Raw genomic sequence first — 141,408 nt, forward strand, 5'->3', positions numbered from 1 at the left:
TTGTTTCACTTATTATGTCATTGACTTATATTTGTAGGTGTGTAAAATTTGTGTAGCCGAAGGAAACATAGAAGGTTTCAGGTTCAACTTCCACGTGGGGTTGGACACTTTCCTAGCGTTGTTATGCAACCGCAGCGCCGAGACCCAAGCCCTATTTGTCTAATCCTGTTTTGGGATGTTTGTAGGGCAATCAAAAATAGTTTGGTCATCGACGATCATTAGCCATTCGGTGTTAAGGACTAGGAGCTTCGATGGAGAACCGGAAGATGGACACTTGATGGAGATATGAGGCAAGATTCAAGATCAGTTTTCCAAGAAAGACTTCCAAGAGATCGCATTCCTCAATAATTGATTGCATTTTGTGACAGATGTGTCACGACTATACATGTTTTATGACAGATGTGTCACAGACGGTTTTGTGACAGATGTGTCATGGACTATATCTGTTTCGTGACAAATGTGTCACAGACTATACTGGTTTTGTGACAGATGTATAACATAATAAATAAAATTAAACATCAAAGATACATAAACCTCCATATTTTTCGAGAGACCAAGTTTTTTTTTAACATTTCTTTATGAAAATCCACCAACAGCACACTTTGAGTTGATGACTCATTTTCTCTTCGTTGGTAGAACGAAACTTGCATTCTTTCCATCAACCAATCAAGGCACTTCACTATTGGAAATGACATTGCTTTGACGATTAGCGCATTCAAAGACTCTGCGTTGTTTGAAGTCATGATCGTATATCTTGAGGTCTTGAAGAAACACCATGCCAACTTCTCATTTCCTACCTCATTCACAAGGTACGGCCGTATCAACGGGTCTTCCCTATCCAACATTCGCATAAAATTTTGATATTCAAATATAGTATACGCCTTGATATTTAAAATCGGCGGAGTGATGAAATGAGGAAGACGAAGTGCAGACGATTTTGTTTTATAGAAAACCTAACTTTCAGGTGCGACATTGTCGCACCCGAAAGATCTATTCGATGCGACTAGTCGCACCCGATACTTTATCAGGTGCGACTAGTCGCACCTGATAATATCTAAAAAAACACAGAATGCCACGTCAATCCTGAATGAAAAAATGAAGGGGAGAATTGGCCCGCTTTAAATTTTTGAAACTATCAGGTGCGACTTTGTCGCACCGGATAGTTTTTTTTTACTATTGGGTGCGACTAGTCGCACCTGATACTCAAAAGCAAAAACAATTTTAGCAAAATTTTTTACACTTCGGGTTGACAATCAGGTGCGACTAGTCGCACCAGAAAGTCATGCGCATCTGAAAACCATATTTGTAGTAGTGGCGCACGCAAGCGTACGTGTGTCGCTCAAGTAATATAAAATGTAAATTCGAATATCGTACCCACAGAGACTAGTGAAACAGCGATTTCCTAAAACTTGATGCTAATTAACTCCAAGTAAAATTAAGAAAATGGTTGTAATAAAAGCAATAATAAAACTAAAGGAGAGAGTTAAATACGAGTTTTGCAAGAAGAGAAGGTAGGGGTCGCGATTTCACCGGAACTAACTAGGTTGGGGGTTTCGGGTTTGAACAACAAAATCTACTCCTATGGATGCTAATCTCACTCTATCAAAATTATTCACTAGTCTCTCTCGAGTGTTCTAGAAAACCTATGTAATTGACGGATTATTATCCTCTCGGCATCTAATCCTATTAAAACAATCACACGCAATGAAACAAGAATTCAAACGATTATATAAATTGCCTAGATTTTCTAACCTAGGATCAACTATGAAGACATGAACAAAAACACGATTATTTACCCTCTCTCGAGCAGCTAAACAATCTTAGATAACAACTCTAATGGTGATCAAGCATTAGAAAGCATAAGGAACAATTCATATCAAGCAATCCATAATAATGAAGCAAACAATAATTATTTAACCCTAACGAACCCCCCAACCATTATCAATCCCGGCTACATCACAACCCCATAAGAAACTTAGCCTCTAATGGTGTTCATAATCAACGCTAAACATAACAGAATAATTAAAAGCAATAAAATAAATATTGAAACCAAAATAGAATTCATATTAAATAAAATTGATGTTCAACAATAATTTAGAGCAATAAAATAAATAAAATAAGAGAAGAAAGAAGAACGAATGAATTCGGAGAAGGAGAACTCGTCGGGTTGTCAATTCCGTTGAAGAACGCCTTTTTCCTCTTTCAAAAGCTCTCAAGAACAACCAAACAATAAAAGAGAAACTTAAACAAAAGGAAAGATGTGTTTTTGAGAGCTTAAATTCAAATATATAGGTCAAGGGGTGATTTTCGGAGCATATTGGGCCTTTGGAAGGGTTCAAATGACTCAAAAACATCAAAAACGGAAAGAAAGTCCGTCAAAACCCGAAGGAACGCGCGGCGCGCGTGTCGAATGCTCGCGGCGCGCACTGGTGGGTCTGGAGATCCTCGCGGCGCGCACTTTTTTCTCGCGGCGCGAGCATTCTTCCGAACGCGCGCACTGTTTTTGTATTGGCCGTATCTTCTTGCTCCGATGTCCGATTTTCGCAAATAAATATGTGTTGGAAAGCTAAGAGATAGCTCTATCCAATGATGGAAAGAATTTATCCAGAATCATCACTTCAAAATCTCAAATCATGAATAAGAAGACGCCATGTTTCTTGATTAGCTCTAACTCGTCCGGAAAATCTTCAAATCATCCCAAAGTTGCTCAATTGCCCTCAAAACACTTTTAGATCATGAAAACCTATAATAACAAATATAAAACACAAAATATATCAAAAACACCTAAGGATTCGCTTTGATTCAAGTCCGAGAATGAGTGATTTGTACGTATAAAACGCACTCATCACATACCCCCAAACTTGAACTGTTGCTTGTCCTCAAGCAACACAAAAAACTAGACAATAAAATAAAAACACCAAAGAAGTTACACTTGGATCTCATTTGAGGTATAACTATGTACACTTGGATCTATAAATTTGTGTTTCACCCTCTCTCCAACCAAGATTGCTATAGCTTGTGATTGACCTTTTTGTTTGTCCTCTGCAGAACACGTGTGCTTTAGATCATATCTTAATATATAAAGATGTACACACGGTCAACTACATTTCATTACTTGTTTTGGTTGATTTCGTGAGACATGAGTCACGAAATTGCTCACTTCGTTACACATTACTCACAAAATGCATCTATTCTGTGACACATCAATCACGAAATGAATTCATTTCGTGACACATTAGACATGAAGTGCATCCATTTCATGACACATCAGTCACGAAATGCATCTATTTCGTGACTGATCTGTGACGAAATTGGGCAATTTTAGGATAAACCAGTTTGAAATGACATGAAGTTTGAGCGGAGATAAAATTTTACCTTCTAATTTCAAATCAGTCCGTCACAAGCTATCAGTATCAATGATATCGACACATGTACCAAATTATGGAGCCGTACACGACCACCCATCATTGTCTTGGCTCGGTACCTTATCTTTTATTTAGGATCGAGTGGGCGGATGTGGCGGAAAAGGGAACTCTGTCTGGTGTTGAGTCGGTGGTGGAGCCTCTATCGATAAAATAATCGATGCCGGAGGCCTTCAGGGTTGGGATGTCGATATCGATGTCGATTGGGCAAAAGTATTGATGTCATCCAGCCCAACAGTATCATTGGCGATATCCTCCGGACTTGGTAAGCCTCATTCACATGACTCGGATATAGGACTCGGCATGTTTGGAATGATCCTGGTTCGATTGTCAGCATATGCATTCTCGCTCGTGTTTGGTGTTGGAGTGGATCCAACAGTTGGAGAAGAGGTCTCATCCGCTTTTTTATCGTCAAATGGAAATAACGTCGCAAAGTTCGTCCGGTTCAGTCTATTCTTCCTCGAATGCAAATAACATTGCGAACTTTCAATGTCTTCTATGGTTGGCGGTATGAGCCTGTTAGCTTCGTGTTTGACGATGACTGAATGCGTTGCAGGGCTCACGTTCAACCGAGCGTACAATGTTTGCATCAAACTTGGGTAATTCAAGTTGGTAGGCAGTAAAAGTATAAGAGTACCACCCTATTGGTATACGCCTGGTTGTACCCACTTCTTGATATGCTTAGCATATAGACATATTTCTGCCATCCATATATAGGATTGATCACATACATAAGTATTAAAACATGGGTGTTAACATAAAAATACATCTATTTCATGACACATTTGTTAGGAAGTGCATCTAGTTCATGACACATATGTCACACATGTGTCACGAAATGCTTCCACTTTGTGACATATGTGTCAAAACTGGATGCTTCCACTTTGTGACATATGTGTCAAAACTGGATGCACTTTGTGACACTAGGCTCCCATCACCCCATTTGAAACAGAAGTCGCCTTCCTCTAAGCTTTTGGTTTTCTTAAAACCAGTCAAGGAACAGCAAATATGGTTAGTAGCAGCGGAGTCAAGAATCCACGTTGATACATTATCAGCTACTAAGCATGCTTCGGTAATTAGTACAATACTATGTTCCTTTGCTTTGAGACAGGCAGGACAGTTCTTCTTTTCGACCTTGTGAAGTTTTTTCTTAGATCCAGAGGTGGAGGCTTTGTGCTCAGTAGCATGAGCCTCTCTTTGATTCCTCTTTCTCTTAGTGAGACCTTCAGCAGTGTGAAGCTCCTTCATAAGCTTTGTAACAATGTACTCTAGCCTGTTCATGGAGTAGTTCCACTTGAAGGTATCAAAAGATTCGGGGAGAGTTTCCAAGATCATATCTATTTTGGTCTCCTCGTTAATCTTAGATCTTAGGATTTCCATCTTATTTAGGTAACTAATGATCAGCATCATATGGTCCCTAACAGGAGTCCCAGCCTTCATGCGACGGTTCATAAACTGTCGGACTGCTTGTAGCCTTGTTTGACGCCTTTGCCCTCCAAACATCTCAAGGAGATTGTAGAGCATGTCGACGGCAGTCTCGATGTCACGATGTTGCTTTTTCAGCATATTGTTCATAGATGCTAAGATATAGCACCTCACAATCTCATCGGATCGAAGCCAGGCCGCTAAAGCGTCTTTGTCCTCTTGAGTCGAATCATCATTCATCAGAGGAGGACACGGGGTGGTGAGTACCCATTTGTGCTTGTTAACGGTAAGGATGATATCGAGGTTATGTTTCGAATCTACGTATTTTTTGTTTTCGAGTTTGTTCGAGGAAATGATGATCGAGAGAAGGTCGAGAGACATATTGCTTAATTAAGTTGAAACAAGTTTATGATTTAGTCTTTGGTTTAGGATTTAAGTTTTATTTAAGACTTGATATAATCCAAAGGTGTTATAAACCAAACGATAATTTACTCCCTCAACAGAAGGCCGCAAAAAAATTTCATTTACATCATTAATGCTTAGCCAAGATGTCAATACACCAATTTTGACTAGCCACCTTGTAAATTGGTTTGATCACTCACATCCTTTCGCAGAGCCTCGAGATAGGATTACTAGGGATTGAGTCTAAGTGTGTAACCAACCACTTAGTCCAAGAGATCGACTTTGAAAAAATAATCCACCGAGGGGAGGCCTTGTCTCATTGTCTAACTCTCGGACGTAGCTCATTGAGCAATGATCAGAGCAAATCGTCGTTGAGTACTCTCATTTAAGAGAGGGCCACGAGGGTGACTCTTAGTCTGGCGACAATTAATCCTTTCATTAGTGTTGGGGATCGTGGGTTACAAACAACGAGTATAACCCTCCCACTTAGTTTTTGGAGTTGGTACATCGACTCTTATAATTTCGGAAACGGATTTCCTAGTTACAGAGCGACAGAGCAGACAACTAGAAAAGAATCCTAGATCTTCATGTTCAGAGCAGTGTTAGTGCATAAAGGCACAAGGTACATACTCGGATCTTTTCCTATTTTCTATTCGGGGAAAGTGCATGAGGGCAGTGTGAACTTCAACTCACTCGAACACTTGAAAATTTGAGATTACACATCTTTTTATTTTTCGGCTTGTCTACGAAGAGACCTCCCACTCAAATTTTCAAGAGCATATAGATTTTGAACATATGTGATATAGATATAGTTTTGAAAACATTTTGAAAACTTATTTGATTTGGATGACAAAATATTTTCAAGTTTGAAAATGAAAACGGTTTTTCAAAAATCAAACTAGTTTTGTAAAATATTCAATTTCAATTAAACTTCCAAAATCAAAACATTTTAATCTTTCACATTATGTTTCTAATCTTATAAAAAAAAAATTGCTCAAGAAAATTTTCTCATTAGAGTTCTATAACTCATGGTAGTGGGGCTGAAAATCCGGATTTCTAAAAAACTTGACTTTCGGAACAGCCGCGCACCTCGGAGTAAAATCGCCATAACTGGTGGCTCCGATGTCCTTTTGACCCAAAACCGGTGGCATTGGAAAGAGGACATACAGACCTTTCATTTTATTTAAGAATCATTCAATTTAGATTTCCGAGCAGAGAGTTATACAACGTTTACTACGGGTTTTACTCCAGCTCGAAGAAAACAGAAATAATTAAAGTTCGGTCTTTAAGTGCGTAAAAAGAATCGAGTGTAACGGAACGTTTTAGGAAGTTGTTAAAGCTTTTATTTTTGTTTTATTAACATGGTAATAACATGATATAAAAGAAATAACAACAAGCATAAAACGATTCAAGTAAATAAAAGAAACTAGCAAGACAAGAAAACTAGTCACAAAATTTACTCGAAATTTTCTCAAACTTTTAAAACACGTTTTTCAATATAAAAAATTAAAAACTTTTAGAACTGATTCTAATGTGTTTTAATATCATCCCAAACTCATAGAAAATCAACATGATTTTTAATTTAAATGCAAGAGCAAAAAATTAAAAAAATCTAAGATAACAATTCTAACTTGTCACAAAATTAGTAAACTTTCGAAAACGATTTTCAAGCTCATAATTTTAATTACATGTACATGCATATCTTTGACCATAGCTCTGATACCATTTGTTGGAATTGATCTAGGGTTTAAGAAAAAGTTTAACGCTTCGATAAGCGGCGGAATTTTAAAAAATTTCTTTTTAAAGTAAAACGGTTTTTACTAACCTAGACAAAGAGCAAGCACATGTAAATAAAAACTATTATGAGCATAGAAGTTTACTAACCTTTTTTGAAGCTTGAACTTTGAGAAGCTTTTGGAAAGTTGCAACGCTTATCTCCCTCGCAGCACGTCTCTCTTTCTTTCCTCGGCACCTCGAGCAAGCACGAAAGTTTCTATCACTAAATCACTCGAAATAAAAGGAATTAGTGAGTGGGCACTTTTAAACACTATGACTAAAGAACGAGTCTTGAAGTCGCAGAGCTAAACTCTAGGTCAAATGAGGACCTAGGTGCCAAAACAATAAAACGAAATTGACTAGAGAGAGAGACGAGAGGGGCGGCCAAGTTCTAGAGAGAGACTCTCTCAAATCTCTTAAACTTGGATGAATGAAATGTGTGGAATGAGGCTCCTATTTATAGGAGAGGTCTCACCTTATATTAAGGTAGTTTCCTCTTCTATAGAATATCACATATTCATGAGCCAATTTCCCTTTTCCTTCATTGAGTCACATGTAAATAAAAACTATTATGAGCATAAATAATTTACTAACCTTTTTAGAAGCTTGGTTCATCGACTCTTATAAGTTCGGAAACGGATTTTCTAGTTAGAGAGCGACAGAGCGGACAACTAGAAGAGAATCCTAGATCTTCATGTTCAGAGCAGTGTTAGTGCATAAAGGCACAAGGGACATACTCGGATCTTTTCCTATTTTCTATTTCGGGAAAGTGCATGAGGGAAGTGTGAACTTCAACTCATTCGAACACTTGAAAGTTTGAGATTACACATCATTTTATTTTTCGGCTTGTCTACAAGGAGACCTCCCACTCAAATTTTCAAGAGCATATAGATTTTGAACATATGTGATATAGATATAGTTTTGAAAACATTTTGAAAACTTATTTGATTTGGATGACAAAAATTTTCAAGTTTGAAAACGAAAACGGTTTTTCAAGATTCAAACTAGTTTTGTAAAAAATTCAATTTCAATTAAACTTTCAAAAATCAAAACATTTTAATCTTACACATCATGTTTATAATCTTATGAAAAACATTATTGCTCAATAAATTTTTCTCATTAGAGTTCTATAACTCATGGTAGTGGGGCTGAAAATTCGGAATTCTAAAAAATTGGACTTTCGGAACAGCCGCGCACCTCGGAGTAAAATCGCCATAACTGGCGGCTCCGATGTCCTCTTGACCTGAAACCGGTGGCATTGGACAGAGGACAGACAGAGCTTTAATTTGATTCAAGAATCATTAAATTTCTATTTCTGAGCAGAGAGTTATGCCACGTTTACTGCGGGTTTTACTCCAGCTCGAAGAAAAAGAAATAATTAAAGCTTGGTCCTTTTTAGGTGCGAAAAAGAATCGAGTGTAACGGAACGTTTTAGGATGTTGTTAAAGCTTTTATTTGTGTTTTATTAGCAAGGTAATAACATGGTATAAAAGAAATAACAACATGCATAAAACGATTCAAGTAAATAAAAGAAACTAGCAAGATAAGAAAACTAGTCACAAAATTTACTCGAAATTTCTCGAACCTTTAAAACAAGTTTTTCAATATAAAAAATTAAAAAAAATTAGAACTGATTCTAATGTGTATTAATAACATCCCAAACTCATAGAAAAACAACATGATTTTTAATTTAAAGGCAAGAGCAATAAATTAAAAAAATCTAGGAAAACAATTTTAACTTGTCACAAAATTAGTAAACTTTCGAAAAATATTTTCAAGCTCATAATTTTAAATACATGTACATGCATATCTTTGACCATAGCTCTGATACCATTTGTTGGAATTGATCTAGGGTTTAAGAAAAAGTTTAGCGCTTCGTTAAGCGGCGGAATTTTAAAAATTTTCTTTTTCAAGTAAAACGATTTTACTAACCTAGACAAAGAGCAAGCACATGTAAATAAAAACTATTATGAGCATAAATAATTTACTAACCTTTTTAGAAGCTTGGTTCATCGACTCTTATAAGTTCGGAAACGGATTTCCTAGTTAGAGAGCGACAGAGCGGACAACTAGAAGAGAATCCTAGATCTTCATGTTCAGAGCAGTGTTAGTGCATAAAGGCACAAGGGACATACTCGGATCTTTTCCTATTTTCTATTTCGGGAAAGTGCATGAGGGAAGTGTGAACTTCAACTCACTCGAACACTTGAAAGTTTGAGATTACACATCATTTTATTTTTCGGCTTGTCTACAAGGAGACCTCCCACTCAAATTTTCAAGAGCATATAGATTTTGAACATATGTGATATAGATATAGTTTTGAAAACATTTTGAAAACTTATTTGATTTGGATGACAAAAATTTTCAAGTTTGAAAACGAAAACGGTTTTTCAAGATTCAAACTAGTTTTGTAAAAAATTCAATTTCAATTAAACTTTCAAAAATCAAAACATTTTAATCTTACACATCATGTTTATAATCTTATGAAAAACATTATTGCTCAAGAAATTTTTCTCATTAGAGTTCTATAACTCATGGTAGTGGGGCTGAAAATTCGGAAGTCTAAGGCCATGTTTGTTTCTTCACTCAAAAACTGTTTTCTAGTTTTTGGGTTGAAAAAATTGAAAACCAAAATCGAAAACATGTTTGGTTAGGTGTTTTTGGAAAAAAATTTCAAAAAATTTTGAAGTTGTTTTGGAAAAAAGTAAAGAAAACTGAAAACAAATAAAATGTGTTTTTGAAAAAAAAATTCTTCTCTTCTCTCATTTTTCTCCTCATCTTCTCTTTTCATTCTTTCAAAAACAAAAATGAAAACTATACCAAACACTTTTTTCATTTTTTTCACTTTCTCAAAAACAAAAATGAAAACTGTACCAAACATCTTTTTGAAAACAACTACAAAACAGTTTTTCAATACAACTACAAAAATTAGAAAACAGAAAACAAAAAACTTTTTGAGTTAACTACCAAACACAACCTAAAAAATTGGACTTTCGGAACAGCCGCGCACCTCGGAGTAAAATCGCCATAACTGGCGGCTCCGATGTCCTCTTGACCTGAAACCGGTGGCATTGGACAGAGGACAGACAGAGCTTTAATTTGATTCAAGAATCATTAAATTTCTATTTCTGAGCAGAGAGTTATGCCACGTTTACTGCGGGTTTTACTCCAGCTCGAAGAAAAAGAAATAATTAAAGCTTGGTCCTTTTTAGGTGCGAAAAAGAATCGAGTGTAACGGAACGTTTTAGGATGTTGTTAAAGCTTTTATTTGTGTTTTATTAGCAAGGTAATAACATGGTATAAAAGAAATAACAACATGCATAAAACGATTCAAGTAAATAAAAGAAACTAGCAAGATAAGAAAACTAGTCACAAAATTTACTCGAAATTTCTCGAACCTTTAAAACAAGTTTTTCAATATAAAAAATTAAAAAAAATTAGAACTGATTCTAATGTGTATTAATAACATCCCAAACTCATAGAAAAACAACATGATTTTTAATTTAAAGGCAAGAGCAATAAATTAAAAAAATCTAAGATAACAATTCTAACTTGTCACAAAATTAGTAAACTTTCGAAAAATATTTTCAAGCTCATAATTTTAAATACATGTACATGCATATCTTTGACCATAGCTCTGATACCATTTGTTGGAATTGATCTAGGGTTTAAGAAAAAGTTTAGCGCTTCGTTAAGCGGCGGAATTTTAAAAATTTTCTTTTTCAAGTAAAACGATTTTACTAACCTAGACAAAGAGCAAGCACATGTAAATAAAAACTATTATGAGCATAAATAATTTACTAACCTTTTTAGAAGCTTGGTTCATCGACTCTTATAAGTTCGGAAACGGATTTCCTAGTTAGAGAGCGACAGAGCGGACAACTAGAAGAGAATCCTAGATCTTCATGTTCAGAGCAGTGTTAGTGCATAAAGGCACAAGGGACATACTCGGATCTTTTCCTATTTTCTATTTCGGGAAAGTGCATGAGGGAAGTGTGAACTTCAACTCACTCGAACACTTGAAAGTTTGAGATTACACATCATTTTATTTTTCGGCTTGTCTACAAGGAGACCTCCCACTCAAATTTTCAAGAGCATATAGATTTTGAACATATGTGATATAGATATAGTTTTGAAAACATTTTGAAAACTTATTTGATTTGGATGACAAAAATTTTCAAGTTTGAAAACGAAAACGGTTTTTCAAGATTCAAACTAGTTTTGTAAAAAATTCAATTTCAATTAAACTTTCAAAAATCAAAACATTTTAATCTTACACATCATGTTTATAATCTTATGAAAAACATTATTGCTCAAGAAATTTTTCTCATTAGAGTTCTATAACTCATGGTAGTGGGGCTGAAAATTCGGAAGTCTAAAAAATTGGACTTTCGGAACAGCCGCGCACCTCGGAGTAAAATCGCCATAACTGGCGGCTCCGATGTCCTCTTGACCTGAAACCGGTGGCATTGGACAGAGGACAGACAGAGCTTTAATTTGATTCAAGAATCATTAAATTTCTATTTCTGAGCAGAGAGTTATGCCACGTTTACTGCGGGTTTTACTCCAGCTCGAAGAAAAAGAAATAATTAAAGCTTGGTCCTTTTTAGGTGCGAAAAAGAATCGAGTGTAACGGAACGTTTTAGGATGTTGTTAAAGCTTTTATTTGTGTTTTATTAGCAAGGTAATAACATGGTATAAAAGAAATAACAACATGCATAAAACGATTCAAGTAAATAAAAGAAACTAGCAAGATAAGAAAACTAGTCACAAAATTTACTCGAAATTTCTCGAACCTTTAAAACAAGTTTTTCAATATAAAAAATTAAAAAAAATTAGAACTGATTCTAATGTGTATTAATAACATCCCAAACTCATAGAAAAACAACATGATTTTTAATTTAAAGGCAAGAGCAATAAATTAAAAAAATCTAGGAAAACAATTTTAACTTGTCACAAAATTAGTAAACTTTCGAAAAATATTTTCAAGCTCATAATTTTAAATACATGTACATGCATATCTTTGACCATAGCTCTGATACCATTTGTTGGAATTGATCTAGGGTTTAAGAAAAAGTTTAGCGCTTCGTTAAGCGGCGGAATTTTAAAAATTTTATTTTTCAAGTAAAACGATTTTACTAACCTAGACAAAGAGCAAGCACATGTAAATAAAAACTATTATGAGCATAAATAATTTACTAACCTTTTTAGAAGCTTGGTTCATCGACTCTTATAAGTTCGGAAACGGATTTCCTAGTTAGAGAGCGACAGAGCGGACAACTAGAAGAGAATCCTAGATCTTCATGTTCAGAGCAGTGTTAGTGCATAAAGGCACAAGGGACATACTCGGATCTTTTCCTATTTTCTATTTCGGGAAAGTGCATGAGGGAAGTGTGAACTTCAACTCACTCGAACACTTGAAAGTTTGAGATTACACATCATTTTATTTTTCGGCTTGTCTACAAGGAGACCTCCCACTCAAATTTTCAAGAGCATATAGATTTTGAACATATGTGATATAGATATAGTTTTGAAAACATTTTGAAAACTTATTTGATTTGGATGACAAAAATTTTCAAGTTTGAAAACGAAAACGGTTTTTCAAGATTCAAACTAGTTTTGTAAAAAATTCAATTTCAATTAAACTTTCAAAAATCAAAACATTTTAATCTTACACATCATGTTTATAATCTTATGAAAAACATTATTGCTCAAGAAATTTTTCTCATTAGAGTTCTATAACTCATGGTAGTGGGGCTGAAAATTCGGAAGTCTAAAAAATTGGACTTTCGGAACAGCCGCGCACCTCGGAGTAAAATCGCCATAACTGGCGGCTCCGATGTCCTCTTGACCTGAAACCGGTGGCATTGGACAGAGGACAGACAGAGCTTTAATTTGATTCAAGAATCATTAAATTTCTATTTCTGAGCAGAGAGTTATGCCACGTTTACTGCGGGTTTTACTCCAGCTCGAAGAAAAAGAAATAATTAAAGCTTGGTCCTTTTTAGGTGCGAAAAAGAATCGAGTGTAACGGAACGTTTTAGGATGTTGTTAAAGCTTTTATTTGTGTTTTATTAGCAAGGTAATAACATGGTATAAAAGAAATAACAACATGCATAAAACGATTCAAGTAAATAAAAGAAACTAGCAAGATAAGAAAACTAGTCACAAAATTTACTCGAAATTTCTCGAACCTTTAAAACAAGTTTTTCAATATAAAAAATTAAAAAAAATTAGAACTGATTCTAATGTGTATTAATAACATCCCAAACTCATAGAAAAACAACATGATTTTTAATTTAAAGGCAAGAGCAATAAATTAAAAAAATCTAAGATAACAATTCTAACTTGTCACAAAATTAGTAAACTTTCGAAAAATATTTTCAAGCTCATAATTTTAAATACATGTACATGCATATCTTTGACCATAGCTCTGATACCATTTGTTGGAATTGATCTAGGGTTTAAGAAAAAGTTTAACGCTTCGTTAAGCGGCGGAATTTTAAAAATTTTCTTTTTCAAGTAAAACGGTTTTTACTAACCTAGACAAAGAGCAAGCACATGTAAATAAAAACTATTATGAGCATAGAAGTTTACTAACCTTTTTTGAAGCTTGAACTTTGAGAAGCTTTTGGAAAGTTGCAACGCTTATCTCCCTCGCAGCACGTCTCTCTTTCTTTCCTCGGCACCTCGAGCAAGCACGAAAGTTTCTATCACTAAATCACTCGAAATAAAAGGAATTAGTGAGTGGGCACTTTTAAACACTACGACTAAAGAACGAGTCTTGAAGTCGCAGAGCTAAACTCTAGGTCAAATGAGGACCTAGGTGCCAAAACAATAAAACGAAATTGACTAGAGAGAGAGACGAGAGGGGCGGCCAAGTTCTAGAGAGAGAGTCTCTCAAATCTCTTAAACTTGGATGAATGAAATGTGTGGAATGAGGCTCCTATTTATAGGAGAGGTCTCACCTTATATTAAGGTAGTTTCCTCTTCTATAGAATATCACATATTCATGAGCCAATTTCCCTTTTCCTTCATTGAGTCACACGGCCAACATAGGCTTCAATAAGCCTTGGATTTGTTTCCTATTTTGTTCCATGTCTTGCCTTTGACTCTCTCTTGGCCGAATATCCTCATGCATGCATGGGAAATTTGTCTCCTCTTTTTCTTTTGGCAAGTATCTTGATACATTTATGCACAAAATATTCTCTCTATCTCTTGGGTAGTAGGCGCCCATTTCAAGTCTAGAAGGAGCTTCTATAAGCTTCTTCATTTGTTCATGACAACATGAAAAAGGCTCATTAAGAATTTTCAATAAAATTCTTATGAAATGAAATTAATTCACAAGGCCCAATTATTTTAATATGGCCGAGTGACATTAAGTCATCAAATGAACTTGTCAAAAAATTTATTGACATCCATTTCATCTTTTGTCTCAAAAGACAAAAATACCCTTTTGACAATTTTCGTTCTTGTTTTGACTTAGCTTCCAGTTTAACTATTCCTATTCGATGTGATTCGTGACAGTGACCTCATGGATCCAAATGAACAAAGCTTGAGCTAAATACTTGGACTCAAAATTTCACAAACCTTTTCCAAGTTTAGCTTAATGTCAACTGACTCCACTAAAGAGTTGACACTGAAAATCTCTCGGTTCAAATGAATTTATTTTCTACTCAAGAATTCAACCTAATTGTAATGAGTGGATCCACAAAATATTATCAGTGTCTACCCTTCATGAATATCACCAGCTAGTCGGGATTTACACAATTACCATTTTACCCTTCTAGTTGTTATTTCCTCAACTCATTTGTCGCTTGTGAATAAGTTAGAAACAATGTATTGACGATGAGCTAACAAGTCACATTATTTCATCCAAAAGAGTCAAGACTCAATTTGGACACTGGCCAGTTCATTTATTCACACTCCAAGGAACAAAGCATGAGGTGATATATATTGCATTTCAGCAATCTTGTACATTAATTCCATATCTATGAGAACTTCACAAAGTTACTCATGACATTCTCACAACTTAGTACTTCACCAATAGGCCTTGTTCGGAATCACATAGTGAGTCCGAACTCTGACTTTCTCAATTGAGAATACTAAGGTGTGAAATGACATGTCTCATTTCAGGATTAAGGTAAGCACGATGCAATTCATACGTAGTGACTTCGAGACATAAGAGGCTAAATGGTTTGTTCTTATCTTGTCTCTAGAAGTGCACTGGTCAATTCAGTACCTTCGGAAGATACCTAGAAGAACTATAGAGTCTCCAACTCTCAATGCCTCATAACCAGACATCATAGATTCTTCTAACAATCGTACTGAGGTCAATAGTCCTTTGACCCTTAGATTGCGAATATATCGTTTTAAGCAAACTACGAAGAGTTTGTTCATGCAAATCTACATTTGTCTCTTCGTAAGTTGTTTAGTTTGTTTATGGACTAAAGACTAATGTTTTATCATAAAGCTTCATACAGACATGGAAGAATGAATGAACGTTTCAACTTTATATTAATGAATAAGCAATTACAAGCAAGAGTCTTCATGAGACTTTATTACATCAAATGTACGATATAAAGATTACAACTCTTCTTGTGGGCACCATTGACAACAATAATAAGTTTGACTCCATCATGGTGAGTCATGGGTACACGATGACATTGTCCGACAACTATGTATTTGTGGAAACGTGTGACGAGTGACAACGATGGACCTCATCTTGTATGTTGATGACATGTTGATTATCGACCATGAAATGAAGAGAATTGGCAATTTTAAGAGAGTACTTGAGCAAGTATTTTACAATGAAAGACTTAGGATCGACGAATAAGATAATCAACATGAAGATTTCTTGCGATCGAAATCTTATGATGTTATAGTTATCTTAAGAAGCCTACATCAAGAAAGGTCTTGATAGATTGGGTGGGCATGAATAACGCCAAAGCATTGTGTTCTCCACTCGTAGGTCACTTTTCGCTTTGTTCGAAGTGGTATTCGACAAGTCGCAACAAGAAGATATTATCAAAGGTCCTAATGTGTAGCAGTTGGTAGCTTGATGTATACGAGGGTTGCATGGAAGCTTTTTGGATGAGAAAGTTTGTTCAAGATAAGGACTTGAAACAAGAGAAGTATCTTTTCTATAGCTATAATTAGAGTGTTATCCGCCTCTTGAAGAACACAACATTCCTTTCCAGTGTTGGTGATTATGCACCCATATAACTATGCGGAAAAAATTAATTACGCTACTTAGCTAATTAATTAAGGTTATATTACAAGATCTAGATTTACTTTAATTAATATTAAGCATGAGAGCAATATCAAGCAGCTGAATTAAACAGAAGAGTCATTAGAAAAATTTACGGGTTCCCCCTTAGTTATAGAAACTTTAATCGAGTTCTTCAAGATCCCGTTCTGAGCTCCAATAACTTGATCTTCTAGCTTTAGCTCCCAAGATCAGATCTCCGGGAATGGCTTTAGTACTCTCGTCGTATGGCACTCAAAAGATGATATTGTAGTCTTACGAAACGTAATCTCCGGACGAATAAGAAGAAAGTGTAGGCACACTAAATCTCACTACGACTCTGATTTATGATTTCAGATCATACCGTGTTTATGGGAATGGAATCACGGAATTCTGAGGGAGATGGAGAAGAGGAGAGAGAGAATTTGTCCAACTCAGGGAGAGTTTGTCGAATTTTTAGCTATCAACTTGAGTGTTTTTTGCTTTCTATTAGACCCCTATTTATAGTGGTGGAAATAAGATATTCTAGGAATCTCTTAGATATATTTTATTCTCCTTTATTCTTTCCTATTTTGTAGTTAAGCATGAGCCATGAGATCTTGACTACAAATCCTACTTTTTCTCTCATCCATTAGATCATAATCCATGATATTTATTTCCTTATCTTTCTCATATATTTAAGGAATCTAGATATTTGATAATAATGAGGACAATATCTTATTTCCTTATTTAATGGAGAGAATATCTCTACCATTATTATTCTCTTAGATATTAGGAAATTAATTATGAAAGAGAATAAAGGATAACATTTTATTTCCTTATTTAATTGAGAGAGAATATCTTAACCATTATTATTCTCTCTCTTATTTAATTAGTTACTTGATTTCTTTTCCACAAATCTAGAGAATATTGAGTAATTAACACCAAATGTAGGCACCCAATTTAGATTGGTTTTGGGCAAAGGGATTTCGAATTTTACAGTGTCAATAAAGCACAACTTAAAGTTCAATTAATTATTTACTTGATCCAACAATAAATAATTAATTCCACAATAAATATTTAATTCGTCAAATACCTCGAGTGGGTCCTCGGATCGGTTTGAGAAGTCGGAGATGGCAGAGTTGCATAGGTCGATCCGATGGCTAGGAATGGTCGCGCGAAGGTGATCAGAATATCATGGTCCTCCTCCATGTCGAGCACCACGAAGTCCACGGGGAAGATGATTTTTTTTACCTTGACAATGAGATCCTCGCTCACTCCCCGCGGATGTTTGATTGACCGGTCCGCCATTTGAAACGTCACCCTTGTTGGCTTCACCTCTCTGAGGCCAACTTTCTGGAAGATGGAGTACGGCATTAGGTTAATGCTCGCACCAAGATCACATAACGTCGTTTCAAAATAGGAGTCCTGGATCGTACATGGTACGATGAAGCTCCTCAGATCTTCATCTTTTGGGAAAGCTTTTGTTGGATAATAGCACTACAATCTTCGGAGAGGGAAATAGTGCTACAATCCTCAATCTTATGCTTATGCTAACGGATGTCCTTCAATAATTTGGCGTAACTCGGCATTTGCTATCTAGATGGTGTCGGTAAAGAGGATGTTGATGTGGAATTGTTTAAACACTTCGAGAAATGTTTCGAATTGCTTGTTGAGCTTTCCATTCTTGATTCGTTGAGGGAACGGCACCTTCGGTGGCAACGCGGGGGGAGGCAGTGGTGGTATGACTATTGATGAAGATGGCACGTTGATCACCTTTTTCTCCTTCTTCTTGTCGGTGTTGTCAATCATGTTTTCGCTTTGGAGGGTGATGGCGTTGATTTGCGATCTTGGGTTGACTTTGGTGTTGCTCGAGAGGTTTCCTTGAGGTTGCGTGTTCAAGGCGGTGGAGAGTTGACCCATTTATGTCTCGAGACTCCAGCATTGAGCATTGAGATGATTGGCTTTGGAATATGGCTAGTGTCTATGTCATGAACGCGTTGGTAGTTATGGCCATTTCCGCCACTAGGTCCTCGAGGTTGTACCTTGGCTCCTGAGCTCGGTGCGGAGGTTGATAAGCTTGCGGGAGATGATGAGCTGGTGGGGCCGTTTGCATCGGCATGTTGTTTTGAGGTGTCTTATGATGTCGATCGTTTTCGAAAATTATTAAATTCCTTATGACTTATAAGGAATTCCACCTCAAATCCCACTAAGGGGCCTGATCCGGGCCAACGAAGGCTAAAAGTCCACTCGAGACGAGCCCACGAAGAAAGGCAATGAAAAAGGTCAAAAACGATTATGGCGGGTCGCGCCAATGTGAACGCAAGGCGCGTGCACTTATATTTTCATGCTCACGCGCCTTGGTTTCGCCCAATCCGACTTTTGAGGCTCTTTTCAACCCCCCAACCACTATAAATATCCTTCTCTTCATAGGAAAAAAAAAAGGCGCACAATTCTCTCTCAACACAATCACTCAATTCCAGAGTCGTAAAACGTTGTCAATGACCCTCCGCACATAATTTCACTATAATCGAGTCTGATTCTCTCAAATATTCTCAAAGAATAACGAAACTCACACCTCACACACATAGCAATCAGACTAATGTTGATCGGAGCGCGCACCAGAGGCACCGCCTCTGCGCCCCTCTAAGCTTATTTTCTTCATCTTCTTCTTACTTTCAGGTCTCCGCGACAAATGAAAAACATTCTTGAGCTAGGAGAGGGAACTCGTGAATTTCGAGTTTCTACAACCCGGCTCGGATACGACAACTTGGTCCAGCCTTGGGTCGAACAGCCTGAGGTCTTCCACGTTGTCCGATTTTAGTCGACAACGCCTTTCATGAGAGATTCGGATGGGTGTTCCTCACACCCACGTAATAGTTGTTGGAGTTCCGGAACGTCAGGGGGTCGATCGATTGAAATGAGGAAGATGAAGGAAGGACGTGGCCTTTTATTTGAGCAAAAATTACAAAATTATCCATTTAAGTCCCTCACTTTTGTCCACCGCTTTTGATTGAGACCCCAAGTTTAAATTTCATTACAAATAGGTCCTTAAAATGTGTTGCAAATGAGTCTCTTCTATATAATTCTTATTCAAATCCATAATTGAATGGAGAATAATTATATGATTTAAACCAAGAATTTTCTCATTCGGTTTCGTTAATTTAGATATATTCAAAGTGTCACAGAAATAATTCTCACTCTTGAGAATTTATTTACTTGATTAATTTTCGGAATGTCCCTCGGAAAATAATTTTCATTCGAGTTTACTCATTCCGAGATTACTCACAATCTTAAATATATTCTAAATTAATTCGATAAACTCGGTGGACCATTTTTCAAACAATAAATTCATTTGCAACGGAAGCTCGTTTATTAATCTTGAATTACATTACAAGTGATGTAAAAGTTTGCACTTTACACTTTGGCGTATTGCTATATTGGAAAGGCTCTTGCATATCTAGCCAGTTCTCCCTCGCAGAGAACAACACCTTAGTCGAGATTACCTTACTCACATAATTCAATAGCCAAGAAATAATCATGTTGCCGTGCGAATCCATGAATTCATCAAGTTCGAATCATTAGCACTTGGTTTCACAATTGATCCATAATCTAAGCTTATTCTTTACAGACAATGCAATCAATATAGAACGGCTCCAAGATACATAATTCTCTCCAATTAGAAGTTGTGACACGAGAATAACACCTGGATTGTCTCGAGTGATGCTTAAAATAAGGGCTGCGTTGATCATCCATCTTCGATCGGTATTGACGATGAGCTCCGCCGTAAATGGCGTAATGAGTTTTCCATATGCTTTCATTTTTATTTCCCTTTTTTTTTTGGTAAATGGCGTAAATCATGATTCATGATATAGTAATGAATATAGGTTTATATCATGGCCATGAAAAAGAATAGAAGAAGCATTTGACTCCTTCATGCATGCTCCACTCGGGGGGATATAGCTCAGTTGGTAAAGCTCTGCACGTCATCAAACTTAGGCAGCTGCCTATAGGCCTCGTTTGACATAGTTTTGTTTTTAAAAAAAGTGCTTTTATTTTTTTCAAACACTGACAAGATGTTTGGTAAACTGTTTATAAAACAGTTGTTACTGGTAACAAAAACTGATTTAGCATTTGGTAAAATAAATATATTATAGTAAAAATACTAAAATAGACATGTTCTTAATAATTAAATAATAATTATTAATAAATAATATTTTGTACGAGGATATTACAGTAATTTATACACCAAACTTAAAAACACTTTTTCTAAAAGCTAAGAATCCTAACTTTTCCATCTCATGTACAAAATCTAAAATCGCTTTTGAAGTTTTTTGTAAAAACAGTTTTGCCAAACACCAGATAAGCTGTTTAGTTTTTTCTAAAAACAAAAACAGGGCTTTTTAATCTGAATCAAACGCAGCCATAATCATCTTACTGCTTACTGGATGTTTTAACAGAATCCAAATTAAAGTGCTAACATATGCAAAATATATAATCTAGCCAGCTGCTAGATTGTAAACATAGGCGGAGCTGCTTGTCAATGCCTGCTCAACTTTTGAAAATTATAATTTTTATTTTAAAAAATTTATAAATTTTAGCCCAAGTTTATATAATTTTTATAAATTTGCACTTGCACCCCCTTAAATTATTTTTAAAAAAACTCATCCTCCTCGGTTAAAAATCCTAACTCCGCTACTGATTGTAAACACGTTTATAAAAATTACCTTTTTTCCCCTTTTATTGTTGGTCAGCCGGTCAGCCAAGTTTGTGCTAAGTAGTCAGCAACATTCACTTTGGAACAACTCTCATATTGTTACTCATCCGTAAGAATATACGTTCCTATAAAAATCATGACTCGTATTATTTTAAATCATTGATAATGGATATTCCATAATACAAATAAAATAAAAATAAAATAAAAGGTGGCCCTCAGATAAGAAGGATTCGCAATGGGATACAAGTCTGTCTGTGATTCATTGTTTTCTAATAGCTTCTTTTTCCGCTCTTTACCCGTTTCACACGGAGAATTTAACTCCCTCGTCATCAGCTGAAGTCCCCTTGAAAATGGCAAGCTTTCCTTTCTGCTCAAGGTACTTCAATGCCCGCATTAAAATCGTTCGGTCAATACCCTGAAGCTCTGTAACATGATGGGGAAAAAAGGACAGTGAAAACGCTAATGATCAAAGCTGAAAATATTTAGTCTGTTAAAAGTCGTATTACCCGTTCCTCTTGATTCGGCCCCTGAACGTATTTCTTCGACTGTCATAACCGAGTCCTCAAGCCCATATTCTTTCACCTATATGATGTTACGTGATGAAAGTACTTCACTAAACAATTGCAGAGTATTTGAGCAGCTAGTATAAGTAAAGCATCGGAGTCACGATAAGATTATACTCACAAAGTTGAGAATAATGTCGGCCCAATCTTGAATTCGGTGCCACAGAACAAGACATTTCCTGTGTCCTTTATCCATCCATTCTGCACGTCCTGATGTTCCAAGAAAAAAAAAAACACTCCAGAGTATTGAAAAAAATAAAAAGATAAGACAGGAAACAGAGGACAGAAACCATAACTATTACAAACCTTCTGCGACAATGGCTGAGAGGAATGCTTCTCTGGCTTCATGACTCAGAGATCCTGAACTATCCAAATCAACTTGTTAAGAGACAGAGAAAGTAAGACCCAAACAAAAAGTGGATTATGGTTATTTCTACACTGAAGAGTTAAGAATGGAAATCAAGATTACAATCAGACAGGAAATTTACAACTTTAACTTAATCTGAGATCCGTATATGACAACGCTGAATCCATTGTAACATATATAAAAAAATCATAAACTATTTCGAGCCAATGAGTACGAACTAAAGATCTAATGTGATAAGCCCTAACAAGAGCAAAATGGTTGTTAAAGATGAACCCACGTGTCTATTAAATATTCTATACATTCAATTTCTTAAACATGTGATAAGCTAGTCTTGCTAACTACTGAAACAATGCAACCCAGAATCCAACAATGTTGGTTTACAAGCAAGAACAGATAAAATAAAACTGAACCCACAAGCTGTTTCTTCTACTTGTCACAATTTACCACTATGTACCGCACTTACTTTCAATAACAGGATTCGAGAATAGAGGAAATTCTTCTTCCAATCCAACCACAAATATCTTTTGGCATTTGCAGTACTCCAATATAAGTTCTTTCCAAAGTTGTACCTGCTTTTCGCGGATATCCCTAACTGGCTGCAAACTGGAACCCGCGAATCAATCACCGTACCAAAATGTTTGACAAGATAATGAAGTGAAAATAAGATCAAGAACACGTTAAGTTGCATAAAGTAAATATTAAAATTCAAAGAAATTTCAAACTCTGTTTGGGTACACACCCCAAAGCATTTATAAGTTATAACTCAATTTCATCCCAAAACCAATACGATGACAATGCATTTTTGCTTCTGTTCAGATTTTTGTCAAAAAAAAATAAAAAGTCGAGAGTCGCATAACTTAGATCGTAGCAAGATCTGCAAAGAGGGAAATGGATTACGTGAAGTAAGGCGGGTAATTGAAGAACTGAGGCAGCTTGAAATCGCCCAATTTCTGCATCTCACATGCACTGACCTTCTCTGTATAAGAAACACATAAATATTAAAGCAAGAAAAGAAACAAACAGTGCTGTTTTGAACAATATCAGCAGAACTGATCATATCTGCAATGAAAACGAAGCAAAAAATTGGGGACCCTTTTCATATCCGCTTCTTTTATGATCCTTTTAAGTTGAATTATTAAGTCGATAACTCCCACAGAAAGGAATTGAAAAACGAAAGCAGACACAGAGGACAAAACACAGGTAAACATTGACATTGGCAATATCATTTCTTCTTTTTGAAATCATAACGGTATCGATAAATGGAGTCGATAGACAGACTTATTCTTAACCTACTGATCGTCCGTTACATAGAGAAAGAAACAATGGTGAAATCTAGGATCGTCTTCGACGTGACCGTCGGCGATTTGGATATCGCGGTTCAATCCATCTACTATTACCCCAATCTCGGTGTAGATTAGGGTTTTAAGTACAGTCGTACTTTTAACAATTTGGGATTTTTGGTTATGATCATTTTATGATGGTTTACGAATGAGACGTTTTTCAAAAATTGTCATCGTTTCCTAGAAAGAAGATAACAGAAAATAAAAAAAATAAAAAAATAAGTAGTTCCCGAGAGAGAGAGAGAAAATACCAGTTGTGCCTCGAGAAGAAAGCTTGATTCGAACGCCGATACAGAGATGGAAGAGGAAATCGATGGTCACAGCTCGGCGGCGACTAAATCAGACAAACGTAAAGAGGAGCAAACAAAAAAAATAAAAATTAATAAAAATATACTTAAATAAGTGAATATGCAAATCAAAATATCAAGGATAAAAAAAATAAAGGAGACGTAGCTAAATAATCAATTTAAAGTTATAAATTTATAAAATAGTAAAGTATGTTTTATTTTAGTGAAATAGAAAAAATATGCAGTAATTTTGTTTCAAAAAAATTTGACCTCAAGATTAATTTTTTTAAAAGTGATAAATTGCTTATAATAATCGTCAAAAATTTAGTCTTGACTGTGAAAAAAAAAAATTTGAAAACGAAAATTTGGCTATTTTGCTGAAAATTGAAATTTTTGCTATTTTGTTAATCAATAAGTTTCAAATGACTATTTTGTTAATCAATAAGTTTCAAATGACTATTTTGTTAATCAATAAGTTTCAAATGACTATTTTGTACAACTTTTCCAAAATAAAAGATGTTATCTAGCCAATTTAAATTTCGAGTTTAGCAAAATAACTCAAATTTCTAAAGTTGAGCCTGATTAGCCAAAAATATCAAAAATCACTCGAATACTTTTTCCATTCTCCCACGTACATACATGTCACAGACTCATTTTCTCCAACCAAATCATGTAGAAGGATGATGAATGATACTTGGATCTCCTTCGAAATCGCCAACGAGTCAGATTTCCCCAATGATGCAGAATTGAATCCCTTTCCGCCAACAGCGTATTTGGCCCGATGGCGAAAGGTTATGCATATCGAGAGGAGGAATAGCGCGATGATGATGAGAGAGCCGACAAGGATCCCGATCACGATCCACAGTCGGAGGCCGAAGATCGAGGTCGACTTTGAAAGCTTCGAGTTCACAAACGATGAGTCGTACACCGACATTGAGTTTCGTGGTCTCTTCTATAGTTAGAGTTTTGTGGCTATGGCATCTGAGTCTCGGGTAGATTTTGGGGATTTTTCGATTTCAATTTCGACCATTTTCTCTCGGAGGAGAGAGCCGCCGCGACCTTTGACTAGGTTTAAGGCGGGATCGATCTCGCCAGCGTCGTCGATGGCGTTGTCGAAGTTCAGAAGGGAATCGAAGTCGAAGTGAGGAATTCCTAAAGCTAGGGCTTGACGGTGAGTGGGCTTGGTGGTCTCTAGATCGCTATTGGAGAACGAAGGTCGAGGTCGATCGTCATCACCACCACCATCACTGTTTTCTTCTTCTCCTTGTTTTTTCTTCGTCTCCTTGTTTTTTCTTCGTCTAGTTCATAGAAGAGTCGATTAAATATTTTAAAGTATGATTAAAAATGTCACGACCCGCGAGCGACAGCTCGCCCACAAGCCCAACCGATCGACTCCAATATCATACATATTAAACAATAGATCATAATACTTTTATATATTAAAATAGTTTGCGAAAATCCGGGGAAATTTTTCGCTTTTATAACTTAGAGTCTTATAACGACTCCTATACAAATACGTTCCTGAACGTTTTAACAAAAGACACTGACCCCCGGTTAAGAAACCCCATAGCCCATAGGTCAAGGCAATACGTGTTCGGTCTCGGTCTTCGATCTTGTTTCCCGCTTACAAGCTTTTCCCTTATCTACATTACCAAGGGTCGATAAAACTATGAGTCGATTGACTCAGTAAGTGGGAGTCTAACTTAGGAAAAGAAAAACAACTAATGCCATGTGACGTGCAAACAAACATAAAAATGCAGAATGCAAATGCATATGATTCAAGAACATGCCTAACGCGGGGCCTCGCTCTACGCTATCACTTGTCATTCCACAAGGTTATACAACATCCCCTGCTACAACCCTTGGAATGATAAGAAGCCAACCTCAGACTTCGAGCAGTAGTCATCAGTGGCTTTAGTGTTTTAAAACTGTCTGGGATCCACTAGTGGTACCATCTTCGTTTGGGCGCCGACGCTACATGCCGTCATGACACAGCAAGTGGGCTCGCCGGGGCGACCTTTCCCATTGCCAGAACGGGGTGCTCTCAGCAGCTCCCGTGGAGTACTCAGCGCCATCAGGACCGTCTTAGTCCTCAACACGAGTCGGAACTCGTGGGTCCACCGACAACATTATTTATTATTTGGATACTCTAGCTTATGGAGTATACAACTAATTACAAACAGGAGAGCGTCTCGGGATAAATCCCGAAAGAATTATGATTTCCCTTTCATGCTCGTTAAGTGTTTTAGATTGAAGACTCAGGACGTGACTCCCGATACTTCTACCCTCGGCTCGAATCCGAGAGTCCAACATACTCTCCTGTCACCTCAGATCTAGCCAAACTCTATAGTTAGCAGAGGGATCTAACTACAACAAAGTAGCAACGTGGCTGGTTCAAGTTAGCGTTTGAACCTATGGGTAAAAACTCAACTAAAATTTTTCATAATGAGTGGCCGAAGCCTTAATCTTTAGTGTTTGTGTCTTTTAAGGCTTTTTCTACTCTTTATTATTATTAACACGTAAATGCCCGTAAACAGGATTATTCCATTGGTAAGTAGTTGACTTATGTCTCCACACTTACATGGAATAGTCAAACTGTTTGACTTGCGCGTCTCGACATTTCGCCTCACGTTGCACGTCTCCGCACGCTCCTCGAAAGAACTTGGCACGTCCTTGAGTTCGTTAAGAATATTAAAATTCTTAACTGAAGCTTCGTCAATTATTAGGCTCGGGAAAAAGAGAGTTGAATCTGGGATCGTTAGCGGAACAAACGCGTTTAAATTTGATATTCGAGAATTTAATATATTAATTTCCTGTCCTCGGAAATTAATCGTTATTTGCCAAGAGTCGAGCGATTATTTATTTACCGCTTAACCCTTTTTTGGGCCTTAAATAAAAATCTAAAAATCCTTTAAGCCTAGATTTTCAGATTATCGACCAATTAAATTTTCGTACATCAAAGAATAACCATAACATACGAGAGAAACTAAACGCTACTTAAGCGAATAATATTACTCACGTTTTAGCCCAGATCGGAAGCTCGTCTTCGATTTCCCGTTATTCCTTGCGTGTCGTCCCGGTTCGTTCACACCGTTCTATAAAGTTAAATATAACCAAATCGATCGTCAGATTCTCAAACCTCAAAACGAATCACCATTGCTAACCGAGACCCAAATAATTAACACCGACTTAGTCTCAGATTCGATTTATTTTTCCGGGACTATTGTTCGGCCGAGTGAATCATGAAATTTCACCGTGATTAAATGGTGATATCTCTGAACAAAACTCATGCCAAAACAACATACAAAACACAGCCACACAACAAGTCACAAAATCATTAACTTGTCACAAAATTTTCAAACATGTCAATAAACCCTTAGGGCTTAGACATGTCAATAAAAACGAGCCAACATGCCCATAAACCGATCTCGGCTAACAAAATCATTTCCGTATTCAAACCGAACTAACAAAAAACAAGTCGATTCTCAAATCAAACAAACCAATCATGACGTAACAATATTTCCAGAATCGACACTCGGCAAAGAACGTGTCATAACATCCGCTACACAACTCGAAATCCAACGATTCCAATTTAAGAACATAACTAACTTCTGTACCTTTCTAACGATATATTATAAGCCTACATATGACCAGAATAGTTATCTCAAAAACAGCCCGCAATATTGGGTCGCTGTTCTGGAATTCAGCAGTTCACAGCTTTGAATACCAGATTTCAAAAATTCATAACTCTTTCAATACTCCACGGATTATTACGTTCTTGGTCATTTTAGAAATCCCATAACGTCTACTTTCCATGAAAAATACTAACACAAATAAACTCAAAACACATCGGACTGCCCACGTCCGTTTTATCACCCTGTCCGAACCATATTCATTTTCGTCCAAAATCAAACCCAATCCAAGAATTTCGTGCTCAATCATCAAATCCAAGTCACAATCATCAATAATCGAGTCCAATAAACAATTAAAACCAAGCAATTTCTCCGAAATCCTCTCGGATTTAAAAACCCCCAAATCCTTTGAGCATGAACCCTAACCTTAGAAATTCTTCAATTCAGCCATGACAATTTTTACCTCTAATTCCCGTGAATTCAGACTCCTCAGCACCCTCTCCTTCCTTTCCCGGCGTTCCCTCCCCGGTCGGCGTGCTCCGGTGACTCGCGGCGTTCTCCTCGTCACAGACAGAGCGCGCGCGGTGGAGTTCGGGGCGCGCTCGGGTTGATGGCGCTGGAAGAAGAAGAAGAGAATTGGAAGATGATGGTGGAAGTGATGATGGCCGGATCTTCTTAAGCTTTGGCTGAATTTTTTTTTTCTTGTTCTTGCAGGTTGGCTGGATGGCGCGCGCACGGAGCTCGGGACTCGGGTTCGTGCTAGTGGCCGAGCTCTTCCTCCGCGAGCTCACCTCGTCGCTCTCCTCAGTCTCGCTCTCTCGCTCTCTTCCTCTCTCTCGCTCGATCCCTCTTCTTCTTCCTTCCTCTTTTCCTCCCCTTCTTTTTTCTCATTCTTTCTTTTCCTTTCTTTTTCTTTTCCTGGTTACCGATTCTCTTAGAGCATCTTGTTTGGCATGGTAATTTGACATTAGCTTACCATTAAAGATGCTCTTACTCGGCTAGGTGATAAACATCACCTAAAAAATATCCCACTTGTTTGATGACGTGGCAATGCTTATGAATTATCCTTTTAATTACAAACCAACCTCCTTTTCCTTGTTTTCTTTCAAATGGGTCCCTTAAAAATTGTTACAATCACGTCCTTTTCATATAATTATTTAATTAAATCCATAACCGAATGGATTATAATTAGGGCAGTGTAGATTTATAGTCAAAATGAAGCTATAGATTTTGTTTTTATCCTACGTTTCACATTTTTTAGGGAAATAGCCAATAGGCTTAGTGGCAATATTTATTAGACTAATTTTCCCTTTTATTTATACAAACAGAAATAATGAAATATAAGGAAATTATAAAAAACTGCCTATTTTAAAAAAAGAAACATGATAATTAGAATTTGTCAATTTTGGAAACTTCCTCCCTAAATCACGTATATTAATTTCCGGAAAAAAATGATATTGAAAATATACGAGTTTAAAAAAAAAATCTAAAGAACAGGATGAAGCTTGTCGAAGAAGATGAAGACGTCTTCATATTAACAATAATTAACAACTATTAACGAAAATTAACGTTAGTTTACGTTAATTGTCAAAAAATACAAAGAAGAAATCTATACTATTTTTTATAAAATTCCTCGGACATCGAACCAGAGGAAGAGCTCCTGGGTCGAATTAGGGTCTCCAAGCTCCGATCGTCTCTCCCGCCAACCACCGCCGTGAGGCGCGTCGCGATCCCCTTCCGGAGCGCCGATCACGGCCTCCCTCCGAACTCCGAGAACACCGACTCCCTCCCCTACGCTCTCGTCGACCGCCTCATGTGGGCGTCAATCTGGCTCCGACGAGCCTTCGCCGACCTCCTCCGCCGCCTCCGGCTGATCTGCGTCATCGGCGACAACTTCTTCGGCTGGATTACCCCCTTGGCCCGCGACCTCGGCGCCTTCCTCGTCATCTTGGCATGTTGAAGGTTAAAAAAAAAAACTCAGATCTGGTTTTGTGGAGAGAGAGAGAGAGAGAGAGAGAGAGAGAGAACGTGGATACAAAAATCTGGTAACTACCTTATACAAAATAGGTATTTAACATGCACAAAAAAAAACAAAATAACGTGATTTTAAAAAACTACCTTAATTATTGAAGGACAAAAAAGTAAAAAAGATTTTACCACCTAATACGTTTGGCTATTTCCCTAAAAATCTCCAAACATAGGTTAGATTCCAAACCAAACGTTTTAGGTGGCCTAGTTAGTTACAAATCTCTTATAATTATACGATTCGTACCGAAAATTTTCTCGTTCGTTCTCGATTAATTAAAACACATTTAAGGTTTCTCGGAATTAATTCTCGTTCTTGAGAATTTATTTCTTAAATTAATTTCCGGAATATTTTCTCAGAATTAATTTATTAATCGAGATAAACTCGATAATTCCTTTATTTATTCCGAGATTTCTCATAACCTTAACATATTTAAAATTAATTTGATAGATCCATTGAAGTATAATTCACTCGAGAACTTAGTTGTAACAATGAAAAGCTCGTTTATTTTATTCAAATTCACAAGTCGAGCGTTACAAAAGTTTGTATATTACAAAAAATTTCGACACTTTGTTTGCTTTCTCGTTGTAGATGACTATACTTCAAACAATAGAAGTGGATTAGATATTTTGAAAGCACGATTATTTTTTTTTTAAATCACTTGTAATTTGTTTGTGTGTTTTGAAACTTGATTAACAAAATTAAATGCATGATTAAATTTTGAAAATTATATATAAAAAGTGCATAAAAAATAGTAGATCAAAAATTTGGACATCTAATTAATTATTTTAAAATCTTAAAAATACGGATTTATCCAAACATTAAAGATATATTAGTATTTTTACATTGTAAGTGGTTAAAATGTACTAACTTATTAAATCTTGATTATTTTGTTAAACACTTAGTTTGAATTGACTACTTTGTAAAAAAAAAATCTAAAAATAAACGATTCAAACTACTTTGTAAAAAAAAAAATCTAAAAATAAACAATGACAATGAAATTAAAAGAAAAATGACACCGATTTAATTATTTAAGGACCCAATTTTAAATTTTAGTTAATTAATATTGGTTACCAAAAAAATTAATTAGTATTCACTATTCACAGATTCAAACGTGAAATTCGAGACACTGAGAACGTAATAAATATTTATGTTTTTCATTTCTAATTTATTAGTGGAATATTTTGGTGTAGTCAAAAACATCCATCGTCAAAATTAGACTACCACTGCTAAAATAACTAACTGATCATTTCAGAGTACAAACCAATATTACTCTGCTTCGTCTTCTTCACAATCCCGATTCTTGAATCTGCTCTAAAACAAGTAACTCAAATCCTCAGCTTAATCTCACAGACCGAGAAAACGCCATGGCAGTGTAAGATTTCACATACCTGCCGATCCTTCATTCCGTCTCATTCTGGATTTTTGTTTTGATTGGAAAAAAAAAGTTAAAAATATATCATTTGACTAACGAAGAGTTTGGTTGCAGAGTTGCTTCTGCTCCGGGGAAGGTTTTGATGAGCGGTGGATATTTAATCCTGGAGAGACCGAATCCAGGTCTCGTTCTGAGCACGAGCGCTCGATTCTTCGCCATTGTTAAGCCTCTCTACGATACCCTAAAACCCGATTCTTGGGCATGGGTGAGAGATTCAAATCTTTCTCTCTTTTTTTTTTTTTTTTTTTTGTTACTAGATTTATCCATTTCAAACAGTTTATTCGTATTTCATTTTGCTCCATCATTTTAAATTATGTTGACCAGAAATGGACGGATGTGAAATTAACATCTCCTCAGCTAGGCAGAGAAGGCATGTACAAGCTTTCTCTGAAAAATCTGAATCTTCAGTCAATCAGGCAAGTATCTGATAAATCTACGAATTGCGTGTTCAATCCATAAGTATTCGCTATGATAATAAAAACAAAACAATTGCTGATTAACTAAGTCGTATTCGGATTCCAGTGGCTCGGGAAACCCGTTTGTCGAACAAGCGGTGCAGTACTGTGTCGCGGCTGCACAAGCTACCTTCGATGAAAAGAAAAAGGACGAGTTGCACAAACTTTTACTGCAAGGTGGAGGCTAAATTATTTCTCTTGTGAAAAAAGAATAGATCTTTGAAATCTAGTGTCGGATCTGTATTCTTTTTTTTTTTTTTTTGCAGGTATTGATATTACCATTTTAGGTAGCAACGACTTTTATTCTTACAGAAATCAGGTATATTCGAGTAATTTATATCAACAGCAATACGGGTTTTTGTGGGATTCCAAACTCAAGATGTTGATTGAGCTGTGTTTGGTCGGTAGATTGAAGCTCGTGGACTACCATTATTGCCTGAGTCATTGGCTTCTCTTCCACCTTTTGGATCGATCACCTTTAACTCCGAGGATCTAAACGGAGAAAAATGCAAACCAGAAGTTGCGAAAACCGGGCTGGGTTCTTCTGCGGCCATGACCACGGCCGTGGTCGCTGCTTTGCTTCACTACCTTGGAGTCGTCAATCTCGCCTCGCTTAGCAATCAAGACTCCCGAGTGGATTTCAGCCCCGATCTTGATGTCATTCATATGATCGCTCAAACCGCTCACTCAATCGCTCAGGGCAAAGTCGGAAGCGGGTTCGATGTTAGCTCTGCGGTTTATGGCAGTCATCGCTATGTACGGTTTTCACCAGAACTGATCTCTTCTGCTCAGGTATCGAGAAGGGTATACTAGTAATATATTTATTGAGTTTTGCTGGATTCAATTATATTATAGTATAATTAAGTCATTTTGGTTATGAGAAGAGTTGTCAAGTTTATTATTTTATTTTTCTAGTGTAAACAGAGAGAGTGATTCACCTTTCGTATTGCCAGCCGAGTTTGATAATTATATTACTAATTTGTGTTCCAAGCTAACCCGGGTTGTATCTGTATCAAAGCTCTCGCCTTGCAATTTTGTTTATGTATCCGTGATTTTTTTTTCAATTATAGAGTTGACAAGATTGAAATAGTTAGGGTTCTTGTTTTTTGATGAAAATACAGACTGTAAACATTGTAGTAATTTATTCCAGGTCGCTATGCACAGAGCTCCGCTCCAAGAAGTTGCTCACCAAATCCTACAAGGAAATTGGGACCATGAGAGAACAAAGTTTTGCTTGCCTCCACTTATGAATCTTGTAAGTAAGCGTGTCGATACTTGAAATAAACTATTTAAAAATTTCAGATTTTTGCTGGGAAAAGAAAATTTCTGGAATGGTATTAAGCGCATTTTACTCTGACTTCTTACTTCTTAGATACTACACTCCTTTGAGCAAATAATCTATGTAAAAGACAAGACGGCTTCGGTTAGAGATATATATTCCATTGCAACAGTGAAAAATAGTCAATTTGAGCTAACAAGTACTTGAAAAATTAATTTGTCGAGCGGAAGCTCAAATCTTCATTTCTTCTTCATTACATCATTCTTTTTTTTTTTTTCTAAATTATAAATGAACTTCCCGTGACTTGTCAAACCTGTGTAAGAGACAGAGGGAATCTCTTATTCCTTTTAATAACTGTGGTTTCAATCATTTAGTTGCTTGGAGAACCAGGAAGTGGAGGATCATCCACACCGTCAATGGTAGGTGCCGTTAGAAAATGGCAAAAGGCGGACCCTCAGAAATCGCAAGAGACGTGGACAAAGCTTTCAGAGGCTAACTCCGCTCTCGAAAACAATCTGAACTTTTTAAGAAAATTGGCCGAAGAGCATTGGGATGAATACAGGGCCCTTATAAATAGCTGCAGTGTGCTTAAACCAGAACAGGTATGTGTTTGACTCGGAAGGGTGGTGAATCATTAATTTATTTAATTAATTAGATTTTAGTATAAATAAGTCGATAGGTGGGTCGTTAAAGTCTTGAGAAGAGTTGTTAATTTATTATTTAAGTTTCCCTAGTGGTAGAGTAGTGTGATCGGAGGGATTTGCGTTCTTTAATTGACCGGGTCATATCAGTATGTACCAAGTTAGACTAAATTTATACAATTTTCTTTATTATTTTTCGGAAATTCTTATCATGTTCAAACAAAAAAATAAATTGCCCTCACAGTGGACGAAGCAAGCCACTCAACAAAACCAAGAGGTGATTTGCAAGGCCTTATTAGGAGCCAGAGAAGCCATGATTGAGGTCAGGACTCAAATGCGTCAAATGGGCGAGGCTTCAGATGTTCCGGTAAGTAGAAAATCTCCTTTGCTTTTACTTCCGTTTTTACATCAACTCAGAAACTCCATTCCCTTAAAATAAGAAATCCACGGCTTCCAAATACAAAATCTCGTAGATCGAACCAGAATCCCAAACACGGCTTTTAGACGCCACGATGAACATGGAAGGAGTGTTGTTGGCTGGAGTGCCAGGTGCCGGAGGTTTCGACGCGGTGTTTGCCGTCACATTGGGCAACTCGAGCGGTGACGTGGCGAAGTCGTGGAGCTCACAGAATGTATTGGCCATGTTAGTGAGAGAAGACCCTCGTGGCGTTTCTTTAGAGAGCGCAGACCCGAGAACCACAGAGATTACTTCCTCCATTTCATCGGTTCATATTGAGTGAGAAAGATAGGCTTTTTTTTTCTTTTTTTTCTTTTCTTTTTTTGCAATCGTGTGTTTAAATTATGACAACCTGAGGTTATCTTAGAGTAACTGTCTAAGTGGGTGAAGATTAAATTTTTTTCACATTGAAATAAAGGTAGGATCGTACTCCTACACCTTCTGAGCTGTAGCATTTAATAAAGTAGTCGGTTTTTTTCTAATAAGTTCTAAATATAATTTGCTGGGCTTTTAACCATCCCATAGCTTTTCCTCTTTACACGTCCTCTAATCAATGAATTTTCTTATTGAAATACAGAAATTGCTGTGTTGCCATAAAAAAAATTGGGAGAATTTCGACATTTTCAGTTGCACCTGTCATAACAAGTTGGAAAAAAGAATCAACAGAGAAAAAACATGGGAAACTTATTAGTTTTTTTAATCTACCAGTAATCTCTACAAGAGCAAGACCCGTCTTTGAAACGGTGGAACCGATTCCGTTCCCGAACGAGAATTTCCCGTTCGTAGATAACCGAAATAAACTTGGTGTAAGTGTGACAGTCACTGCACATCCTCACATTCCTAACTATCCTCACTGGAGCTCCCGGATCCGAGCGTATGAGCGCGAAAGCGATCGCGATCTTCTGGCTGTGATACTTGAGCCTCTCTTTCTTCTCTTCCTCGTCGCACTCGAGCGATACCTGCGACGTGTCTGCAACATAACCGTCGAATCTCAGCTGCCACTCCATCTGGTGTATCATGTCTCGTACGTCGCTACGCGAAAGATCGTACGACTTAAACTCGAAGACCCTTCTCTTCACCTCAACGGAACTGACACCCGGAATCTGGGCCAAGCCCAGATCGGCCATCCGGGCCCGGAGCCTCGCAAAATCGTCCCACCTCCGAGCCCGAGCGTAGATATTCGACATAGCTACATAATCTCCGGCGTTCTGAGAGCCCAACCGGAACAAACATTCCACGGCGGTTTCGCCTGTTTCGACGTCGTCGTGGACTTTACAGGCGCCGAGTAGAGTCCTCCAAACTATGTCGTTGGGCTCGACTGGCATGGTTTCGATGAGCCCTAGGGCTTCTTTGAGCCTCCCGGCTCGTCCCAGGAGATCGACAACACAGGCGTAATGGCGGATTGTGGGCTCAATTCTCATCTTCTCGAACCACCCGAGACCCTCTTCGACTAGTCCCGCGTGGCTACAAGCGCTGAGGACTCCGACGTAGACCGCCTCGTCTGGTTCGAGCCCTTCTCTGAGCATCTCCGAGAAGATCTCGACGGCCTCTTTTCCTCGGCCGTGCATTGCGAGCCCCGATATCATCGCGGAGTAGGTCAAGCGGTTTTTCCGCTCGCCCATCTCCCGGAATATCGATAGCCCCTTCTCCAAGCAACCGCAGTTCGCGTACATGTCGATCAGCGAAGTCTCGACCGTCGCGTTGAGACCGGCGATGTTGCGAAGCAGCGAGGCGTGCACGGACTTCCCGAGATCGAGTGCCCCGAGGCGAGTGATGGCCGAGAGAACGTTGACCATCGCACTCTCCTCGGCTCTGCAACTTTGACCTTCCCTACCCATCTCCCGGAAAAGCCTCAGGCACTCCGACCATTCCCCCGAACGGGCGTGAGCCCCGATGATCGCGCTCCACGACGCGACGCTCTTCCGAGCCGTCCGATCGAAAACGTCCCGAGCGAGTTTTAATCCCCCGCATTTGCCGTACATGCTCACCAAGCTGTTCTGCACGAAGAGATCGTCTCCGAGGCCGAGCTTGACCGAGTGGCCGTGGATCCTCTTCCCTTCCTCGAGCGCCGATGATCTCGCGCAAGCCTTTAGCAGAGCCGGGTAAGTGAACTTGTCGGGACCAACCCCGATTTCGAGCATCTCGCGATACAGGTCCAAAGCCCGTGCCCAATTCCCGGCCCGGACAAAGCCTCTTATCACGACGTTGAAGAGAAAGGTATCGGGATCTCCGACGCCTCGGAAGATCGAGCAAGCGTAGTCCATGCTTCCCCAGTCGGAGAGAGCACAGGCGGCGAGAAGACTCCCCGAGCAGAGAGAGTCGGAGAAGAGACCGGACTTGAGAATCTGGGCGTGGACTTGCTTGAGCTCTCTCTTGCTCTTGCATTTCCTGACGAGTGACACACATTCTTGTTGCTCTGTGTAGCTCGAAGAGGCTTCGAGGCTCGGAGTCGGCTCTTTCGACTGCGTCAATACGAGATGGGCTGGGTTCGGAGGCAGGACTGATGTCCCAGTCATCGCTGTATCATCCACACCATCACTGACTTCTTGTTGCCTCTGCGAAAACCATCGACCAAGTTCGAATCTTTCAGAGTTCTAATCGTCTCTTGCAGGGAAAACCCAGATGGGATTTTGAGGAAAAGGTTTAGAAGAGCGGTTGTGTAAATGTTTCGAATTTGGTGGGAAGAGTATTTTCTGTTAAGGAGTGGAGTGTAATCCATGAGTTTTGGGGAAGAGGATATGAACCAGTTGAACTGCGTCAGTGTTATGGGACAGCCAGATTGTGGATAGGATATGTCTCCAACTCAGTCACTTGGATTGCTGACCTGGTTCTCTACCCAATGAAAAGCGTACACGTGGCTAAGTAACTCTGCAATATAAACATGTAATTTTTTTTTTTTTTGACAAATATTGAAGAGTCTAGCACTGGGAGCCATGTGGGGCTTTCTATTAGAATTTAGAACCATAAGCACATAATAATACCATTTAACCCGGTTTGACCGTAAACGGCTATTACCGGCATCGCGCTATAGGCAATTTATATTTATTCATGTTAACAAGTTATTGAGATCATATTTAGCACACTGATGGGAAGTAATTCCGTATTATAGATGACCCTAAAAAACGAATGAAAATATTTCGCGTACTGACTTTTCAAACGTAATGCTACAGATACAGAGTTATGTTTACGATTCTTTTAATTTTATAGTTTCTTTTAGAACAAGAGTTATTTACCCTTTCGACTTAGAAAAGTAGTATTTATGAAATGTTTAGGAGAGAAAATTAGTATTTACGCTAGTCGATTCATTAAAAAAAATGTTTGACTGGTTACGAAGCACACAATTAAGTTTAACTGCTTGACAATTTCTTCTTTTTTTCCCTCTAAAATCTAATTAAAAAAGTCATTATATTAATTCTCTCCACCACCGCGGCAAAATTTGGGATCCCCCGGAATATTGGTAGGGACTTTCTTTTGGGACTTTTTTTTGTCTACAAACACAGTAGTATTTTTATTGACGATATATATAACTTCTTATGAATCTGGTGGTCTAGTGTGTGATTGATATCAGTTTATTTGTTGTGTAGATTTCCTTATAATATAGCTCATTTTTTTTTTTTTTTCATTTAGAGCTTTCCTTAATTATTAATGAAAGTTCAACATTATCGCTTCGTTTTTGATAAAAATACATATTTAAAATATTTAACTGATTCTTTTGGGTGATAATATCAGTAGGAATTCTAAATAACTAACTATATAAAGGATTAGCTTCTCAATTTAGCTTCAAATATAATCAAGTTTAGGCTCTCAACTTTTAGCGAAAAAAAAAAAAGAAAAAAACAAACAACCCAGTGAGATTTGAGAGAGGTATACATTCACTTTCTTTTATTTCATTTTATTTCCTTTCTGTTACATACAAAAGTTACGTATTGACTAAAAATCGAATTAAAATATGAATTTATAAACGCGGTACGATTCGATATTTATTTATTTATTAATCTCTAAATTAACACTAAACTAAACCTAAATATAAAGAGTAGGAATCAATAAATCAAGTCGGACTCAATACCATACCACCACAACTTATATAAGCAAAAGCCGCTCTCCTCTCAGCTATGCCCTCGAACCAGCTCACACAATTCACTTTCCCTCTTTCTTAAAAAAAAAAATAATAATATACAAATAAAAACAGATTCAGAAGAAGAACACGATTACGATTGACGATATGGACATGGACATCGAGGATGTGATAGCCCTAATGAGAAGAGCATTCGAAAAGGTAATGAGATTAGTCGAAAACGAGAAAACAAACCTCACAGACCCTTTCGCCGTCGACGACGTCGTTTCTCTCCACTCCGCCGTCCACACCCTCTGCACCGTCGGACCCATCTCCGATCGCCGCCGCAACGCCGCCCTCCTCTACTCCGCTTTCTGCTCTCTCTTCCGGTCCCACCACTCCTCCAAAACCCTCCCATCTCTCCGCGTCTCCGGCGAAGATCGCTACGAGCTCCTCCGCTGGTTACGGCGATCCTGGGACCGCCACGTGGCCGCGGCGCGGCAGCTCTCCCGCCTCCTCGGCTACCTCGACCGGAGCTACCTCCTCCGCTCCCGCCTCCCCAGCCTCGCCGACTCCGCCGCCGCGGAGTTCAAGCTCTGCGTCTTCGAGAACGTCAAGTCCGCGGCGGCGAAAGCCGTGGTGGCGATAATGGCCGGAGAGAGAGACGGGACGGGTCCCGCCGCGGCGGCGGAGGCCGCGAACAACGCGGTGGAGGTTTTCGCGGCCATGGACGCCTACGTGGCGGACCTCGAGCCGGCTCTGCTGGAAAACGCCGGCGAGCACTACGCCCGCGTGGCGGCTAGAGATGTTGACGATGACGTGGACTTGCCGGAGTACCTGGCTATGGTCGAGGAGGCTTTCCGGAGCGAGGCCGAGCTGGCGAGGAAGTATCTCCGTCCGGAGACCGAGGAGAGGCTCGTCGAGGCGGTCCGGCTAGAGCTTCTGGTTGTTCCGGCGGAGAGGCTTTTCGAGAAATTCGCGGCTCTCCTCCGGGACGATGACGTGGACGACGTCGAAGCCGTCGCCGCGGCGGTCTACCGCGCTTACGGGCCGCTTCCGGAGCAGCTTCGACAGCTGTCGGGGATTCTCGAGCGCGTCGCGGTCGAGGAAGGTACGGAGATAGTTCGCGGCGGAGATCTTTCCACCATTGTCGAGGAGCTCATTGAGCTTCACCAATGGTGCTGTTACTTCTTCTTCGAAGTGTTCGAGAGAGACGCGATCTTGGGGGAAGCCGTGACCGAAGCCTTCAAGGAGGTCACGAACATGGAGGTCGCCGGAAAACCTCCGACCGCCAGGCTCCTCGCCGAATTCTGCGAGGAGGTCCTGAGACACGGCGGCTCCGGCGAGAGCATGACCGACGATAAGTTCGAGGAGACAGTGGAGGACCTCTCATGGCTGCTCTACTACGCCAACGAAAAGGACGTGTTCGTCGAGATTCACTGGAGAAACCTCGCCGATCGGCTTCTCTCCAAACAGAGGAACAAGAAGGACGACGATAACCACCGCGACAAGCGTCTCGTCGAGAAGATCAAGCTCAACGTCGGCGATTTCCTGACGGCGAAGCTCGAGGGAATGCTAAACGACATCAGAATCAGCAGAGAGAACGACATCGATTTCCGAAGCGGCAAGAACAGCAAAACCCTAACTAACGGCGTCAGCCTCTCCGTCGACGTCCTGACCAGTCACCGATGGCCGAACGCCTTCAAATCGGAAGCTCCGTCGATCCCCGCCGTCATGGCGAACTGCGTCGAAGCCTTCGCGAGCTTCTATGCCACCAAATTCGAGACCCGAAAACTCACCTTCGTGTACTCCCTCGGAGACTGCCACGTGGCAGGAAGCTTCCGGAAGAACCGCACGTACGAGATGGTAACGACGCCGTATCAGGCGGTGGTCCTGATGCTCTTCAACGACAGCGACGAGCTCTCCTTCTCCGAGATCTCGCAGCACTCCAAAATCGAAGACGACGTCGTTCTCAGAGCGACCTTGCACTCCCTCACCTCCGCCGCGAAATACGACATCCTGGTCGAGAAAAACGACGACGCGTTCCGATTCAACCCTGATTTCAAGAACAAGGCGAGGCAATTCCAGATTCCGGTGCCGGAGATCAAGAAGGAGAGAGAGGCTGAGAAAAAAATGGGGTCTGAGATCAACAATAACAGAGTCCACGTCACGGACGCGGCGATCGTGAGGATCATGAAGAACAGGAAGGAATTGGGGTATCAACAACTTCTCAAAGAGTCGATCGATCAAGTGAAGTCGGTGTTTGTGCCGGAAGTTAAGGATTTGAAGAAGTGTGTTGAGTCGCTAATCGAGAGAGAGTACATTGAGAGAGACGAAGAAGATGCGAGTCTCTTGCGTTACGTAGCTTAACCTTTTTTGTAAAGATTTAAAATTTTGCGTTGCCTCTAAAAGTAGTATTTAGGTGGGGGGCGAAGAAATGTTTAAAAAAATGTTAGTTCATTTGTTGTCACGACTTTCACACATAGTCCCGGCTTGATATTCATTTCTAGGGGCAATGTAAGTAATTTTTTTCTTTAAAAGTAAAATTATGCCCAATTAACTATAAAGAGGAAAGACTTTTTTTTTTTTTTGAGTAAAAGAGGAAAGACTTATAAAGGTAAAACTCTGTTCTTTAAAAAAAAAATGTTCAACTCTAAAGTTAAATTTGCCGTACACTTTCCAACATTTTTGTCCTCAAAATTTATGGCTACAATTTCCTTCAACTACTATTAACTCACTAAGTTCTGGCAAAAAAAAAACAAAAATACATCAATAGTTTGAAAGACGGAATATAGTGAAGGACCAAAATTTACGAACCCAGAAAGTAATTATTTTACCCCACACTAATAGCCGATACATTTCATCGCATGTTACCCTCTCGCAAGACATCAATCATGTCGAACAGTCGCTTCTCTGATTTTGACTGAACCTGCAAAAAAAAAAAAAATCAACATGTTGAATGTATTGTCATCAGAAATCTCATCGGAAGAGAGCGGTCATAAAACTATTATTCCAATGTTCAGTAGGAAGCCTTGTTTGATCCTCAGAAAATTCAATAATCTCTGTCTTAGATGGCTAAAACCTTTTTAAAAAAGAACGATGAAAAAATGCGTGTATACCTTCTTAGCGAGAAAAATAACGGCATCAACAGTCCCCTCAGCGTATATTGATCGACCACAAACATTATGCTGAAACTCGAAAGAAACACTGCAAGAACAGAGGACATGTTTATATATACATATTAATAAAAGGATAAATCCGTAATATAACGTTTAAATATTGCCTTCTTACGTGTCATCGGGCGAGGTTAGATGGTATAGATGAAATGCATGGCCATTTATATAGTCATCCGGAACGCCCACTATTTCGACTTGTTGCCTTGGATCCCGGATCATTCGTATCTGATAATAGAAACAAAAAAGATTGAATAAGTTTGTAAAAGATATCAAGACACCAATTCGTTGTGTCTTGGTACACAGGACAATACAAAGCAACAATCTTCTATCTGTTAAATTTGGTAGAGCAGAAATAGATGTACTTCGCAGAGTTTATTAGCATTACCACAATTCTGAATCAGAAGATAGATTTCAAGAAAGGGCAAGATCTATTCACTCTATCAATAACCGAGCCGGATAACTCATAATTCATTAGATACTTTTTATGAATGTCAACTAAGTATCGTAAGTAAATTGCTCCCAGTTGTTCAATCATTTGATAACGAGAGTCATTCTTTGCTAAATGGGCCCAATCTTTTACTAAAAGGATTGAGCCGAATACAAGGATACTACATATTTCGGCCAGTATATGTTCAATCGATATGGTCAAAAACATGAATTTTCAAATCAAAGATTCTTGATGATCCTTGAAGCTTAAAGCTAATTTATAGGCTTATGTCACCCGCCTTATTTTCATATTTTGCTTAGTAATATTTTAAAATAATAAAATAAAATAAAAGCTTAGAAAATAAAATAATTATCCGTTAACACACCTCTTCCATATCAAAGGAAACCCCCAATTTCTGGAAGCAAGAAATGACAGCTTTTGCAGTTCCTGACGTGTCTACTTTGCTTGCTTGATGAGATTCCATCACCTAGTTTTACAAAATTAATCAGCTACAACAATATGTGTATATATATATATATATATATATATATATATATATATATATATATATGTAAATATATGAATAATTAGTACCTGCAGAGAATATCCAGAGAAAGCGCCGGGAAATTGCTCGGCCATAATCTCCATTGCGGCGAGAAATGCGACCACCTGATGATTGAGTTCAGAACCAAGTATTGTCAAAACAAAAAATCAATAAAAGCCACAACCTCGCCGCACTAAAATTCTTTCTTCGGGAACTTTTTTTGGAGGTGTCCTCGATTTTGATTACCTGTGTTCCCACTTACGGGGGATATACCTGTTTTCCCATCTGCGGAGATATGACTGCATAGTTTCGGGAGTCTCGAACAGTCTTGTACAGAAGATCTCTGTCTCCACCGGTGGTTCCCATCACAAAAGGAACTCCAACTCTCGTATACAGCTTCGCATTTTCTACACCGCACGAGTGGAACATAAAACACATGGGACATTCAAGGATTGAAGTTCAAATGCATTTTTTTAAAACTATAATTTTGGACACGTCAGGTCAGATTTAAGGGGTTTTTTGTTTTCTTTTTCTTTTGCACACCCATAATACGTATAGCACGGGAAGACATGTGGGTTTTACTGGCTAGTGTATATCAATGGCAGTTCAGCTGATAGTTTTTATAAACCATAAGCCGTTAACTTTCTTTGCTCTAATCTGCTTTGATGATTCTTTCTTCTAGGGATTGTGCAACACAAATTTAAAGGTGGGCATTTTGACTAGTTAATGTTAACCGGTCGAGACTGCTCTTTTTGGTCAAATTAACCAAGCGGTTAAGTTTACCGTTTATTTCATGGTTAATCGCGGTTAACCAACAACCAAGAAAATATTTTGCCCACCGTTCAAAATCAAATCGCTAAAGGTTTAACCGGTTAACCATTTTGCCCACCTTTAAACACAATGAAAGTCGCAACTTTCTCGTTAATACCCTACCCTATCCGTAATTCCTCAAAGTGCTAAACTTTAGTAATCTACACACAAAAGCTAACACATTTCTCTTGCAACCATGAAAGTAGTACCATTGACCGCAGAAGGAACGGTGTAATCGACCACGATCAGATTCGGGTATTCGACATAAAGAGAGGAAAGGGTTTTTTCTCTCTCGAGCGGGCCGTGAACTGTGATACTGTTTCCACACACTTCAACGGTCGAACCCGACTCTTCTTCGGACCCGAACGAGAAGGGAACGATGTTGAGCCCAGCAAAGTCCGCCGCCTTAATCACGGACTGTCCCATCTTTCCCGTACAGCCGTTTACCTGACGACCGATCGCATAAACATCATCGAAGAACAAACGAAAAAAAAAAACCCAGCTGGGTTTCGAATCACGTACCATTATCGGAATGTTCAAGACCGATTTGGGAATATGCTCGACCGCCGGAGCAGAGACCGAGCAGCGTGGGACCACCGTCGCTCGACTCTTCTTCGGCACGTTCATCATCCACCTGTTGCTTCCGGAGAATACCCCGACGCCATTTGCTGGGACTTTAATCGTGAAAGACATTGAGAACGAACGCCTGGTATTTTTTCTTCTGGGTTTTATTTGTGCGCTGGAATTCAGAGACAGGGTTTTTCGGTTTCAGCTTCTGCACCAATGATTTGACATCAAATGCGATGAAAACCAGTGATACGATAATTAAGCTCAATGAGAGTTCTATTAATGGGCTTATGGAAAGGCCCAATCCATGTGATTGTTAGCCTGCTTTGTTTTTTTTGGGTCTTTTGTTTTTCTTACCTTAAAATGGATTTTTTTTTTTAATCAATGCGTAACAAAATTTAAGTCCGTGACCTCCTCTTTAAATGAAAGTTATAATATCACACTTCTTTTATTTTGTAAGAAGTTAATAATATTTTATTTTAAAAAAACCTGATAAAAAAACAAAAAAAATGCAGCCTTATTCCCCAAGCTCTGCCGTCGTCGTCGCCGTCTCCGGCGACCTTTACCGTCAACTTCTTCAGCCACCTCCATCGTAATCGATTCCGATGACCTCCGCTACAAACATCTCTGGAAAGAAATTTATGGTAATGTTAAAGATGCTTACCTTAAAAAATATTTAAAATAGTAACATTACTCTCTAAATCCATAATTAATAATAAATTAGAAATTATAAAAATTTTCAAGTTTTCATGATTTTCGCGATTCCTAAGTTATGAACACGAACACTAGTCAACTGGTCCAACTGGGTCGACTGCAGCTAATTCAGTTGGGTCAGTCGGACCGGTCGGACCAGTTGGACCGGTCTGTGAGGCCACTAACCCATAAAAATTTATCATTTTAAATTTTTTAAGTAATCAATAATTTTATCACAGTTTTTTGATAGGTGAATGTGTCATTATCTTATCATGACATAAATTAATTATTTTAGTATTTGAATTTGTATTATGAATCTAATGTTATTTTTTTATATGATGCAATTCCTCTTTTATAACTCGTCCCATTTTTATAGGTACGATGGTTGAGGTTGTTTTTTATTTTTTATACGACGGAGAGTGGAAAAATAAAGATGAAGGCTCATATGAATGGTTCTCAAAGAATGAAGATATTAAGAGCATATTACTAGACGATGAAAAGTGTGCGACAATTTCATATCTACTCGATAGGGTATACGAAAGACTTCATATTGATAAAGAAGTTACGGACTTGAAATTGAGTTACAATGTCCAATGTCAGAAAAGATAGCGCCTAAATTTATTTTGGATGACATTGATGTCAAATGTTATCTTGTTGATCAACGTGGCATGTCCCAATGCAAAATGATGCTGCATGTTGAGCTAATTACGAAAGACCAACACAAAGGTTAGACAAAATATCATATTTATAAGTCGTGTATTCACTTTAAATACGATACTCACACTCATACTCATTCTCGTAAACTTGCAGGTTGCAATCAAAATGAAGATATAATTCGAGATGAACATTTTGATGTTGACATATAGCCCTTGAGCCCTTACAGCGCTGCCTACATGAGTCGTATTCTTATCTCGGTGAAGCAACACTGAGGACAAAAATAATAACACCGCCATCTTCAATTTATTCGTTTTCATTTTTTCATTGAGAATAATATTTTTTTTTTTTACTTCTCTTTTGACCTCCTTGACAATCGATCTTCATTCGCAAGAGTTCGTCTTTGATATCCACCAAATCGACATTCTTCATACTTGGAAAGTAAAATTCTCTAAAGGCTTCACTTCCAAATTCTTTCCAACCATCGGGATAATCTGAACATTTCAAGCCGGATATTAAAGCGTACTCCACCAAAGAGAATTGGATAGGTATGACATTTACGACAAACCAACTCTCATGTTCTTTTTTTGTTTCCACCTCTCGACATAATATCATCCACATCGCCGCCAAATTGGTTTTCAAATGATTTGGGACATCGAACAAGTGGCCGAATTGAGAATCCTTAAACCATTGCAAACCTTCATGATAGTCTTTCCACACTTCTGTTAGGAAATCAACATTTTCGGCCAATCGACATTTTACTCCAATTTTAAATTTAAAGTTTCTTCTATCGACATCCAATTTGAATATTGGACGAGCGGTATCCGGAACCTGTAATTTATATACTTTTATTTGAGTATTTATTCATACTATACCAAGTAAGGAAAAAGTATAAAAAAATCGTACCTTCTCGACATTATTATGTAAATTTGGTGGCGTTGAACCTATTGTTTTCGAGTCGTCTTCAAATTCTGGTATAGACATATTTTTTTGTGATATGCATTCAAATAGACGAAATTTCAATGCTTATGAGATTTAAATAAAGAGTTAGATAAAAAGTGTAAAGCTGGAGCTGCTAGTCCTACTGTTATATTGCAAACACTGATAAATAGGTTTTTCTTTCACCCAAATTCATCCACTAATTTGGAATTCAACTACATGGAAACCTTTAAATTACTAATAGTTACGGCATAATCAAGAGACTGTGGCTTTTTAGAGTTAATATTGTTCAGCTCCAATAAAAGCAAAATCATGTAAAAAAACAAAGAGAGCAAAACATCACTTGTTCACTCAATATTCATTTGGCTTGTTGTGAGAAGCCAAAAACCAAAAACATTGAGAGCCATATCCAATCCCATCATCAGATAAAAAAAAACATAAAAAAAATCCAATCCCATCAGTATGCAAAAATTCAAAACCTTAGAGCAGAGGACATACAGGTTTAAGATCATCAATTGTCAAACATCATGTTCCAATCCAAAAGTATATACTCACTTGTTGGTGGTGGACCGTACTTTTCCTGGAGCTTGACGAGGTCTTCTTAGAGGACTGTTAGTAGAGGACGATGAGGTAGCGGTTGGCGACGTTGGGGGTTTTGGGGTTTTGGTTTGGGGGGGGGGGGGGGGGGGGGGGGTGGGTTTGATTCGTTCAAATGGGTCAAATGACGGTATAAGAACCTAATTTTCAGAGCGCATTTTCGTAAATTCGAAAAAATAAATAAGAAAAAAAAAAATATTACGCTAAGAGAGGAGGTCATGAATTAAAAACTGGTCTTTCTAAAGGTTACCAGCTTAAAAAAATCATGTTTTTATGTCTGATAAGGTATATAAATGGGGAAATGGTCACATCTAGAAGTATTTTTGATGTTTTGGCCAAAATCTACCAAAGTATAATTTATGACACTTCTACTAGTGAGTTCTATGTGAAATGATTTTTTTACCCTTATTTTATTTTTTCCTTTCTTTTTGACCTTCTTCATTCAATCACACACACCCATTTTTTTTGTATATCAGAGAGAAGAATAATTGGGGGCGGAAGAGTGAAGAAGAGAGTGACGTAAGAAAGGAAAAAAAATGCACATCTTTACTCCCAGGCACGGTTCATCACTCTCTCCCTCATCTCGACTCATAATCTCACCTCCAATCTCTTCAAGCGGCACTCTAATTATCGCGCCATCGTCCCGGAGATCTCAGCTCGGGTGGACTTCGTGTTGGCCCCGTACGCCTCAAACCTCACCACACCCCGGTGTCGCACATACAGCCTTTGACGCTGGTGTCGGAGGTTTCGGAGTTTCTGTCACCGTACATGGACACAAGTGCCAAGGGGGGGGACAACCACATGCCATGCCGTGGAGGTCGAGGACGAGCCCGACGACATGGACGAGATTGAGCCGCCGCCCGCCGCCATGCCCTTCTCAAGGCTCTTCGCCTGTGCTGACCCTCCCTCCTTCCCCCGCCCGTCTGCCACCCTGTTACGGCTCGCCGAGCCGAAACTCCCCAAATTATGAGGTGTAATCTTGATTTTTTGTGTGTTACTTTAATTAAAGCCAGGTTTATGTTGTGTGGTGAGATAGTGGATCATGCGTCCTGTTAGTGGTTAGTTATTAGTAGTGTGTTGGTTTGTATTGGTTTTTCAGATCTAATGGGAAATGACATATTGATGAACTCTACTATTGTTGTGCACGTTTGGTGTTTAATAAAATGTCCGAGAGATAATTGGTTTCAATTGTTAAGGCTTTGGTTTTTTTTTTTTCTCTTCGTTCTGATGGCCAAATGTTGATTATTTGTATTTAGGAGTTGGCTGGTCTGTCCCATAAAATAACTTCGTGGCTGGGATTTGCTACTCTATCCCATGAATTATTGCAATGATTGTAAAATGTTATAACCAAAATAAAGTCTAGACAACATCATATCTTTTTCGGGGTTTTTATTGCATCAATTTTTTGTTTTGTTGTTTATTTGACTTTGCGTTTAGATTTGATGAAAGGCCATGTTTGAAATTTGACTTGGTGAAGCTTTTAGATAAGCAATGCTATGAATTATTCCGTGATTCTTGTATTTATGTCTCTCGTGATTATTAGATTTTCATTTCTCTTAAATTTTCATAAAACTATTGGGAACTCTACTATTGTTGTGCACGTTTGGTGTTTAATAAAATGTCCGAGAGATAATTGGTTTCAATTGTTAAGGCTTTGGTTTTTTTTTCTCTTCATTCTGATGGCCAAATGTTGATTATTTGTATTTAGGAGTTGGCTGGTCTGTCCCAAAAAATGACTTCGTGGTTTGGATTTGCTACTCTATCCCATAAACTATTGCAATGATTGTAAAATGTTATAACCAAAATAAAGTCTAGACAACATCATATCTTTTTCGGGGTTTTTTTTTTGCATCAATTTTTTGTTTGGTTGTTTATTTGACTTTGTGTTTAGATTTGATGAAAGGCCATGTTTGAAATTTGACTTGGTGAAGCTTTTAGATGAGCAATGCTATGAATTATTCCGTGATTCTTGTATTTATGTCTCTTGTGATTATTAGATTTTCATTTCTCTTAAATTTTCATAAAACTATTGGGAATTTGATGCTTATTTGTTTTCTTTTTCTTACTTTGTCAATGAATGAATGTCTGTTGGGAAGTTGAGCAAAAGTTTTATCATAGTTTTTATTTTTAACGTTATGTCTATAATTTTGTGTAATTGTTTACATGTACGTCAACAATTTCAATAATTGTAAACATGTATGTCTACAATTTTTGTAATTGCATATATGTACGTCGATAATTTTGATAATGTAAACATGTATGTCTACAAATCATGTGTATCTATAATTTCTGTAATTGTAGACACGTATGTCTACAATTTTGATAATGTAGACATATATGTCTACAAATTTATGTAATTGTAGACATGTATATCTACAATATTTGTAGCTGTGACTTCAGACATGATGTTGTCGCTGCCGCCGAACGCGTCGGAGAAATTGGTTTTGACGTCTAGAGAGAAGAAATCGATGGCGGGAATTAAATCGGAGAAATCTTGCGAATGTGGTGGAAGGGATCGGAGAAGAGAGGGAAAGAGAACAGAGAGAGAAAATAATTAAAAAAAATAAAGAGGGAAAAAAGAAAAAAAAAAGTAAAGAAAATAAATTTTAGGGTAAAATAGACATTGCATATTAGACATACTACTAAAAGTGTCCAAAACTATACTTTGCCATATTTTGGTCAAAAGTATTAAACTCACTACTACTTGAGGTCATTTCCCATATAAATATACGTGAGAATGTACAAGGGAAAAAAAAAGCATGTCATAGTCTCGTACGTTTGAATTTTGTTTTCATATGAGGAATTTGGGAATTCGTTTGAAGATTAATTGATATTTTGTCAATTTATTGACATGGATGTCAATAAATCTTCAAAAATTCTGTGAATTCGTTTTAAGATTCTAGGTCTGTTGGAGATTTATTATTATCCATAAAATTTATTGACATCCATGTCATTAAATTGACAAAGTTTCAATGAATCTTCAAACGAATTCTCAGATTCCTCAAATGAAAAAAAAAAAATCTTCAAACAGTTCTATGAGAACGAAAGTGAACACTGTGAAGATTCAGCAACTAAAAAACAAACAAAAAATCAGCCAGACACGAGAGAGAGAGAGAGAGAGAGAGAGAGAGAGAGAGAGAGAGAGAGAGAAAAAGAATAAGAAAATAGTTAAAAAGTTAAATACACAAAATGAGTAGTCATATGTTTGAATTATACTAGATTTATTGAATTTTGATCCAAAATTATTTGAAATGTCAAACTTGTGTATAATCCCAAAAAAAAGTAGGCTAACAATCACATGTGTTGGACCTTTCCATAAGCGCACTAATAAAACCCTCGTTGACCCCAATTACCGTATCAATAATAACACTTACGTATATAAATAATAGTTAACAGAGCCGATCATTTAAAAACAAAAACAAAAATTAAAACATTTGAAAGGGGTTAATCAATTCAAGCACAATCAAAATCACAATCCTAATAATCTAAACAAGAGGCAAAACATATTGTCATATCTCTTAGTTTATCTATCTCTAAGCTTTTATATCTACATGAAATAGTTGGTCGTATAATCATTTTACATGCAAATCGGAACTTCTAGGGACGATGCTTGAGAAGAAGACGGAGGCGTGGAAGCGGCCGGTGAGATAAGAATTAAGAGCTGACTTCACTCACTCTCTGCAGCCGATATACGAAATTAGGGCTTTTAGTTTAGATTATCAGTCTTTCTTACTCACTCTATTTTTTTAGGACAATTGCTTGTAATTCTTAATATTAATTAAGGAGCCAAATTTAAAAGTTCGGACTCTGAGACATAACATAAGTTTGGTGTTCCAGCAAAAAAAAAAAAAAAAAAAAACGGCATAAGTTGGTGGTGTTGAGAATTGTGTGTTTGTGTGTGAGTGTGTGTGTGTGTGTGTGTGTTTTTTTTTTTTTTTTTTTTTTGTATTATTACAAAAAATTGGATTGGGCAACAGATAGAGTAATTGTGATTTGAAACTTTTAACTTTAGTTTGTTTGTTTATTTGTTTACATTAATCATTTTTCGGTGGAAAAGTTGTGATTAATAAATAAGGGAATAGAATGATAATATGTATATATATATTACTACATTATTAGAAAGATTACTTTTTTATTATTAACTTGCACATAGTACGAGGAGGGTAAAACACTCCCAATATATATATATATATATATATATATATATATATATATATATATATATACTAGTTTTATCTTCGCGCTACACGCTAATGATTTTAGCATATTATAAATGATAATATCAAGTAAAATTTGTAGAGTTTAATTTGTGCTATCAAGAATCGTAAACAATGGGCACCAAAGAAATCGACGATTAAGAAAAAACTCTTAAAAATCATGAACGAATAATAAATGTAAAAAATTTATTTTGTACATTGATTAGACTTTCATGGGTAAATAAGACTTGCGTTCACTTTCTAATGAAATATGGAGACACATATAAGGTGAAAGTAAATAAATATCAAAGATAAAAAGAAAGATAATTTGATAAAGGAAATATAAAACTAACATACCCTCAAAATAATGTATGTTATTGATATAGTATAATATAGTATCAGTAATTATGATTATAAAATACATAAAAAAATTATAAAAAATATATTGATGAGAGAGAGAGAGAAAAAAAATAATATACATTAAATTTTTTTTTTTACAAAATAGATTAAAAAAAATGATATAGTATAATTAAGAAAAAAACCTTAAAAATCATGAACGAATAATAAAATGTAAAAAATTTATTTTGTACATCGATTAGATTTTCTTGGGTAAATAAGACCTGCGTTCGCTTTTCAATTAAATATGGAGACACATATAAGGTGAAAAGAAATAAATATCAAAGAGAAAAAAAAAATAGAATTTAATAAAGAAAATATAAAACTAACATACAGTCAAAATAATGTATGTTATTGATATAGTATAATATAGTATCTGTAATTATGATTATAAAATACATAAAAAAATTATACAAAATATATTGACGAGAGAGGGAGAAAAAAACAATATACATAAAAAAAAAAGATTTACAAAAGAGATTGAAAAAAACCTAAAAAAAACGATATAGTATAATTAAGAAAAACCCTTAAAAATAATGAACGAATAAGAAAATGTAAAAAATTTATTTTGCATATCGATTAGGTTTTCATTGGTAAATAAGACGTACGTTCGCTTTCCAATGAAATATGAAGACACATATAAGGTGAAGAGAAATAAATATCAAAGAGAAAAAGAAATAGAATTTAATAAAGAAAATATAAAACTAATATACAGTCAAAATAATGTATGTTATTGATAGTATCAGCAATTTTGATTATAAAATACATAAAAAAAATTATACAAAATATATTGATGAAAGAGGGAGAAAAAAAACCAATATAAATAAAAAAAAATTTACAAAATATTTAAAACCTAAAAAAAAAAGGCAAAGAAAAAAGAAATAAGAAAAAAGAAAAAAAAAAACTGAAACGCACAAAGGCAAAAAAAAAAAACGAAAGGCACAGGGCAAAAAAAAAAAAAAAAAAGGCACCACGTGGCGGCTTGAGGATAAAAGTTGGGGGAGAGGTTGCATTTATTATCTATGTTATAGAAATAATGTATGTTATTGATAGTATCAGTAATTTTGATTATAAAATACATAAAAAAAAATTATACAAAATATATTGATGAAAGAGGGAGAAAAAAAACCAATATAAATAAAAAAAAAATTACAAAATATTAAAGAACTAAAAAAAAACAAAAACAAAAACAAAAATAAGGCCAAGAAAAAAGAAATAAGAAATAAGAAAAAAAAAAAAAAACCCAACCGAAAAGGCACAGGGCAAAAAAAAAAAAAAAAGGCCGCCACGTGTCGCTGCCTGGCGACGTCACGTGGCGGCCTGAGGATAAAAGTTGGGGGAGAGGTTGTGTTTATTATCTATGTTATAGATATATATAATGTGTAATATAAGTAGAACACAAACTTGAACCAGATATATAACACTAATGTTTCTAATAAAAGTGCAAAACATGATAAAATGAAGAGAAATTGGCATATCTACCACCATTTCAATAACATTTTCCAATAATCTACTAAAACATAATTTTGGTCAAAAAGACTACTTCACTTTGTGTAAAAAAACCCAAAATACCCTTTATTTTAATATTCCTTACATTTTGACCAAAATCCAAAACAATCAATATTTCTCTTTATTTTGAGTAATCGGTGAGGGTGAGATTTTGAATAAACTCGGTTAGGGAGAGAGAAAGATAAATAAAATCAATTAAATTATAAAATAATTAATAAAGATAAATATTAATTGAGTTTTGATTTTTGATCAAAATGTAAGAAATATTAAAGTAAATGATATTTTGGGTTTTCCAAACAAAGCCAAGTAGTATTTTTAGCTAAAATTAGTTTTTAGTGGATTATTGGAAAATGTTATTGAAATGGTAGTAGATGTGACAATTTCTCTAAAATTAAAGCAAAATGATTGAGGTTCGGGGTTTTTCTTCTTGAGGTTTTCCTAACCACCAAATTTCTCTCTCCATGATGGTTGGTGGTCGTTGGGGAGTGATATGAACTTGTTGTTGTCAATGGTGCCCACAAGAAGAGTAGTAGTGTCTATTTGTGTACATTTGATGTAATATAGTCTCATGAAGACTCTTGCTTGTAATTGCCTATTCATTTAATAATAAAGTTGAAACGTTCATTCATTCTTTCTTTGTTTGAAGCTTTATGATAAAACCTTAGTCTTTTAGTCCATAAACAAACTTAACAACTTACGAAGAGACAAATATAGATTTGCATGAACAAACTCTTCGTAGTTTGCTTAAAACGATATATTCGCAATCTTAGGGTCAAAGGACTATTGACCTCAGTACGATTGTTAGAAGAATCTATGATGTCTGGTTATGAGGCATTGAGAGTTGGAGACTCTATAGTTCTTCTAGGTATCTTTCGAAGGTACTGAATTGACCAGTGCACTTCTAGAGACAAGATAAGAACAAACCATTTAACCTCTTATGTCTCGAAGTCACTATGTATGAATTGCATCATGCTTACCTTAATCCTGAAATGAGACATGCCATTTCACACCTTAGTATTCTCATTTGAGAAAGACAAAGTTCGGACTCACTATGTGATTCCGAATAGGGCCTATTGGTGAAGTACTAAGTTGTGAGAATGTCATGAGTAACTTTGTGAAGTTCTCATAGATATGGAATTCATGTACAAGATTGCTGAAATGCAATGTATGTCACCTCATGCTTTGTTCCTTGGAGTGTGAATAAATGAACTGGCCAGTGTCCAAATTGAGTCCTGACTCTTTTGGATGAAACAATGTGACTTGTTAGCTCCTCGTCAATACATTGTTTCTAACTTATTCACAAGCGACAAAGGAGTTGAGGAAATAACAGCTAGAAGGGTAAAATGGTAATTTAGTAAATCCCGACTAGTTGATGACATTCATGAAGGGTAAACATAGATAATATTCAGTGGATCCGCTCATCATAATTAGGTCAAATTCTTGAGTAGAAAATAAATTCATTTGAACCGAGAGATTTTCAGTGTCAACTCTTTAGTGGAGTCAGTTGGCATTAAGCCAAACTTGAAAAAGGTTTGTGAACTTTTGAGTCCAAGTGTTTAGCTCAAGCTTTGTTCATTTGGGTCCATGAGGTCACTGTCACGAATCACATCGATAGGAATAGTTAAACTGGAAGCTAAGTCAAAACAAGAACGAAAATTGTCAAAAGGGTATTTTTTGTCTTTTGAGACATAGGATGAAATGAATGTCAATAAATTTTTTGTCAAGTTCATTTGATGACTTAATGTCACTCGGCCATGACTTGATCATTGGGCCTTGTGAGTTAATTTCATTTCATAAGAGTTTTATTGAAAATTCTTAATTGACATTTCTCATGTTGTCATGAACAAATGAAGAAGCTTCTAGAAGCTCCTTCTAGAGAGACTTGGGCGCCTACCCTATAGAGCAATAGGAGAGATTATTTTGTGCATAAATGTATCAAGATACTTGTCAAAAGAAAAAGAGGAAACAAATTTGCATATGCATGCATTGGGAATTTTGACCAAGAGAGAGTCAAAGGCATGGAACAAAATAGGAAACAAATCCAAGGCCTATTGAAGCCTAGTTTGGCCGTGTGACTCAATAAAGGAAATAGGGAAATTAGCTCATGAATATGTGATATTCTATAGAAGAGGAAACTACCTTATAGAAGGTGAGATCTCTCCTATAAATAGGAGCCTCATTTTCCTCACATTTCATTCATCCAAGTTTAAGAGATTTGAGAGACTCTCTCTCTAAAACTTTGGCCGAAACTCATCTCTCTCTCTAGTTTATTTTCGATTTTTCTTGTTTTGGCACCTAGGTCCTCACTCGACCTAGTGTTTAGCTCTGCGACTTCAAGACTTGTTCTTAAGTCGTAGTGTTTAAAAGTGCCCACTCACTAATTCCTTTATTTCGAGTGATTTAGTGATAGAAACTTTCGTGATTGCTCGATGTGCCGAGGAAAGAAAGAGAGACGTGATGCGAGGGGAGACGAGCGTTGCAAACTTTCCAAAAGCTTCTTCAAAGTTCAAGCTTCAAGAAAGGTTAGTAAACTTCTAGCTCATATTAGTTTTTAATTACATGTACTTGCACTTGTCTAGGTTAGTAAAAACTGTTTTACTTGTAAAAGAAAATTTTTAAAATTCCGCCGCTTACCGAAGCGTTAATTATTTTCTTAAACCCTAGATCGATTCCAACACTTGTTTGAGCTCAAGCAAGTTCATATCAAGTGGAATCTGCATTTGCAACTTCCAAAAAAACGAAAAAAGCAAAAGAACAAAAAATCTCTCCAGAAAACTCTCCTCCGGAAAACTTTTTCCGGACAAGTAGATTTTTTCTTTCTCCAGACAACTTCTCCGGACAACTTCCTCCAAAAACTTTTGTTTCTCTATAATTTTTTTTTTCTTTCCTTCTTTAGATTACTCTATCTTTTGGCCACATAATTTAGTAGTACAAATTTATATATATATATATATATATATATATATATATATATATATATTTACTTGAGTTGTGGTTGAAGAATTTCATCGATTTATCTTGGACAACCATTGAGAGATTTTCTTGGAGCAAATTTCTTGTATTAGTTCTAGAAACATCAAGACTAAGAGAACGAGAGGAAAAAGGCAAGAGTGAAAACACGAGCGATGAAATAGTCAATACGAGCGACATTTTCTTGTGAGGCTTTTATTTCTAACCATTCTTTTTGTAGAAAAATGTCTCAAAACGGAAGAAACACCGAAGGGCTAAGGAATTTTGATTTGCTCCAAGGTTTGATGGAAGACATGAATAGGAGATTCATCATCCTCGAAGAAGCCATCTTGCGACCTCCCAAACCTCCATAAGTTCCAGCCCCGCAAGTTCGACAGCGAACTCCAAATCCACCACTCGTCGAAAGACAACTGAGGTATGAAGGCTGCCAATATCCTAACGTGTACGAGAGCGAAGACCAAGGTGAATACCGACTTCATCACCAAGGTTATCCCCGTCGAGTACAACGGCGAGGGCAATCACCATACGGAAAACGACGACCAAGAAGATGATCGGAGGTCGGAACGAAGCTACGGTCGAATTCGAAATCAAAACCAAGACGAACTAGCCCACGTTCAAGTGAAGGTTCCTCCCTTCCATGGGAAGAATGACCCCGAAGCCTACCTTGATTGGGAGAGAAAATTCGACATGGTTTTTGACGGCCGAAGTTGTTCCGAGGTAAGCAAAGTCAAAATCGCATCCCTTGAGCTTTATGACTATGCATTGGTTTGGTGGGATCAAGTGATCTTAAATAGAAGGACGAATCGCGAACCCGCCATAGACACATGGGAGCAAATGAAGTCATTCATGAGAAAAAGGTTTTTGCCTAACCATTACCACCGATGGATTTACACCAAGCTTCAATGACTTACCCAAGGTAATCGGAGTGGAGAAATATTACCAAGAGATGGAAATGTTAATGAGTCGCACTGACATCGAGGAGGACCGCGAGCAAACAATGGCTTGATTCCTAGCCGGACTCAACATCGACATCGCCAACGAAGTAGAACTCCACCGTTACGTCGAGCTTGAAGAGATGGTCCATATGGTCAATACTATTGAGAAGCAATTAAGAAGACGAAGCAACCGATCGTTCAAGACGCAAAAGTAACAACGAGAAGAAAAGGGAACAGAAACCTCCAAAGTAACAGTTCCACCAATGACAACGCCAACACTTCTTGTGGTTCTCAAGACAAGACCGGCGCTAGCACTTCTCGAAATAGTGACATAAAGTGTTTCAAGTGCCAAGGCCGAGGGCACATCGCTAGCCAATGTCCGAACAAGCGCACCATGATTTTGACGGAGAATGGAGATTATGTAACTGACGAAGAATCGGTGGAAGAAGAAGAAGAGAAAGAAGAAGAAGAAGACTTGGATTGCACTCCCGATGGCCTTACACTTGTCACCCGATGATCCTTAAGCATGCTCGCCAAGGAAGAGGAAAATGCTCAACGAGAGACCATCTTTCAAACACGATGTTACATAAAGGACAAGGTATGTAGTTTGATCATTGATGGAGGTAGTTGTGCCAATGTAGCAAGCACTACCTTGGTCGAGAAGCTCGCTTTATTGATGATCAATCACCCATGACCTTACAAGCTCCAATGGAGTGGAGGTGTAAAGGTCTCCCACCAAGTTGTCGTTCCACTCAAAATTGGAAGGTATGAAGACGAGGTCCTTTGTGATGTAGTTCCGATGGAAGCCGCACATGTGCTACTCGGCCGACCATGGCAATTCGACCGAAAGGTATCCCACACCGACTTCACCAACAAGTACACTTTCTGCCACAACCTCCGCGACATCACATTGTCACCGCTTACTCCGAAACAAGTCCTCCAAGATCAGGCACAAATGTACCAAAAAAAAATTGGAGGGAGAGAAAGTGCATACATCGTCAAACACTTGAGAGTCAAACACGTGAGGAAAAATAAGAGTGAGAGTACATCACAAGAAAAAAAAAGAGAAATAGCAAAGAAATTTTTTTGCCAAAAAAGTGAGGTAAAAAGAGCGCATCAATCCGGACAACCGATGTTACTGATCATCCTCAAAGAGAAGGTATTTTTGACTTTACACTCTTCATCAAATTTACCATCTTGTGTTGTGCCACTTTTGCAATAATTTGAGGACGTAATTCCGGAGGACATTCCGCCCGGATTTCCGCCAATTCGAGGCATTGAACACCAAATTGATTTCACTGCTGGAGCCTCAATTCCCAACTGTCCAGCCTACCGCACCGATCCCGATGAGACCAAAGAGCTCCAACGGCAAGTAGATGAACTCTTATCCAAAGGGTACATCCATGAAAGCATGAGTGTTTGCGCCGTACTGGTTTTGCTTGTTCCTAAGAAAGATGGGACGTGGAGAATGTGTGTTGATTGTTGAGCCATTAACCAAAATCGCGGTAAAATATCGTTTTCCAATCCCACGTTTAGATGACATGTTAGATGAATTGCATGGTTCTTGCATTTTTTCTAAAATTGATTTAAAAAATGGATATCACCAAATTGCATGAAAGAAGGAGATTAATGGAAAACAACATTTAAAACCAAGCATGGCTTGTATGAATGGTTAGTTATGCCTTTTGGATTGTCAAATGCACCTAGTACATTTATGAGGCTAATGAACCATATTTTGAGGTCATTCATAGGGAAGTTTGTTGTTGTTTACGTTGATGATATACTCATTTATAGTAAAAACATGGATGATCACTTGTTACATTTGAGGTCAATTTTGAAAACTCTTCGTTCGGAAAAGTTATATGCTAACCTCAATAAGTGCACTTTTTGCACCGATGAGCTTTTCTTTCTTGGATATGTTGTTAATAGCAAGGGGATCACAGTTGACCAAGAGAAGGTGAAAGCAATCCAAGAGTGGCCAACCCCGACCAACGCCGGCCATGTTCGTAGTTTTCATGGACTCGCTAGTTTCTACCGGCGATTTTTCAAAGACTTTAGCACCATTACTGCCCTGCTCACTGAGGTGATCAAGAAGAACGTTGGGTTCCAATGGAACGAAGCTCAAGAAAAAGCGTTTCAACTACTCAAAGATCGTCTCACAAAAGCACCTCTTTTGGCCTTGCCAAACTTCACCAAAACTTTGAGGTTGAATGCGATGCCTCCGAAATAGGCATTGGCGCGGTACTCAGCAGGAAGATCGTCCGTTGGCATACTTTAGCGAGAAATTAAGTGGCTCTTCTTTAAACTATCCAACGTACGATAAGGAGATGTACGCTTTGATTCGCGCACTTTAGACTTGGCAACATTATCTCATCTAACGAGAATTTGTCATTCACACTGATCATGAGACATTGAAGTACATTAAGGGATAACACAAACTCAACCGAAGACACGCACAATGGATCGAGTTCCTTCAGGCATTTCCCTATGTCATCAAATACAAGAAAGGTAAGGAGAATGTGGTAGCCGCCCTTTCTCGAGGGTATGTACTTCTTTCTTCATTAGATGCAAGATTATTGGGATTTGAGAGCATAAAAGAATTATATAAAAATGATCCCGATTTTGGTACGATTTTTGAAAATTGTGAAAATGTGGCATTCGGAGCTTACTATAGACATGAAGGTTTTTTTTATTCAAAAAAGCTAAATTGTGTATACCACATAGTTCACTTCGAGAATTACTTGTGAGAGAAGCCCATGGAGGCGGGTTGATTGGACATTTTGGAGAGGCAAAAACGTTAGGGACACTTCATGAACATTTTTTTTGGCCAAAAAATTGCAAAAGATGTAAAACGAATTTGCGAACGATGTGTGATTTGTAAGCAAGCTAAGTCAAAATTCCAACCGCAAGGTCTTTACACACCATTACCCATTCTGTATACACCATGGATAGATATTTCAATGGACTTTATCTTAGGACTCCCACGCACCAAACATGGTCACGATTCGGTATTTGTTGTTGTTGATAGGTTCTCTAAAATGGCACATTTTATACATTGTCACAAAACTAACGATGCTTCCAATATTGCTATTTTTTTTTAAAGAAATTGTTAGATTGCATGGAATGCCCAAGACCATCGTTTCCGACCGCGACACGAAGTTCCTTAGCTAATTTTGGAAAACATTGCGGGGTAAGCTAGGTACGAAACTTCTTTTTTCTACAACTTGCCATCCTCAAACCGACGGTCAAACGGAAGTAGTCAATCAAACACTTTCAGCCCTTTTACGAGCACTCATCAAGAATAACATCAAAGAATGGGAAGATTGTCTACCTCACGTTGAGTTTGCATATAATCGTGCTATCCATTCATCTACACAATTCTCACCATTTGAAGTTGCTTATGGATTTAATCCTTAAACTCCTTTAGATTTAATTTCATTACCAACTTCTGAACACTTGAATTTAGATGGGGAAAGACGGGCAAAATATGTTTGCGACTTACACGCCGAGGTTCACAAAAATATCGAGAAGAAGACGCAAGCTTACATGAAGTATGCCAACAAAGGACGACGAAAGGTCACATTCGAACCCGGAGATTTGGTATGGGTTCATATGCGCAAAGAGAGGTTTCCGGATGAACGACGTTCAAAGTTACTCCCTCGCGGGAATGACCCATTTCAAGTCCTCTAAAAAAATAGGAGACAATGCTTATAAACTAGATCTTCCTGGTGAGTACGATATAAGCCCAAATTTCAATGTCTCTGATTTGACTCCTTATTATGCATATTTGGATTTGAGGATCCTTCTCAACAGGGAGGGAATGATGAGGACGTCCCTAGCATCGGACCACCGACAGAGCTAGACGACCAAGAACATAGCTTCATCGGACCGCCAACACGCGGGCAAACCAAGTACCAACTTAGAGACGTGGTTCCGAGATACTTTGTCAAAGATCTGGTCTTGTTACTCCGCACATTGTACGACATCAACGTTTCCATAACGGCCGCAAAATTGTGCACCATTTTTTTTAAAACTGATCAGGAGTAATTTCTTTTGGGTGTTTTAATTCTGGAGGTTATCTAAAATTCAATAACTTTTGTAACCTTTGTTTTATGTAACCTCCATTTTATTGTTGTTTTTAGTTTAGGGGGGCTGATCAGTTTTTTACGTTGGAGGGGGTTTCTTTTCATTTATTAATTTGCTGTTGTTGTTACGTTTTATTCATTCAATTGGTATTATGACCATTGAATTTTGGATTTTTTTTTTTTCATTATAAATAGAATTTTAAGCTCTTGTGTTAGGGCAGATTTCAAAGATTTATAAAATATTGTGTGATTGTGTGTTAGAGAGGATTCTCTTAGCTCTAGAACTTATCAAGAATTTTTTGCTCGGAGTTCTTGTGGCATTTGTCCGATTTATCGACGGGGATTCCGCAACCCATCGTGGCGTCATTCGATCCATCTCAATTCGAAGTTTTATTCCGCACAAAAACTTCGTCTATTTCCAAACCTTGCCGATAGACGGTCCGCTTAAAATTTGAGCTCAAGCAAGTTCATATCAGGGAGGGTCTCTTCGACAGCTTGTCACGTATATCTTGGGAGAAGACATTAAAGGGAGTCATATTTGTTTTCAAGTCAAGATGAGTGGAAGTAGCATATGGTGACATACGCTCCCTCTTGTGATGTTTTGCTTCCTTACCTTGTTCAAACTTTCCATAGTCACTGCCTATTTAAGAGTGTCTACCGAGTTTATGTTTTGATATCAAGTTTTTGCTTGCGTTGTTCAGTTTATTTGTGCCACCTTTGTTTGGACGTTTATTTATTGTTTTGTTTTAAGAATTAATATATGTAATTGATCAATAATTATGAGTTTCTTTGTATATCATATTGTTACCCTCCAATTGTGTCCGAATATGGTTTGATTAAGTCTCCCTTGTATGAGTATTTTATCCCAATATGTCATCAATTGTAAATGTGATTCTAAACAATTCGTTTGTGTGCTTGATTGGCCAAAACTTTTTTTTGGTTTCAACTCATCGGAGCCTGACAATTGTCAATACCCTATGTGCATTTTCATTAGTCATTACTGCAGGGGTAAGGTGTTCATATTCTTTTTTTTTTTATCCTACTTAGAGTTATAAACGCTTGTTTAATGAATTAAATTTCATTCTTAAAAACAATGCGTTAATCATGTGTTCACTTGTTATGTGGATACTTTCAATATAATTAAGACAAGTAAACACACCGAGATTCACGGCTATTTCAAAATACTTATAGTGGTTGATGGATAACGCAAAACAACTTTGGTTCGTTGACCATAAAATAATGATTCTTTAATCTATACTAGTAATAGCTACGCGCTACGCGCGAATGATCGTAAAATGAAAACGAGCAAGTTCGAAGAAATCCAAACCGTTGATGAAAATTTTGGGAAAAGTATGCATTTACCAATTAATATATATTTGTAAATGACGTTCATCTACAAAAATGACGTTTGATTGTCGTTTTTGCATTTGGATTATCGTTTTTCTCATACGAAAAATGACGCCATAACAGAGACTTTAAATACCTTGAACATATAAATATATATTGGTCATTTTGAAGTTCAAAATGTTGTTCAAAATACATCAAACAAGTTGATTTCGACATGGCTGGAAAATTTAGATTGATAAGAGAAACATTTAGATAATACAATATCCAAAAAAAAACTTCAAAAGCAGCCCACATAATATAGCTATAATCACAAAGAGTGATTTGAGGGTATGTCATCAAAAACCATAGTTTGATTTCAACAAAAGTAACACTTCAATTTGTTTTTTTTTTTTTTTTTTCGATTTTTGGCTTCTTTTTGAGCTTGGTGTTGAGATCTTCACGGTTAGAAGCACCGACCTTGGAGGAGTGACCGTCACTTTGTTGTGCCTCAGGTTGGGATGGTGTAGATATGAGTTTATATTTCTCAACGGATTTTTGAACGGAAAGTTCATTTGATTCTGCGTCTTTTGTCTGAGTTGGAATAATGACTGGATTATCTTGTTTTTCAGACTCATGTTCGATGAGTGCAGCAGATGTTGAGATATTGGGCAGAGTGTCATGTCCAATGTCTTTAGTTTCTTCAGCAGCAAAAACAACCGTGAACTTTGTTCTCATGGCAGTAGGCATATCATTTTTTGGAGCTTTGATATACACAAGGAAGTTGTTCTTGTGTGGCAGCTCAAAAAAGGACTGTGGAGGTGCTTGATTAAGAGCCTAATTAAGAAATACAAACATGAATAAGTCATACAGCTGTACTAAAAGAATATGAAGTTTGGTCAACTTTGTGACTTACCATCGATGTTGCATTGACGATGTCCGTTGCTAGACATGAGAATATGTTTTCAGCAGTTTGTCCAAAGAGAGTAGCTGATATGAGCCCTGTTGAGTCTTCTATATCCACTTCAATTCTAGGCCTAGAACATAGTAGAATAATTTGTTATTTGTTTATTACCGCAGAGAGTCAAGAAGTGTTCGTTATTTGTATAAAGGAAATACGAAAGTTAGTTGGTCGAATCAGGGAATAGCTCTTGCTTGTGGAGTATCACAGAAAAGACATTCGAACAGGGTTTGTAAAACTGATCCAGTTGCTCTGTGACATCTTTCGCAAGAAACGTACCAAAATGGTTGTTTAAAGTCTGTAACTTTTAGCTTGCCCTTCACCCAAAATGCCGACCTCTGTAGATAAAGGGAAACATGTCTAATATATGTATATGTAAATTAAAAAAAATATGATAAAACATGTCTAAGCATTCATACCATCAGAGCCATATCATGCACATGGCTGATTGGAATAATTTGATCATCAGGAGGAGGACGAAGTGGAATGGATAAAGCGTCATAGCTTTTGTCGTCGATCAGATCAGCAATTTTTTTAGAGTTGTCGATGATCCTGTTTAGAGTAAATGGAAAGAGATGAGGTAAAAAAAATAAACAGAACATGAACTTAAAGAAAAAATAGATTTAAAATCTGTGGCATGTGTGTTGTGTAAGAAATTAGACCATCCGCGAAGCTGCTTTGCGATGTCGAATTCAGGCTCAATGACGAAGCATGTCGTAGGTTTCGTTTGAACACTAACAGCTCCTGAAATAAAAAAAACACATATAAACATTGCAAATTTCTCAAAGCTATTTTTAGATACATACATATAAGGATTTTATTATTGGTGAACTAACCATTGTGAGAAACAACTTGTAATTGAATGGCAGCAATAATTGGCCTTCTATGAATAATGTTTGAGAGTGTTTCACATTCATTTGTAGTGAAAGAATCCCACATCGTTAACGTCATGGTTTGAAACCTCCGGTAATGAAATAACAAAAGAGTCATTATTCATACTTATGTCAATCAGCAAGTACAGTACACACTTACATATGTAATTTCAGAAGTTTCAAATTCTTACTTTGCATTCAGAAGAACCACTTCTTGTATTGCGCTAGCGGTAGAGGATCTTGTCTGGATTTTCCTCTTTGGACGAATGTCTATAGCAGCAGCGAGGATATCTGCACATTTATTTTGTCAATTATGTTACAGTGAAACAGATTTTTGAAAGTGAAAAAAAAAACCACAGGTTGTAAGCATGTATTACTAATATGTGACACTTTGTCCATATGAATTTGAAGATCTGAGAAAGGAGTGAAGTTGTAAGTTGATTCCAATAAGGTTGCATGGTTTTCTTCTACTTCTTGAATTGTTGTTCGTGAATTTAGAGTCCAGTACAGCTCGTCATGTCGTTGTTTGTACTCTGCCTTTGCTTCCTTAACAGATGCATTCGAGATGAGATATGTTTTAGTCAGCTGGAGCTTGTTTTGGAAAGCTGTAATCGCTGAGTCAAATATCACTGCCCGTATTTTGTTTCCCTGTGACAAAATCAATAGCGAAGCTAAATATAGCAGAGAATATTCGTTAATAACGTTTGTTAAGAAAGATGAAAAACCTGCGGGTCTACTAAGATCAACGATTGGTATTTGACAGGGCTTCGAGTTGAGGAACGGGGGGTTGTCTTTTCAGCAACAACGACTTTCGATGTCCAGCCCAGTTCATCTTTTTGTATTTCAGGTATCAACTTAAATTTTTTTGAGGCAGTTTCAGAACTGCACATTTACAAAGAAGAATGGAAGAGAATGTAAAAAAAATGATTAAAATAAATTGTTTTTACTGTTCCAGAACCATAAGCTATACTAATGGATATAGAATTCATAATCTATACTAATGGATCAAAAATGGATATAGAATTCATAAGCTATACTAATTAAACAATTTTCAGTAAGCATCACAGTATGTCTTATTGTTTGTGAATATTAAAATATGAGGAAAAAGATACTAACGTTGAAGTAAAAAATTGATTAAAATAAATATGTTTTACTTGTTTCAGAACCATATATTTTAAAGCTCATAAAAAATGGATATAGAATTCATAAGCTATACTACTTGAACAGTTTCAAGTAAGCATCACAGTACATGTGTTATTGTTTGTGAATATTAAAATTTGAAGAAGAAGATACTAACCTTGAAGTCATCATGTGGAGAGCAGAAGAGAAGATACTATTTTAGCTGAAATTGGTATTAGAAGGGGTATTTAGATGGAGCTGGACTTGTGTATTTATAGAAGAAGCTGTGTAATAAAACAAACATACTGTCTATTAATATTCTACTCTGATGTCTACTTTGGTGCCTCTTGGTATTCTAATTGATTGACTCTTGGTATTCTAATTGATTGAAGTGACATGACAATAAATATATTAGAACTAACCAACAACAGTAACATCCCTTATGTGAATGTAACTAAACTATGAAAAGTAGCAAATTGATCATCAAAGATAGCACACAATTATGATAAATAGCAATACTAAATAAATATAACACTCCTAGTCAGCAAAACGTTTTTGATAAAATAGTGATACTAAATATAACACTCCTAGACCAACAGCTTTTAGGTAAACTTAAAAAAAATGCATTTTTGGTCCGAAAATCAGCAGAAGACCTATAGAAGGATATGGAGTCAAGTGCTTACTACTGGTCGAGAGGCATCCACTCGAGTTCTAGCTCTATTTCTCCGGACTCGACATTCTGGAGCTTGAGGGTCAACTCTTGTTTGACTTTTCCGTCTCCGCCTCTCCCATTATGTCATCCGCCGAAAACGTGTCGTGATTGAAAACCCTGTGTCCACACCGAAAACCATATTGCGTTTTAAGATTGCCATAAATGATTTTCTTCATCACCCCACAACTTTAACTATGATATTTTTTTTACTGTAAGTGGTGTCTCAAATACCCATTAATCTTGTCCTTCAGACTATTTTATCAATGAATATTGAACATCAATTTGTTCAATGGTATCTAATCACATTGTTTGTATGCATAAACAAATAATTAAGGCGCTTACTCGTTAGAATAATAATTTCTTTTTCCACTACTATTTAAAAATAAATAAATAAATTTGCTTACCAACTTTAAGGCTCTGAAATGCTGAGGAACTGATAGCATGAGTTCCTCGGTCCATACTGGATTCAAATTGCTTTTGATCACGATTGTTTGAACGGTCTAGAATAACAACAACACTTGATCATCACCAATTCATTTTTTTTTTTTTTGCATCAATTGATCATCTAAATGTAAAACTATGCTAAGAAGACATTTAGGGACATCAAGCTCTGAAGCCGGAGGAGCAAACAAATCAAACTAATATTGAAATTTAATCCTAATGCAAAAATATTTCTCCAAAATGGATGTTTCTTTTTTCATGGCAATCACTAAAGGGACTTCAAATGCGGGCAGTACTTCTATTTATATGATTCTCAGGGACAGGAAGACAAAAAGAGAAACAACAAACCTGTTGACCAAGAGTCAAAACAACATAAGGATCGCTGGACAGCATATCTCTGATACATTTATATTATATTCACATGAATGTCAATATATTGAGAATTTATATTATAATGAGAATTTATAATATATGAGAATTTCTAGACAAATATGTCAATAAATTGTCAATTTCTTGACATATTTGTCAATATATTGACATGAATGTCAATTTATTGACATAAATGACAATTTAAAAACTTCTGATCAAAGACCTAATTGACATGAATGTCAATAAATTGACATGAATGTCAATAAATTGACATGAATGTCAATAAATTGACATGAATGTCAATATATTGACATGAATGTCAATAAATTGACATGAATGTCAATAAATTGACAATGTCAATTTATTGACATTCATGTCAATTTATTGACATTCATGTCAATATATTGACATTCATTTCAATAAATCAAACGACACACCATTCACTTCTGTTGGGGGCAGAGACCACTATTATCCCGTCACTTAGACCATGATCTCTGCCAAGGTACAATTCTACCTAGTTTAATTTCCCCCCAGTTCAAATGACTCCAGTTTACAGCAGTCAAAGTACATAACATGTTGAATGAGATAATAGTTGAAAATTAATGGAATATTAGAAACTCACCCACACAGCATTATGGGCATGGGATTGAGTTGATTTTCTCTCTGATATGACTTGACGTATTGAAAAATCTTGTAAACCTGGTCGAAGGCATATCAATACAACATCCTCAGCTAATGCGACTTTCAAATCTTGGTACCGTTGTCTTAAACAAGCATGAGTTTTATTTTCTTTATTGTTGTTTAATTATTATAATTATTATTTGCATAAAAAAAAGTCCATATTAGCTGTGTCCCTAATATATATGCTCTCTGCATATGTCCCTGGTTTATAAATTAACAGCAACTATTTGAAAGAAAAAAAATATATAGTTGAAAAGAAAAGATGCACCAGACTGGGAGTTGCGTCAGTGCTTCGTTCGTCGGAGTCCTACGAGGAAATTGTAATGAAAACATTATTTGCCGTCGATTAAGAACCAGGTTCTTTCTCTGATAATCTATACTCATCAATAACTTAAAAAAAAAAAACTCACCTAGGAGAGGGCTTTTAGGCCGCGAATGCAACGAAATCGCTGTCAAAGACGAACGTTAAAGGAGATTAGAGTGGATAGCACTAACCACGAAGGCGCGGCAAAAGCGCAGCCGATGTCGGACCGGAAGCGGTTCGGCCGATGAGAATAATAACAAGATATTTAAAAAAAGGATAAAAATTTTAAAAAATTTACTACGTAAGCATAACGGAGTCAGCAGCCATGCACAATAGAAGTGGACATTTTTTATTTCTTTTTTCATTTAAAAACAACATCCTCTTCTTCCGCGTGCTAGCCGTACAAGCAAGTTGTGGGTAATTGGAATTGTTTGAAATTACGGCTGATAATAAGAAAAGAAGACATAATCGAGCAACATCCTTTTGCTTTTTTTTTTTTAAAAAAAAACTTTGATCATCAAAACAAAAATAATACTAATAAGAAACAAATAAAATTCAGAAAACGTGCCTGAATTTGACGGTAGATAGTGGGTTGTTGATGCTGGTGGTGACTCTTCTGTGTCTGAGTTACATAACCCTAAAACTCACTCAATCTCGCGTCTCTCCCTCTTCTTTGAGCCATACATCGTATTCTAAACTTCCTGCCCAAGAGAAAAAGAAAGAGGCATATGTGAAGTACTTGACATATATATTAGTTTTCCAACTTGTGTGTTTGTTAAAAAAAAAATGAAGAAAAACAAGATGTAAGCAAAACTCACATCAGTCCCAACTTGGGTATCTGAAGGTGTAGGTATGCAATCAGAACCCGCATTCGCCGAAGTTAAGACTTCACGATAAACAACGTTCTTTGTGCAATAAAGAGAAGTACTTTCATCGTTATTTGGCTTTATAAGCACTTTGATAGAATCAGCTGTTCTAGCCCTCGACAAAGCAACATATAATTGTCCGTGAGAGAACACAGGCTCTGGTAAATACAATCCAACATAGTCCAAAGTTTGTCCTTGAGCTTTGTTAATTGTCATGGCAAAACATGGTCGTATCGGAAATTGTCTACGCTTGAAAGGAAATGGAGAAGAGCTGGTGTCAAGTGGGATAAAAGGAATCCTCGGCAGGAAAACTATCTTCCCGGAATAATCACCACCAACCACTTCTGCACGAATAACATTTCTTTCGAAATGTTTGCAAATTAACCTTGTTCCGTTGCACAAGCCTTCCGATGAGTTGATATTCCGTAAAAGCATAACAGGACAATTTTCTTTCAAGATCAATTCATGAGGAGGCATTCCGTTAGGCACCAAAGTGTTGAGGAAATCCTCAGTAAAATTTTGGTCCACAGCATCAATGGGTTCATCAAAGCTATAATACTTGACGACATCTCCAGGGAAGCGATCCATCAGCAAGTTGTTTATTCGATCCACGAATTCATTTTTAGGTGTTAGAATGACTCGATTAATTATGAAATGCAGCTGATCAGAATATAACTTATCCTTCGGAAAAACTACATCAATTAATTCGCTTAAAGATGTAACATCGTCTACAAATGGCATGACCATATTGTTTTGCAAACTAATTTCCCCAGAATCGTCACATGGTTCCTGGCCATCTCCAACTCTGAGCAAGAAACTTGAAAAAGAAGAATCTAACCTTGCTCTCATATTCTGAACCAGCTTGACCTTGATAAATGATTTCCACAAATGCGAATGAACGAGGCTAGCATTTATAATATCTTTTTTAGTACCTTTTGTCACAACCGGCAACACTTGGCGGAAATCACCCCCTAGAACAACTACTTTTCCACCAAAAGGTAAAGGAGAGTCACACACGTCTCGCAACATTCGATCAACAACTTCAATTGCTTGCCGGTGCATCATCGGAGCTTCGTCCCATATTATTAACTTCGATAATTTGAACAGCTCAGCAAGAGGCGATTGTTTCGTCACACCGCAATTAGAGGTGGCATCTACTTGCAACGGGATCCGAAATCTAGAATGAGCAGTTCGTCCACCTGGCAATATACCTGCTGCAACCCCAGATGATGCAGTTGCAAGGGCAATCTTGTTCCTAGACCTGACAGCAGTGAGCAATGCACGGTATAAGAAGGTTTTTCCTGTCCCACCAGGACCATCAATGAAAAACAAAGCTGACTCCTCCGTAGAAACTTTGTGCATAATCTGGTCAAATGCATAATTTTGCTCTCTATTCAATTTATCCATAGCATGTATATCATCCTCCGAAATGCATATTTCCATTTCCTCTGAAATAAGCTTTGATGGATTGTCAATAAATTCAGAATCAACCTGAAAATCGACGAGAAAATAATCGTTCACATTTTTTCCCATTGGTTCAAGAATAGAGTTGATGCTCTGTAACGCACGAACTTCTGTTGCGTGATGGTCTGAATGAACATTGGCATAGTCTTCGCACATCGATTCTTTGAAAAGTACCCACAATAGCCGCGGGTCACGAGGACTGCAGAACACAAGAATTGTTGCAAACAATCTGCGGAGAGCACATGGCATTTGGTATAGAGAAGCTTCCCTTAAACATACTTCATAACTATCATCCCCATCAAGAAGTCCATGCAACAAAGCAGCTTCTCGAAACGTAGTAGTTTGAACTCCATTTACAGTTTTTAGATTGTCAAATGACGTTGGTCCTGTAACGTGATTCAGTAGCAAGCGCATATAGTACCGTTCTCCCTCAGTAATGCTTGCCATAACTACTCTTCCGATGGCCGTTTTTTTTTTCCTTTCAGTCCACATTTTTTCCCGCTTATTCCAAACAAAGTGCTCGGGAAATTCTCTATATAACAAAGTTTTTGCCTTTCCATCATTTTGATTCATTTGAAAAAATTCAGTGAGCATTGTCCTTTTAGTCATTTCATCATCAACCAGCGAGCGAAGATCAGTGCCGTCGTCAAACGTTACATATTGGCCTTCTGGGATGTGGAGCTGTAATGAGCAAATATGAGGATGCATTTCACTTACAGTAAAACCAAAGAGCCTCCATGTTGCTTCGGGCGGAGAAACCCATCTAGCTGTTTGGAAGACATCTATTTCATTCAATCTGTCAGGTTCAAAATTTTGGCCAACATCGAAGCACACTCGATCATGGCCTTTGTACACATACTTGTAGAGATATTTAACAGCCTTGATGGTACAACAAACTTCTACGTTCATGTGGCAATCAAACTTTCCTAATAGATAAGGATTATAAGGAACAACCCACCTATTGTTTAAGTAATGGCCACGAATTCGAAGCTTCCGACTATCATCTCGGCGGCGGTAGATCGGATAAGCATCCTTAGTCTTCTGCGTATGAGAACAAAATGACTTTGGATAGCCACTTTTGCATTTTCCATCACGTTTCATGCAGACGTTTCCTGGATTCAAATTGCCACAAGGACCATGCATCATGTGTTTTGCAACAAGAGAGTATAAATGAGGATGCTGTTCTTGGTTCGGGATTTCTGCAGAAACAATATTATCGTAGTCTTCGGGACTTGAAAGCTTTGAATTTTGTTGGAGAATCAGTAAGAAATGAGCATGTGGAAGACCTCTCTTCTGAAACTCAATCACGTATACATACGCAGCGACGGGTCCAAAAATGCGTCTCTTAATCAAATCAACTTTCAACTCCTCAACTTTAGCTCTAAAGACACGAGATAATAAATCTGGTCTATCTTGAGCTAAATCAGTACTTCCCAATTGCTCTTTGATCTCTGGCCAATTCGGATTACATGTCATTGTCAAAAACACATCTGGTTTTCCAAATCTTTGAACTAATGTCATAGCATCCATATACCGTCTGCGCATATCTCGCGGGCCACCTGTAAACGTAGCAGGTAAAATAACCCTTTTACCAGTATCTTGACCCTTGGATCGACCCATCCCCAAGCTATCTACGATACCGCGGTAAAGATCTGCTCGGATTTCGCTTTGTTTATGCCGAAAGTAATCTAGCCTCTGCGTCTCAACTTTGACGTACATGTCAACCACGTATTGCTGCAACAAACGACCAGAATGCAGCAACAAAGACTTTTGCGAAGGCCTTACTTGCAACTTGTAGCAGTAGTACTCCCGACAAGAAACCGAAGCTCTTGTATTACTCGCTAGAGCTGAAAGAAAAAACAGTGTATAAAAATATTATAACGTTAACAAATAAAGATATTGTAAAGTAAGTTCATAAAAGTTTGGAATATTAAATATGCACATAACAATCATACCTGCTGTTTCGTTTGCTATTAGCTCGTCTATCGAACCCATTTCGTTCATATGAGGAAGAGACGAATGAGTAATGTTTCTGCGATTTCCACTTCTTTCAGCTCTACTGATGCCCTTATGCCAACCGGCATCTCCATGAGGGAACAATAAAGGATATTGAAGAGGATCATAACACCCAAAAAAATAGTTGATTCTATAATTTTCCCCGGTGCGAGCTGAAACAAGAATATCATGAAGTCTCTCACTGTTAGTCGAGTCTTCGTCAACCCATAAGGCAGCAACTTGAGATGCAGAAGGGGCATTGTAAACTCTTTGATCAAGCCCGGGATCACAGCGTATGGAGATTTTCAGATCCGCTAAGTCTGGAGCATCTTTAAGACTGCGAAAAAATTGACAATATGGATTAATTTGCAGCACATCACGTATCTTGGCAAGAAACTCCACGGTCAAGCAATCGGAGAACTGTAACCGATTTTCCAATTCATGCTCTGTGTCATAGAAGTACAGTTGCAGAAAGGATGGAGGTTCGTTCTTTGGCATAAGTTGCTTAATAGTATGATGAACTTGCCCTTGGACTCGAAAAGTATATATGCCTTTATTCTTTGCACACAACTTTTTATCGTAGTTAACCCCAAGTGAAGTGAAAGCGAAGCTACTATTATAAACTCGAGCGAATCTTTTGAACTGGCGTGCTTCCTCGGTTGGAGATATGAATAAGTCATACAATTGATTAGGTACATCGTTAAGTTTCAAAGTAACAGTTCCATTGGAGCAACAAAAGACCTTACTTTCAAACTGAAGTAATAACGCTCCACAAAACGCACAAACAGTTGGCTGCTCAAGGTTGCTAGAACTCACAGGAATCATATTCAATTCAGAGCCACCTGTCCTTCTCCTTTTGTTTTTTTTCGGTTGGGTAATTTGGGAAGAAGATGAGCAAACTACTTAAAAGGAAAGATGTTAGGCGAGGCACATAAGAATGTTAGTGAGGCTAAGTTGTAGACTTTAAATACATTACGTATGCAATATAAGTTGAAATTACAAATACGTGTATATATAGAGGTCAAAAGTATAAATGATTGTTACATTAATTCTGATAATAAAAAAAATTAAGCAAGACAATACACAGGAGATAATAATAACAAGATATTAACTTTTAAAACCACAACGAAGCTTGATTTAATAATTCGATGAGTTATATGATTAGAATCACATGACTTCATATTAAATAGTTTAAATGCCAGTGACAAAACCAGATTTTTATTCATAACAAATATTAAAAGCACGTTTCTAGATTAAGAAAGGAATTGCTTATACTTTAGTCTCTATAATTCTAATAATAATAAAAAAAAAATTAACCAAGACAATACACAGGAGATAATAATAACAAGATATTATAAAAAGGATAAAATTTCAAGATTTATTACGTAATCATACCGGAGTCAGCAGCCGTGCACAAAAGAAGTTGACGTTTTTTATTTCTTTTTCCATTTAACAAGGTCCTCTTCTTCCGCGCGTTAGCCGCACAAGCAAGTTTTTCGGAATCGGAATTTTGTGGAATCACATCTGATAAAAAAAAGTAGATTAATATAATCAAGACAATACACAAGATATAATAACAAGAAGATATTTTTTAAAAAAGGATCAACAAAATGATGATTTATTAGGTAACCATACCCGAGTCAGCAACCTTGCCAGAATGCGAGACTGTGCAATTGCTGATATCATGAACTGTATCTGCAAAAAATATAAGAAAAAGTAGCAAAAACAAAGAAGTTTAGTTGCAGAAAAGAGTACTCAGTTTCTAAGAGAACTATAGAAGCCGAAGTTTTGAAAAAAATTAACTGTATGTATACACAGAAGATAATAATAACAAGATATTAAAAAAGGATAAAAATTCAAGATTTATTAGGTAATCATACCGGAGTCAGCAGCGGTGCACAATAGAAGTTGACGTTTTTTTTTTTTTCATTTAACAACAAGGTCCTCTTCTTCCGCGCGCTAGCCGCACGAGCAAGTTCTTCGTAATTGGAATTTTGTGGAATTACGTCTGATAATGAAAAAAAAAAACAGATATAATCAAGACAATACACAAGATATAATAACCAGAAGGTATTTTTTAAAAAGGATCAATAAAATGATGATTTATTAGGTAACCATACCTGAGTCAGACGAATGAGGCAAGTCAAGCTGACGTTTCTTATTTCTTTTTTCATTTAATAAAAACGCCCGCTCATTCCGTGCGACAGCGGCACGACGACCCTTTTCAGTTTTTTGCGAAACCCAGTCGGCTGAATAAGGTAAGTCACGACAACCAAGTATTTCAGTAGTAGGACATGTAGTATTGATGTTAGATGTAATAGACGTAGTAACAAGTGGAATAGCACAGTCATTAATAATTGAATGATCTTTCGATCGACTCTTTCTTTTCTTTTTCCGTGCATCTTCTGACAGCCTGAGTTCTTCTATATTTAGCGTAAAGTGTGCGAAAAAAAAAAGGCAAGACGTAATATCAAGTATTTTAAAGATAAGATACCTCATCTAGCAGATTTCGGCGCAAAGAGTCGTTGAATTTAAGTGGTTTTGAATGAAATCCAAGGCCAACAAGATTATCAGCGAAAAAGAAGAAGAAGGCATCAGTAAGCAATAAGTTCAAAATCGATAATACCCACCCACATATAAACCAACAACAAGAAACAACGCAAAGATAACAGCCCGCCATGTGCTTGATACATGCAGAACAATGGCTTATGAGCTTTGGTAAGATTTTTCAGAGCCCCTGTTCGAGAAATATTTATATACAAGAATTGAAGGAAACGCAACAGTTTATGTGAGTTCTATAATACTCTTTACTCTTCAAATAGTATCAGTGGCAAACTTCTATACTAATTTCTTTGTTACTTCTGGATGTAGGTGGGGAATATGGCTAAAAGTTTGGCTGAAGCTCGTAGATGGGCTGAACAAGAAAATGAAAATGTGGTGACATAAAAAAACGTGCTGGCATAGACAGAGTTGACTTTGTAATTATCAATGAACTGCTGAGTGTTATTTATTTGCGAGTGGTTAAGGTTTCTTTTGTTGTAGATTTTGATATGCCAGTTAAGATTCTCAACAAGCAATTTTTCCTTGCCCAAGAATTTGCTGAGGAGGCTAAGGTCTTGATTGAAGAAATCAATGCAGCTTCGCCAGCAAGGTCAAAAGTATTTGTTTGTGAACTATTTCTGTAATCCAGTTATAATGCTTGTATTAATATACTAATCAATACATCTGTTGTGATTTTCATGTCAGATATCGAATTTGGAACTTCTATGTGAGGAAGATAGCTAGCAGTTATTACAGAATATTTCGTCCACTAAGGTATATGTTAGTTCTAAATATTTGGTTAAATTGTATATCATATATGCTTTTCCTTACTCGACCAGACCAATTGCTGAGCGTTTGAGACAAAAAATTGTAATATCATTGGCATTTTGACGTTAAGTGTGCGAAAAAAGAAAAAGGCAAGACGTAACATCAAGTATTTTAAAGAAAACTTACCTCATCTAGCAGATTTCGGCGCAAAGAGTCGTTGAATTTCAGTCGTTTTGAATGAAATCCAAGGCCAACAAGATCATCTGCAAAAAAGAACAAGAAGGCATCAGTAAGCTATAAGTTCAAAATCGATAATACTAACCCACATATAAATAAACCAACAACAAGAAACAACGAAAAAATAACAGCCCGCCATGTACTCGATACTATGTCTGTGAGCAAAAATTTAAGATAAAATAAATAAATGTGTTGCAGATCTATGGTATGGATAAATTCCGAATCTCAAAATTACAGTGGGGGAGTGAGAAAAAATATAACTCAGAGTATTATGCAGTATAGGCAAGGCAATACTTTTAAGTATAATTAGCCCATAGGCACAGTTATTATCGACAGTAACTTATTGTAGCTATTTTTAAATATAACTCAGACTTCTCTAGTATGTTTTTCAGAGCAAGTTATGAAGATCAAAGGCATTTTAGCTATGAAAATAGCAGTTTCAATTCCATTTAAAATGCTGAACCAAGAAAAAGATAGATAGTCATGGCTGCGAAAAAAGCTTAAAAGCTAACAGGGTCATATACAAATATGACATTCAGAGAGATTAAAAAAGTAAACAGTTTTCTGTATGAGATTTTTTTTAAGACTTACAAAAACCTTGTGCACTTGGAACAAAGATGTGTTCCCTTCCCTTTCTTGTCTCCACCAATCTCAAAATGCCTGCACCTCTGAAAAATTAGAGTGTCACAATACACAATTCAATACATAATCCCAGTTCAGCACATAAAAACCAATGGCACATATACACAACAACTTACGGACAGCAGAGGCTAGAGCATCAAAGGGACGGCAACGCCCAGGTTAGCCTGAAAAGAATTAAAAAAAAAATTAAACACAACACACATTGATGAATCTAAAATCTAACACTAAATCATACAGAAAAAATGACACTAAACAAATATGCACACACTGAAATAGAAGAGAAGAGAAGACACATCACATCGACATACACACATACACGAACATACACACACACACATACACACACATACTCAACAGTGAGAGAAAGAGAGTGATGAAGACAGAGAAAGTAAGAAAGATGGAGGGATAAACTTACCGGTCAGAGGACGGTGGGGGTCGGTTCGGAGGTGGCTTCAACGCTGAGCTGAGAGAGAGCAAGATGGAGAGTGGGAGAAGAAAATCGAGAAGATATGAGAAGAAAATCAAGTAGAGAAGATAGAAGGTCGGAAAAGTGTTGACCAAAATAGAGCCACGTGTTACCCAGGGATTTCGCCACGTGTCGCGCAAAGATAGTGCCAGGTGGCAGACTCTGGATAGCAGTTTAAGTACCGTAGATTCTTATTATCTATGGTATGGATATGCAAAAATTTAACAATAATCGCCTAATGAGAGACTGAAACGCGTACAATACGTCTTCAATATGAGACAAAATAGAAACCACGTAAGCAACATAAAAATTGCTATACACAATAGTTTTGAAGAAAAAACATAATTAGATCTCATCAAAAATAGTTCAACTTTGTACGAAGAATATGGAAATGAGAGACAACGATATAAGCAATCAAGGAATTAAGAATTCAGAAACAATAGTCACTGTGCAATCTCGGAAACTCCGTCTTCATCCTGGCTATTGGAAGGAAATGGAAATTCCATTTCCAATAAGCCACCTTTCATTTCTTATTGGAAATGGTATTTCCATTAGGCATTTTGATGCCTTCCATTGCTTATTGGAAATAGAATTTCCGTTAAGTTTAATGGAAATCCATATTTCCATTAACTTCCAATAAGGAATTAAAAAAAATAAAAAAATTAAATTTAAATGGTAAATGAAATGGATTAAACTGTTAATTTTTTTAAAAAATGGTAAATGAAATGGACTAAACTGTTAATTTTTTATAAAAAAAAAGTATAGATATGTAAATTAAATTTCATCTTTATTAATAATTATTAGGTACAATTTTTTGTTCTTGTTCTTTTGTTGCTGTAATATCGGTATAGAATATACATTGATGCGCTGTTTTTTTTTTAATTCAATGAGTAATAAAAACTAACAAGTACTACAGCCCCTGCCATATATACACGTTACACACACACACATATCCTCAGTCAATCCAATGGTAATATGCCTTCCGACACCTGCCAACAGCCCCTGCCATTTCCATGTGCCACGCGGAAGAAAACTGCCATTTCCATGCCACGCGGCAGACGGTACTTCCGCGAGGCCCACTTCACGTGCGGAAGCCGTTCCTTCCGTGGGACTCCCGTCCGAGAAGCCAGCTTGACTCCGTCTACGTCAAACGTTGACATATCCCAAGCTAACAGATCCAAATCCACTATTGACGTCAATGTTAGTGATGATGAACCACACCACATCATCATCTACCGAAAATCTTTATCGGACCATTGTCGTTGACGACTCACACTAGACCGTCATCGGGAACAGTCTTTCTCGAACCATAGAAGTCTTTAACTAGCCATAGCTGACTACACATTATATGAGTTTGCTTTGTTTTTATTTGTAAATTTGTCTTCTAATAAAACAACATCTGGAATTTACTCTTAAAAAGTGGGAAACTTTTAGAAGTTTTGTTCCCCAACTTTTTACATATTTGGGGAATATATCTAAAATTGTATCACTAGCAATGCATACTTTACAGTTGTATATGTTTAATTGTAACTTGAGTAAAAAAACAACAAATGTACATTATAAAATATGAGTTCTAACATTAGTTTGCACGAGTGATGATTTCTTTTGTTTTTTACTTTTCCCATTCATTTTAATTTTTATCCATAAGATCGTTGAAGAGAATATTTTTCGTGTTCTGCAATCTTTACATAGTAGGCACTGCACAAATATTATTAAACTCATGCTATTTAACCAAAATCAACCAAAACTCAAAATTTGACAATTCTTTTGTTAAAATCAATGTATATATATATAATTATTTTTTAACAAAAATATCATTTCACGATCGTTTTCTTATTTTACGACCGATTTGTCATAGAAATTTTAAATTGGTCACGAAATACATAATTTTGTGACCATTTTATCATGAAATTATGTATTTTGCAACTGATCTATCACATAATTATAAAGGATATTACCGTTTCTAACACATTCATTAATATAATTTTCAAAATTTGAGTTTTAATTGATTTTTGGTAAATTGACACGAGCTTTGTAACATTTGCGTCAAAATTTCAAACTAAAATTAAATTTTTGTTTTTTGTTTCTTTTATTTAAGATTAGGGTTGTTCACAAGAATTTCCAAAGCAAACAACCCGATTAACCAAATCAAACCCCTCCAATAATAGTCGAAGAAGCTTGGGTTGCAACCAACCCAAATAGCAAGTGTTTCGGGTTAGTTTGTTTGTTTTTTTTTTTTAATATATATATATATATATATATATATATATATATTTGTGAGATTGAGTTGAACCAGAATAACCTGGTGACGTTAATATTTTAATTTTGTTTAAGATTGTAAATATTTTATATGAACTATTGATACATAAAATATTATATTATTTTTCTAATAATATTACAATTAAATTAAACAATACTCATTATACTCAATTAATTGCATATACAAGATTTAATTTTTAAAAGTATGGGTAATTTTATTTTAATACGTAAACTTTTTAAGAAAAGACATATGGTATTAGATGTAACATATATATGTCATCCGAAAAAACCAATCCGATTATTTATAGTTTGGTTTAGTTTGAATTTACCAGTGATTTGAGCTTTAAATTTTAAAACTAAAAGTTTTAAATTTAAAAACTAAAACTTTTATTGTATCGGATTGATAGAACATAAGAAAATCGATTATCCCAATTCGATTACGTCCCATATTTAAGATAGAAAGAGAATCTTCCTCCCAAATTGCATAAAAAAGCATTTTTTTTATTTATGTTTTATTTCCTTCTCATTTTCAACGGTGGTGTTGTTGGGTGTTTGACTCTGAGCAATTATCAACAAGCACTGCCTTTATTATTAACGTGAGTTAATAACGTGGGTGTGTGGTGGGACCCAATGTTGGACCATTGCACTTTATCTGTATCCCCGTGACCACACGCTTCAATACCAGCGCGTGTGAATGAACAGATACGAAAAAATCATGGTCGTGTTTAGAACCTTTTTTTTCACTCTTTCACGCTCGTAAGACGCTCCAACATTGGCGCGTGGCTCGAGTGATGACGATGAAAGAAATACAGATAATAATACTCTCTATAAAACCTGTTTTCTCTGTCAAGTCGAGCTAAATGACAAAGTTTCTCTCTCCTAAATCTTGTACGCTTATTCAATCGCTCTCAGTCTTTTCTTTCTCTCTCTAGAACTTCTCTCTCTCTTCTGTGTTTGCGTGGGTTTCAACATTTTCTCTCTCGTCAATTTCTTGGTGGATTTGCAGTAGAAAAAGATAGAGAGAAAAAGCTTTACCTTTTGCCAAAGCTCAAAAGTTTCAAGAAAAATATATAAAAGGAGATGAAAAAAATGTGTCTTTGGTTTCATTTTGCTCAGATCCACTTTCATTCCCTTCGCTTTCCAGGTATTTTGACACTGTCTCTCTCTAACTAGTTTTAACGAGTATAAACTCGAAATAAAAGGAAATTTTGTTCATACTATATCAGCTTGTATAGTTCAAAGGATAGAACTTTGAATCAGTCCCTTTCAAGGTTCTATGCTTGTTAGTATATAAATTTGTTGGCGATTTTGGTTTCATATTGTTTTTGTTTAATTATTGTTTTGACTCTGATTTTTTCAACACCTTGGCTTGGACCAATACCCAAAAAAAAAAGTCTTTTATCTTTCTTTCCTTCTAAAAAAACTTTAGAACATTTCATTATTTGGGTTTAAAATATGATTCCGAAATTAGACGCCTGGTTTTTTTGACTGCGGTCTGTGTGCTTCAACTTGGGCTGTGTTTCATTTTAGTTTGCTTTGAAAATAAGAGTGCGTGCTGTTAAATGTGGTATGTGATGTTGGCTATTAAAAAAATGTTTGAATTTCATTACATTACATGTCATCTTCATTTGGTCCTTATCTTCGGTTGGTTAGTAATTTCTGAGCTATCCTTTTTCAGATTTTTTTAATGTTAGTTTTCAATTTTTTATTTTCTTTTTCAAAGGATGACCATTCCAACGAGGCTGCTTGGAGACTATTTCCTCTGGGCCTAAAAAAGCCAACTTCTTTCCTCTCCCTCTCTCTTTCTCTCTCTAAATTCAGTGCATCAAGTTTATTGGGGTCTTGTTGATGATGATGATCTCTTGAGAGATAACACCATACAATAGAGTAAATTTTGACTCTTGCAAGCTAAAACCCAGTGAGATTTCTGATTCCAAGTAAAAAAAAGAAAAGAAAAAAAAACAATGGATGGAAAGAGGGAAGAGAACTGGAGGGAAGTGGTGAGGAAGATGCTGCCACCTGGCGCTCCGCTCCCGGGAGAAGAGTCGGCGCGGCTCGACTACTCGATCGCGATGGAGTACGAGGGCCCGCCCGTCTCCTACGAGGTCCCCAAAGTCGAGCCCGTCGAGGTGGGCCCGCGAAAGCCCATCCCGACCGCCGACCCGGCCTCCAAGCGCTCCTCCTCCACCTCGGGCCAGCCTGGCGCGCCAGTTGTCGAGCCGATCCGCCTCCCGGTCTCCACCATCGCCGGCCTGACCGACCCTTCTCCGGCGGGCTCTCCGGCGAGCTCGGAGTCCGTCGTCTCGGTCCTCCACAACCCCGACCTCTCCTCCGCCTCCGCGTCCCCTGGCTCAGCCCGCAGGCGGGCCCGCGCCCCCGTCGTGACCTTCAACACCCTCGAGACCAAGCGGGTCATCGACGACGACGGAGGCAGCGAGGAGGAAGACGATGATCGCCAGGTAAAGGTGGGCGAAATCGTTAACCGGTTGAACCTTTAACCAATTAATCGTTAGTTTCAATATCATTTTTTCTTGGTACTTGGTTAACCAGGAAATAATCGTCAAATTGCCCACTTTTATTTTAGGGTCAATTAGATATATAGCCTTATTTACATATCTGGGTTGCTATATAGCCAACCTTTATTGAGTTTTTGGTAACTAGTCATATCTCATGATTTACGCTTTCATAAAGCTTAACTGCAACAACACAAAGGAAAATAAAAATGCGTAAACACGTGTAAAGGTTGGCTAAGCAGCAATTCCGAAAGTCTTAAGTGGGTTAGTTTCCTAATTTATTTTATCGCCAGGTGGCGGAGTACGTTGGGGTGACGAAGGAGAAGAAGAAGAAAGCGAAGAAGAAGAAGGCGAGCCGGGTGTGTTTGCGGTGCGGGAAGGGGAAGTGGGAGGCGAAGGAGAGCTGCCTTGCGTGCGAAGCGAGGTACTGCGGCGGGTGCCTGCTGAGGGCGATGGGGTCGATGCCGGAGGGGAGGAAGTGCGTGACGTGCATCGGCGAGGCCATCGACGAGTCGAGGCGGGCCCGCCTCGGCAAGAACTCGAGGCTCCTCTCGAGGCTGCTCAGCCCGTTGGAGGTCAAGCAGATCATGAAGGCCGAGAGGGAGTGCTCCGCCAATCAGCTCCGCCCCGAGCAGCTCGTCGTCAACGGATATCCCCTCAAGCCCGAGGAGATGTCCGAGCTCCACGCCTGTGCCCTCCCCCCTCGGAAATTGAAGCCCGGGAGGTATTGGTACGACAAAGAATCCGGCCTCTGGGGAAAGGTTAGTGTAAATTACGATCGAAACTCACAAGTGGTCAGTTTCATTTTTTTACGGCATCTCAAACGGTATTGTCAGAGTATTAAAAGAAAAAAAAGAAAAAAAAAACGAATGGTAGGTCGTATATTGTTGTATTGCCCTTTGAGCATGGTAGTACATCTTGGGACTAAACATTTTGTTTTACTTCCCATCTGGCTGTCTGTTGGTTTTGGAATTTAGCTCATTTTCTCTTATCGGGCCACAATCGAGATTGGTCTTTTGCACGATTTAGTTTGTACTTTGCTTTGGCGTAGCTAAAGCTTTCCTTTTTTTGTTTAATTAATTGATGATCTGCCGGCAGGAAGGAGAAAAGCCGGATAGAATCATAAGCTCAAACTTGAATTTCACCGGAAAACTTAGCTCCAACGCGAGCAATGGTAACACCGAGGTTTATATGAACGGCCGAGAGATTACAAGGCTTGAACTAAGGATACTTAGGGTGAGTAAGCCCTCTTTATGTGATGCGGTATTTTAGGCATATCGTGTTTATATCTAATTGTGTTCTTAAAATTGCAGTTGGCGAATGTGCAATGTCCACGAGACACTCATTTTTGGGTTTACGACGATGGCCGATACGAGGAGGAAGGCCAAAATAACATACGCGGAAACATATGGGAGAAGGTATCGTATTATCTGTGGAATGTTTGGTTACACAGCTAAGAATGCTGGAGATTCATGAAGTTTCAATTAAATGCTTTTGATTTGATTTCTCAACAGGCAACAACAAGGTTTGTTTGTAGCCTGTTCTCGCTGCCCGTTCCCAATGGTCAGTCGAGTGGACTCAGAGACGAAGCTAGTCATTACACGACCGTGCCAAATTTTTTAGAGCAGAAAAAGGTTCAGAAGCTTCTTCTTCTGGGACTTCCAGGCTCTGGGACCAGCACTATCTTCAAGCAGGTGCAAAGTTTATCGATGCCTATGCAAAAAAAATTGTTATTTAAATCACAGGGAAAGGAAATAACACTAAACCTTATGGGGCGAGTTTTAGACACCATCGTACTAAAAAGATTTTTCTTAAATGCTTTTGGTTTCTGTTTCGAACCTCAAAATAGGCGAGAGAAAGTGAAAATTTGAAGGGAAGTGAAAATGAAAGGGAAATTGGATTTCGATGTTTGAAGATGAAATTGAAAATGAAAGGAAAATTTGAAGGGAAGTGAAAATGAAAGGGGAAATTTGAAGGGAAGTGAAAATGAAAGGGAAATGCTTTTAGAAACTATGTTCTTGGAGAATATCTGTACCTACAATGGAGTCTCACTAATGCTTCTTCTTGGCATGGACAGGCAAAATTTCTATACGGCAACAAGTTCAGTCCAGAAGAACTCGAAGATATCAAGCTAATGATCCAGAGCAACATGTATAAATACCTAAGCATCTTGCTCGACGGACGGGAACGCTTCGAGGAGGAAGCTCTTTCTCAGGCAAGAGAACTCGGAACCCACGATCAAGTTGCCGAGTCAGGTAAAGTACATGTAACATGGAATCAATCGAGAGAGCACAACACAGACGCGATTCTAATTTATGGATTTATTTATTAGATGGAGAGGTTGATAGTAGTGGAAACGGAGCTGGTGAATGTGTGTACTCGATAAACCCGAGGCTGAAGAATTTCTCGGACTGGTTGTTGGACATAATAGCGACCGGAGATTTGGACGCGTTTTTCCCGGCGGCGACGCGTGAGTACGCTCCGTTGGTGGAAGAGGTTTGGCGAGATCCCGCCATCCAAGAGACTTACAAGAGACGCGACGAGCTTCACTTCCTCCCCGACGTCGCCGATTACTTCTTGAGCAAGGTAGGTTACCAATCAAAAACCTCATCTCAACTTTATTCTGATTATTCTTGGTTATAAAAGAAAAAAACATTCCATTAGTCCCTGTTTGATTTTTCTTGGATTTTTTTATTTTATATATATATATATATATATATATATATATATATATATTATTTTCTGTGTCATTTAGGGGTATCTCCGCCTTTAATTTTATTTTAAGAAAATAATGTTATCACAACTAAAAAAGATGAGAGTAATTATAATTTTTTTTAAATGAAAGTGATTTTCTCTCTTCCTCATCTAACTTATTTTTCGGTTGCTATTATTATTATTATTTTACAAATTTGACGTATATTTGTTGATGAGAAAAAGTTGACTCCGAAAAATCACTTGCGCAGAGCATGTAGTATAACAACATGCATGTTATTGTCCCAAAACGATTGTTATACTATGTATCATGAAGTTTACTACATATCTGAGCGAAAATTGAATTTTTGACCATTGATGATCTGGTTTTCTATATTTAGGCCGTGGAGATCTCGAGCAACGAATATGAACCTTCAGAACGAGACATACTATATGCAGAAGGGGTCACTCAAGGGAACGGTTTGGCTTTCATCGAATTCTCGCTCGACGATCGGAGCCCCATGTCGGAAACCTACACCGACAATCTCGAAGCTCCGATGCAACCTCTAACCAAGTAATCACTTCTTTTTACACTATTCCCATGTTCGGCCTTTCTAGTTACCCTTTTTTTTTTCTTTGCAAACTACCGTCCGAGTCGCATTTTGATCCTCAAAACTTATTTGATAGGCAAAAAATACCATTGAACTGTTGACCTTCGTAGTAGCCTTGTGAATTTCTGTAAATTATATTAATAAAAAAAAACCAAACCAAGACAATACTTTTATCTTTCATCCGATAGCTAGATCGTCACTCTCACAATGATGTTCGACAAAGACAATGCAAACGTAAAAGTAAGCTTACCTAGGTTGCTATATTTATAGGTTTAGCACAAGCAGCCTCGAACTAATTTACCTTCCGAATTGCATTTTGTTGATTTTTTTTCGTATTAGCCTTATGATAGGAACCAGATGCATTTAAATTAGGAATTCACGAAGGTGATGAATTTCCATAAATTATATTAATTAAACGAAAACCGAATGGACACAAAATACTTGATCTATTCTTCGAGAGCTAGATCGTCACTCCCAATCCAAGTGGCTATTTATATAGGTTCCTACATGCCAATAAAGGCCCTAAAATAATACCCCAACGAATTTAATTAAATGATAAATCATGTAATCTAATGAATTAGACCAAGAAAAACAAAGGATTGTGTAGGTTGTAAAAGATGTGATTCCGCCTGTCCAACGGATTTCTTGAGTCTAGCTTATTGATACCTTCCCAACTTGAATATGACTACATTTGATTTTTTTTTTTTTTTTTTTTACCTTCACCGACAAAGTCGTGTGCTAAAAAAAATATTTTTAAATAATTTTTTTTAGCACGCAATTTTCTGGTCCTAGTGTATCTTATTTTTTACCACGAATTATTTTCCTCGGTGAACGATAATTGTAGAGGGTTTAGCACAAGTAGCCTAAAAAAAAACTAATATTCGCTGCGATTCTCGTTTTACGGCAGATACCAGCTGATACGGGTGAACGCGAAGGGGCTGAACGAGGGTTGCAAGTGGGTGGAGATGTTCGAGGACGTGCGCGGCGTCGTGTTCTGCGTCTCCCTCAGCGACTACGACCAGTTCTCCGTCGGCCCCGAGTCCGGGAGCGGGACCCACACGACGACGCTCCACAACAAGATGATGCAGAGCAAGGAGCTGTTCGAGGCGATGGTGAGGCACCCGAGCTTCAGGGACACCCCCTTCGTGCTCGTGCTCAACAAGTACGACCTCTTCGAGGACAAGCTCGGGCGGGCCCCGCTGAGCGCGTGCGAGTGGTTCGAGGACTTCTGCCCCGTGCGGGCCCACCACGGGGGACAGCTCGTGGCCCACCAGGCCTACTTCTACGTGGCCATGAAGTTCAAGGACCTCTACGCCTCGCTCACCGACCGCAAGCTGTTCGTGTGGCAGGCGCGGGCCCGCGACAGGGTCACCGTCGACGAGGGCTTCAAGTACATCAGAGAGGTCCTCAAATGGGACGAAGAGAAGGAGGAGAATTACTACGGCGGCGCCGAGGATTCCTTCTACAGCACCGATTTGAGCTCTTCGCCTTTTGTCCGCCAAGATTGATCGGTTTTGATTTTGTTGTCGATGAATGTTATGTAATGTATTTGTTTTTGTACAAGATGAGATGAGGTGAGATGAGAGAAGAGGAGGGGTGAGGATTTGTTTGTAACATTTGCTTGTAGAGGTCCTCTCTTTTCCGGTTTCAAATAATTGAAAATTGATTCGATTCTAAAACGTCAATCATAATGATATTGATGATGGGTTTTTCCAAGTTTGACTTGGGTGTTTTTGGCACGTGTGAGTTAATCTGATCGTGCTGTAGACAAATGTATATATACTGTATTGTATACAGATTTATTTATTCTTGGTGAAATCGGGTTTTGTAGTGTGTTTCTCCTCTTTGGTCCAATCAAAACTGGAATTACCTGTTATATAATAGTAATAGTAATAGTAATAGTAATAAGAATTAAAAAAAACTGCAGTTATATCTAAGCGTCAAATATTTAATTTCAATTTGACAGGCCTCCCAGCTCGTCTAAGGGTCTTGCAAAAGTAGATCTTACCACGATTTTTTTTTAAAAAAAACATACTCTACTCATACTTATTTATTTTTAATGGATCTAGGTTTGGATAAAACCCTAAAAGATATAGGGTAATCCGTGAGTATTTTTTTTTATCTATTTAATATTAAATTTATTAATAAAAAAAATCTAAAACAAATACTTAAAATAAAAATTTAAAAAAATACTTAAATTAATAAATACGTTCACTAAAATTTACTTAGAATTCATAAATATAATGATAATTACGAGCGGGTAAAGTATGCGTCCTTCAATTTGGCGAAGAAGTAAGTCAAAGTCTCGTTAGATTCCGAAGGACCAACACAATAGGCTAAAGGAAATATTTGCTTGTTTCCATCCATCTCACACGCTGTATACAACGTTCCTTTATAATAGTCCTTCAAATGGGTACCATCAACGATAATCACAGGTCTAAGGTACTCCCAACCACTTCTCCAAAGGCCGAGTGCCATGAAAAAACTGACAAATACGCCGCCCGCACCAGTGACTAGGTCAAAAAAAGAACCGGGATTCTTAGTCTCGATCATATACCTTAACTTCCGAAAGAACGCGTACGAATCTGCTGAACTACCGTAGAGGGACTTTAGTGCCTTCTCTCTGGACAACCAAGCTTTTTTGTAAGTCATGGAAACACCGTAATCCGATTGCATATAACTCATTATCTCTTTCGGTCTACACATACCCATCGTTGGATCAATACACTTGTGCTTTACAACCTCTCCAATTAGCTCACTCGTTGCTTGCAGGTGGCGTCCTTGTCTTACGTGTAAGGCACAACTGTGGTCTTTGTCAAACCTGAAACATGAAAATTCCATGAGTATCACCGGAAAAAAGTTGAGAATTATAACACAGATGTTGACAATGTTGACATATGATGTCAACATTGTTGACATCTATGTCAACAATATTGACATCTGTAATAATATGCTCTTTGTTTGTTGACATCTATGTCAACAGTAGACATCAACTGTTGACATAAGAAGTCAACAGACAGAGAACATATGGAACATAAAGACAATTTACCTTCTAATTTGAAAATATGGGCGTGTTTGCCTTTCTCACAGCTCGAATAACCCAATTACAGCCCTCTCCCGGACAAACAATGTGCAGAGGTTTTTTTGTCTGAGTTCTTTGTCTTATTTGTGAAGTCGTTGACTGAGGCGAACAACATCAAGTGTTTCTGTAAAGTCTTTTTATTAGCATACAATGCATGAAGTTCAATATATACAGGGGAACGGTCATCCAAAACAATAGTGTCATCGTCTGTGCCGTTCTTAGTAGATGAACTTGGAACGCTATGTGAATTCAGCGGCAAATACAGTGGAGGAGTGGAGTTGCGTGGTGGTGGAGAAGATCATGGTGGCGGATGAGGGTTTTGTGGTGGAGGCGAGTTTCGCAATGGAGATGAGTTTTGTGGTGGAGGAGAGTTTTGTGGTGGTGGAGGCGAGTTTTTTGATGGAGCCGAGTTTTGTGGTGGTGGAGGCGAGTTTTGTGGTGGTGGAGAGCCTCGTCGTTGTGTCGCATCGTCAAATAACATAAAGTCATCTAATCCCACAGTTCGATCAGGAGTTGGGACTGAACCACACCCCTCCTCGGCTATAGATGGCATGTCGGAAACTCTTCTAGGTAAATTTCCAACACAACCACTATCACGGCTGTTGGGAGTGGATCCAACCCCTGGTGAATTGGGACCCGATTGTTTTTCATTTATTTCCAATATCAATTGAAATTTCTCCATGTCATCTTCTCATCTTCTCCGCAAATATAAGTAACCTTTGAGCGTGTCATCGTTGGTTGTCTTAACAAGCTGCACTGCACCAGCCATCGAGTATGCAACACCAACAGTATGAGTGGATGGTGATTTCCGTAAGTTCGTGTAAATGATTTGCATCAAACTAGAGAAGTTGACGTCGTACGACACCACGATTTTGAAAGATCATTTCTCGTTATACCGACCAGGTTCAACCCAAGTTCCACTGTGCTTGAATAATAAATAAATATCCCTCATCACTGCGTACAAAAATGTCAACAGAGTTAATATTTGTTAACTTTAGATGTCAACAAATAATGAACGTCATCTTCAAAAATCACATAACATACCCATAAGAAACCCTACCTTTTAAACAACAAAAACTTCATTATTTGAAGACACATAGCTTTTTTATACCTGAAAAATGAAAAAAAAAACAACGAACCTAGGGCTTTATTTCGTGGATTGCAACTTCTCTTTTTTTGGGCTGAGATTCGAATGCTCCTCCGACGATAACTGAGCTCCTCCGATGACTTTTCTGAGCTATGTTCACGAGTTTTCTTAGCTTGGACGAGATGGGGGAGAGAGAGAGAGAGAGAGAGAGAGAGAGAGAGAGAGAGATGGACGAAGGAGGAGAGAGAGAGTGACTGTAGAGAATCAGAAACATAAATGGGGTATGAGACCTAATAAATGCTATCTTAAAAGTTTGTTGTGGAATTGCTAAGAAAATAATAGTGAAGGGCAAACTTGACTTTTTACGCATGTGATGGTGGCATTTTGGGACAAATTAGCCTTTTGGTGGAAAGTGAGAAAATGTTATGAAATTTGTGGCAAATGAGGCAATTTCTCAAAGCAAAATATGAAGACGAAAATAAAAAAAAAATACATTTTCCTACGTCAAGAGTCCTCCATTGGTCGAGACCACCGAAGTCTCCATATTCCATGAGAGGCGATGACACCGAAAAATGAAAGCTCAAATCTTGATTTTTTTTGGGAGAGAGACCGCGGCAGCTAGGGTGTGAGATCTATTCTTGGTGTTTCGCAAAATTAAACTAGTACCTTATCTTCTGTCCTTGTAGTATGCGAAAGCCTAAGTTTTGTTCTATTTAATTTGAAGAAGATAGAAGAAGACAGAGGGAAAGAAGCGAGATAAAGTGTGGCCCATTGATAACCTTAGGCTTTCTTGCTATTTTATATTGTGGATATAGCCTTCCATAACCGTTGTCCGTAATTTTTTTTTATTTTTTATTTTTTATTTTTTTATTTTTTATATTAACCGCTGAACTTTTTATTTTTCATGAATGGCTGTTTGAATTTTTGAAGTGTGCATTTTGCCCTTAATAATTGTCAACCAGATTTCAATAATTGTTGACCAAATTTCAATACCAATATTTTGAACCAAATTTCAATAATTGTTAACCGAATTTCAAAAATCGTTAATCAGATTTCAATAGCTTTTGACCAAAATTGTTGACCAGATTTCAATAATTGTTTACTAGTTTTCAATAAATGTTGACTAAATTTGAAACACAATGGTATTTTTTTTCCAAGGAAAAGGGAAACAGTTACTATTAAAATATTTTAAAAACACGAGTGAGTTATAAAAAGTGAGACACGTTTTAAACTAGTTATGAAATTTTCCCAATTATGTTTAATTTACAAGTCATAGCCTATGTACTAGACTAATACTTGAGTAACAACGAAGAAAATAAGTTGTTAAAAATAAAAAAATAAAGAGGGAATAATTAATAACAAAAATTATATATAAACATAAGATAATTAATAACAAATAATTAGATAATTAAAGAGAGAAATTTTTTATAGATAAAAAAGAAATTGTGTGAATCATCCCAATGCATTTCGTGAACGAATTCTATTCTCTCTCTCTCTCTCTCTCTCTCTCTCTCTCTCTCTCTCTCTCTCTCTCTCTTCTTAGAATCAGTATTCAACATTTTAAAGATAATTATATAATAAATGATAAATTTAGTTATACTAAACTCTTAAATATGTCATCTATTTAATTAAAAATATAATCATTATTCATAAGCATACAATTAAAATCATACCATTCAATAAAAATAATAATATATATTAATAATTTTTATTTTATTTTTATAAAGATACATATATATGAGGAAATTATAACAGTCGCTCAATAGTCAACTTTTCTTTTAAAAAGTAGCACAAATTTTATTTTATTAAAAAAATAGGCCACCGAGTCACAATTGATTAATTAAAGGAATGAAACTTCGACTATTTTACTGTTGGTTGTATTTTTTTAATCATAAAATGAAATTTTTGGTAGAATCTTAAAAAAATTAAGGGAATGGCATATAAATACAGTAAGTTAATTTTTACCAAAATAAAATGGCATATAAAAAAATAGCACCTAAAATATAACTTCAAACGGTTATACGAAAAACACAAAGGTTTTTTTTTTGTTTTTTTTTTTGTTTTTTTTTTATGCATGAAATGAGTACATAAAAAGTAAATACTTATGACATCTTTCATTTTTTTTTTTTTTTTTTAATAAAGATCGTATTGGGACTTTTTGTTTGTAAGCATTATCTTCGAATAAGAGCATAAGTTTAAGTACTTACTATAATTTCTTATATTGAAATAAATTATGTGGTGGGTGGGCGGGACATTGTTATTTTTTATAATAGCCACATTAAAATTCATTTCAAGCTTAATTATTATAAGCAAATAAAATAAATAAAATTGTTCAACACCAACAAAATAACAGAGCAACATTCAAAAGTCATATACGTTTTTATCTATATATTTTGTTAGCACACAAACGTTTACTGACCTCTTATATTGAGGACAAGTCTTTTTTTCTTCTTCCTATGCCTGTATCAATAACAGACATTTTCTATATTTTATGTGTGTGTTTTTTTATATAAATAAATTAAAAGAGTTGAAAACTCTAAGTGGAGTTACGTGTGGGTGGCCAATATATTTTTCATCAATTAACTAATAGAAAAACTGAAGAAGAGAATCAATTATATAGTCCAACAAACAATATCAAAGCTCTCCTTAAAAAAGATTTAATATCAAGCTAGCTAGTCGATTACGAAAATGGTTTCCGAATGTCAGAATGTCCCCAGGTGAGATTTTAATTATTCATGTCTATATGTAACTATATATATGCTCAAAATCATAGATAATAAATTTAGTTTAATGCCAGTAAATTATATATCCTCTCTTCGCGATGATATTGGTATTAATTATGCAGACTGTTTGATTCGTGTTTGTGCATATAGTTTGCCAAGCAATCAGTTCATATAACGCTATTTGCATGAACAAAAAATAAAATAGGTAATTAATTAATTAATATTATTTTGTGATGTATTTTCAATTGGGGAAAAAATATGGCAGTGAGAATCAGGAAGAATACGCAAACATAAATTGGGATGAGCTAGGGTTTCAATCAATATCCACCGATTTCATGTACATCATGAAATGCTCCAAAGAAGGAAGTTTCGATCATGGAACCCTTATTCCCTTTGGAAACATCGAGCTCAGTCCTTACGCTGGAGTCTTGAATTTCGGACAGGTACGTAATTCTGAATATATAGTTATTAATTAATCAGTACAAGAATATTAGATAACTGCATACAGGTTTGGACGGAAAATAACTAACCAATATATTAAGATTTTAATCTCGTATAAGTTTCGCCAAAAATGAACAAGTTCATTATCACATGATTTCATGTCAAAATTGACAATAAATTTAGTAACTTTGACCTTATAACATTGTGGGGTAGATCTCTTTGTATTTTTTAGATGAGATCTTTAACAACGCCACATTTGGAGTGATGGCTTTTAGGTTTAGCCATCTTACATTATTTTCTTTTTTTTTTTTTTTTTTTTTTGTTTGATCGAACTTTGTGAGCTTTGATACCATGTTAATTATAATTTGTTGTATCATTTCTCTTTTTAAGAAATTGGTCGAAAGGATGCTAAAAGCTGCAACCATTCGATGATTAAAACTAACTGATTTGAAAAATAACAACATGTGAAGTTCGGATGCAAAATATCCATTTAAAACTAATTGATTTGAAAAATAGCTATAGTAATCGTGAAAATATTACAACTTTAATCGTTTTGCTAATTTTAGACAAACCTATACGTTATTTTGCAAAATTCATTAGATGATGCCGTTGGATGGTTTTTATTGTTGTTGAGTAATTAACAACTATGTGTTTTTGAGATGGATTTGTGTAGGGAATATTTGAAGGTTTAAAGGCATACCGAAGAGAAGATGGTAAGAAAATCCAGCTTTTTAGACCGGAGCAAAATGCAATGCGCATGAAAGCCGGGGCTGAAAGACTTTGCATGCCTTGCCCGTCCATCGATCAATTCATCGAGGCAGTCAAGCAAACAGTCCTAGCTAACAGACGTTGGGTATGTATGTATGTATGCATATACACAATGGCAGAGGCAATTGACATCTTAATACATGCCCATAATATTTATTATACATTTTAACTTGTTAATTATATAAAATTATAAATCGTACCCACAATATTTTAATCTTTAACCTAAAACTATATGCCCCCCCTAGACACACATAATTTTTTCATTATTTAAAACCATATGCTTAAATCACTGCCCTTATATATATATATATATATATATATATATATATATATATATATATATATATATATATATATATATATTATAATAACCGTGTTTTAATTGATGAGAAAGAAATTAACATTAAGCAATTAGTATTTATTTCGGTTACGTGTTATGAACTTAAATTGTAGGTAACCGTCTTATCTTTATATTATATTAGGCTAGTCTTACTATTATTTTTTTTCCTTCTATTAATTAGTATATATATTTATGGGTCTATTATATATATATATATATATATATATAGCTTTATTTACATTTTTTATTTACCATTTAGACAACTTTTAATAAGTTTTTGATAAATAATCATGACCAAATATTTACACGCGTAAATTAATTGATATACTCTATCAAATAGTTAGCTATTTACCTAAAATTTATAATATGTTGGCTATTTACCTAAAATGTACAAAATATTGACTAGTTAAAAAATAAATAATAGTATATTTTGTATATAAAAAATTATTTGCCTAATCAATAATGATATAACTTATTCGTTCCCATTTGGGCTTTCATAAAATAATAAATTATATATTGTTTTCTTTATTAATGTAAGAGCAAGTAAAGTTTATATAATGTTTTTTTAAATATCAATAGTATCCCTCGTGTTTAATCGAAATGCGAGTCCCTTCGATTTCTAGAAATATCATACATATCCATTCAGTTTAATATAAATGATAGATATACTTCCCCTAAAAAATGTTATATTACAAATATCACCATTTTCGTTTATTTTTTACAAAAAAAATAATTTGAACTTCTAAAATACCCTTAGGGCTGAAACTGGATCGGTTCGGTTCGGTTTCTTACATTTTTTTATATCCGAATCCGAATATTCGGTTTTTAAAAATTCGGTCCAATATCCGGTCCAGTTTAGTCTAAAACCGAAATTCGGTTATCCAAATATTCGGTTATCCGGTTTCTTAAATCCAATATCCGGTTCAGTATCCGTTTTTCAAAATTCGGTTATCCGATTCTTTAAATTTTAGATCCAGTTTTATATCCGGTTTAAACAAACCGGCTATCCAGTTTTTATAATACGTATCTAGTTCTAAAATTATTACAATGATTTAAATACGAGTACAAAACGAGTCATATAAAGCTCTAAAATAATAATCCATAGTCTAAAAAATAAAAAATAAAAGTTAGGTAAAAAATGTTGTGAAGTTTTTTTTTCTTTTTTTTTCAAAATCATAGTCTATGTGGTTGTGAAAGACCTATGTTTAATTATTTTTAATTTAATTTTTTAAATAAAACAAATTCGGTTATATATAACCGATATCTAAATTTGTCTAAAATCAAATCCGATATCCGGTCCAGTTTTTGAAACCGGATCGGTTATCCGAATCCGAATTTCTGTTATCTGACGTGGCTCCAGATTTCGGTTTCGGTTCAGTTTGGATATCGGTTTTATCTGATTTTCGGTTCGGTTTTGTATAGCCATACTTAATAGATTAAATATTTTGTGTATATGTAGGTTCCTCCAGCTGGCAAAGGGTCATTGTATTTGAGGCCTATGTTAATGGGAAGTGGGGCAACGCTAGGCCCAGCACCAGCACCAGACTATACATTTTTAATATATTCTTCTCCAGTTGCAAACTATCACAAGGTTTGAATATATTTACACATACATATAATTATTTTTAATTAAAGTAGCTTTTTACATTTGTTTAACCTTTTAGTCAAAGATGTTTGCTTGGATACGTTTGTAGTCAGCTTGGCTGCTAGGAACGCATATAGGTGTTGGTCTTGGTCTTATTCTACTACGTGGTTGGTTTTAAACTTCTAATTGAAAATGATAAAAGATTTGAAAAACAAAGAGACATTTATATGTTCTAGGAAAGCATAGTAGTTGGTTTTAATTGAAAAGAAGGAAAAAAGAAAAAGAAAAATGAAAGCTAGCCTAGCCCTGTTTGATTTAGTTTTCCAATCTTGTTTACTGTTTTGTAATTATAAATTTTAGAAAACACAACTAGGAAACATGTTTGTTTATTAATTTAGAAAACACATTTGAAATTATGTTTTTTTTGCTTTGAAATTTAGTTAGAAAACAGAAAACAAAAAAAAAGTTGTTTTCTATTTCATTTCCCTTATATACTTATATTATAATTCTTAAACTTTAAATTAAAATCTAAAAATAATTGAATGAAAAATATAACCAAACAACATTTAAAATATTCTGAAACGTAATTTTAAATCTGTTTTTTAAATTTAAAAATTAGAATCTGAAAACAGAAAACGAATTTAGAAAACTAAACAACGGCCTCAAAGTTTACGCTTATTTGTATAATGACAAGAAAACTGTAAGGAGATGGAAATGGCATCTGTCTCTCTCTCATTGAATTTTAGTGTAAATATGGGAAAATTTTGTATGTAAGAATTATTTCTTGAGTGATGACGCCAAAGCGCTAAGAAATTATCTAAAACAGTAAAGCTAATAATGTTTTGAAAAATTAGTAATCTTGACGGAAGATATGTAAAGTACTTATTATTCTGAAGTAAATCAATTTAATTTCATGACGTGAAAACTAATTTTTTATCATAGAAAATAAATCAATCAACTACGTCGCTAGTTCTTAAAAAAAAAAAAAAAAAAAACCCTTATTAGTTTAGCAATTTATTATGAATTTTAGAAAATAAAATTTGCAGCAAAGGGCCTTCATGGGGGTTATTGCCATTGATTAACGCTGTAAACTACACAAAAGAACAAAAGATGATATTATATAGCTGAGAGACTGAGAATGTACATATAGATTTTTTTTTTTTTTTTTTTTTTTTTTTTTTAAGGCAGCTTTGCTGCGGTGGGGATTGAACCCACAACCTCCACACAGGAGGTGGCGTGGAATTACCACTAGGCTATTCTAGGTACCACACATATAGATATAATTAAATCTATAAGATCCTAATATTTTTTTTTATATGTATGTTATGATCATATAGGGTCGCATTGGCCTAAACTTATATGTGGACGACAAGATTCATCGAGCCATGCCTGGAGGAACCGGAGATATCAAATGTATCACTAATTATGCACCGGTTAGCATATTAACCATATAATAAAATACTATTAGTTAATGACAGAAATTTTGGCGAAAAACTCCTTAAATCAATCATTCGAGAGACTTTTTCGTCTACTTAAACTATAATTAAAACTGGGTAAGAAGTTGGTTGAATTTTTTTTTTCTTTTCAGGATCAGAATATAATTTCGGTAGTTGATTTTATGAAATTAACAATTTACTTTTTATACATGTGTGTTTTGGCTTGTTTATTAGTAATTGGATTTCACGAAAAAAAATTATTTCAATGTACTATAATACTATAAACATCAACAGTTTTGAAGGCTATTTTGCTCCAAAAAAATGGTTAAAATAGGACAGAAAATATTATACATAAGTTTTCAATTACTATTTTACGAATGCATAATTATTATTAATCAAAAGTTTTGTACTAGGTCTACCAAGCACAAAACCAAGCAAAAGCCAAAGGATTCTCAGATGTCTTATTTCTTGATTCCTTGACTGGGAAGTACATAGAAGAAGTTGGTGCCTCTAATATTTTCATTCTGAAGGTAATTACAATATAATACATAATAATTGGAAAACATTAATTCGCAATATCTCTCAAGAACAGATATATTAATAAGAATATATTATATATTGAATTGAAGGGTAATGTTCTATCGACCCCAGCACTGAAAGGGACAATTTTACCCGGTGTTACTCGTATGAGCATACTTGAAATCGCCGCGACTTTCGGTTACCAGGTTGGTGATCTTATATATATATATATATATATATATATATATATATAGTATTTAATAGTTTTTTTAAGAACTTTTAGCTTCTGATGAAAATGGTTGCCAATAACCTTTTTTTCGTAAATTCATACAAATGCTGCCACAAAGAGTAGCCAAATTTTAGTTGCAAATATGTATATTAGCAATTAACATATTGTGTCTCAAAATAAAATGAGTTATATTTAACAAAAATAAGTTTTAAAACACTAAATAAACTATCATTATTATTTTTTTTTAAAGAAAAAAAATTCTCAGGGGGCTAAAGAGAGGTGTGTCCAGTATAGTTTTGTAATTAATTATCTAATTACTTGTATCACCGATCAGGTGGAGGAACGTCAAATACCACTGGAGGATTTGTTTGATGCTGAAGAAGCTTTTTGTAGTGGAACAGCTGTGATTATCAATCCTATTTCCTCTATCACACATCACGGCACGATAAGGTACGTACTAAAAACTATTTAAGGGTATTATCATTTCCTTGAATCTATTATATAAATTGATCAACCGGTCCGAACACTGGCTGAGCCAGAAAAATTTGTCAAGGGGGGGCATTTTCTTATGAAAATGAAATTAAAATATTCAATCATAAACATAATTTGATATTTTTTTTAAGAGAAAATAAGTGAAAGAAAACGGGGCACATATGTAAAAACTCTTCTAATTTGGACAAAACAACAAGTTCTTATGGATAAAATTGTAAATAGCCAAAAGTTCAGCCGTGTGCCAAGGCAACCCAATAATGGCTGAGCCTCAGTCATTTTTTGGACCCCTTACAATTTCATATAAAACTTTCTTATTAGCGGAACTAAATGCAGTACAAGTTTGTCATCTTTCTTGTAATTTTAGCATTTTTAGATTATATGTATGTGTATATATATATATATATATATATATATATATATATATATATATGTATGTATATATATATATATATATATATATATATATATTTGTTAGAGCCCTTTTAATAATTACAAATAAATATGTTAAGATGAATTTTATGCCAAATGACGTTCTTTTGTATGTTTTTTAAATTTAATGTTGTCGGTAGGCATTCAAATATTTTATGAGAAATATCCGATAATATTCTCTACTCATTACAACAATCATAATAATTGTAATATATGACTGATAATTATTTACTATATAATAAAAAAAAATCCTAAACTAACTTATAATGTATTACAGGGTGGAATTTGAAACTGGACCAGAAGCATTATCCCAGAAACTATATGAAATTCTAGCTGGAATTCAAACAGGTCTTCTTGAGGACAAGATGGGATGGACTCTCCAACTCAACTAATCCTTTGCTCTTCCATAATTATTTTCATGTAATCAAATAATAACTATTTATATAAAAAATTTTCAAATTTTTTTTTTATCTTAAATTATCCTAGTTGGTGATAAATCTTTAATTTTTAATCATTTAAGAGATTATACCAGAAACTATGACCATTTAAAAAAATTGACCAAAATCCATTAATTACTTTTAAGGCCCTCTAAATTTCTTGCCAAAATCAAACTATAAAATTTGTATATAGCCAATGTTTTCAAACGTTTGTGAAAATAGTCAAACAGTGTAAATTGACACATCCAATTACTTAAAATACCCTTAGCGAATCCCACTTAAATGATTAAAATAAAAACGATTTTTTTAAAATTTGCAATTAATGACAAGTGTAAATGTATTCTGATTTTTAAGAAATAACAACAAACACGAGAACAAATTTCTATATCCTTCCTTCACGATAATATCTCTTTCGTGATTGATTAACTAAAAAAAACACCCCATAATCATTATTTTGAAAACAAAACACAAAAAATGGTTTATTCCTTAACCTTTCTCAGACTACCAAAATAACCAACAAAAATTTATAGGATTTGAACGAAGAAGAAACAGGAATTCGTGATTTGTGAATATACGGAAAATAATAGGAAATAATCTGAGTTCGTTCGAACTGGTAAATAAGTGAAAATTATTGGCAATAATGTATGCATTCTGTTTGAACTGGTTAATAAGTAGAAATTATTAACAATAATATATATATATATATATATATATATATATATATATATTCTGTTTGCGTTAAAATCACGGACAAATACCGGTATAAAAGTTATATGTAATTTTGTTTAATATATTTAAGGAAAATATTAACTAATTTGACGTTATTAACATTATTAACCATAAATAATTGCTTCACAAATCGACATCATTCAAAATAAAATAATTTATTCAAATCAACCATAACTATTTTACTATATTAAAAAAATCGTGTTTACAAAAAAAAAAAAAAAAAAAAAAAAAAAAAAAAAAAACCTAACGCTGAAAGATAGGAAATAGGAAAATAGCGTGGCCTATTTTAAAAATATGCTAACTAAAAGAACACACTCTTAAATAAAATGCTAACTAACTAATACGTGGCCTAATAACAAAATCCGTAATTATTTAAAAAAAAAAAAAAAAACGACATTCTATTTAAGGTCACGATGGGAATTTTAGCCCATTATATCAATTACCACCTTATCTGTTTGACTATTTTTTTTTAATAAGTTTTCTAGCGTCAACTATATTCCAAATGTTATATTTAGAATGACTTAGTAAGTTACAAATATTATGATAATTTATTGGGAAAATGATATACCTTGTGTTTAAGTTAAATGTCGAGTTTAACCTTAGGTTTTCAAAAATGTTGTCTTCATACCCCCAGTTTAACTAAAATGACGAAATTATACCATAAAATAGCCACAATCTTCTTTTTATTGAATTTTAATTGACTTTTCATTGATGATGACTATAATATTTATATGTAATCACCAATTATTTTTATTCATTTGCGCCATATATATAATTTATTTAAAAACTGAAAAGAAACAAGTCTCTTAATCGTGAAGAACACAGAAAGAGGGAAATGGGTAAAAATCGACAGTTGATAGTCATCAAAATCACATATTCGAACAGAGAATCCAAGATTCAAAGTTGCAATTCGAATACGTAATAAAGTCATCTTTTTGGAGATATGAATTTTATTATTTAATTTCAATTTAAGACTATTTTTATTTCAAATTGGGAATTTGGAAGTTAGGATACTGGTTTGGATTTTTTTTATATAAGAGTTAATACCAATGAAATAGAGATTTGTGACACCGTTATCCATTTCAAGGTATAATTTCGTCATTTTAATTAAACAGATGGTATGAACTCGACATTTTTGAAAATCAAAAGTAAAACTCGACATTTCACTAAAACATAAGGTATATATGTTTTATTTTCCCTAATTTATTTGACAAACTTGTTGATAAATAATTGTTTTATGGATCTAGCGGCTAAATGGCCAAATAGAACTTAAAGATTTGCAAAATAGCCAAAGTTTATCAAGTAAGCAAAATAACCAAGCTGCAATTAATCCAGGCAGGATTAAATTTAGTGCAAGCAGAATTAATTTTATCCAAGGATTTAATCCATGCAGGATTAATTTTATCCAGAGATTTTATTCAGCCCTAAAATTTAATCATCGACCTTCTCCGACCTCCTTCCAGTCACCTCAATCGCACAGATCTTACCTTATGTTGGACTCTCCGTCACGGCGACGGAGGCGAGGAGATCGACGTGGATTCGGGGCTTGGATTCGACGGTGAGAGAAGCGATCAAAGGAGTTCGAAATTAAAAAAAGAAAAAGAGAATCCAACAAAGCAAATGGTCATATTCAATCGTACTATCAGTATTCTAACAAATAGACAGATGCCAGAAAACCTCTACTGCAAAAGAGCACGAACAGACAATCCGGTTTGTGTGAATTCCTCAAATATCCATCGGAGCCGCTCCCTCATCCACAGCAGCCCCGGCGCCCTGTTCGGCCGCCGCCAAAGCACCCTCTTCCGCCGCAGCCGGAGCAGCCGCCGTAGCATCGGGCTCCGCCGGAGCCGCCTCTTCATCAGCCACAATCTCAAACGTGTTCTGTTTGAGGACCGTGTTCTGTTTGGGAAAATTGTGTGAGGACCGTGTTCAGTTTGGGATTTTTGGGGAATGATTTTCGAATTGACTATTTTGCCTAAACCTAATGAAATTATATTTATTTTGCAAAAACCATAATTTGAATTGGCTACTTCATGCCATTTTTTCTTGTTATATTGACAAATATGTCGATCAACATCTATACTTATTTATAAATATGTAGTTTTGAAATTAGATCAATTAATAGAATTTGATCAATAAAAAAATAAATTAAACGATCATAATTTTGGTACAGTCCCATCATTTAATGTTTTATCGAATATATTAAAAAAAACCACTGGAGAATATGAGATACGACTTGGGAATAAAAGCAAATGCAATTGATTTGCAGAAGGTTGAAAAGTACATAAACGTAACTGGAAAATTTTCCAAGTGCATTAGTTTGATAATCAAATCATATTATAAAAAAAGTAATTAAAAAAAAAAACAGCCGTCTAAAATATTTAATTGATTCACCATAACGTTCTCAAGGCATATAACACTACAAGTCACTACTCCGAACCAGTACCAAAGAGGAAGTATATAAGAGAGCTCTTTTCTGAAAACATAAAATGGTTCAACAAAACCAAAAGAGCCAGGGGACCATAAACCGAAGAAGGCAAAATCACTTTCTCGGTCGTCCGTTTTACCTTTTTATCCCCTCGTCGCCAAAGAAAATGTTAAAGCTCAAGCAGCAACCAAATCGGGTGTTTCAGCTTCGACAGATAACAAGGCGGTGTGGACTTTGTTGAGCCAGCTGTCGAGCTTGTCGCGCAAAGACGAGATCTGTGGGATTCCGAGGACTCTTGGCTGGACCCACGAGACGTGCACCGTTCCCTCTACTTGATCGATTATGCCTTCGATTAAATGAACCTGTTAAAAAATGTTTACATTAATAACACTAACGAGATAAACCTTCTTGATAAGAACTTTTGATGTTCTTCTAAGAAATGATATGAAAATACAAGATAATCGGGTATGGGAGAGACCCATAACTCTCCAACGCAATTACTTCAACTCTAATTCTATCTATTGTAGACTAACGATATGATGCTGAAATGTGGAACTTTTTATTCAGGAGAAACAAAAACTTTATTAAAAGTCACAATTCTGGAATATACAACCTGAAGAACAGAATTTACACACTAATTTGCACTAGGACATTCAATTTGTATTGATTTGGCACAGATAGGCCATATCAAACATCATAATGCATTTATTTTATTATTATCGCCAAAGACAAAGTTACAAACTTTTGTTTTGTAACACATACTTCTAATGGTGAGATTGAGATAGAGCTTGAAAAAAGTTAAGTATCAAAACATAGCACGTCGATGAACTTACTGAAAGGCTCTTCATTAGAAGATGCTCGACATCCTCGATTGAAAGCTTAGTGCGCTCTGCAATGATACTCAAAGGTATGGTCCGGTCTTCAGATGCACGGCTGAAATAAAACACAACTTGAGCTTAGAAATAACTCTTTTACGAATTCATAGTCCATGCATGAAAAACCCACGAGAACAAACCTGAATATAATCTCCATCAAGCAGAGAATGTTGATCTTCTCAAGTAGCTTCTTCTCGTTTTGAACTAATGCTGGTTGAGCACTCAGCGCAGCATTGTGAACACGACACAGTTCCTGATAGCGGACTAGATCGCCGGAGTTGAATGCTTGAAGAATGTAGTAGAGCCACTCCACTTTTGTCCCAAGAAGACTCTTAATCTGAGAAAAAAAAATCCATTAGATGTATTTAGAACGAGAAAGAGGGATGCGTAACAGAAGCCGAAAAGGCATCCAATTTGTTAACTCTCAATGTATCATAAGCACTGGTAATAAAGGTTCATTGTGCTAGCAATAAAACCAAGTAACCACACCTGGGATCAAGTGATTCAAGCCACATATAGCTTTGACAAACATAGAAACACACATCGAATGAATTTGAAATAGAATGGTGTAAAAATGAGTGGCTTTATTAGCTATATAAAGAATTTGACAGTGCTATTCTTACTATAGGATGTGCGAGAAGCTCCCCAAAGTTGTAGATATTATCTCCCAGCAGCGCAGAAAGAGATAGATCAAACGCCAAATCCTACAAAGAGGAAGATATAAACTGAGCAACCCTATACAATATAAGTGACAGAATGTCTGAAAACAAAGCTATGTGAATTCCACATGGTGACATGGTTATGTACATACCTGCCTAAAGGATTCAGACAGAGAATCCACTGAGGTATACGCTAAATATAAAAGAGCACTTTTGTAGAACTCGGCAAATTCTTGGCGAACTTTATGGTATTGGGAAGAAACCCAATAATAGTTGGCATAGACAGATGGATCAATGTCAGTCATGCTATCAAGTGTAATCTTTCCATCGTCCAACAACTTTTTGCACTCTTTCTGATCCCCGTGCTCGAGCTTGAACACAGCTATTTGCATCTTGATATAGAGAATTGGCTCCTCTATCCGCTGACCCCTGGTGGTATTAAGCTTCTCAATCACTCCTTCAAGATAGCTGATAGCAGCTTCTTTTTCCGAGTACTGACGGGAAACAATTACAGCAAAGTGCGCAAGCTTGAGAAGGTTGATCTTCGTCTCAAAGTCGGTAATGAAATTATGATAGAACTGTATCAAAGCATCTCCAGCCTGCAAAATGACAATAAATCAAGACACTGTCAATAAATAAACTAAAATAAAGAATTCTGGTAGTCAATTTACATTGTAAATAGGGGAATCTTACAAGCCAACAACAATTGACTGTTGAGACTTTAGTACTTGGAACAGTTAAATAAAACTAATGATTTCCGACACATGGAACTGTGAAGAAACATACATTGTTGCTAAAAAACAACAACAAGAAGAACAAAAAGAACTACTTAAACATCAGAGTTGGACTTGTAAAAATCGAAAGAAATGGAATAATTACTACTGATTCCTACTTCAAAAATAAACAGAAATTGAAGTAGACGTCTCATCTTGGCCTAATTTTTTAGTTATTTTGCAAGTAAGAACTTAAATTGACAGCATCATCAATATGGAACTTTAAAGATGTTCTTTACTGTCTCTATACTACCATTGCAATGCATGATTCTGGGAAATGACTAAATAACATGCCTAGGACATAAGCTGAGATTTTACAAATGAAGGATTCAAAGGGCAATAATTAGACTTGGAAAGATAATTAAAATATAAATTAAATATACTTCCAAAACAACAGTAGTAGGTACTACGCACACTCAAATTCTTCCTATATAACATGGAAAGCACCTGAAAAAATGAAAACTTTCAAGAACACGCCAAAATCAGGCTATCAATAACTCACAAACCAATTAACACCCAGAACAATTGAAAATTCCATGAATCAAAGCCACAGATATCGTACAAGAAATGCCCTCTAAGAATGATAAAACCCTGCCCACACAGATCAAAACGAATAAAAATTTCCTCATTTCAACCTGTTCATCCTCGAATTTTTACGTGTCTCCCGCAAATATTCCGGGATTAAAACAGAATTCAAAGAAAAAGCCATACTTCGTTAACCCAAAACCCCAATCGCTCTTCAAAACCCTAGTTTACCAGTCCGAAACCTATCACCAATCCTCAATTCCACACTAAAACACCTAGAAATCCCAAAATGAAACAGTTCCAGAAAATCCGAAAACCGTCACTTTTCCTCAGATTCAGAACCCCAAACCCACGCCAGATCGCGAAAGAGAAAGCCCTAACTAGTGACAGTATTCACGAAAACTCCAAAACAACGCCTGATAATTCAAAGCAAGAAACGGCTATGGAAACTGACCTGAAAAACCGCGAGAGCAACGAACTGTTCAAGCTTTAGGGTTAGCTGGTGCCAGAGCTTCTTCTCGTACAGATCTGCCAGAGAATTGTACCAATCGGAGAGCTCAGGATGTGAGCTCCGAAGAGACTCTAGGTATTGCAGAGCTGCCATGGCTGGTTCGCGATGGGGGAGAGAGATTGAGTGGAGAGGAGAAAGAGAAAGGTGTGCGAATGGCAGCTTTTCTTCGAGAGAACAACCACAATAGTTTGTTTTTGGTTTCGATTTGTACAAATCTGGAAAATTAAATTGAAAATAATATTACTTTCAATATTTTTTTTTATTGTTTTTTAACGTGCGCTTAAAGAAAAGAATATACGGGTCTGGTTTTTTCTATTTTTCTATAATAAAAAAAAATTTAAAAATAATAATCAAAATATTTAAGTAGATTAGAAAAATATCTTTAATTTTTTAAAATTAGATTATTTTTGGTTCTTCTAATCTAACTAAACGAAACCGTTTAATTTTTTTTAAGAGAAATTGCATCAATCACCACCATTTGATAAGTTTTTTTTTTCAATTTTTCATCAAAAGCTTAATTTGACCAAAAATATTAGTAAGTCACTTGTACAAATATAATTTTATCATCAACATGATGTCAATAATTGACATATATTGTTGACATCTTTGAGTTTTGGGTTCTCTGTTTGTTGACATAGATGTCAACAATCGACATCTATTTTTGACATCTATATCAACAATTGTCAGAAATTGTTGACATCAATTGTTGAGGGTAAAATTGTATTTGTACAAGTGGTTTAGTAGTATTTTTTTGGCCAAATTAAGCTTTTGGTGAAAAATTGAGGAAAAAAAAACTTATCAAATGGTGGTAGTTGAGAGAATTTCTCTTTAGTTAATTAAAAATATTCATATATAAATGTAAATAACATTTATAAGTGATGTAAACATTTAGGGAAAATTTACATGAATAATCACTACTACAAATATGGGCATCAGGTGCGACAAAAGTCGCACCTGATGCCCACCGAGTCGCACCCGATAGTACTATCGGGTGCGACTTTAGGTGCGACTAAGTCGCACCTAATAGTCCGCAGCTAATACTATTGGGTGCGACACTATTGGGTGCGACTTATCGCATCTGAAGTCGCGCCTATTTTTCCGTGGGAAATGAGGGAATTTGACTTTTGGGTGCGACATGTCGCACCCAATACCCTACCCGCCAACTTATTGGGTGCGACTAGTCGCACCCAATAGCCTACCCGCCAACTTATTGGGTGCGACCAGCCGCACCCAATACCCTTCCTGCCATAGTATTGGGTGCGACTAGTCGCACCCGATTCCCATGGCCTTGGAGCCCTTTGGGTGCGACAAGTCGCACCTGTTGCCCATTTAGGTGCGACTTTTAGGTGCGACAAGTCGCACCTAATGCCCTTCCGCACCAGAAAGGCTTATTTGTAGTAGTGAATACCATTTAAGCAACGTTTTACCAAAATCAACTCAAAGTAAATTTTTACGGATCTATTGGTAAATGAATTGTGAAAAGTCTATTATATCAGTGAGAATGTTAGATTTCAGCACCGAAAATCTAAACAAGATTCTCACTGTTGAAAAACCTGCCAAAAACATGAAGGGTCCTAGGTATATTCATGGTGGGTCCAGCTCCAAGGCCACATTTGTTCCTCAGAAGAGAACTGCTCTAATGTCTCCCAAGATGTTTAAGACATCAGGCACCGACATGCGTCAAAAGCATCCTCAACAATAGGTTATTAGATAAACGAGATCTCATGTCAACAGACCTCGCTGGATCTGTCACTATTGTGGACGCAGTGGGCATATTCGTCATTTCTGCTATCGTCTCTGTAGGAGAGATCTTCATCGCCCTCAATTCTCCCATAGACCTCAGAATGTGCAAGCCTCAAACAATTGCAAAGTCCGGAGAGTCAAGTCTGATTATCGAGCTAATATTGCCTACCACTCTTTGTGCTTCAACCAATGAAGATTGGTATTTTGATAATGGTTGCTCCCGCCACATGACATGTGTCAAAAGCTATCTGACCAACATAAAGCCTTACTCAAACGGTCATGTCACCTTCGGCAACAGTGTAAAAGCTAAAATTATTGGTAAAGGTCAGCTCAATTATCCTGGTCTTCATTGCTTGAAAGAGGCTTTATTAGTTGATGGCTTTACTGCTAATATTATCAGTGTTAGTCGGCTTTGTGATCAAAACTTGTTTGTTAATTTCACTCGTGATGAGTGTACTATCTCTAAAAAGGATGAGATCAAGCTTATGAGAGAAATTCGATCTCCTGGTAATTGCTACATGTGATCCCCCAGCAAAGTTTCCAAAGTTCAACCATGTTTCGTGTAGGTTGAAGAAGCTACAATGTTGCATCAGAAACTTGGCCACCTTAATCTAAGAAGTATGAAGAATATTATCACTGAGAAGGCTATTGTTGGCATTCCTGAGCTCAAGATGGAGGAAGGAAGAATCTATGGTGATTGTCAAGTAGGATGTAGGATAACAAGTTAAGATGTCTCACAAGATGGTGCAACATCTTACTACTTCCCGTGTTCTGGAGCTTCTCCAAATGGATCTCATGGGTCTTATACAGGTTGAGAGTCTTAGAGGGAAAAGATATGTGTTCATCTGTGCTGATGACTATACCAAGTATGCGTGGGTTGACTTTATTCCAGAGAAAGCTGACACGTTTATTGCCTTTGAAGCTTTGTGTAATACGGTTCAACATGAAAAAGGTGAAAGCATTGAAAAGGTTGTTAGAATCCGTAGTGATCATGGAAAATGAGTTTGAAAATTCTAATTTTTCTAAATTTTGTGCTTCTGAAGGCATCTCTCATGAATTCTTTCTCCGACAACTCTTCAGCAAAATGGCATAGCGGAGAGAAAGAATCGCGCATTGCAATAATTGGCGAGGGTTATGTTACTTGCCAAAGATCTTCCATTTCACTTTTGGGGTGAAGCACTAAACACTGCTTGCCATACTCATAATAGAGTAACCATTCGTCCGGGCACCACTGTCACTCATTATGAAATCTGGAGGGGGAGAAAGCTCAACGTTTGATACTTTCACATCTTTGGATCGGTTTGTTACATCCTTGACGATCGTGATCAGCGAAGAAAGCTTGTACCTAAGAGTGACGAAGGTATTTTTCTTGGATATTCTAGAAATAGTCGTGCTTATTGTGTCTTTAATAAGCGGACTAAATCTATGATGTAGTCTATATATGTGGTGGTTAATGATAATCCTGATGTTTCTGTGAGTTGTGTTGATAAGGATGATAGTCCTCTTGGTAGTATAGATGTCAGAAATGATGTCTCTAACAATTCATGTAACATTGAGACTGAAGAAGAATCTTCCTTTGATCATCACAATTCTGATAAAGAAAGAGAAGATGTCACCAAAATCATGGGTCCCTCAACAAGAGTTCAGAAAAAATATCATGTTAATGAAGTAATTGGCAATCTTGAAGAAGACATTCAGACCAAGAGGAAAGGGGGTCAATTACATGGAGATGATCGGTAATGTGTGATTTACTTTTAAGATTGAGCTTAAAAATGTTAATGAAGCTATTGTTGATGAGTTTTTGGTAAATGACATATAAGAGGAACTTGTGCATTTTAAGAGAAATGAAGTCTGGAACCTTGTTCCAAGACCTGAGGCTGTCAATATCATCAAAATGGTTATGTTCGTGGAGGAGTTGACAAGACATTGTTTGTAAAGAAAGAAGAAGGAAGTCGCATGGTAGCTCAGATATATGTTGATGACATAGTGTTTGGAGGGATGTATGCCAAGATGTTGGGATGTTTTGTTCAACAAATGAAAACAGAGTTTGAAATGAGCATGGTTGGTGAGCTCAACTTCTTTCTTGAGTTTCAGATCAAGCAAATAGAGGATGGGATTTTCATATCTCAGAGTAAGTACGCTAAAAACATTGTAAAGAAGTTTGGACTTAAGAACGCGTCTCACAAACGTACTCCTGCTGCCACTCATATCAAGCTTACCAGAGATGATCAAGGAGAAGTAGTTGATCAACACTTGCACATAAGCATGATTGAAATTTTTCTCTATGTTATTGCGAGTCGTCCTGATACAACCTACTCTGTATGTGTGTGTGCCCGCTATCAAGCAAATCCCAAGGTTAGTCATCTTACCCAAGTCAAGCGTATCATAAAATACATATCTGGTACTATTGATTATGGTCTCTTATATTCCTATGACAAAACCTCCACCTTGGTTGGTTATTATGATGCTGATCGGGCCGGAAGTGCCAAAGATAGAAATAGCACATGTGGAGGATGTTTATTCTTAGGAAACAACTTGATTTTCTGGTTTAGCAGGAAACAAAACTTTGTAACTCCGTCTACTGCTGATACATTTATATTGGAGCAAGAAGTAGTTGCACCCAACTTTTGTGGATAAAACAGATGCTTGCAGAGTAAGATGTCTCTCAAGATGTCATGACATTGTATTGCGACGACATAAGCGTCATCAACATCTCCAAGAATCTTGTTCAACATAGCAAGATAAAGCATATTGATATCTAGCACCATTTCATTTGTGAGCTTGTAAAAAAAAGATAAATCTAGAGCTTGTGCGTACAAACAAACAACTTGCAGATATTTTTACCAAGGTCCTGGATGCTAATTAGTTTGAAGCTCTTCGGTGCTCTCTTGTTCTGTGTATGATCAACTTGTAGCAATTACTGGGTCTAGGCAAGTGTTATTGTTCATGAGCCCATTTATTTAGTTGGCCCATTCGACCTTGCAGCAGTGGTATTGTTAATTTTGTTATTCACTCACAGGCCTATATGTCTGGATGGCCCATTTGACGGAGCAACAAAGTATGGCTGATATTTCTTCTTTTATTGTGGGCCTAGAGTTCTAGTCGGCTCATTCATCATGAGTGTTGCATTTTGTTGATGCTCTTTTATTCCTACTAGGCACGTTGCCGCGATTAGCCCAACTACTTTTACGTCATCGTTTTGAGCTCCCTTTTGCATCAGCTCATATGCGAGACAGTTTGTTTCTCGAGGAAGTTATTTACAGTTTCCCTTATTTTGAATTTTCATAGCTCGATTTTTCCTAAAATTTCGCTTTGGCTTGAGAAAATTATGATGGTGTCTTAGTGTACTCTCTTTATTATTCTTCTTATTACTGATTTTTTGAGCACAATGGTTGGAATAAGAAATAGAGCTAGAACATCTATCCATGCCATGAGAAATCCTAAGAAGAAAGTTGTGGAGGGAGAGACGAACATGCATGGTATTCATGTCATAGGTATGAGTTCTGGAGAGAGTGCCAATGGTCAGGCCGGAGGTGCTCTCACTGGAAAGTCTCTACTAACCAAGGAACATATCCTTGCTCGAAAATCTGTCAAAATACCCCCTCCTCTAAGAAAACTGACTCTTGAAATTGATCCTGTCACCGGTGAAGTCTCTTCCAACGAGACTTCAGAAGAAGATAATTTGCCTTCTCCTTAGTACTCAGAAGAGAAGTTCCCCACGTGCCTGCAAAGGATCAGTCCTCTATCTCTCCTATCGAAGCTCATCATGTTCTGATTCAAGGTATTTCTGATCCTAATGTCTTCAGAGTTGATGTTGGCATGGAGGAGAATGTAGAGACTAGGATTGTTAATGAGGATATTGGTCAAAACTCTGAGTCTAGGGTTAGTGAATCTGACGAAGTTACCAAGGACTCTAAAAATTTGGAGTCCCTCTTGGATCCCATTGAACCCCCTTGTGCAGCTGTCATAGATGGGATTCTTGATTTGTCCCATGCTGCAATTGATCACGATGTTCCTCATCTTGATCAGACAATTGGTGTAATGTCGAGAAGGATATCCCTCCTCCTTCTAAACATGCTACTTTGGAAGCCGAGACTCTAGACGATGATAAAAGTGTAGAGGTTCTTGTTGTGAATAAGACTGATGTTAGTAAGAAGTCCCCTCAGAAGAGGAAAAGTGTGTCTGAAGATGATGTGGTTCTGCCTTCTCTTGTGACCGAGAAGAAAAAGGTTAATGAAAAGGGGAAAGAGAAAGCAGTATAGAAGAAGAAGAAAAAGACAGAAAATGTGGGCTTGAACAAGAAGAAGTTCACGAAGAAGAAGCCTACAAAGAAGGTTGTTGAAGATGTTGCTGCCATTCTGGGAGACATCTGGGAAGAAGAATAAGATGAGCTTTCTAGAAAGCTTCCTAAGTTTGGGAAGCATTCTATTGTAGGGAAGAAGCTTCCAAAGAATATCATTCATGCTCATCTGGACAATGTATCCTTCCACGCTGAAGAAAATGTAGTGAAATGGAAGTTTATGTACTATATGAGAATTTTTCTTGAAAGAGAACTGTTAGAGGAAGCTCAGAAGATCAGTGAAGTTATGGAACTGTTGGGAAATGCCCAATTACTGAAGACTGTTGTTGTCCTTATTATCCCAAACTTGTTAAGGAGTTCATACGTAACCTGCCTTCTGGTCTCAATCAACATAATAGCCCATATTTCTAGAAAGTGTTTGTGGGAGGTCACTGTTTTACTCTCTCCCCTGCTGTAATCAATAACTATCTTGGTCGTGGTAGGATCGTGAACGCTGATCGACAGCCCTTTGTGAAGACCACTGTGAATGAACTATCTGGTTGTGATGGTAAGGCCGAAGAAGGGATTTCTTCCCTCTGCCTTTTTTAGTGCTAAGTACTCGGTCCTCTATCGGATTGGGATTGCTAACTGAACTCCTTCATCTCATGGATCTAGTGTCACCCTTGATCTTGCCAATCGCATATATCAAATAGGTACTCATTCATCTTTCGACTTTGGTGAGTTCCTCTTTGATCAGTTGGTTAAGAACGTTAAGTCATATGTTGTCAAGCTACCTATTGGATCTCCATCTTTGATTACTGGCATCCTTCTTTCTCAAAAGAAAGATATTGTGCGTGCTGATGATTGTTGAGGCTATTCCTAGTGTGTTGAATTTCAATCACAACCTGTTTGAAGGGAAACATGCTCGTGACATTGTCACACCATCTGCTACGACATTTGTCGATACTAGTGATACTCTCAGTGTGGCTCCTCTGTCTGGGTCCATGCCTAGTGGCATTCTAAGAGCCCTCATCCAAGAGGTCTCTGCTCTTCAGGACATTATCGACACATCTACTTGTCGCAAGGTCATCTGTGAAGGGTTGATCAAAGCTATGACCCCTGATGTTCGCTCTGATGGTGCTTCCTTCTCCTAGTATGCCCCTTCATGTTGAAGAAGAACAAGATGGAAAAGAAGGTGAAAAATAAGACAATGAAGAAGCCGAACCTAAAAGGGCGGAGGTAGAAAAGGAAGAGGAAGATGATGATGCTGCTCGCCCTCTACTTGACTTGTTTCTTGTTTGTACTATCTGAATTTTGTGACAGTTTGTCGTGTTCATCTAGTTCTTGCTTCTCTTATATGTTTGTATAAGACTATGTTCGTGGCTATTGTGTGTTTGATCTGCATTTCGCTTATGATATGTGGTTTTAGACATCATTACTGCTGATTATGGATATTTTTTGCTGCTTGCTCTAGTACTCCTTGTTTTTCATATTTGTGTCTCCCTCTTAGTTGGTTTATCCTTGCCTTTGGTATGTTTTTTAGGCAACCAGGGGGAGAGGTGGTTAATTTGTCATTTATTTTGACTTATTAATTACTATTCTTTATTTGGAGTGTCAATTTATTTTTGACTGAGACGTTATTTGATGAGTACTGCTCTGGAAGTGCTTGCCTAAAAAATAGCCAAATGAGGAGTCTATTGTTACGTGTATTGTTGGCTTATTTTTTATTGCAAGTTTGTCTGGCAAGATGTCTGGTAATATGCTTCAGGATATGTAGGGACATCTTTGCCTATGTGTGCATAACTATATTTTTGGCAAGTTTCCTGAAATGCCAGAACGATTTCGGAAGATTTTCTATATTGGTTCTCTTCGCGTACATGGGTAAGGAAAATCTAGATCGACTTCCAGAGGTGTTGACTACTTTAAAGGCCAAGCGCTTCACTCTTAGTAGTCTTGACGCATTCATCATTAGGGTTTTTAGACGTGATTGATCCGCGGACTGAGAAACTAATTGTTTGATGTGTGTGGTGTAATTCTCTAAACACTTTGCCAGACATCTAAGTGTTAGAGAGTTGTTGGATTTTGTGATTTCGTGATTGAAGGGTTCACGAGTTTTGGCATCGAATAATATCAAACACTGGGAGAGTGTTTGAGAGTAGAATTGATGAAATTTCAAATTCAGGGGAGCCTAATTTGGAATCATGAGTAGTAATAGGAAAATGGCATTGAGACATGGTTTGTTCATATAAATCCATTGTTGTACTGTTGACTCCTTATTGGTATAGTGAATTTCCTTTTCACTAGGCACACTGCCCTCCAAGTATTTCCCAAATCCTAGAACGAACTAAACCTCAAAGAATTTTCTCAATCTCATGATTGTCTTTCTCTGATTTTCTCAATCACTCGTAATGACTAATAGAGTAGTATTTTGAGCCTTTATAACGCATGCATTTGTATACACAGTAAAATACAACATTACCCTTAATGACTTAGCGAGTAAAATAGTCTTCACGAACTCCTTGGTTGCATTCCACGTCACGCTCTAGTCTGAGATCAATCTTCTCATTTTCCAACAAATTGGCTTTCATAACACCATAAAGGAATTGAAGGAGCCACCCCTTTATAGAAATAAGTGATATGAAAATTAGAAATTCCTATATAAAGAAGAAACATTTGAAGGTAATTTGAGTGTGAAATTTTTCAGAGAAAGAGTGACACCGATCTTTTCATATGACGTTCGTTCTGAGGAAGATGAATCAGATGATGAGGGGGGGTTCAAAATTCAAACATGCAACAAGCAATGTGGATCAAGAATTTGTTTTGGATATGGGAAAATTCGCCTCTAACAATGATGTGTTTCAGAAGTAATAGAATACAATAAACACATAGATTGTGACTTTCAATTTTTTTTTCTTCTTAGAATCGATGATCTTTGTATGATTGATAACATGAGAAGTTTGTGTGATTGGGTAAAAAACAGCGATTAAGATAGAGAGTTTGTTATAAACAACAAGAAGATTGAGCGTTTTAGAACATCTCCAACCCACACCATTTTGGTGTGAGAAGTTATGGTTTTAATGTGGGTTTTGATCCAACCCACACTATTTTTGCACCAAAATAGTGGAAAAATGGTATGGTGAATAGTGTATCATCAAATTTGGCTTTACACTATTCACCAACGCCATTCTAATGCAGCACTTTTTTATTTGCAAAATAGTCCCCCTAAAAAATATACCTTATAATTTTGACTTATTTTAATTATTTTATAAAAAGAAATTACATATCATTAACTAAAAAAAGAGTAAATAACATAACGGTAATAAAATATATAATGTACCACATGAATTAAACCACAATACATATTTAATAAAATACAAGTGTCTCGGATGTAATATTAAAGTTTACGTATGTAATGTAGTGTTTAATATATAAAAAATGTGACTGGTTTGTATTATTATAGAGAGCCTTATATAATATTTACATGATTATTATTGACATAAAAAATTAATAGAAGGGTTTATATGCAAGTGATAGGATATAATATTGAAAAGTATAAAAAGAGAATATTTTGTTTGGTGTGAAAAATGGTGTTTTGGATTGGAGATGAAAATTCTTTTAGTGTAAAAGTTGCATCATTTTAGTGTAAAAATTGTATTATTTTAGTAATGTGAGTTGGAAATGGTCTAATGAAAGAGAAATTAGAAAGTTTGAGAGAGAATATGAGAAGGTTTTTGAGGAGTTGCATGGGTAAATGACTAAGGCTCTGTTTGTTTCTTCATTTGAAAACTGTTTTTGACTTTTCTAACTTGAACAGTTTTTTGAAAAAACTGAATTGACTGTTTGTTTGATGATTCTCATAATACAACTCTAAAAGTTTTCAACTGTTTTCTGTTTTAATGAAGAAAATCAGAAAACTGTTTTTAGGTGTTTTCTAATTTTTTCACTCAACTTTTTTAACTTTTTTTTTAATATATCATCTTGACATTTCTTTCACTCCTATCAATATCATTTCATTTTCCTCACTTTTGATTATCGAATTTGTTTTCGTTACCTGGAAAACTTAAGTTTTACAATTATGGCAAACTTTTAACAATCGGAACTTCATTTTACAAACTATTAAATGGTCGTGATCCTCTCATCGAACACATGAGTTTTCACTATTTTTAGTCAACATTAGGTATCAAAATTTGATATTTGTTATATTGACTACAAAGATAAATGGAGTTTTCCGATGAACTTGTAAACAATCATTATTACTAAAGGTACGACCATTATATTTGCAGCAAAGACTTTCAATTAGTATATATCTCGACGCCTAATTCTTATGTGAATTATTACACTACAATTACAAAAAACTGAATAAAAAAAAACTGAAATCATTAACAAACAGTTATCTGAAAACAACTGCAAAAAAATTTTAGACTACAACTATATGAAAACAAAAACAGAAAACAAAAACAGTTTGAGTGAATACCAAATGGTTATAAAAGGAAAAAAAAAGTAATAAGATAAGAGATAAGATGGATGAGCAGAAGTCCCTAAACTCGTTGTGAATTATAAAGACTTATAGCTATCAAATAAATTGACCAAGTAGATCGTTCAGCTAAAAAACTGAGTTGGAAAGTATTTGGTTTATGAACAATAACCAATGCTCTTAATATTATATAAAAAATATCTATATGTATAAATATATATATATGTATATAATTTATTTATATATATATATATATATATATATATATATATATATATATATATATTGCTACATCTCATGACGGATACTCTATACATATCCGAGAGAGTTAAAATCAAATTGTTTTTGGCACAATAACTTCACAATTAAAATTTCATGCCATTTTTTCATAGATGCATAAATCTTATGGGGAAAACAAAAAAATATACAAAATACAAGAAGACTTGTGGGAATATATTGGAATTATTATACGCGGAAATTTTTTTTCGGGGAAAAATATGGCTGTTCCATCAGAGGTTGTTTCAGATCCCGGAGGCATTACACTCTTCGAGGAGATTTAAGAGGTTGTGTTCGGGTGCACTGACGGAGGGCAATATCGTCCGAACCGGTTGTGTTTGTGGTGATAGCTTAGCCTTAGGCTTTGTGATAGTCTCGGGTTGTTCGAGAGACCCTTCTTCTTCAATCATTACAGGCAAGTCGGCTCTTCGCCGCACAGTCGCAGAAACTCGCTCCTTCCATATTCTTCCGTCCTGCTCAACCAAGTGTGATATATGTTAAGTGGACGAGATCAAATATATAAATAAAAAAGGAAAAATAAAGTAAGATCTTTTAAGTGCAAGTGATCTCTGAATTAATAAGCGAGTCTTGAAAGTAATTCTAGAGCAAATAATCATCAAAGATGATTTTGTGGCATTTTAGTTATTTTCTATATAAAAAAGTCTTCATGAAATTTATCACCTTAGAAACATGTTTTTCAAGTTAACTTTATAAATACACTAATTATAAGTATTAAACAATTTTGGATGATCAGAGTAAGATTGCGTTTCAAAGCAACTTTTGGGAATTATAAACTAGTTATGCCAGTTTGTATTTTATGTTGTTCAGTTGCTGGAAAACAATTTTGGATTATCAGAGTAAGATTGCGTTTCAAAGCAACTTTTGGGAATTATAAACTAGTTATACAAGTTTGTATTTTATGTTGTTCAGTTGTTGGATTTCATTAAAAAAGTTTTCACATTTTTTTTAATGAAAGCGACTAAAATGCTCGACCAGTAGTTTGAGGACTATGTGAGCTGGAAATGATTTTTTTTTATAATGGAATGATGACACAGAGTCAATACAAAGCCAAATCCAACGCAGAAGAGAGATCTCATTAAACGAAGGAAGTGAAATGCAAAAAAAAAAAAAAAAAAAAAAAAAAATATTGGTAGTCTATGAATTGGGACTCCTATTAAAATGGTTTATAAAGGGCATAACTTTACCAGAATTGGGGTGAGTGACAAAAAAATATAAAGAACTTATGAACTTGATCCAAATAAAATTATCAAAGTTTGGTCACCCAATTTATGCCTAGGGTTTACTTGCTCTCCCCTTTTTATGGGGTTTTATGCGTAACGAAGTTTTGTAACCTATTTTTCGACATAGTTTTTCCCGATTTGAGCTTTCTGTGTTCTTCTTTTTTCGCAATTTTCTTTTACTTGTCATCGATTTATAAGAAAAATAAAGCGAAAAAAGTGAGAATGTTGGGGTTACATTGAGAATGGAAGGCTCGGACAAAGGGCACTGGACAGGGCGATCGGTGTCGAGAGGCTCGTTTGGGTGTTCGACGGGTTTGAATTCAACCGCCACTTCGATCCCGTGATGAGTTGCCACGGCCGAGTTAGCCATCTCTGAATTCCCTGGCATTGAAGCCCTCTCATCCTTCACCCAATTACAAGAAACACACATAAATCAGTTTTTTTTATTTTTTATTTTTAGTTTACATTTTTTTTTAAATAATAGTAACATTTTGTGAAGTTAGGATTTTGGAGGTAATATTTCGGTTTTTGATATGCATAACTAAAAGGGCAATCAAAGAATTGTGATAGAAAGCAAAACCCATTAAGTGCCAAGCAATTCATGAAGAAAAAAAAAACCAACCTTTTGTGGAAAAACATAAGCGTTTCAAGCCCAAAAACTTAAATTTTCAAGGAGGGTATTTCAGTTTCTGATATGCATAACTTAAAGGACTCTCAAAGAATTGTGATAGAAAGCAAAATCCATTATAACCAAGTCTCCAACAATTCAATTGGCTTTATGATTAAAAAATAAAAACTGTGAAAGACTTAACAGGCCTTCTTGGAAACTCAAATTTAAGGAGGGAATTTCGGTTTCTGCTATGAATCAGTGAAAGGACTCTCAAATGATTGTAATAGAAAGCAAAATCCATTATAGGTAAGTGCCAAAAAAAAAAAAAAAAAAAATTGTTGAAAAGCTTAGTAAGCCTTTCAAGCCCCAGAAACTCAATTTTTCAAGGAAGGGACTCTCAAAGACTTGTAATAGAAAGCAAAGCCTATAATAAGCAAGTCCTCAATGATTCAATCGGCTTCATTAAAATTAATAATGATAATAATAATTCTATTGAAAAAAATATGTGAAGATATAAAGTCAGGATCTTGAAGTTCAAGCTCTGACCAGCTCGGCTCCAGAATTAAATCCCATTCACAAACAAAAAACCCTATCCGAAGATCAAATCAATGATTCACAGATCCTGGGAAGATATACACGATAAAATAAATTAGATCAAAATCCATTATAACTAGTTCCCAAATGAAGAGAGAAACAAAAAGTCAAACCAAGTCCAAAGCAGGGCAAATCAAAACAACTTGAAACAAACACCTAAAAAAACTGTAACGAGCAATATATTATGACGAAATAATAATAAAAGAAAGCATACACACGATTGGATTGGAATACATGACTATAAGAGAAACGAACAAAAAAAAAGTGAGAAATGATTATCATACCATGGCACTCTGAGTTCTTCTGTGCCCACTTCTTCCCACGGAAAATCTTGAAAAAATACCCACCATATTTCCCCTTTTAACTCTATTTCAAAATTGTCTCCAATCAGAAACACAAATTGACACAAAGTGGTGTTCTGATCTAGGCTTTGTTAATCGAGTCCCGTGAACAAGCTTTTCCTTCTTTCTTTTTCCTTTTTCTGTTCTCTCTAGCTATATATGTATGTATAGAATTAGAATATAATTCAACAAAAACAAAACCTGTAACAGACAGTGTCACCTTAAGCTAATACAAAACAAAGGGTGTATTGTGGCTTTCTTTTCAGGTCACTTTCTCTCACTTTCTCTCTCTAGAGAGAAAATGAGAGAGAGAGAACGATAAGGCAGGTAATTGGGTTTGGGTTTGCTTGGAGCGATGGGTTTTGTCTGTTTGTGCAAAAAAAAATTTCAATGTGAAAAATCACAAAATTTAATCTTTTCCGAGTTAAATGGAAAATTGGGAAATCAAAGTGTGAAACACAAAAGCTAAGACGCAGAACAAAAGGACGGTGCGCGAGCGATGATGAAGTGAGCGAGAGAATCCAGAACGATAGTATTAAATTGGGGAAGTGCTATTTTTTTATTGTTTTTTTTCCGAAAGCTTCAAGTTTAATTAATATTCATGTTTGGCTTCTTGTGAAAATAATGTAATATTCACGTAGATAATTTTTTTTTTGTTGGGGGAGCATATACTTGATCACATCAGAATAAAAAATTAGCGTAGTGCATCTGTATTTATATATAGTTTTTTTTTTTAATAATCAACGATTAGATTATAAATTATGCGGACGTACACGCATACATACAGTGTTAAATTACATTATTTAAGCGGTTGTGGTGTCTAAGTTGTCAAGTGAAGCATAAACCTCCAATATGCTCTTCTAAAATATATGTTTCCATTATTCTCTATTTGACCATATGGTATACTATGTTCGTAAGAAAAATTATTTAATCATTGAATATGGTTGATTGGGTTTAGCCTATAGTGTACAAAATTATTTGTCTAGTTAATCATAACTGGCCGTAAAAAAAATTGATTTAAGAAATTGTTAAAATATAATCTTTAGCACTTTTATCTAACTATTAAATCCGCGGTTGATCAATTATTAATTCCGGTTAAACTAAAAATGAAGTTTGATGCTTTCAGTGATATATTTGAGTCAGACAATATAAAAATTAAGAGGGTTTTAGAATTAAAAAAATACATCTCAAACAAAATTATTTCAATTCTCTAACGAGATTGAGATTGGATTGTAGAGCTAGAGTTAATGATACCATTTGTGATGATGGAATATGCAAAATAGATTATATTATCCTAGAACACAAACACAATCACATATTAATCCTCACAATTTTACTCTTGCAATAAAGAGATGAGCACCCGTGTTTTGATTGATTTAGATGACAATGCAAGCTTTAAAAAATTATTTTGAGGCAATGAAAGGATTAAAGTACTTTAGACTATCTGTACTCCATCTTCATTTTCAATCTCTATTTTATATTTTTACATTAATAAACAATAATATTTGTCTACACTACATCTCTATTTTACATTTTCTTCAAAGAATATCTTAAGTGTATCCTCTTCCACTATAATTTTTTATAATGTAGTTTTAACTCATTATTATTTCAATGTATTTCGGATTTGCTCAACAAAATTAATTTTGTTCATATTAGTTCAAATACATATGTATTATTAATAGTATGTCCGAAAATGCAAAAAATAATAATGTCTTAATGTTTTTTTTTTAAAGAGATTTGTAAATAAGTAGCCACCTAATGAGGGATCTTTTAAAATAATAGCCAATGTTTGTGTTTTATTAAGCAATTAGCCAAAAAAAAATTAATGTGCCTAAAATGCCATTTCCCAATTCTCTAGATCAATTCAGTCGACGATGAACGAGGCCAAGTATGTTTCGTCCTCGAATTTCCGATCCTCTAGAGATCCGTCGAGATCCATCGTGCTCTTCTCTCCTTCCGCGAAATCGAATACCTCTATTCTCACCTCGCCACATATCCGCTTTGATTCCCTTGTCGATTCCAGGCCATCTTCGTCGCATTTGTCGAGAGCCAGCCGCGCGAGCGCCGAAAGCCCGACCGCGCGAGCGCCGAAAGCCCGACCGCGCGAGCGCCAAGCGCCGACCCCGCGCGCGCGCCTCTGCTGGTTCGCGCGACCAGCCGCCGCCTTATCTCTCCCTCCTTGCATCTTCTCTTCTTCTTCCTTGCCGCGCCCGTCCAGAAGCACCATCACCGAGCCTCCATCGCCGCGCGCGCGCCTCGCCGAGGAATGAAGAATCGCCGCGAGTCCCGGGAGCTCCGGTGAGCGTCTCCGACGAGGAAAATAGAAAGTTGACGGGTTGGGTAGCTCATTTCTTCCAGCGAGGTAAGGTTTCTTCCATGGCTGAATTGAAGATTTTAGAGATTAGGGTTTGACGAATTGATTTGGGGGTTTTGTAATTCCGGGATGAAATTGATGATTTGAGTTGTGGATTTAGTGATTCTCGGTGTGGTTATGATCAATTTGTGGTGGTTATGGATTTTTGAAGTGATGAGTTTGATTTTGGAATTGAGTTTTTGGCCGTGTGGTTGGTTGTTCTTGGCCGTGTCATTGAGTTTTGGTTGAGTTAGCCGTGAATTAGGATTGTGAATTCTGCGTGTTGTTGATGCTGAGTTTAATTGAATTTACTCGGCTTCTTTCAATTCGCGGATCACTTTCGCCCGCAGTAAATAAAAAATGGTTATATTTACTGTTATATTTACCGTTAACGAATGATTTACTCAATGCTTAATAAGATTTACTGTTAATATGAAATAATTAGTAAATCGTATTTACTGTTATATTTACCGTTAACGAATGATTTACTCAATGCTTAATACGATTTACTGTTAATATGAAATAATTAGTAAATCGTATTTACTGTTATATTTACCATAAAAATGAATGATTTACTTAATGGTTAATACAATTTACTGTTAATATGAAATAATTAGTAAATCGTATTTACTGCTAGATTAACTACAAAATGTTACGGTAAATAAAATTTACTTTTGTTCTTGTTACGATAAATAAAATTTACTATTGTTCTTATTACGGTAAATAAGATTTATTGTTTTCTTGTAACTGTAAATAAGATTTACTATTGTTCTTGTGACGGTAAATAAGATTTACTGTTATTCTTGTTACGACAAATAAGATTTACTGTAGTTTTTGTTATTGTTAATTAGATTTACTAATTTTTTTTGTTATGGATGATATTATTTACTATGATAGTTAATAATATTAACCTAAGGGTATAATTGGAATATTGGAATGTCGTCATGATAAAGTGGCTATTTTCCTAAATATGTTCATAGTTGGGCTATAATTTTAAAGTAGGGGTGTCATTTTGGCTAGTTCTTTAGCCGGCTCTTTTTTTAATTATGTCATTTTTAAATGTCTTGATGTTTTTTTTTTCAATTGTCTACGTAAAATATTGTGACTGAAGTAAGATTCCCGTGGGCCGAAGAGGCAGGCATGCAGAGTGGGCATACATAATCGAAGAGGGTTAGTGTGTCGTTCGAGTTTGGGTAGGCTCGGATCAGTATTTCCTTGGGGGCAGTACTGCGCGCCTACTATCCCACATGGTGGTTAGTCTATAGAGATTCTCAGGTTTTTAGTGTCGACCTAAGGAGAATGGGATTGACCACCGGATTGACATTCTCGTGCCACAATCGGATTGACTACCGGATTGACTTGCAGCCTGACATGAATGTTATGACGTGCAAATAAGCACATAAGGATGAATAATGAGGCGCTAAAGCATGACTGGTGCGTGCTAGCACACTCTACCTACGTACTTGCCGCTCTGCAAGGTCATACAACATCCCCTGCCACAACCCTCAGAATGACAAGAAGCCGGGCTCAAACCTCAAGCAGCAGTCTTACGACGACTTGGGAGTTTTAAGACTGTCTGGGATCCACTAGTGGTACCATTTTCATCTGGACCTCGGCACAAATGTGCCGCCTCGACACGGAAAATGGTTCGCACTTGACGACCTCCCATTGCTGAACGGGGCGCTCTAGGGGCCTTCCCGTTTGAGTACTCAGCACCATCCGGGCAGCCTTGGCCCTCAATACAAATCAGTGACTTGTGAAACCATCGACAACGATTCATTAAGGTTCGGTACCCTGCATCACGCAGAGTACACACCTATGCTATCACAGGAGAGCATATCGAGATGAACCTAGAAAGAATTAATGTTTCCCTTTTTGTGGTCGTTAAAGTGTTTTAGGAAGAAGACTCAGGATGTGACTCATGATACTTCTACTTTTCATTCGAATTCAAGTCACTCAATACTCTCATGTAGCCCTGTTCTAACGGATCAAGCTAGAGAAAGCTAAAGAGATAGCTATATCACATAACAGAGACTAAGTTCTAACGAATCTACGTTTGACCCTATCGGAGGAACCTGCATCTACATTTTCAAGATAAGATAGCTGAAGCCTTAATCTTATTAGTACGTCACTTTTAAGGTTTTCACCTATCTCGTTTACTAACACATAAGATGCATGTAAAGCATGTTATTCCTTGATAAGTAGTTGACCAATGTCTCCACACCTACCTCGATCTCCAACTCCTGATGCTTTATAGTCTCAACGCTTTCCTTTACGTGACTACCAAAGCTTACGGAGGAAGAACATCCAGATCACTGAGCAGATTAAGATATGCTAACATATTAGCTAGTCAATTGAGACTCAACATAACTTGAAGAGACTTGGGTTCGCTGCTAGAGATATTGGAAGTTTGTGCTAAAAAACTTGACTATGTTGCTTATTTATAGAATTTAGTTCCCCGATCGAGAATCCAAAAGTCTCGTACCGTAAAACACGGTGCACAAAATAAATTCATTTACCAACAGTTGTAAACATCAATTAAGGAATTTTTCGACTTTGAACAGATTCTAAATTTATCACATAAGTATCTCGCTAAACGGGGAAGTCATAAACTTCATAAATCCCAATAAAATAATTTTAAATGGGACCGGGTTTCCCAAGCATAACCTAAAATTGCGTAATTAAAACATGAGCACAACATCGAACATAAAAATCATAAAATCTTCAATGGTGAACTGGACACGTGACGATCGAATATAAACTCACGAATTTATATGCCGATTTATTTTTTCCCTTCTTTCTCCGAGCCCACACAAGGAATCCACGAACTCAAACCAAGGAAATAAAAGCCCCAATTCTTATATTCGAAACCCTAAAAAATAGGGATTTTGGTGTTTTTCTACCTGGTTGTGTGAATCGAAGAACAATTATTGAATTGAAGGACTTTGAATTTTTGCTATGTATGAATATTTTGAATGATATTTTGTTTGTTGTCAATTCGGGTAGCAGAAACTTACAAAGTGAATATATTAATATCGATGATGCTATAAATCAAGTAAAAGACCTAGTTTTTTTTTTTTTTTTTTTTTGAAAATTATCGTGAAAATGGATTTGTATCTACTATGATTTTCGCAAAAAAAATTGTAAATGAGATTAAGATAAATCTCAAATTTCGTGAAAAAGGAGTTATGTTGCTTATAGAATAATGTTGACTATTTATGTTTTCATTGCTTTCGCAGAGAGGTTTTTCCAAATTAAAGTTGATAAAATCTTATTTGAGGACATTCATTTGCTAAGAAAGACTCATTTTTTTTAAGGCAGCAGTGGGGATTGAACCCACGACCTCCACACATGAGGTGGTGTAGAATTATCACTAGGCTATCCTAGGTACCACGCTAAGAAAGACTCATTAGACTTGCTATTTTGTAAATTGAAAAAAAGAGTTGTTAGACAAACTTAAATATATGAATTTAATTTCTGAATTTGCATCTCATAAAATAAGGATAGTGGATTTTGTGTAATTTTCTTACTTTTTATTTTTATTTGTCATATGACTTTTTTTTAATTAAAGGCCCGGAATTTCATTTATAGAAGAAGGAAGCTAATTATTTGCAGGAAAATGACTTGGGATCCAGTAACGCCACGTCAGCTTTCAAATCACGTGCGTTTTGCCTCCTCTTCCTTACTCTCTCTCGCTGGTCACTGATCTAAAGTTCACTCCTTCAATTTTCACCGCCATTTTTGTCGGTCGTTTCTCGTTTGCTTCACAGAGAGAGAGAGAGAGAGAGAGAGGAACAAAAATGGCGCTCAGTGTTTCGCTCTCGTTCTCGCCGTCACTCTCTCTCCTATCTCCGTCTTCCTCCTCATCCTCCTCCGCCGCTTCTCGCCTCTGCCTCAGGCCGAGTATTCATAATCTCCGGCGCATCGTAACCGTCGCCGCCGCGACCGCCGGAGACGACTTACCTCTCGACTACGGAGAACGGTTCCCGAAGCCCGATCCGGCGAGCCGCCGCAGAGCCGGCGTGCTTCTCCACCCGACGTCGTTCCGGGGACCCTCCGGAATCGGCGATCTCGGCGAAGAGGCGTTCCGTTTCGTCGACTGGCTTCATCAATCCGGTTTCTCTGTTTGGCAGGTGAATAGCTTTGGTTTGTTTCTTAATTAGCTATATATTTATATTATATGGTAAATCGACGAGTTCTGCAGTTTAATTTGTTGTTATAGAGTTTTCTTGATGCCTGGGTTAGGGAAGTAATAAGAAATTGATAAAGAAATCATATACTGCAATTATGTAACATGAATTCTATAATAATACTTATATTTTATTTATTTAGAATAAGTAGTATATATACGTTAATGTTCGTACGAGCGAGGAAGAAGAAGTTATCTTCGTATCACGATTGCTCGAGTTCTACTCGATCCGATTAGATCTGTCTCTTATAACACATATTCTGGTCCTTATGAAGATGCAAAATTAACTTAAATTTGAGACATAAATTTGGAGTAATGTATTGTACACATAAATTGAGAGTTTCTTTTTTTTTTTTTTTTTTTTTAGGTTCTCCCTCTTGTTCCTCCGGGAAGGAGGGCCAATGAAGAGGGCTCACCGTACTCTGGCCAGGTGATACATAATTCTTTTTTATTTTCATTTTCAATTTTGTTTGAGTGTGTGTGTGTGGTGTTAAGTAACTTTTCTTTCAAGCTCCTTAATCATTGTGATTACCAATGCTAAATAGTCGGCACATGAGATGAAAACACGTGCATAGTATTTACTTTCCTATAAGGCCATACATCAATTTACTCATTATTTCATTTCAATTGGTCATATCAAGTACTAATTTATTATTCTACCATAATTAATTATGAAGTCATAGAAATAGTAATCAACAGCCATTCATTTTTGTTTAATTTTGGAATAGACTCTGTGATATTTGATTCAATGTTCTCTATAATTCTGAAAATATAAGTTTGTAATAATAGAAGTTTGAAGTCATAGATGTAGTAACTAGTATCCATTATTGCTACCATACAATGGATTTGGTACAAGAAATGGCAGCAATTAGGAGGATAATTTGTATGCTACATTGGATTTGGATGTCTATTTTGTTCATTGGAGTTGCTCCAAGAGGTGATGATCCGAGAGAACACATGTTCCTATGCTATTGGTTCGTTTCAGGTCTAGGGTGTAGTGTGCGTAATACTAATACCCTTACTGATTGATTACAGGATGCAAATTGTGGTAACACGCTCTTGATATCTCTTGAGGAACTTGTGAAAGATGGCTTGTTGAAGGAGGATGAGCTACCAGAGCAAGTGTGAGGAGTTTTGTTCGTGTTATCAAATTCTCACGAGATGAATTACTTTTGTAACTGAATTTGAAACTGCCCAAAATCGGTAAATGATTCATGCAGTGAGTCTGAGCGTGTGAATTATACAGCAGTAGCAGAGCTGAAGGATCCTTTAATAGTAAAGGTACACTCACGCTGTTTATAGATGTAGTTATTGATCGGATTGGGAATCAGGTGGTGGAGTAATGATAAAATATTCATTGAAACCCAAATGGAAAAAGAAAAGACTGAAGTCTGTGCTTTGTGCTCGTGAAATCAGCTAAAGTTGTATTGACGGAAGTTGCTCTTGTATTGTTGAACTTAACATTTTTTTTTTATCTATATACATATATATATATATATATATATATATATATTAAAATGGAAGAATCCGCTTTTAGAAAAGTGGTCTGCAACTTCTTACGGAAAAAAGTGTCCATTTACCTATCCGCTATCTCCAGCATTTAAAGTGCTTGCCATAAAAAAATCAGCAGCTCACACATTTTTTCTTTGTTTTCTTAGGCGGCTGAGAGACTCATTCAGAGTAAAGGAGACCTAAAAAATCAGCTTGAAGAATTTTGCAGGGACCCTAATATAGCTAGTAAGGCTTCTGTAGCTTCACATCTTACAGTGCTACGCTATCCTTGTGTATTTAAACAACACACCAAAAACATCATATTCCTTGGACACGTTCAATGTTCTTTTGATTCCTCTCAATCTCATGTAAGTCATGTTTGGCAATGTTTCAGGCTGGCTTATAGATGCAGCTTGCTTCGCTGCTATTGACAGCAGTCTTAATACCATAAATTGGTATCTTTGGCCTGAACCTTATAAGAACCGGCATCTTGTAGCATTGGAGAACATCCATCAGAGCAAAAAAGATTTTGTACGAAGTTTATGAATGAAATTTTCAATTCTCTCATATGTCTGTACAGTTTTTGTCATTGTTAATAGCCTCCTGGGTACAAGCTGAAGCACCTGAATTTTGCAGATTAACACGTTCATTGCTCAGCAATTCTTGTTCCAAAGGCAATGGCAGAAACTCCGTGCTTATGCAAATAATAAGGGAATAAGTATAATGGGGGACATGCCAATATATGTTGGTTATCACAGTGCTGATGTTTGGGCTAACAAGCGACACTTTTTGCTCGTGAGTTGTTTGTCATTGCTGTTTAATTAAACCAACATCACAGCGTATGTCATTATGATTTCATAATCAAAATGGTATATTTTTTTCATGCAGAACAGAAGTGGTTTCCCCCAACTTGTTAGTGGTGTTCCACCCGATGCCTTTAGCGAGACTGGACAGCTGTGGGACAGGTTTTATATTATTTTAGCCATTCCCAAGAAAAAATATTAGGTTTCAAGAATAAGAAATCGCTGTTTTGACTTGCTTTGAGGACTGCTAATTCTATGAAGTTTTCTTTAAAGCCCTCTGTATGATTGGCAAGCCATGGAAAAAGATGGGTTTTCATGGTGGATACGCCGTTTGCGACGTGCACAGGACCTATATGATGAATTCAGGATAGACCACTTCAGAGGGTTTGCTGGTTTCTGGGCCGTTCCTTCTGGTCAGAGTTGTATTTGGTTTACTTTTTTTTTTTTTTTTTTTTTTTTTGTGTTTGATGTTCTAGCACTAATTCGTTCTTATTCTCAGAGGCAAAAATCGCAACAGTTGGGAGATGGAAAGTTAGTTCCCTTTTAACAATCAGTAATGGTTTTCCATTTTACTTGCATGTTCATAATAAATCATGTAATATTTATTCTATGACTGTAGGAGGGACCGGGAAAACCTTTGTTTGATGCCATCTATGGAGCCCTTGGAAATATAAATATAATCGCCGAGGATTTGGTATGGCTAGCAGTTTGATCTCCCTTGTAATGCTTCCAAACATGATCAGAACATATTATCGTGTTTATTTATTTATATTTTCGTATTACACAGGGGGTTATAACTGAGGATGTAGTAGATCTTAGGAAATCCATTGGGGCACCCGGAATGGCAGTCCTTCAATTTGGTATGGAATAATTGCACCTTAGTATAGTGTTGCCAGGTGGCCCTCTATGGAGTAACTTGTGTAATAATTAAAATCGGTTTATCTTTACCTCATACTTTTTCGCTTCAGGTTTTGGAAGTGATGCTACAAATCCACATTTACCCCATAATCACGAAAGCAATCAAGTCGTGTACACAGGAACTCATGATAATGATACGGTAAATTATGTTTTTAGAGATCAATTTACTGACTCATAGCACTGCAATTGTCTTCAAGCACAGTGATCTTTTTAGTTAAAAGGTTTAAAGAGAGAGCCTGCTAATTATGATTGGGTTAAATTATAGATCCGTGGTTGGTGGGACATCATACCAGAAGCAGAGAAATCTAATGTAATTGACGATAACCATCCATTATATAACTTTTTATTTGAATAGTGAAGGTTTTTCCTTTTCGTTTAATGTTGTGATTTGGTTATCATCTTAGGTTCGAAAGTATCTTTCGATCGCCAATGAAGACGATATCTCATGGGAACTCATTAAAGCTGCAGTATCTTCAGTGGCCCGAACAACGATAGTGCCTATGCAGGATATTCTTAGACTCGGAAATTCTGCAAGAATGAATATACCTGCCACTCAGGTAAATGAATCTATTCCTGAACGTAGAAGTTTAACTGAAGTTCCTCCTGGAAGTCTTCTGTTTAGGCTAGAATTAGTCTGAAACATTTGCATGAATAGAAAGAGTCCTCACCGATAAATTTTCTACACCAAGTGTTTTACCATACTTTTTTTAAACTCAATTTTTTTAATAACTGCAATGCAGTTTGGTAACTGGGGTTGGAGGATACCCGAGTCCACAAGCTTCGATAGCTTGGAGGATGAAGCTGTAAAAATGCGCGAAATGCTCTCGTTGTACGGCCGACTATGAAATGATGATCTCGAGACTCTGGAAGGTAAACTTGCCAGTCAGCTTTTTCAGCACTTCAAAATTTCAATCAATGTATACATTTTGTTGAGGCTTCTTTTGGTATAATTTTTGTTAAAATAAACGTCATTTCTTGCCTAGGTTCCCTTTCAACTTCAGTGAATAAACTAAATAAAATGGCGTCTTCTTCCATCTGTTTCTATTTTAACGTAGTATTTTTTTCCCTTCTTTTTTTAAGTGTAGAATTAATTAAACAAAAAATTTGAAAAATAGCCAACTTAAACGTTTGATATTGCTAAATAGCCAAAGTTTGGTAAATATTAGTTAAATAGCAATAAATGATGACGTGACTTAATATGACAGTGACTATTTACTTAATATTTACGTTTGTAAATATATAAATTACCCTTAATTAAATACGTTTGTCAACTGTTAGAAGTTTATACTTGGATTGCCTGATCTGGAATCTGACTCATAGTTATGTGGTGAGTTCATCCATTCAATTCAATCAGGTTGCATGAAGGAGGGTTGAAAAAAAAAAAAAAAAAGAAGCAAAGCTTCAACGATAGATTTTCATCTCATTGTTATTTCATTTGATTTTTGGGATTGAAATTTTGAAAACCATGATGCAAGTACCTTAAGAAAATCCATATAGTGTGTCAACATTTTGACAGGGATTTCCCAAACATAATGTTCATAAGTGCTGAACCGGGTGAAAGTTATATTGAATCTGCAACGACCTATGCAAAAGCAGTCCCCCCACCCCCTGTTTTTTTTAAAAAATTTGTAACTAACTAAATCATCTTAATCTTAACGTTTGAGATTTTGCCAACGTTTTCTAAACTTATGAGAAAATAACCAAATGTATAAGGTGAGAGTTGGGGTAATGAGTTAAAATTTTAAAAGTGTCATTGAATCAATTTAGCGGTTCAAGATATAATACATGGTACAGTAATAAGGATACTTAAAAAGAATATTTCTTATATCACATAGTTTGTGATTTCATAGGAGATATTTGCATTAATAATAAATAAAAAAAATTAGAATGAAAATCGGTGCATTGGAATGTAAATTAAACATGGAAATTTTGATGGGTGAGGTAAAAACAAAAAATATTTTCCATGTATTTATATGAAAAAATAGATAGATGTTACAAAGTTCAAAGGCAAAGTGATATTTAATAAGTTTATTACTACTTTAATTAAAAAAAACTATATAATAATAAATTAACAAAGTATATCATATGAATACGTTTATTAAATTTTGAAAAAACACTTGATGAAACAATTAAACAGTAAAATTAGAAAAATAATATCAAATAAAAAACAATAATATTTGACAGAGAGCTAGGCATTTCGACTGTCATATGCGAACTTATCTTTTAAACAATAAAATGGTGTCAATAAATTTTGACTTGCGACAAGGAAAATGCAAGTGCATGCATGAGTAGAGATTGTATATTTGTACTGAGAGAGAGAGGAGATGCTCAGTTGGTGGAATAGCAAATGTAATGCCATGAGAGAGAGAGAGAGACGTGACTATAAGGTGAGAGAACAGGGAAAAAAAAGCAAGCGAGGTTAAATGAATTAAGGTTCGAAATACCGTTTCGAACCTCTTGATTTACGAAAATTCGACAAGCCAACGAAAAACCGAACATAAAAAATGTGAAAAAATGTAATTGAAATATCGTTTTCAAATGTTTTTTTCGATGAAAAATCGACATGCTGATAGAAAATCGAATGAAAATAATATTACAAATATATTAAAAATAGTATATACATATAATATATACATACATATATCTTTTAATTTTTATACACATATAAAGAAATACACTGTGTATATAATTTTTATTTCTTAGAAAATTGTATATATATATATATATATTGTATCAATGTACTAGTAATGTATATATACATAAATATTGTATGTATATAATATATCTATAAAATATACGTAATCAATAATATACTTGTTTTACTATCCTATAATGGTACATTACTACGGTTTATATAGCTATATATAAATTGTATTGCTTTTTTCTATGTACTTTTTGGCCATTGCTTTTTCAAAAAAGCATTCATTAGACCAATCTCTCCTTCTTTTCTTCTTAGCGTATATTTCTTCTCATCGTCTTCGTCTCTCTCCTCTAAAACTCTCTCATTCTCCACAGTGCAAAACCATTAAAACTACCATCTTCAACATAAACCACCAACCATTTTTCACTCTCATCTTTATCATAAACCACAAACCATCAAATATAGGTTTTATAATTTCTCATCTTAGTCCATATCCTATCTAGAGGTTGATAATCTAAATACTTTGTTGACCTGAAAAATTAGTACAATAATATCTCACGTAAGACACTAATTAGTAGTTACCGAGAACGCAGTCCCAAGGATTACGAGTGTTTAGGCAAGACTTTTCCGATTTACAGACTAATCTCGTAAAAGGAAGAAAGTAAATGAGAGTTTCGAAAAACGAAGACTATGGCTTGTGTGCTTGAAAAAGTGAAGTGTCCGTTCCTTCGAGCTCTTCTTCTATTTATAGGCGTCTTGAGTAGAGTACGTGGGGTGATCAGTCCCACGTTCTCGACGATTATCATATAACTGCTCCGAGTTCGTGTGCGTAGTGGGAGTTGCCCTTCGTGCTTTTCTCGGTAGTAACCGTTGATGTGAGCGTTTTATCTTTTATTCTAATTATGTACATGTGTTTGTTTTGTTTTGACTAATTTTTGACTAGTTTTGTCTTGACTTATGAACGAATCGTTCATTATCTTTCGTGAGTTCTCCGACCTATTTGACCCGAACTCTGTGCTGGATACCATCAGTTCTCGGGATTCCGAGCAGCCTTCTCGTCCCTTTCGGATTATGCGAGTAACAACACCCTTCTAATTTCTTAGTATTTAGCAAAAATGGTAAGGAACTATATAGTTTAATCTTAATTCAATTAAACTTTACGCATTTTCACTATTTTATCTCCTCGATGCTGGCCGAGAAGGAATTTTATTTTGCTTTGATTTCTTCTTTTCTGGACTTATGTTGCGCTTACGGCGTCGTTTTATGTTCATTTTGCTTGAAAGGAAGCGACCGTCCGTGTCTCCCGTTAGATTCATGAAGCTTCCTTTGTACGCTTCATCTGAGCCGTTCGTTACCAAAGTATATAAGGCTCTATTCCGGGTTTTTGGTTTTCATTTCAAATTCCTTCTGGTTTTGGAATTTCATATCTCTCCGATTTTCTCAGCACTTTTCTCTTTTTCCGGGTGAAGACTTGGTTTTTTTAGCTCTTCCGCCTTCAAATCTTCTGGGTAAGTCGTTTATTCCTTCCTTCTGTGTTTTCTATCCACAATGCATGCTTTTTTTTATTCATTTTATGTGAAGATGTGGCGAGGGTCGCCTTGTGAGGCTTCTCGGCTTTATGCCTATTATGCTTTGATCAATATACATAAATTTATGATTTATATGGTACATATAAAAAGAAATAAACTTAATTTGAACTTAATTCGACAATGCTGCTGGGAAAGTTGGGCTTGGCCTAGTTGTTCGTAATGAGGTAGGTAGTTCTTTGGCTTCGGCTAGCTGGAATTTGGTCACCACTTTCACTACCGAGGTTGCTGAAGCTTCTGCTATGTTGTTCGGTCTTTGACAATGTCGGCAGTTGGGCTATTCTCGTGTTCCTACGACACATCTATTTGCTTTATTTTTAATGATATTTTTAGTATAGTAGTCATTTTGACGATGCAAAGTTTGTATTCTGCCCCCGTAATTTTCACGAGGCATCGCACAAACTTGCTAAATTTGATATTATCTCTTTTTTGAATACTGTTTGATGACCTCCATCGTTAAGGTGGAAGCCAATATTTAATGAGATGAACGTGACACTCTTTCTTTTCTTGAGATTTTCTTTCCGGTTTGCTTTTGAGGTTATCGTGCTTGAGCTAAATGATTTTCACAATGAAGTATTGATCGATGATTTTGATGTTGTCGCTAAAGAAGGTGCTACGTGAATGCAATGACGATTCTAGGTTAATTTTTTTGGCTGCATTAATAGTTTTTTCTTATTATTATAAAAACATAAAAACGTGAACTAGAAAATATCAAACATCAACATGCTAATGGAATATGAAAGCCACCTTTTAGGTAGTATTACGATTACCCTATGTTGAAATCAAGCTCGTCAGTTCGCCCTCCCGTGTTAGCTCGTCACTTCGTCAGCTCGTCAGCTCGTCAGATCGTCAGCTCGTCAGCTCGTCAGTTCACCCTTCCTCCTGACAAGCGTGCCTTCCTCCTGACAAGCGTGCCTCGGAAGTCCTCACTCCTTGGAACTCATATCACATGGGAAAATGTGTTACATTTATTTGTCATCTATTTTCTGTGTAACATTTATTACTTTCTATTTCCTAGATAGAATTATTACATGTATTTATTACACTCTCTCTTGTATCCACCATATGTATAAATAGGTGATACAAGTTCATATCATATATAAGAAAATAGTCTCGGAACACTCTCTATCTTCTCCGATTCTCTATCTTTCTTTATCATTTCAACATGGTATCAGAGCAGGGAAAATCAATCACCATGAACACTACTCCGACCACCTTTCAGTCTCAATCTGAATCCTTCTCCCAACATATCACGAGCTACAAACTCAATGGTCACAACTTCCTACAGTGGTCACAATCCGTGCTCATGTTCATATCGGGACGAGGTAAAGATGACTACCTCACAGGTGCGACAAAATCTCCAAAGATCGAAGATCCGACGTTCAAGAGTTGGAAGGCAGATAACAACATGGTGATGTCCTGGCTCATAAACTCTATGCATCCCGAAATCGGGGAAACCTTCCTCCTTTACCCAACGGCAGCAGAAATCTGGCAAGCAGCTAGAGAAATCCTCTCCAACTCAGAAGATGTGTCCGAGCTGTTTGAAACTGAGAACACTCTCCACGACCTACGTCAAGGAGAGATGTCTGTTACTCAGTTCTTCAGCTCGCTCACGCATCTATGGCAGAAGATCGACCTCTACGAACATCACTAGTGGACCTGCCCCGAAGACTCAAAACTCTACCGCAGGATAGTGGAGACCAAACGTGTGTTTAAACTATTATCCGGGCTCAACCAAGACCTCGACGAGGTCAGAGGTCGGATACTTAGTACAAAACCACTACCATCTCTCCGTGAAGCCTTCTCCGCGGTCAGACATGAGGAAAGCAGGAGAAAACTCATGCTTGGAGTTATCCAATCGAGCCCAATCCCGAGCTCATCCTCAGATTCATCCGCCCTCACCACGAATGGAGATGAAGTACTTGTAGCTCGCGTCTCGACAGAGAGACCTCGCAAACCTCGCCCCTACTGCGACCATTGCAGACGACCTGGACACCTCCGAGAAACCTGCTGGAAGCTGCATGGGAAACCACCGAGCTCGAAGTCAACCCGAGACACTAAGGATCCAAACTCAGCCGGAAACTTAGTATCCACCTCGTCCGCTGCCTCGACCTCGACCTCGGACTCCTCTCCCTTCAGCAACGACCAGCTCGCTATTCTCCAAAAGCTTATCCAACAAGTCCAACTCAGTGGAGAACACTCGGGCATTGGTTCTCTAGGTAACTCTCCTAGAGCCCTCCATGTAAGCTCAGAGAGTCCCACAACATGGATTGTCGACTCCGGTGCCTCTGATCACATGACTGGTAATCGAAGTCTATTCACAACTTACTCCGCTTGTAATAGAAGCATATCAGTCACCATCGCCAACGGAGCCAAGACTCAAGTCACTGGTATTGGCACCGTGGTCTTGACGAAGTCCATGAGGCTAGACTCGGTGTTCTTTGTGCCTCAATAAAAATATCAATTCCATTCAGTGTGACATGTGTGAGTTCGCCAAACATTCTCGAAGCTCGTATCATCCCACCTCGTACAAACCATCTCGCCCATTTGCCACAATTCACAGTGATATATGGGGACCCTCAAAAGTTCCCAATATCACTGGAGTGCGATGGTTTCTTCTCTTTGTTGACGACCACACTAGACTCAGTTGGATATACATGATGAAACAAAAATCCGAAACATCCAACCTCTTCAAAATCTTTCACAAAATGATCCAAACACAGTTCGACACCTCCATCCAAATTGTCCACACAAACAACGCTCGAGATTACTTTAATTCCGAGCTCGGCGATTTCTTCAAAACACATGGCATAATTCACTCCAGCTCATGCGTTTACACCCCGCAACAAAATGGGGTAGCCGAAAGGAAAAATCGACATATACTCGAGGTCGCCCGAGCCATCATGTTCTCCTCAAACGTCTCATCTCATTTTTGGGGAGAAGCAGTCCTCACAGCCACCTACCTCATAAACAGAATGCCATCTCGTGTCCTTGACTATAAAATCCCATCTCAAGTCCTTCTAGAGACATACCCTCACTCTCGACTCATCTCAACCATACATGCGAAAGTTTTCGGCTGTTCAGTCTTCACCCATTCTTATGGCCAAGGTAAACTTGAACCAAAATCGCTCAAGTGCATCTTCCTTGGCTATTCAGCAACCCAGAAAGGCTACAAATGCTATGAACCCCGATCACGAAAATTCATAGTCTCAATGGATGTATCTTTTCATGAGTTCAGTCCTTACTTCGCCAATTCAGCTCGTCAGGGGGAGAATGATGAAAATGACTTCCCAAATTGGCTCATCATAAACCCAGAATTTACCTCGCCTCAAAATCCAACTTCACCTATTCAAGATATTCCCAGTTCGTCCAGTTCGTCCAGTCCTTCCAGTCCGTCCAGTTCGTCACCGACTCTCAGCTCGCCAGCCTCTGAACCCTCTCCATGCGAACCAATCATCACCCAGAGTCCGGTACAAGCTCGTGAACTAGATGTCTCTTCAAACCTGAACCACGACACTACTGAACAAGGTAACACCTCATCTCCGGACTTACCAATTGCATTGAGAAAACCTGCTCGGTTGTGTGGTCAATACAGGATGGAGGATTACGTGTACTATGAAAACTTATCTACGGGCTACCAAGCCTATGTGGCGAGGTTAGATGAAGGAAAAGTGCCGAATTCCATCGAGGAAGCCCTTCAAAGTCCCGAGTGGCGAGACGCAAGTCATGTCGAGATCCAAGCCCTCGAACAGAATGATACGTGAGATATCGTCGAACTACCACCAGGCAAGCGAACTGTTGGATGTAGATGACTCTTCACCATCAAACATAATCCAGATGGCACAGTGGAGAGATACAAAGTCCGTCTTGTCGCTAAAGGGTACACTCAGGCTTATGACATCGACTACCAAGAGACGTTCGCTCCAGTCGCAAAGTTCAATACCATCAGAATCCTCCTTTCATTAGCAGCCAACTTAGATTGGCCTCTCAGTCAGCTCGACGTCAAGAATGTTTTTCTAAATGGCGAACTGGAAGAGGAAGTCTACATGCAACTCCCACCAGGATTCGACAATGATCAAGGGGCCAACAAAGTCTGCAAACTCAAGAAGTCTCTATACGGTCTAAAAAAATCCCCACGAGCATGGTTTGAGAAATTCTCCAATGTACTCAAGCGTTGCGACTACGAACAAAGTCAAACCGATCCAACACTCTTCTCAAAGATCTCAACACAAGGCAAGCACACCATCCTGAGTGTGTATGTGGACGACATAGTCATCACCGGAGACGACCTAGAAGAGATCAGGAGACTGAAGCAAATTCTGTCATCTGAGTTCGAAGTCAAGGACCTCGGCAGCCTAGGATATTTCCTCGGCATGGAGGTAGCTCGATCTGAAAAGGGCATCTCTGTTTCCCAGCGCAAGTACACTTTGGATCTCCTCAAAGAAACTGGCATGCTTGGCTGTAAACCAGTTGACACTCCAATGGATGCCAATGTGAAACTTCTAGCTCGTACCACCGAGGCCGCCACCAACAAAGAAAGGTTTCAGCAGCTCGTGGGAAAACTCATCTACCTAACTCACACTAGACCGGATATTGGATTCGCAGTGAGTATGGTAAGTCGATTCATGAGTAATCCTTCGACAACTCACATGGACGCAGTTATGAGGATTCTCCAATACCTCAAAGCTGCCCCAGGGACTGGTCTCTCCTTCAAGAAAAAACGAAGTCGAGGTGTCGAAGTGTTCACAGATGCGGACTGGGCCGGATATATTCCAGACAGACGATCAACATCAGGCATGTGCACATACGTCTGGGGAAATCTTGTTACCTGGCGAAGCAAGAAGTAGTCCGTTGTCTCAATAAGTAGTGCTGAAGCCGAGCTCAGGTCTTTAGCAAGCGGAGTATGTGAAGGCATCTGGCTGAAGAGAGTTCTCGACGACCTCAAGATCATCATCGAAGGTCCAATCAAGCTCTTCTGCGATAATCAAGCTGCTCTCAGCATAGCCAAAAATACAGTCCATCATGACAGAACAAAACATATCGAGATCGACCGATACTTCATCAGTGAAAAGATTGAAGAAAAAATAATCGATATGGAATACGTTCCATCAGGTCGTCAGCTCGCCGACATTCTCACCAAAGCCCTTCCTCGAGCAACCTTCTCCGAGCTATGTAGCAAGCTTGACCTCCTCAACATATACAGTCAAGCTTGAGGGGGAGTGTTGAAATCAAGCTCGTCAGTTCGCCCTCCCGTGTTAGCTCGTCACTTCGTCAGCTCGTCAGCTTCGTCAGATCGTCAGCTCGTCAGTTCGCCCTTCCTCCTGACAAGCGTGCCTTCCTCCTGACAAGCGTGCCTCGGAAGTCCTCACTCCTTGGAACTCATATCACATGGGAAAATGTGTTACATTTATTTGTCATCTATTTTCTATGTCTTATTTTCTGTGTAACATTTATTACTTTCTATTTCCTAGATAGAATTATTACATGTATTTATTACACTCTCTCTTGTATCCACCATATGTATGAATATGTGATACAAGTTCATATCAAATATAAGAAAATATTCAAAGTCTCGGAACACTCTCTATCTTCTCCGATTCTCTATCTTTCTTTATCATTTCAACACCCTATTTAAGATAATCTCATTAAATAATGAATAATCACATTCCGAAAATCTTTTTTAACATTTACTTCTTAACCAAAGTGACCAAATTTTTTTTCTCTTTTTATAATAATAATTTTGGACACTTTAGTCATATTAAACATATTTAGTGTAGATAGAAAGTGTAAGTGTATCAAGCACGGCGGGTATAGCGAATCGCTCACTCGTTCACTGGCTCAGTGTCTCGGGAAGAAGAGCAATGAGCGAGGAAGATTTGGACGACTGGGACGAAGAGTGTATGAACATTCTTCTCCAAGTCGAAGAGAAAACTCTCTCCTCTTTCTCCTCCTCTTCCCAGCCGCTTTCCCAGACCACCTCGCTCATCCCCCGTCCGCCGGAATCTCGCCGGACCGCCGTCGAATACTCTCCGCCCCGAGAGCTCTCCAAGAGGGCTCTCCGGGACGACCGAGAGCCCCTGATCCAAGGCCTCAAGGTAATGCCTTTTAGGTCAGGATTTTGGGTTTTTATTTTTATTTTTTGAGAACCTCTCTCTCTCTTCAGTTTCGTGCCCTGCGGTTTTGAAGAATGGACCTTTTTTGTGCATTGATTTCGGAAATCGATTGAAATCTCTGGTTCTTGTTTCCGGGTGTTTTTTTTTTTTTTTTCCTGCAGAACGAGCACGGACGTGTTTCAAAGCAGCTTTTGGACTCGGTGCTGATTATATTTATATTCCACATTGATGTTTTTTTTATTTATTTTTATTTTTTTATGAACTATTGAGTTTTGCTGCATGATGATTTAGCGTCACACGTTTATCTCATGGTGTTTTCAATTCTGTGGTTTTCTCTGCAATAAGAAAAGCAAATATTATTGTTTTGAGATTTATTGTTGTTATGAATTACACTCTATTGAATATTACTTTAGGATCTTCTAGTTCTTACGCTATTCTTGTATGTTGCTTTGCTATCAGGAACAAGAGAACACTAAACCAAGAAAGGAGAGAGAGGCGAAAAACGAGCAGCTTAATAATGGTTCATCTTCCACAAGCAAAGAAAAATATGAAGCCCAATGGCATTCAAAACGACCAAACTTGTGAGTATAGCGTTCTTTTCTTATTACATCTGTAATTATGCTGACTTCACAGCCATTTTATTCTATGATGCGATGCAATTTTTTTTAGTAATAGGCTTCAAATGATGATAAATCTTCTCATTGAAAGATAGCAAATTCCTTATGTGAAATAATGGCGTAGATTTTCAAAGTGGAAGTCTAGCTATATATCGATATCATTCCGACTTTCGAGCTCATTATTTTTTTAAGCATAATGAAGTACTACACAGAGAACTTTTTCTTTTTCTATCTTTTGGCATTTTTATTATCATTCCTTTAATTTTTAATTTTAAGTCTAATTTAATTGGTGTTAATAAAGACTAAAGTCCAATGAGTCTCTAGTTTTTGGAGAGGCCTTAGAAGTCGTCACAGGTTCTTTAAAATGTTTTTAAATAATGTGGAACAGGGTCACAGAACGTGAAGATTCCTGTGACCGTCCCGAGATTCCGCGGCAATATAAAAGTAAGTGACGATTCAAAATCACCAGTGACGAGACTATAATATTACTAGAAATCTGTTTATTTCCCTATTTCTCAAATTATTGGTGCTAATTGCCTGCAGCAACGCCGTGCTCCAAAGCCGTTGGAGTTCAAACCGACAATGGAGGGGTTTCTTCTTCCCAAGTATTGCTCCGTGATGAAACCTGGGCTTGCCAAGATCTCTCTAAGAAGTTATTAGACATTTGGGATTTGCCCAGTGCAGAGACATTGGGAAAAAACTTAGTTTCTAACTTACTTGTGACTTGCGAAACCGATCTTCACGAGCTTTTTGGTTGCATGGACACGAGTTTGTCTATGAAACCAAGATCGGGCTCTCTGTGTGGAAGTTCTAATGGAGTTTCACTTCATCCTCTGCATTTGACCTTGGAAGCCTCGAAAGTGTCTCACTTTTATTCAATTTTGACAAAGGTGATGTAGATAACTACATTGTGGTTACGTTGATCTATTGTTAGGCGTTAACACTTTTGACTGTGTATTATTAACTCTAGCCTTGACTCTTCTCCAAATGAATGTAATATATAATAACGATGATCATCTCTGTTACGACCATGTTATTTTGTTTAGTGGAATTGTGCTCTAAACACGACATTCAACGTATTTGTATATTCATCTTCTATAGTTTGTTAACTAGTTTTCATTGATCATTGCAGATCAATAACGGAATGGAACGTGCGGAGGCTTTATTGGAACCACTGCTTGATCTTTGTGCCCTTGAAAATGTGGGTTCGGCATTCACAATTTTCACTTTCATTTTCAATAAGAGTTTGTATTGGCCGATTTTTTATTTTTATTTTATTTTATTTTATATACTGTCTATACTTTAGATGGCTATGTTTCGTTAAAATAATACTAACAACGATAACATCTCATAACTGCTGATGAAATTGTATGTTTTGTCAACCTCAGGTTGTCGTTATTCACAGATCTCTGCGTATACTGAACGTGTTTCTGAAGCAACTGTTTTCTCTTGAGAGGATATCTGGAGAAAGGTACTTCCATTTTCAGCTTTTATTTAAGTGAGCTTAGTTATGTTTTATAGCAGCTTAGACCTGAACATTATCGCTGTTTCCTTAATATATATATATATATATATATATATATATATATATATATACATATATTTTTTTTTTCTTTTTTTTTGTATCATGAGACTTATCTTATTATCACATCTTTTTTTTATTTTTTATTTTTAAACTTTGTATTTGGCTCGGTTTGCTTTTGTCCCAATTCCCGCAACTCATATGTCCTTTTATAATTGAAATCGATGCCATGTTTATATATATATATATATATATATATATATATATATATATACTTGCCAGCACGCTTCGTGCATGTTGATGTGCTTATGAACTTTGATTTGATCTTCCAGTGGAATCTGCTCAGGGATAATATTGTGGTCGAGGGACTTAGCTCTGTTATCGACACTCTAAACTCCAAGGGCGTAGAAGGGCCGTCCTCTGCCGAAACTCTATATGAGAAGCAGCAATGGAAATCTAGCGTTCCGAATTCGGTTTCTCGTGTCGACTGGGTTTCACTCTTTGAAGCAGTGCTTCAAATTGCCGAGAGAGAGACTGAAGAACTCGTACGCGGAGAAGCGGTTTCAGTTATGAACATCATTCTCATAAGAAGTAATGCTTACACAGACAGGGAAAAGTAAGTCCCAACACTTCTGCTGCGAGTTTCATGTTTTACTAATAATAAGTTTGTACGGGTTGATTTTAGATTTAAGGTATCATTGAAATCGGAAACAGGTTTGGCAATACCCGGGTGTTTGAAAGTATTCCACAAATGCTCAGAAAGGAAGCTGGATTGCATGTTCAGAAACAGTCGGTTCAACTGATCTATCTTCTTCTAAATTGTAATCCGTATTATCTTTTTCATTTTTTTTAATACTTCGTTTCCTTAATCTTTTCTCTTTTGACTGCTCTGACTTTATGGTTCTTGTATGTTAAGGTCCAAAACTACTCGTCTCGTTCTGCAGTGGTTCCACAGAGGAAGAATCTACCAGTCTAGTGAATATCGACGACGATAAAATCCTTTGTGGCTTAGCGGATTGTATGACATTTTCCGTGAGTGGTTTAAAGGTACTGACTTTCTCTATAACTTTATCTTTGCTCATCTTATGCTGGTCCACACAATTATCACGGGTAATTTTATGGTTCGTAGTCGTGATTTTACTGTCTTTTTCAGGAATTGGAGCTGCGGAGGAACGTCATTGTTTTATTGGCTTTCTTGGCCTCTTCTGGAAAATCGGGATTTGATATTCTTGTTGGTCATAAACTACCGAAAGATACGAATTTTCTCATCCTGATTATGCAAACTCTGGCTTCGGAGATCGAAATAGAAGCAGCTAGTATTCTCAAGTCGCCAGAAATATTTAAAGAGAGGTATGTTAAGTAGAGTCAGTCTACTTTTAGCTTGCAATAGAAGTAATTGCCATCATTCAAAATTTCCAAAGCAAGCCGCAATATCTTATAGTACTAATGATATTATTAATAATTGTACTGTTTTGCAGGACGTTATTGATGCGCGAGGCTCTAATACTTCTGAACAGACTGGTCTCAAACCTTAATTATTCGGCCACTGCTTTGCAAATATTGACGAAAAGCAGAGACATGGCTAGCCTGACCATCGACATTGCCAACAGGTTGTCGAGGAATGACGATCACAGAAACACCCATTTTGATGGCGTGGTCGGAATCATGAGAAAATCTGAGGTCGTTGAGTTGGCTCGAGTTTTCAAGAAACG

The 141,408-nt window shown here is 36.6% G+C and overlaps 13 protein-coding genes and 1 long non-coding RNA gene across 18 annotated transcripts in view; 6 read left to right on the forward strand and 8 right to left on the reverse strand.

Annotated features, from left to right (window-relative positions):
- Positions 1-21,090: 21,090 nt before the first annotated feature.
- Positions 21,091-27,639, reverse strand: VPS25 (E2F/DP family winged-helix DNA-binding domain-containing protein). Of its 3 annotated transcripts, none has more exons than XM_089606789.1 (8): positions 27,621-27,639; positions 23,490-23,572; positions 22,796-22,874; positions 22,362-22,501; positions 21,838-21,891; positions 21,653-21,741; positions 21,475-21,550; positions 21,091-21,391 (listed from the first exon to the last, which is right to left on the reverse strand). In XM_089606789.1, exons 3-8 carry the CDS (start codon positions 22,852-22,854, stop codon positions 21,270-21,272), a joined length of 540 nt encoding a protein of 179 aa, XP_089462915.1. In that variant the 5' UTR covers positions 22,855-22,874; positions 23,490-23,572; positions 27,621-27,639; the 3' UTR covers positions 21,091-21,269. The 3 variants fall into 3 exon arrangements, with proteins under 3 accessions (XP_089462915.1, XP_089462916.1, XP_089462914.1); XM_089606790.1 differs by lacking the exon at positions 27,621-27,639 and adding an exon at positions 26,107-26,256 and having other exon boundaries at positions 22,796-22,869; XM_089606788.1 differs by lacking the exon at positions 27,621-27,639 and adding an exon at positions 26,107-26,255.
- Positions 27,640-30,392: 2,753 nt separating this feature from the next.
- Positions 30,393-33,935, forward strand: LOC149405055 (GHMP kinase family protein). The gene is made up of 10 exons (XM_089606792.1): positions 30,393-30,558; positions 30,673-30,823; positions 30,943-31,034; positions 31,141-31,250; positions 31,340-31,392; positions 31,482-31,865; positions 32,224-32,328; positions 32,727-32,954; positions 33,238-33,360; positions 33,467-33,935. Exons 1-10 carry the CDS (start codon positions 30,551-30,553, stop codon positions 33,731-33,733), a joined length of 1,521 nt encoding a protein of 506 aa, XP_089462918.1. The 5' UTR covers positions 30,393-30,550; the 3' UTR covers positions 33,734-33,935.
- A 182-nt stretch (positions 33,936-34,117) lies between these two features.
- Positions 34,118-36,360, reverse strand: LOC149405056 (Tetratricopeptide repeat (TPR)-like superfamily protein). The gene has a single exon (XM_089606791.1). The coding sequence runs from the start codon at positions 35,964-35,966 to the stop codon at positions 34,152-34,154; it is 1,815 nt and encodes a 604-aa protein (XP_089462917.1). The 5' UTR covers positions 35,967-36,360; the 3' UTR covers positions 34,118-34,151.
- A 1,312-nt stretch (positions 36,361-37,672) lies between these two features.
- On the forward strand, positions 37,673-39,874 carry LOC149405057 (cullin-1-like). The gene has a single exon (XM_089607757.1). The coding sequence runs from the start codon at positions 37,673-37,675 to the stop codon at positions 39,872-39,874; it is 2,202 nt and encodes a 733-aa protein (XP_089463883.1).
- A 239-nt stretch (positions 39,875-40,113) lies between these two features.
- On the reverse strand, positions 40,114-43,275 carry LOC149405058 (4-hydroxy-tetrahydrodipicolinate reductase 2, chloroplastic-like). Its single transcript, XM_089606793.1, has 8 exons — positions 42,984-43,275; positions 42,671-42,908; positions 41,925-42,058; positions 41,702-41,776; positions 41,493-41,594; positions 40,796-40,905; positions 40,624-40,711; positions 40,114-40,433 (listed from the first exon to the last, which is right to left on the reverse strand). Exons 1-8 carry the CDS (start codon positions 43,152-43,154, stop codon positions 40,365-40,367), a joined length of 987 nt encoding a protein of 328 aa, XP_089462919.1. The 5' UTR covers positions 43,155-43,275; the 3' UTR covers positions 40,114-40,364.
- Positions 43,276-61,482: 18,207 nt separating this feature from the next.
- On the reverse strand, positions 61,483-68,148 carry LOC149405059 (replication protein A 70 kDa DNA-binding subunit D-like). Its single transcript, XM_089601850.1, has 16 exons — positions 67,603-68,148; positions 67,353-67,485; positions 66,891-66,929; positions 66,749-66,787; positions 66,422-66,498; positions 65,394-65,489; positions 64,961-65,106; positions 64,456-64,561; positions 63,884-64,040; positions 63,536-63,806; positions 63,350-63,449; positions 63,123-63,247; positions 62,949-63,030; positions 62,706-62,838; positions 62,242-62,624; positions 61,483-62,162 (listed from the first exon to the last, which is right to left on the reverse strand). The coding sequence occupies exons 8-15, from the start codon at positions 64,467-64,469 to the stop codon at positions 62,463-62,465; spliced, it is 1,044 nt and encodes a 347-aa protein (XP_089457976.1). The 5' UTR covers positions 64,470-64,561; positions 64,961-65,106; positions 65,394-65,489; positions 66,422-66,498; positions 66,749-66,787; positions 66,891-66,929; positions 67,353-67,485; positions 67,603-68,148; the 3' UTR covers positions 61,483-62,162; positions 62,242-62,462.
- Positions 65,031-71,607, reverse strand: LOC149405060 (uncharacterized). The gene is made up of 4 exons (XM_089607758.1): positions 71,070-71,607; positions 67,603-70,961; positions 66,237-66,313; positions 65,031-65,106 (listed from the first exon to the last, which is right to left on the reverse strand). The coding sequence occupies exons 1-4, from the start codon at positions 71,605-71,607 to the stop codon at positions 65,031-65,033; spliced, it is 4,050 nt and encodes a 1,349-aa protein (XP_089463884.1).
- Positions 71,608-72,446: 839 nt separating this feature from the next.
- Positions 72,447-73,348, reverse strand: LOC149405061 (uncharacterized). The gene is made up of 4 exons (XR_016294066.1): positions 73,230-73,348; positions 72,990-73,117; positions 72,745-72,804; positions 72,447-72,633 (listed from the first exon to the last, which is right to left on the reverse strand). It is a non-coding gene; the product is annotated as an uncharacterized LOC149405061 (long non-coding RNA).
- Positions 73,349-78,917: 5,569 nt separating this feature from the next.
- Positions 78,918-85,553, forward strand: XLG3 (extra-large GTP-binding protein 3). 2 transcript variants are annotated; one of them, XM_089606796.1, is made up of 10 exons: positions 78,918-79,166; positions 79,746-80,487; positions 80,829-81,296; positions 81,634-81,771; positions 81,849-81,953; positions 82,050-82,229; positions 82,613-82,790; positions 82,868-83,121; positions 83,628-83,800; positions 84,745-85,553. In XM_089606796.1, exons 2-10 carry the CDS (start codon positions 79,987-79,989, stop codon positions 85,343-85,345), a joined length of 2,598 nt encoding a protein of 865 aa, XP_089462922.1. In that variant the 5' UTR covers positions 78,918-79,166; positions 79,746-79,986; the 3' UTR covers positions 85,346-85,553. The 2 variants fall into 2 exon arrangements, with proteins under 2 accessions (XP_089462922.1, XP_089462923.1); XM_089606797.1 differs by having other exon boundaries at positions 79,746-80,481.
- Positions 85,554-90,512: 4,959 nt separating this feature from the next.
- LOC149405063 (branched-chain amino acid aminotransferase 2, chloroplastic-like) lies at positions 90,513-97,392 on the forward strand. The gene is made up of 9 exons (XM_089606798.1): positions 90,513-90,723; positions 90,995-91,172; positions 91,844-92,023; positions 93,738-93,869; positions 95,201-95,296; positions 95,713-95,829; positions 95,929-96,024; positions 96,382-96,497; positions 97,246-97,392. Exons 1-9 carry the CDS (start codon positions 90,695-90,697, stop codon positions 97,358-97,360), a joined length of 1,059 nt encoding a protein of 352 aa, XP_089462924.1. The 5' UTR covers positions 90,513-90,694; the 3' UTR covers positions 97,361-97,392.
- A 2,958-nt stretch (positions 97,393-100,350) lies between these two features.
- On the reverse strand, positions 100,351-104,117 carry LOC149405064 (26S proteasome non-ATPase regulatory subunit 13 homolog A). Its single transcript, XM_089606799.1, has 6 exons — positions 103,849-104,117; positions 102,249-102,695; positions 102,061-102,141; positions 101,578-101,774; positions 101,396-101,495; positions 100,351-100,924 (listed from the first exon to the last, which is right to left on the reverse strand). The coding sequence occupies exons 1-6, from the start codon at positions 103,996-103,998 to the stop codon at positions 100,739-100,741; spliced, it is 1,161 nt and encodes a 386-aa protein (XP_089462925.1). The 5' UTR covers positions 103,999-104,117; the 3' UTR covers positions 100,351-100,738.
- Positions 104,118-114,726: 10,609 nt separating this feature from the next.
- LOC149405065 (cystic fibrosis transmembrane conductance regulator) lies at positions 114,727-117,795 on the reverse strand. Its single transcript, XM_089601430.1, has 3 exons — positions 117,407-117,795; positions 116,154-116,321; positions 114,727-115,150 (listed from the first exon to the last, which is right to left on the reverse strand). Exons 1-3 carry the CDS (start codon positions 117,470-117,472, stop codon positions 114,923-114,925), a joined length of 462 nt encoding a protein of 153 aa, XP_089457556.1. The 5' UTR covers positions 117,473-117,795; the 3' UTR covers positions 114,727-114,922.
- Positions 117,796-123,435: 5,640 nt separating this feature from the next.
- DPE1 (disproportionating enzyme) lies at positions 123,436-128,261 on the forward strand. Its single transcript, XM_089606869.1, has 16 exons — positions 123,436-123,949; positions 124,373-124,435; positions 125,041-125,129; positions 125,226-125,286; positions 125,664-125,742; positions 125,891-126,027; positions 126,133-126,291; positions 126,385-126,461; positions 126,573-126,712; positions 126,799-126,830; positions 126,919-126,993; positions 127,087-127,159; positions 127,268-127,356; positions 127,483-127,527; positions 127,622-127,774; positions 127,958-128,261. The coding sequence occupies exons 1-16, from the start codon at positions 123,617-123,619 to the stop codon at positions 128,060-128,062; spliced, it is 1,710 nt and encodes a 569-aa protein (XP_089462995.1). The 5' UTR covers positions 123,436-123,616; the 3' UTR covers positions 128,063-128,261.
- An 8,944-nt stretch (positions 128,262-137,205) lies between these two features.
- The window catches only part of SUV2 (protein dimerization), a 4,418-nt gene continuing 215 nt past the window's right edge, over positions 137,206-141,408 (forward strand). Inside the window, exons 1-12 of one of the 2 annotated variants that reach the window (XM_089601294.1) lie at positions 137,206-137,539; positions 137,719-137,757; positions 138,017-138,138; positions 138,563-138,618; positions 138,718-139,064; positions 139,307-139,375; positions 139,563-139,645; positions 140,043-140,312; positions 140,411-140,517; positions 140,613-140,743; positions 140,850-141,046; positions 141,175-141,408. The exon at positions 141,175-141,408 is cut by the window's right edge and continues 215 nt beyond it. In XM_089601294.1, coding sequence (XP_089457420.1) covers positions 137,306-137,539; positions 137,719-137,757; positions 138,017-138,138; positions 138,563-138,618; positions 138,718-139,064; positions 139,307-139,375; positions 139,563-139,645; positions 140,043-140,312; positions 140,411-140,517; positions 140,613-140,743; positions 140,850-141,046; positions 141,175-141,408 — 1,889 coding nt within the window. In that variant the 5' untranslated portion in view covers positions 137,206-137,305. The remainder of the gene's footprint in view (positions 137,540-137,718; positions 137,758-138,016; positions 138,139-138,562; positions 138,619-138,717; positions 139,065-139,306; positions 139,376-139,562; positions 139,646-140,042; positions 140,313-140,410; positions 140,518-140,612; positions 140,744-140,849; positions 141,047-141,174) is intronic. The other variant, XM_089601299.1, reaches the window with a different exon arrangement.

This window comes from Urtica dioica, chromosome 2, assembly GCF_054948205.1.
Source record: "Urtica dioica subsp. dioica isolate 48M chromosome 2, U.dioica_male_clone48M_v1_H2, whole genome shotgun sequence".
Lineage (NCBI taxonomy): Eukaryota > Viridiplantae > Streptophyta > Magnoliopsida > Rosales > Urticaceae > Urtica > Urtica dioica.

Bases quoted from the DNA above. Each gene is read 5' to 3' on its own strand.
- VPS25 (XM_089606789.1), bottom strand. From the start codon at position 22,854: ATGCAGAAATTGGGCGATTTCAAGCTGCCTCAGTTCTTCAATTACCCG. The intron at 22,502-22,795 runs GTAATCCATTTC...CGCGGGTTCCAG, and splicing joins AATTACCCGCCTTACTTCAC to TTTGCAGCCAGTTAGGGATA. The intron at 21,892-22,361 runs GTAAGTGCGGTA...TGGATAGTTCAG, and splicing joins CTCGAATCCTGTTATTGAAA to GATCTCTGAGTCATGAAGCC.
- LOC149405055 (XM_089606792.1), top strand. The intron at 31,251-31,339 runs GTGGAGGCTAAA...TTTTTTTTGCAG, and splicing joins GCACAAACTTTTACTGCAAG to GTATTGATATTACCATTTTA. The intron at 31,866-32,223 runs GTATCGAGAAGG...AATTTATTCCAG, and splicing joins AACTGATCTCTTCTGCTCAG to GTCGCTATGCACAGAGCTCC.
- LOC149405056 (XM_089606791.1), bottom strand. From the start codon at position 35,966: ATGACTGGGACATCAGTCCTGCCTCCGAACCCAGCCCATCTCGTATTG.
- LOC149405057 (XM_089607757.1), top strand. From the start codon at position 37,673: ATGGACATGGACATCGAGGATGTGATAGCCCTAATGAGAAGAGCATTC.
- LOC149405058 (XM_089606793.1), bottom strand. From the start codon at position 43,154: ATGTCTTTCACGATTAAAGTCCCAGCAAATGGCGTCGGGGTATTCTCC. The intron at 42,909-42,983 runs GTACGTGATTCG...ATCGGTCGTCAG, and splicing joins TCTTGAACATTCCGATAATG to GTAAACGGCTGTACGGGAAA. The intron at 40,434-40,623 runs GTATACACGCAT...TTTTTTTTGCAG, and splicing joins TTATTTTTCTCGCTAAGAAG to GTTCAGTCAAAATCAGAGAA.
- LOC149405059 (XM_089601850.1), bottom strand. The intron at 63,450-63,535 runs GTAATACATGCT...ATAAATGTGCAG, and splicing joins GGACAAAGTGTCACATATTA to ATATCCTCGCTGCTGCTATA. The intron at 63,248-63,349 runs GTAAGAATTTGA...TCATTACCGGAG, and splicing joins GTGGTTCTTCTGAATGCAAA to GTTTCAAACCATGACGTTAA.
- LOC149405060 (XM_089607758.1), bottom strand. From the start codon at position 71,607: ATGCCAAAGAACGAACCTCCATCCTTTCTGCAACTGTACTTCTATGAC. The intron at 70,962-71,069 runs GTATGATTGTTA...TTTTTCTTTCAG, and splicing joins AATAGCAAACGAAACAGCAG to CTCTAGCGAGTAATACAAGA. The intron at 65,107-66,236 runs GTGTGTCGTTTG...GTGTGGACACAG, and splicing joins GCCCCCAACAGAAGTGAATG to GGTTTTCAATCACGACACGT.
- XLG3 (XM_089606796.1), top strand. From the start codon at position 79,987: ATGGATGGAAAGAGGGAAGAGAACTGGAGGGAAGTGGTGAGGAAGATG. The intron at 82,230-82,612 runs GTGCAAAGTTTA...TGGCATGGACAG, and splicing joins CCAGCACTATCTTCAAGCAG to GCAAAATTTCTATACGGCAA. The intron at 83,801-84,744 runs GTAATCACTTCT...GTTTTACGGCAG, and splicing joins CCGATGCAACCTCTAACCAA to ATACCAGCTGATACGGGTGA.
- LOC149405063 (XM_089606798.1), top strand. From the start codon at position 90,695: ATGGTTTCCGAATGTCAGAATGTCCCCAG. The intron at 92,024-93,737 runs GTATGTATGTAT...GTGTATATGTAG, and splicing joins TCCTAGCTAACAGACGTTGG to GTTCCTCCAGCTGGCAAAGG. The intron at 96,498-97,245 runs GTACGTACTAAA...AATGTATTACAG, and splicing joins ACACATCACGGCACGATAAG to GGTGGAATTTGAAACTGGAC.
- LOC149405064 (XM_089606799.1), bottom strand. From the start codon at position 103,998: ATGGCAGCTCTGCAATACCTAGAGTCTCTTCGGAGCTCACATCCTGAG. The intron at 101,775-102,060 runs GTAAGAATAGCA...TTTTTTTCTCAG, and splicing joins AGCTTCTCGCACATCCTATA to ATTAAGAGTCTTCTTGGGAC. The intron at 100,925-101,395 runs GTAAGTTCATCG...ATTTTTTAACAG, and splicing joins TTCTAATGAAGAGCCTTTCA to GTTCATTTAATCGAAGGCAT.
- LOC149405065 (XM_089601430.1), bottom strand. From the start codon at position 117,472: ATGGTGGGTATTTTTTCAAGATTTTCCGTGGGAAGAAGTGGGCACAGA. The intron at 116,322-117,406 runs GTATGATAATCA...AATTGGGTGAAG, and splicing joins GAAGAACTCAGAGTGCCATG to GATGAGAGGGCTTCAATGCC. The intron at 115,151-116,153 runs GTAACCCCAACA...TTGGTTGAGCAG, and splicing joins CCGAGCCTTCCATTCTCAAT to GACGGAAGAATATGGAAGGA.
- DPE1 (XM_089606869.1), top strand. From the start codon at position 123,617: ATGGCGCTCAGTGTTTCGCTCTCGTTCTCGCCGTCACTCTCTCTCCTA. The intron at 123,950-124,372 runs GTGAATAGCTTT...TTTTTTTTTTAG, and splicing joins CCGGTTTCTCTGTTTGGCAG to GTTCTCCCTCTTGTTCCTCC. The intron at 126,028-126,132 runs GTACGAAGTTTA...TGAATTTTGCAG, and splicing joins ATCAGAGCAAAAAAGATTTT to ATTAACACGTTCATTGCTCA.